Genomic DNA, 144,179 nt, shown 5'->3' on the forward strand with positions numbered 1-144,179 from the left:
CCATAGGGGCAGATAACCTATTGACCTAACATCGTAAATCAACCTCGTAAATCATCTATTGACCCTAAAATGGGGTGCCTCCAGCTATTGCCCTTTTGACCTGCCGAAAATGTACGCAAAATGGGGGCCCCTACAGGGGCCTGTTTCACCCCTATTTAACGGCTGTTTGCATCGTGTCCACACCGCCATAGATAACCTATTGACCTAACATCGTAAATCAGCTAACCTTTTGATCTAACCTTTTGACCTGCCGAATATTGTCGCAAAATGGGGCCCCTACAGGGGCCCGTTTCACCCCTATTCAACGGCTGTTTGCATCGTGTCCACACCGCCATAGATAACCTATTGACCTAACATCGTAAATCATCTAACCTATTGACCTAACCTTTTGACCTGCCGAAAATGTACGCAAAATGGGACCCCTACAGGGGCCTGTTTCACCCCTATTTCCCCTATTTAACGGCTGTTTGCATCGTGTCCACACCGCCATAGATAACCTATTGACCTAACATCGTAAATCAACCTCGTAAAACAGCTAACCTTTTGACCTAACCTTTTGACCCCGCCGAATATTGCCGCAAAATGGGGGCCCCTACAGGGGCCCGTTTCACCCCCGTTTCCCCCGCCCGCAGGTGCCCCCTTATCGGTAGACGCACTCCCTTATCTCTTACGGGATTTCAAGTAATTTAACATCCACGATTTTCCTTCATTTCCATCTTTTCCTATTACAAATATTATTTTTCTGTCTGAGAGAATTAAATGTTCCAATAAACTTTTCTGCCATGGTCTAAGTTCTATATCTTTGTTTATTCGTTTAGGGGTTTTCATTTGTTCCACCCAAGCACTTGTCAAATTTCCAAAAAGATGCGATGGTAGTCCCGATCGAGCAACGGCTTCTGCGCGGACTCGTTGTTTATCAATTTCCGCTTCTACTTTACCTAAGTTTACTTTGTGAGGGCTTAGACTGCACCGTCTAATATGCCGACTCAGTTGTAATTTAAACGATTTATTGCACGTTGTACACGATGTACGTTTACATTTATGGGTTTTTAATCTATAGCCACGTATTCGTTTCTTGCAACTTGGACACTGAATATATTTGTTTCGACCCATTTGGATTATATTCGAAGAAGACAAACACATACGTTTTACTCGAACCGAGTCTATTCATAAACTGTTCTCGATTTTTGAGGGATCTCCGTATATAAAGTGTAAAATGTGGGTTCTGAGGGTAGAAATAATATCAGCCCTATTTTGATTTTCTTCCAAGTTAAGTGTTTCAGATAACGTTTACTTATTCAGCACCTTCATTTGATACAACCCTGCATCTTCCAACAATTCAGTTTTATGTTATGTATAATTCCCTTATTCATTACATCATTCCAAATTTAGCCCAATTCATTCACTGACGTTGGTCTTCTGAAATGGATATTCCAATAAAAACCTTTTCTTATATCTTCGCTTCTGTTTAATCTGAATGTTGTCAATATAAAAAACATCATATGCTTTATTTAAATATAAAGAATAAACACTGGTTGGGTTAAGGCTAGAGTGAAATGGAATAATTAAGTAAATAGACATAAATTTTAGATCGCCAAAATATCTAATAGCGCTAGTACATTCTCGATAAATATACAAGTTCTTGTGAATAAGAGACGTTTTTTATCAAATAATGATAGACAAAAAACTTTGCTCAACGAAAAACTAAATAACGATAAATAATGTACAATTAATTTATTAAATAACGAGAAAATGTCTTAAGGTAATAAAAAAATAAAACAAGCGATTAATTAATCATTAAAAATATAATATTATCAATTTGATGATTGTTTCAGGATATCGATTATGATCAATGTTTGTACTAGAGTGATCATACCCAAAATGAGGTTAAATGAAATAATTAAGTAAACAAGCATAAATTTTAGATCGCCTTTCATCCAAAATATCTAATAGCTTTAGTACATTCTAGATAATTATACAAGTTCTTGGAAATAAGAGACTTTTTTTCAAAGATAAGCAAATTTTAAAGCTTATTGTCATTGGTTCCATAACAAAAACCGCATTGTAACGTAATAATGGTTACATCTATCTGTAAACTTATCAAAATAAGAAATGGTATATCACTATATAACGATCATTGATAATAAATTTCTAATCGTAAAACGCTAAACAAGGTTATTTTTTTTACTATTTTGGTATTTATATTGTCAATACACACACACAAATTTGCTATATTATATTTATGGTATGTACTTGAGCCAATAATGGTATTTAAAATAGCTTAATATAGAAGTAAACACGTTACGTAAAGCATATAAAGCATAATTATTTATATAGCTTATTAATTAACTATTAATAAGGTTATTTTTTTACTTTATAAATATTAATTATGCAGAGAGTTCTTAGTTAAAGAAGATTCGAATGCGACTGTGGGGTGTGGTGGGGGTGGGAAGTCGCGTTGGTGGAAATATTGTATCCCTTTGTACCGTCAAAGAGAAAAAAAGTAAGTTTCTATTTTATTATATTTACCAAGGAGAATTATTATCCTCCTTGGTGGCACCACTCTACGGCCTCTCATTGGCTGAAGGTTCAAAACGAACTGGCGACAAGCTCGGCCCTAGACGGCAGCATTCTAGATACATATGAGATTTCGATGGCCAAGACGAAATAAAAAAGTACTGCCAACTTTTATTAGTGAAGTTGGCGTTGCGTGACGGAGACCGGCCGTTGAACATTTGATAGAAAAACCTATTGAAATACGCCAAAATAATATTATATCGCACAGCCATTTCCTCTTTAAAAATTCTAGAGCATCTACACACGATAGCTTAATATAGAAGTAAACACGTTACGTAAAGCATATAAAGCATAATTATTTATATATCTTATTAATTAACTATTAATAAGGTTATTTTTTTACTTTATTAAAAATTAATTATGCAGAGAGTTCTTAGTTAAAAAAGATTCGAATGCGACTGTGGGGTGTGGTGGGGGTGGGAAGTCGCTGTCCCTCGTATGTCAGACGATACTGCGGCTAGACACTACAAATACGTGAGTTAGAACTTTTAATTAAATTATTTATACAAGTTGCAGAAGGTAGTTCGTTTCAACTCTTTAAAATGTCGAATTAATTATAATTATATAGATAAATTACGATTTAAACGGATTATATATCATATCGGATTAGTCGTAATCATGTAAACAAAAATTCTAAATTAAATTTAAATAACTTGTCCTTATTAATTATATTCTAGGGTTCGCCAGCGATAAATAAATTATAGCAATAAATTTAAGGAGTTTAGGGATGGGTGGAACAAATTACGGCTCTTCGTTTTTGCAATTGCAATTCGGATGAACCCAAAAATGGACCCAAATGGACCAAATGTACCCTAAAAACGACCAAAGTCACCATTTTCGCCCCTATGTACCCCATTTTGGACCAAATGTACCCCAAACTGGACCTTTTAGCTTTATTGTAATGTTAAACGCCCATAGAGATCCCCCTAAAAAGAATAATAAACTGGCGGTCCAATTTTGGGTACATTAATTATTTCGGAGAGATAAAACTAATTCTGGCAAACTGCTGCGATTTATAGTAAATGGGGAAAAAAAAACAATTTCTAGCGATTGGGAGCAATAATAAAACCTTATAATTTGTATACACTCTGCTCTTTTTTTTTTCAAAACACTTTCACCGATGACCACCCGCTATTTTACTGTACCCTTTTACAACCCTTAGGGGCCCGAAAGTGTTTGAAAGAGTTTGTCGGCGAAAACCCATTGAACTATTTATTACCAGCTCGAAAGACAGGTGCCCTAGGCCCGACATTCACTATGACGGATAGGTTTTAGACGGACCTATTTAACGGTTTATAGCTGTTTGCATAACATCGTGTCAGTCCACACCACCTGCCGAATAGCGACATTATCTAACCTATTGACCTCGTAAATCAGCTAACCTTTTGACCTGCCGAAAATGTACGCAAAATGGGGGGAATGCTTACCCCTACAGGGGCCCGTTTCACCCCCGTTTCCCCCGCCCGCAGGTGCCCCTGTCGGCATACAGCCTCCCTTATCTCTTACGCATTGGAGTTAAAGTTAAGTATTACTACAAAATATGTACTTTTTTTACACCTAAAATTTCTTAGTTACATATTTCTAAAGAATACAGAAGCTGAACCGGTCTTCTGATTACGTTACCGTTTGGTTGTTCTAACCATACAAGCGCGTACTTTCTTATCGCGACCTTGAATTAGCTAATCGTTGCTTTATATCTAAAATTATTGGATGTCTCTGTTCCTCTGGCAACGAGGATTGACTTAGGCGGCCCCCACTCGTAAAAGTCCCTGGGGCCCCAACCGAGGAGAAAGCGTCGCTAACTTGGATTTCTTGGAGATGGGTTTCCCTGCAGTTAACGCTTCCAATTCTTCCCCAAAATTTATCTCCCGCGCGTTTCTAGCCCAACTATTTTCGGCCTTGATCATTTCTTCCGTCGTTATCGGTCCAACCCTCTTTTCCCGTTTTCTTACGTAGAATTCTACGAATCTAAATACGTGAGCCGTTATTCACAACAATTTATCTAAAGAATTATGCCTATTTGCGATAAATTACGGGAATTCCTTTATATTCCCCTTAAACCCATGCAATATAATACAGGAGTCACATTTTAATCCCTTCTTCCCCTCGTTCAAATATTCGTTGTACGTATCTTTAAACTCTTTATACCCAAAACTGTTTTAATTTCCCGAACTACCTCGTGATTCGGCGGTTTGAGACCAGCCCCTAAAATTTCGCAAGCTTCCCTTCTTTGTAATTCATCTCTAAAAAATTGTAAAGGTAAATCTACATTCCAATGGGCATGGGTTTTACGGATGCGGCTATATTGAAGACGAATGTCTTTGGGTAGGTGCTTTAAGAGCGCGGAACACAAACCCGTACCTTGAGAGGTGGTGTCAACTCCGAGTGACTTTAAACTCCTAATATTTATTTCACATTTATCATGAAATCTCCTTTACGCTTTTAAATCATAAGAGCTAAAGACAGGTTCCATTTCTAACAATCTATTCATACGCGTATGCATTACTAAGTCTTTATCTTTAAATCTTGTTTTAAAGATCTTAACCGCTTCGTCATATGACCTATCTGACTCGAATAATAACCCTTCTAACGCTAATTTAGCCTCGCCTTCTAAATAATATAACAGATAGTTGAATTTCTCTACCTTCCGTAAATCTTCGTCGTTGTGAATGGGCGCCTTGTACTGATTCCAGAAGCTGCTCCAACGAGTGATGTCTCCGTTGAACTTTCCGATGACTAGCTTCGGGAGCTTAGTTCTGTTCCGACGAGTCGGTTCCACGATGTGACGAGTGATGATCGTGCCGTCAGCTGACGCGTTTGAGTGCGCCGGTGTTTCGCTTCGAATCCGCCGCTGTAGTTGATGCTTGAGAACCATGATCTTCTCCCTGTATTTGTCGTACGATTCCAGGGTGTCCCTTTCCAGCTCGGCTTCATCTCTGATGAGCGCCCAAATTCGGTTGTCGTATAAAATTAGGTCCTCCTCTTTCTGTTGTAGAACCACTAGTGCCGTCTCGATGTCCTCTAACGATGGATCAGTTGTCAATAGCAGGTAATCCGTGTTGTTAATATGTTTAGTTGATAATGACCGCATTGTTTTCCGTGCCGCCTTCAGCATAGCCAGCTCCGTAGGAGGGTTCATGGCTGATTTGTTGACTGGGGCTTCCTTTGGGTCCACCACCGATGGTTTGATTTTTTGTGGCCCGTTGCCCTGGCCGTTTGAGTCCGTTGACGACCTTTTGTTGCCGTCTCCACCAGTCATAGGTAAATTCCGATTGTCCGATATTCAACCGAAAGTTTTTCCAAAGGCTTATCCGTAATTGTCGCCTAATACCGGGTTTCTTGCACCATATAGAATTTTGACTGTTTCTACCGGGGCCGGGGTTGGGAGAGCTATGCCTACGTTCGTTACCGACTGAAAAAATAACAAACAGGCCTCTTCGGGAAAACTGAATGCTCGGCGAATGTGATGTTTAGTTAAAGAAATGCAAAGTTTCTAAGTCTAGAAAACACTTTATTTACAATTCCCTTTATAATGTGGGAATGCTCGTTTTGTTGTGAGCCCGATTCCGGTCCGTTCGATCTGAACGTTTTCTTGGTTGTGTCGCGAGGTTTTTCCATTCACCTCTATATAAGCTTGATGCCGGAATCGCCAATATCCGGTGAGATTTTCGAAATGGACCATCCTCGGTTTCACAATGAATCACATATTTTACAATAGAATGGAAATATACAGCTTTTATATACATTTACACACAATATTGTCGTTAATTATTACAATTTTTAAACACTTTTAACTTATTGGTTTTATTTAAATTTATACGCGATATACCGACATTAATTTGATTTTCTAATTTTAATTGAGCTTACACATGATTACAATAATTATTTAACGGCTGTATTTACATAGACATAACATAACTGTTCCTCTAAAAACTTAACGGCATTTTCGAGTGAAATTGGTCTCTACGCAATCTTTGGGCGGCTACTAATATATTGAAAAATGGGTTTTATATAGCAATTATTTTAGACGCGTTACGTATTGAGCTCTAAACTAACAAAATAAATCAATTTTTATATAGAATATACGTCTCTACACATTCATAATAAAACAAAATAAGAGTAAAGTGTGCGGTCACTTCGAGTATTCGAGGGTGGATTCCAATTTCAACGAGTGTAAGCTGTTTAAGGCTCCCTTTCCCTATACACGCATTTAATTTTGTTCCGGGCTCCAAGTCTTAAGCCAACCATCCTTTTGATTCATTCGCTCAGTCGGCTTCTAGTCCTGTTTTTTTATTGTAAGATAGGATGGGCAGTTTCTAATTGGTTTTTTGTATGGTGGGTACAAATTATTAGTTATTTGGTATCAAGTTTCCAACTCTATGCTAGATATTAAGATTTAATAAAAAAAATTGTACATAAGTTTATTTTGTGCCAAGGTTTATAAATATTAAACCTAAGCATAAGAAATCTATACAGGGTGTCCACTAAAAAATGAACCAGGGCGAATATCTCAAAAATCTGCTTTAGGAAAGATTTTGAAATTTTCAAGTTGTTTACAAGATGTAGGGGGAAACCTACTTCGAAAATGTCGATGACCTTGAACCATGTCTTCAAGGTCATCCAAAAACTAACTCGAGAACCGTAAATGTTAGAAAGTTGGTCCCATTAGAAAAGTGTTCCACGTGACTTTTTAGGTACAAGTAGGTTGGACCTGATCGAATTTGACCAATAGGAAGTCGAGGAACTGTTTTTCAAATCCACAAAGGTCGTTAAAATGAAAATTGAAAGAAAACGCACATAACTCGAAACCAATTCGTGTTACATCGAAATATGCTAGACAAACTCATTATGGTCGGAGTTTTTCGAGTTTGTAAAATAGGATGACCTTGAAGACGTGGTTTAAGCTGATTCTGTTTCAAGTCATTATTGAATGTCTTTGAAAACATGGTTCAAAACTACTTTGACGATAAAGTGGTGATTAGCAAATTTCCTATTGAAACCTAGTTTCTAAACCCAATGGATCGGGAGATAATGTTTTCACACCTTAAACCACGTCTTCAAGGTAATCCAATTTTACAAACTTGAAAAACTCCCACCATAATGAGTTTGTCTAGAAAATTTCTATGTAACACGAATTGGTTTCGAGTTATGTGCGTTTTACTTCAATTTTCATTTTAAAGACCTTTGTGATTTTGAAAACAGTTCCTCGATTTCCTATTGGTCAAATTCGATCAAATCAAACATATTAGACCTACAATGTGACGTGGAACACTTTTCTAATTGTAACTAACTTTCTAACATTTACGGTTCTCGAGTTAGTTTTTGGATGACCTTGAAGACATGGTTCAAGGTCATTGAAATTCAGTACTCTAACACGAGTATCTGTAGAGTAATCAGCTCCCGAACCTCGCTTTCGACACGTTATCAACCTAACGACCTTCTTGTTTTTCATCTAGCATTTCTCGGTTTCCTATTGGTCAAATCCGATCAGGTCAAAGCTATTTGTAATTACAAAGTCACGTGGAACACTTTTCTAATTGGAACCAACTTTGTAACACTTACGGTTCTCAAGTTAGTTTTTGTATGACCTTGAAGACATGGTTCAAGGTTATTGACATTTTCGCAGTAGGTTTCCCCCTACATCTTGTATACGACTTGAAAATTTCAAAATCGTACCTAAAACAGATTTTGAGATATACGCCCTGGTTAATTTTTTTAGTGGACACCCTGTATAACGTTGTTTTGCACTTCTCTAAATTATCCTGGTCTGTTTATTTAAACACGAAAACGTTAAAACGGCCTATGTGGAATTTTGGATTTTGATACCTAGCGATTTTGGGCTTATTTTAATTAATTAATTGGATTTCTGTACATTTGAATACTAAGTGTATCTGTTATTGTTTGAATGTTGAAATTGTATTTGTGATTTTTTATGAAAATGAGCTATGTGTAATTGTGTGTACAATTTGTGTTTCTATATTTTGTATTTGGAATTTGTCGAATCTTTACTATATTGCCGGTATATGTATGTGTAATTTGGACGATTGTCCATTTTTGCCATAGTAAGAATCCAAGAAGTAGAAAATTGGGTTTTCCACGGTTTAGAGGCGAGTGTTAGATATCTTGGTCACTGGTACTCTCTCCCCAGAGTCCCCAGTGGGAGGCGAATAGCTGCCCTGACCGGCTCGTTTCTTGAATCTCGGAATTCCCAGAATTGAGGAGGGGCTCTCCCTTCTACCTTTTTTTTGACAATACATAGCGTATGGAAAGTTTACCAAAGGGGGGTTTCTCAAGGTTGAGAAACGTCCCAACAATCGAAAGAAACACTAGTTGCCATAAGTCACCATCGGAGTAAGATCGAAAAACGAGAACTCTCCTCCGCGAATGCGTTTACTCAAAATTACCATTGTTTTCTCGGAATAATTCTTTTTGTAACTTAACCTTTTACTAATTGTTTTTCCATTAAAATCTAAGTTTTCAATTAGCCTAATTTTCGTGTCTTTAGTCGCTCATTTTTTCCCATCATAAACAATCATTTGCGCGTAATTAGAACCGCTATAATTTAGAATGTTTTCAGTCCGTTCTAAGCCAAAATAGTTAGCTCTCCCAAGCCGGACGTTCCACCACAGCCTATTTTGACAAAACATTCTGAATTCCTACAATAAGTCGTCGAATGAAGAAATACCTTACCAGTGTCCAAAACATGGCTCACCCCCAAACTTAAATTTTTTTATTAAGTATAAAACAATATATTAACAGCGAGACTTCTATCGGGGTGTTTCTCGATTTACGTAAAGCATTCGATACCGTATCACATAAAAGACCAATCAATAAACTCTATTGTTTGGAGATTAGAGGTTTCGCCAGTAATTGGCCCTCAAGTTATTTATCAAATAGACCCTACGTGACTAGGGCAAATAACCACTTCTCCCCCATGGCAGACTCAGGGCGGGGTCCCACAGGGATCTTTTATTTCCCCTTTTCTTTTTAATTTTTATCTGAACGATTTCATGTATAGTATCCCCAAGCCTATTATACCTATTTGCGGATGACGCGTTACTTAAAGCAGCCAACTGAAATCGGGATATCTTAACCAGCGAAATTAACAGGAATTTATCCAAATTCTATGACTGGCTAACCAAAAACGGACTTACCTTAATTATTAGTTAAACTTAATGTATTTTATTCGCTAACCGTGGAAAAAGTAGACTTTTCGAAATATACAATTAAAATTAACAATCTGGATTTTAACCGTGTCGACTGCTACAAATTTATCGATGTTTGGTTAGATAGTCACCTTATTTTTAACGAACATGTCGACCGGGTCTGTAATTCACTGTCTAGAGTGTGTGGAATCTTATATTATAATCGTAGGTCATCCCCCAACACATTATCATGGAAATTTATCACGTGTTCTTCTACTTTCTAACGAAATTGGCCTTTGGTGAAATACCACAAACAGTAGCGGCGCCAGGATGTTTGGGGGGGTAGGCCAACCATTTGGAGGCCCCACCAAAATTATGGAGCCCCCCCCCACCAAATTGTTTTCAAATCCGTCCACGTGGATTATTTAATTTTTTTAAATAAGTGGTTCAATTTTTGGGTAAAATGGGTACGCGACGAAAAATTAGAGTCAATTATGAATTTAAACCTTACTAAAAACTGAGTGTGTTGATCCTTTTTTGTACCGATAACACTTAACAAATGAGTGGTTATTTAGTTATATCTACCACTGAATTCCAGTCAATTTACATTCATTCCTTCAGTACTTCGCATGTACATCCCTTACATCAGAACTTACAACTTTACGAAAATGAATGTATGTATGCAATAAGTTAAGTAAGTTTAAGAACCATTAATTTGTAAAGATAAAATTAAAGATACATTTTCTATATAGTAGCGCTCGCGAAAAATTAAAACAAAAAAATAAACTACTGTCAAAGAAAAGTTAGTCGTACCTTTTAAAGGAATAAAAACAGCAGTGTCGTTAAGCCAATCACTCGCACTGAATATTGGAAAATTAATAATTATATTAATAATAATCAGCTAGGCTAATACCGAAATATATTATTTCGCAAACAAATTTTTTTATATTAATTAATTTGGAGGCCCATATATTAAATTCTGGAGACCCCTTAAGACGCCTTTTGGAGGCCCCTACCAAAATTTCAAGTAGGCCCAGGCCTACCCCGGCCTATTGCTGGCGCCGCTACTGACCACAAAACAAAATCTTCGACGAATCTATCGGCTCCAAAAGAGAGCGATACGTTCCATTCATAACTTAAGTTATCAGGAACGTACACAGGATTATTTTATAAAGAGCAAAATACTAAAAGTGGACGAATAAGTCAACTTTTTTTTAAATTCAAGGAAGAAAGGGCTGATTGAGTCTGAGAAGACCGCGAGCCCGGCGAAACACCATCTGATTAATCAGGGCGAGATATGTGTAACGGCCACGCCAACGGGGGAATACGTGGGGACAGGGGTGGGGACACCCGTGGCGGAAGTATGCCGACCACCCGTTGGGGGATTGGTGGTCGCCCTCACACGGCCATCCACAAACTCTGCCTCCCGGACGCCTGGGATTACAGGAGTGAGCCACTACTCCCGGCCAATAAGTCAACTTTTCTAGCTTAATTTAAATTTTCAAAAAATAAATAATTGTAATGTCCCGGATTATAATTGTAATCTCCCAGATTATAATTTCGTTATCAAAAACCCCCAATCAAAACTATTTAGTAGTACCTTTCTGTAATACGTCCAAAAAAATTACCTTGGTCTTCAACTCCGGTGTTAAACTCTTTAATTCGCTAAGTTATGATATACGACACGCAAAAACTTGTTAAATTAATTTAATGTGTAAGAAGCTAATTTGGAATTTTATTATATATTGTTTTAATTGTTCTTGTTGTTTTTCCCTTATTTTGTAATAATTAAAATAAATTGTGAAAACCTAATATTCGCCCTGGGGCACAAGTGGCAAGCTAACAGCCACATTTGTAAACGTATTCATTTTATAAAAATAGAATTGAAAATTTGTATAATTGATATTCCATATAAATAATATTTTCCAAAATACAATATTTTATATTACCTTATTTACAGACACTTTAAATGTTAAGTTTTACGCATCCCTAATCTATTTGAAAATAATTTGGAAAATGTTAATATAAGAAATAAATAAGCCAAATTTATGGCGCTAAGACCATAACAGCTGATGGCACCACGTATTAATGAAACCTTATTTAATTGGGAGATTTTTTGTATATGTATTTTTTTTTGGGTGTTCCTCGTTTACTTTCCAAATAGAAAATGGCGCCTTAAACTTTAAATGCCAGTAGAACTTACATTATATTAAAATGTGGGTTTGAAACAAATTGACAACATATTGAATTTTAACAGGAAAAACACTTTTACGATATATAAGGTAAAGTTTTGTTTAAGCTTTTCATAATCTCATTTAACTGTAAGGAACAAATAAGTATTTTCGCTTACATTCAAACATTTTAAAATACCTTGAACCAATTGGAATTTCAATTTAAAAAAACCAATAAAATGAGTTAAAAATAAATACAGGGTGTTTTATTTTGCTCGAAAAAGTGATTTTTTTCAAACACTTTGTTTTCTAGAAAGTTGAAATTTGTACTTCTACGTGCCGGGGGACACTTTCTACCAAAATTGCATCTAAATCGAAAAATATTTCCACGTTTTTTGAAAATTTTAATTTTTACCGCTATGTGCTATAAGAACATTGTCAATGAGAAAATTGTAGAGCGTCACCGAAAACGTACAAATAGCGTTGACGCGAAAAAAAATAGACGTCTTTTTCCTGACAAAATACGACTTGAAAAAGTGACAAGTTGGGCAAGCTAAAATAACTTTTTTTTTAAAATTCCATTGGGGAAGTAGTGTAACTTTATGAAAGTCAGAAATTTGTTAATCCGGTGAAAAATCAAGGAGACAATGGCGAAGAAATTAAATTAATTAATTAAAATATTAATGGTGATTTAAATTACGTAAGATCTGGCGACCTTGCTGGCCAATGTGCTGAACCGTTTCACCCTATTCATTGTTTTGAAATACAGTATTTCACATTTCGGGGGTCATAAGGCGTGGGACTCTTTTTGAAACCGCAATCTGGCTCATTTAGCTATTGACTTTTCCTATTAGATTTTTAATCTAATAGGCCTGTGTTTGCATCTAGTCCTATTTGAAACCTATTTGAACCCTGACAGGCGAGAAGATAAATAGACCACAGGTTTAAAGGTCAGTAAAAACCTTAAATTTATTTAGTATTTAAATAGCTGTAATAAAACCTGGGTAACATTATGGTCGTAATCAATCTTAACTATCATGCCTCAATATTCCAGAGTTGATCGTACGGAACTAGTGGCCATTTATTGCACGGAAGGTGGAAGAAATCTATGACGAGTGATTGAGATCTTTGAGCAACCACATCCAGGTAGAAGACCATCCATAACTACTTTAGGACGAGCTGTAAATGACTTTCACCAGCATGGTAACGTACAACCTCGATTTCGTGGGCCTGGTCAGCGGGATTTGGACTTTGAAAACACCCTTTTAGCCTATTTTGCCGCATACCCACGTAGTAGTTGTGCCACGGCGAGTAAGGATTTGGCTTGCAGTAAAACTCGCATTTGGGAAATTTTACATAGGCATAAGTACCATCCTTACATAGCAACGCTTCACCACGGTTGACGAGATGGAGACGCTCAACAACGGCTGGATTTTTGCAACTGGCTGCTAAATTCCGTGCACGATGACCCACAATTTATCCGCAACATGCTATTCTCGGATGAATCCTCGTTTGCAAGAGACGGCCCTTACAATCGCCAAAATAATCATTTTTGGGAAGACACAAATCCACACTGGGGATATGAACAACGTCACCAATTTCAATTTGGGCGCTTGAATGTTTGGATTGGTCTTGAAGGAAACCGGTTAATTGGTCCAGTATTCTTACAGCAAAATCTAAATGGCCGGAGTGATTTAGATTTCTTGAGAAATGACTTAGAACAACAACTTGACGAACTGCCGTTTGCGCAACGAGCAATACTGTGGTTTCAGCAAGACGGTGCCTCGCCTCATTACCACAGAGCCGTAAGAGATTACCTAAACATCGAATTTCCACAACGATGGATAAGGAGAAACTGCCCCGTACAATGACCAACAAGGTCGCCCGATCTGACTCCATTGGATTTCTTTCTTAGGGGCTTCGTCAAGGACAAGGTGTACGCCACTCCGGTTGAGACCCTTGAAGAACTGCTTAAACGAATTGTAAGCGCATGCCGGGAAGTAACCCCGGAAATGATTCAAGCCGCCTTCGACAAGATGATGGTTCGTGTTCAAGCCTGCATCGCAGCTGAAGGTGGTATTTTCGAAACGTACTCATAAATTTTGTTGGTAAGTAGATAAATAAAATGTCTTGGTTTTTTCAAAAAATTCGCATTTTTCATCCTACGAAATTAAATCGTGTAATAACTTCTTCGCGGTTGTCTCCTCGATTTTTCAGTGGTGTTTATTGCATTAAACACCAGATTAACAAATTTCTGACCTCCATAAAGTTACACTACTCTCTTAATGGAATTCAAAAAAAGTTATTTTAGCTTGCCCAACTTGTCACTCTTTCACGTCGTTTTTTTTCAGTGAAAAAGACGTCTATTTTTTTATTTGTACGTTTGCGGTGACGCTCTACAATTTTCTCATTAACAATTTTCTTATAGCACCTAGCGGTTAAAATTTAAATTTCCAAAAAACGTAAAAGTATTTTTCGATTTAGATGAAATTTTGGCAGAAAGTGTGCCCCGGAACGTATAATGTACAGTACAAACTTCAACTTTCTAGAAAACATAGTGTTTGAAAAAAAAATCACTTTTTCGAGCATAAAAAACCCTGTATATTTAGTCAAAAGAATTAGTTTTTTCAAGGGAGTTAAAGCCTTCTTTAATTTTACAATTTATAATTTTTTGGTAATAAAATAGACTGCAATCAATCCTTTACCAAGATATTTAAATAAGACGTCGCTATCACGGCTTTGGTGGTTTTGGGCTGGCGTATTCCAAAAGTGCACAGAAAAACACAATTCCACAAGTAATTTTCCTATTCGTCGGTTTGCGGCTCTTTTAAAGAATGTGATCTCAGAACTTAAGGTCATAAATGTGAAGCTAAACGATTCGACTAAACGCGTCAAATGTCAATTTCATAAAATCATTTATATGATTGGCATTTAATTTAAAAGCCTAATAGATTGCCAACGTTTACCTTTTTATCGTTTATAGCTTAAGATATTAAACCTTATTAAGAATTTAAGTACTTTTGATAAAACCTTAAAATTTCATTCTGTCTCAAAAATAAGTTACGAAATGTGTATTTAATAGTAAAAGTTGTGAAAGTGTGCTTTTCGTTAGAACATCATTATTGTATTAACATTATAGTAATTTTTGCACCTCGGGCTTAAAACAACCGCAAGTTACATTAATTAAATGTTGAATTGACCTTAAGAAAAATATATATTACAATAAAGCATCGTTTAGATAAATATATGATTTCTTAAAATAAGGTTATAGCTTATTCGTTATTTGAATAAAATATAAAAATATGTTAAGACAATTTCTATAATTTCATAAGCTGAAGGACACGGACGATTCGCTTAAAAAAATTCCGTGGTCAGTGTCTCCAACCGCTTTTGTCACTCAAAGTAATCTAAATTACGGTCAAATTTCGATTAAATCAAATCGGTTTACAAGTATTCTTTATTATTTGTTCTTTTAATCTCAAACTTGTTTTGTGTTATCATTCTTTTGAAAAATTGGAAATAGGCAATTATTATTAGAACTCACGCCCCTTTAATATATTTTGATTATAAATGACAGAAAATAAATCTTAAAAAAACGAGGGTCAAATCTATCTAGTAGATAATTGTCGATGTCCACATGGCGTGCCTTATATTTATAGTAATTGATTTGCTTTTTTTATGTTAGTAAATATTAAAATTTCAGGCTTTTATCCATTGTTTTTTAAAATTTGAGTCTTTACACTTTTTCCCGCCTCGACGTAATATTTGGACCAATTAAGTTTCTGGTTTTTTCGGATTGAAACTACAATCTTTCATTTTATTATTTTTAAAAATTTGTTACGAAATGACTTTATCCATTTTCCAATCCATCTAGAAAAATACATATCCCGTCTATATCCAATTTTGTTACAATCATTTATTTTGATAAAATCCATATAATGATATATTTCATAAAATTTAAATGACGATCGAATAAAACACATTTTGAATTGAAATTTTCGATTAAAGTCCAAGTTAGTGGGAATGAAATATGATGCGCAATTAAAAGAGGGGATTTTAAAAACGTTTTGCCTTAATATCAATAATGAATTAAATTGAATTTCACGTAATCTTAATTTTATAAACACCAAATCTTAATCGATACGAGCTGCTCTAGACAATGGTGCGTTGCAGAATTTAAAAAAGATTATACATGTTTCTGTATTTTTGGTACCAAAGGTATTTTAAATTTGTCATTCCACGTGTAATCAAGGAGTGATGCTACCAAAGGTAGGCTGATTTTAAAGGAATTTTACCTCATTTTAACAAGTTTTTTAAAATTTTGATCCTTATATAATATTAGATTATTTTTTTACGGTACTTTAATTAAACAAAAACTGATTTTTGCTAAGGTTACATTTTTTAAATTTTGTAACCTATTCGAAATATACCTTGCCCATAAAATAGCAGTATTGTCAAAAGTCTACAATAAGTAATCGTGTCGAAACTTTGATTTTCTTAAAATATGTATTTTTTTAAAGATCAAAGCGAGGGCTTTAAACAAATATACATTTGAGTATTGATTTATTGTTCCCTCGGTAAGATTTCGAGATATTTATACCTTGCGAATTTGCTCTAATATTCAAAATTCAATTTTGGGGGTATCTTAGAGTGACCCATATGAAGGAAAATGCAATACCAACTTCATAAATCTAAACAGTTTTGGAGAGCTTATGTTGAGGGCTTTCTTATTCATTTTGATTATTATATGTTTATCCTAAGGCACAATTTTAAGAAACGTTTGTATTGCGCAATTGGCCTTTAATTCGAAATTCAGCACCACATTACAGGCAACAAAATTGGCGGAAGAAACAATCACTCTAGAAGACCTTGACATCGGGCATTATGTTGCGACAGTCTTTGACAAAGACTGGTACATCGGAAAAGTAACAAAAATATCAAGAAGAAATGGATTGTCAAATTAACTTCATGAAGAAAGACATAAACACTAGGTTGACATGGCCAAAAAAGGCAGATCAGTACCATGTGCCTTTAAATTAATTTTGTGCAAAGTGGCAGAGCCTTCGTTTATAGATGGCAATATAAAGAAATATTATAAAATACCTTCAAATGATTTAAAAATTAATTGTCTTTACGAAAAGTTGTAATTTAAGTTTTTCTTTGAATTATATCAGAAATAAATTTCTTTTGCTTGATATTAAATTCATAAATATTATCAAAAGACAAACAAATTACTTTTAACAACAACTTCAATTTAAACTCAAATTTAAATATTTAAATTTATACATCCTGAAAGCCCTCGACGTAAGCTATCAAAAAAGATTCGAATTGCACTTTTTCTCGGTAGGTCAGCATTATAGAGCCCACAAAACTGAATTTTGAATTTTAGGCCAATTTCACAGTATGAACGTTTCTTAAAAATGTACCTTAGGATAAAAATAAAAATATCAAAATTAATATGATCTGAATGCCCTCAACATACACAATCCAAAAACGTTAAGATTTAAGAAATTGGTAATATTTTATGACAACCCTCAATATAGAATTTCGAATTTTAAATCAAATTCGCAAAATATAAATATCTCGAAATCTTACCTTAAGAGCAAAACATTAATTTAAAAATGTATACTACTGAAAGCCCTCGCTATTATCCTTAAAAAATCATATTTTATAAGAAAATCGAATTTTCGAGACAAGTACTTATCATAGACTTTTGAAAACACCGCAATTTAATGCGCCGGATATATTTTTTAAAGGTAACAAAATTTCAAAAGTGTTACTTAGGACAAACTTTCAGAATAACATTTTTTCTAAACTTTATCGAAAAAGTCGAAGACAAATCATTAAAAGTACCGTAAAAAATAACTTAACTTTCAAAAACCTGTTAAACTGGGTCCTTAACTTCTGTGTAAAAATCTATGAAAATCGGCTGATCCCTGGTGGCATAACTTCTTAATGACACGTGGAATAGTCCATTAGTTAATTTTTGTTTGAATAAAAATGGTTATATACTTAATGTATTGGTTTGAAGCTCAGATAGTTGAAATAACATAATACTACAGTTTTCCACTCTAGGCTTAAAATCGCCTTATCAGTAATTATTTATATCAAACATTATATAGTAAGTTTAAAGAATTTTTTGGTACTAAATTCAAAACGAAAACGTAGCAATTAACATGTGCTTAGTTATTTAACAGATATTGTTCAATGTCTTAATATTAACATTCGGAAATGTGAGTAGGCTATCTAAAAGAAATGAAATAGATAAGTTACCCTTAGCCAAGCTAGACGTTGGAAAAAAAGAGGCCGATTTCTACCGATTATTGTGGTGATTGAATTTATATTATTTAAAAATGGCCTAGATAATGAAGTCTTCATTGAGAAAATGTGTTTAATCGACCCATTCACTGGATGAATAATTTTCTGCATCTTGACAACGGTTTGAGAGAAACACTTACAATTGTATGTATGGGTTTGTTAGTTTGTTAAAAACAGTCTGTTCATAAGGAAAACTACCTTTTAAATTTATTTAGCGCACTTCATAAACTAACTGAATTTTAATAAAATACAAAACAGTAAAAAACAATTTTTTTTAAAAACAGCGCTGGCCAATAACAAAAATAATTTAGTAGTAGTTATGAAATGAAATGTTTTATTTACGTGTTTAGCAACAGTACCGGGGTACCTACAAGGTTAAACACGGGGGAATACAATCAAAGAATATAAAGCCCCAGGAATGGAAGGTGTAGCTCCGTCTAGTGGAACTTTTGCGCCTCTCGTTTTTAAAGAGAGATCGGGTTGGGTTAACCGTTTCCGGTTACTCTGATTCGCTTTGCCGGAAGTTTCTAACTCAACCAAAACACGCGGCCAATAATAGCAATCCTTCCATTCTTGGGGCTTTATATTCTTTGATACAATGTACATAAATATTAGTTACATATAAGTGAATTAAGTAACGGTCATACCGATACATAATTAATAATAGATTACATTTTTAAATGGTGTATTGGAGTTTAAAGATCTCGCTAAATGTACAAGAAAAAATGTCTAGGTTGCCGCAAACTTAGTTGCAAGTGTCTTGCATTCCAAGTAGTGGAGTAATAATTCTTCTGGAAGAAAATGGCTGACATTGACGAGTACGCAGATCAGGGACGTGGACATTGATAGGGAGAGTCAGTTCTGGTATTTTATAAATACGAATTGTTTTCCAGAGGAATATTAACTGGCGCTTATTGTTAAAAAGACGAATAAATATATAAATAAATAAATTGATAAACTATTTTTAAGGTTATAAAAACATCTGTTGAGATGTGAGTTAAAAATACCTACACGTCATAATAATAAAATAATGATAAAAATAATTATAAAATTTTGATAAAAATAATAAAAATAATTATAAACTTTTGATAAAAATAATTATAAAATTTTGATAAAAATAATTATAAAATTTTGATAAAAATAATTATAAAATTTTGATAAAAATAATAAAAATAATTATAAAATTTTGATAAAATAATAAAAATAATTATAAAATTTTGATAAAAATAATTATAAAATTTTGATAAAAATAATTATAAAATTTTGATAAAAATAATTATAAAATTTTGATAAAAATAATTATAAAATTTTGATAAAAATAATTATAAAATTTTGATAAAAATAATTATAAAATTTTGATAAAAATAATTATAAAATTTTGATAAAAATAATTATAAAATTTTGATAAAAATAATTATAAAATTTTGATAAAAATAATTATAAAATTTTGATAAAAATAATTATAAAATTTTGATAAAAATAATTATTAAATTTTGATAAAAATAATTATTAAATTTTGATAAAAATAATTATAAAATTTTGATAAAAATAATTATAAAATTTTGATAAAAATAATTATAAAATTTTGATAAAAATAATTATAAAATTTTGATAAAAATAATTATAAAATTTTGATAAAAATAATTATAAAATTTTGATAAAAATAATTATAAAATTTTGATAAAAATAATTATAAAATTTTGATAAAAATAATTATAAAATTTTGATAAAAATAATTATAAAATTTTGATAAAAATAATTATAAAATTTTGATAAAAATAATTATAAAATTTTGATAAAAATAATTATAAAATTTTGATAAAAATAATTATAAAATTTTGATAAAAATAATAAAAATAATTATAAAATTTTGATAAAAATAATAAAAATAATTATAAAATTTTGATAAAAATAATAAAAATAATTATAAAATTTTGATAAAAATAATTATAAAATTTTGATAAAAATAATTATAAAATTTTGATAAAAATAATTATAAAATTTTTATAAAAATAATTATAAAATTTTTATAAAAATAATTATAAAATTTTGATAAAAATAATAAAAATAATTATAAAATTTTGATAAAAATAATAAAAATAATTATAAAATTTTGATAAAAATAATTATAAAATTTTGATAAAAATAATTATAAAATTTTGATAAAAATAATTATAAAATTTTGATAAAAATAATTATAAAATTTTGATAAAAATAATTATAAAATTTTGATAAAAATAATAAAAATAATTATAAAATTTTTATAAAAATAATTATAAAATTTTGATAAAAATAATAAAAATAATAATAAAAGTTTTATAAAAATAATAAAAAAAATTGTAAAACATTGATAAAAATAATAAAAATAAAATTTTGATAAAAATAATAAAAATAATTATAAAATTTTGATAAAAATAATTATAAAATTTTGATAAAAATAATTATAAAATTTTGATAAAAATAATTATAAAATTTTGATAAAAATAATTATAAAATTTTGATAAAAATAATTATAAAATTTTGATAAAAATAATTATAAAATTTTGATAAAAATAATTATAAAATTTTGATAAAAATAATTATAAAATTTTGATAAAAATAATTATAAAATTTTGATAAAAATAATTATAAAATTTTGATAAAAATAATTATAAAATTTTGATAAAAATAATTATAAAATTTTGATAAAAATAATTATAAAATTTTGATAAAAATAATTATAAAATTTTGATAAAAATAATTATTAAATTTTGATAAAAATAATTATAAAATTTTGATAAAAATAATTATAAAATTTTGATAAAAATAATTATAAAATTTTGATAAAAATAATTATAAAATTTTGATAAAAATAATTATAAAATTTTGATAAAAATAATTATAAAATTTTGATAAAAATAATTATAAAATTTTGATAAAAATAATTATAAAATTTTGATAAAAATAATTATAAAATTTTGATAAAAATAATTATAAAATTTTGATAAAAATAATAAAAATAATTATAAAATTTTTATAAAAATAATTATAAAATTTTGATAAAAATAATAAAAATAATTATAAAATTTTGATAAAAATAATAAAAATAATTATAAAATTTTGATAAAAATAATAAAAATAATTATAAAATTTTGATAAAAATAATAAAAATAATTATAAAATTTTGATAAAAATAATAAAAATAATTATAAAATTTTGATAAAAATAATAAAAATAATTATAAAATTTTGATAAAAATAATTATAAAATTTTGATAAAAATAATTATAAAATTTTGATAAAAATAATTATAAAATTTTGATAAAAATAATTATAAAATTTTGATAAAAATAATTATAAAATTTTTATAAAAATAATTATAAAATTTTGATAAAAATAATAAAAATAATTATAAAATTTTGATAAAAATAATAAAAATAATTATAAAATTTTGATAAAAATAATTATAAAATTTTGATAAAAATAATTATAAAATTTTGATAAAAATAATTATAAAATTTTGATAAAAATAATTATAAAATTTTGATAAAAATAATTATAAAATTTTGATAAAAATAATTATAAAATTTTGATAAAAATAATAAAAATAATTATAAAATTTTTATAAAAATAATTATAAAATTTTGATAAAAATAATAAAAATAATAATAAAAGTTTTATAAAAATAATAAAAATAATTGTAAAACATTGATAAAAATAATAAAAATAAAATTTTGATAAAAATAATAAAAATAATTATAAAATTTTTATAAAAATAATTATAAAATTTTGATAAAAATAATAAAAATAATAATAAAAGTTTTATAAAAATAATAAAAATAATTGTAAAACATTGATAAAAATAATAAAAATAATTGTAAAACATTGATAAAAATAATAAAAATAATTATAAAATTTTGATAAAAATAACAATAAAATTTTGATAAAAATAATATAAATAATAATACAAATTTTGATAAAAATAATAAAAATAATTATAAAATTTTGATAAAAATAATAAAAATAATTATAAAATTTTGATAAAAATAATAAAAATAATAATAAAAGTTTTAGAAAAATAATAAAAATAATTGTAAAAAATTGATAAAAATAATAAAAATAATTATAAAATTTTGATAAAAATAATAAAAATAATAATACAAATTTTGATAAAAATAATAAATATAATTATAAAATTTTGATAAAAATAATAAAAATAATTATAAAATTTTGATAAAAATAACAATAAACTTTTGATAAAAATAAAATAAATAATAATACAAATTTTGATAAAAATAATAAATATAATTATAAAATTTTGATAAAAATAATTATAAAATTTTGATAAAAATAATTATAAAATTTTGATAAAAATAATTATAAAATTTTGATAAAAATAATTATAAAATTTTGATAAAAATAATAAAAATAATAATAAAAGTTTTATAAAAATAATAAAAATAATTGTAAAACATTGATAAAAATAATAAAAATAATTATAAAATTTTGATAAAAATAATAAAAATAATTATAAAATTTTTATAAAAATAATTATAAAATTTTGATAAAAATAATAAAAATAATAATAAAAGTTTTATAAAAATAATAAAAATAATTGTAAAACATTGATAAAAATAATAAAAATAATTGTAAAACATTGATAAAAATAATAAAAATAATTATAAAATTTTGATAAAAATAACAATAAAATTTTGATAAAAATAATATAAATAATAATACAAATTTTGATAAAAATAATAAAAATAATTATAAAATTTTGATAAAAATAATAAAAATAATTATAAAATTTTGATAAAAATAATAAAAATAATAATAAAAGTTTTAGAAAAATAATAAAAATAATTGTAAAAAATTGATAAAAATAATAAAAATAATTATAAAATTTTGATAAAAATAATAAAAATAATAATACAAATTTTGATAAAAATAATAAATATAATTATAAAATTTTGATAAAAATAATAAATATAATTATAAAATTTTGATAAAAATAATAAAAATAATTATAAAATTTTGATAAAAATAACAATAAACTTTTGATAAAAATAAAATAAATAATAATACAAATTTTGATAAAAATAATAAAAATAATTATAAAATTTTTATAAAAATAATTATAAAATTTTGATAAAAATAATTATAAAATTTTGATAAAAATAATTATAAAATTTTGATAAAAATAATAAAAATAATTATAAAATTTTGATAAAAATAATTATAAAATTTTTATAAAAATAATTATAAAATTTTTATAAAAATAATAAAAATAATTGTAAGACATTGATAAAAATAATAAAAATAATTATAAAATTTTGATAAAAATAACAATAAAATTTTGATAAAAATAACAATAAAATTTTGATAAAAATAATATAAATAATAATACAAATTTTGATAAAAATAATAAATATAATTGAAACACATTGATAAAAATAATAATAAAATAATAATCGAATAGGTCATCTAGAGACTTTTATGCATTTAATTCGGGTGGCTGGTTCAAATTGTGTTGGAGAGTGGAGTTTAGTTCTTCATGACATGTAAGCCTACACCTCCCTCCACTTACTATTACCGTTAACACCTACATGTTTCAACCATCATCATCTTTGTTAAGTCTACAAAGATTAACTTCTTTCGGTTATGAAACTGTTTCGGAGATATTTTTGGGGTACAGTTGTAGAATCTCTTTTAGATGTTTTCATTTGTAAAATTTAGTTTCATAAATTGAAACTAAGGTGATTTCAAAATCTTTTTGAAAAACAATTTTAGGGTCTTAATTATAAAACTCTCTATTGTCAAGATTAATCTTTTTATAACAATTTATTGTGTATCAAAAAAATTATCTTAATCGTCACTTTTAAAATATTTTGAAAAATATTTCTGGTCTAAATTTGCGCTTATTAAAATGCAGGTCTTTATTTGATCAAAGTTTTGTTTGTGGAAAATAGATCTCTGTTACAATTTTGTAAAAATTTACTAATAGTTATATGTATTAAAAACTATTTAGAAAATAATAGCTTTTATAAAAATGGGGTAATCTCGTCTTTCGTAAAAATGTGACTTAATTTAATTAATAAAATTAATTAGGGAAACTAGAAATCCCAAATACTTATGCTATTTATATTAATCTAAGTTTTTATATAATTTTAAACGTAATATCGACGATATAAAATAAAATGAACTGGAGACATAACTTGGTTAAATAAAATAAGTACATGTGAAGGACTTTTTTAATTTGATCCTATTTAAGTCGTAGTTTTCAGTTATTTAAGACTCTAATAGAACTATAAAACTAAGAGAGCGACAGAATTACATAGTCTATATATAAAAATGCACTTCTTTGCCCAAAATCGTATCATACAGTTCAGCTTTTATATTAAAACAAATCCGATAATTTTATTTCATTAATTTCACGTTTGGAATCAAATACAAATGCTTACAAACCTTTAAAATGCAACTTCCTCAAAAACAGGGTACACTCGGTCAAATATGAGATTTTCTAGTATCAGTAATGTTACTATTTTAGTCAGTAATAAAAACCCAATATTTTTCAAATTCAAGAAATTTGTTTTTATAGAAATTTCTGTTAAGCAAGGAAATATGTATTCTTAAAAAAGCCAATAGAAAGATTTAAAATAAGTTTTACCTTTTTTATCCGAAAACGACGCTGGCTAATTACGAAGACATTTTAAGTCCCCAAGATTTATTATATTGGGGAATAACTTTTAGCTTTAAAACGATTTTGTAAGATATCAACAGCTTAGTTAAAAATTTCAGTACCACAAATTTCAGTCTAGAATGCAATATATCGCTTTCGTTTTCTTGAAACGACTGCAAATCTAAATAATAACAATAATTGTCAAAAATATGTCGTTAGGTTCGTTTAAAAATATTCATTCAGGTGACTGTTATTATACACGATCTAAGTGGAAGCAAATAAGATTATTGTTACAAAGATCGTTCGCTGAATAGGTTGTAGGAAAAGCATTGTTTTAGTTTATGGAAATAGCGTTGTTTTGTTTATTCGGAAAAGCATTGTTTTAAAGCTTAGCGAGTGTTGTACTGGTTTGAAACAAACTAAGCCATTAGCATAAGTGCAATTTGTTAAAACACTTGTTTTCCGAATAAGTTAACGAAGCACGTTTACTCGCTCTATAACACGAAACAAACATTTATAAGAATCTTGCCATTGATTGTGCAAACAATTGAAATTTCAACAATTGGATTGTCTTAAAATCTGGAATTGAATTTAAACATAAAACCAAACCATTCATTAACCCAAAATGGAATCACATTTATAGCCTTAATGTCCAGATATTAAGAAATAAAAAAAAATTAAATAAAAAGTTATGTTGTTTCCCTTTTTTCACCAAGAAATTGAACAAAAAGTATGTTCATTTGTTTTGCTCAACCAGGACTAACAGATTAATTAAACCTTTTTTATAAATAATATTTGTTTATGCGAATTAAGAACGAAATAGATGCAACCACTTTACTTTAAACAATCAAAAGAACGGATTTTTTCCAAAGAAAAGCTCATACACGCTTGAAAAGTACTGCCCGCTTCTGGGAATTTGAACTCGTTTACGCTCCAATGAACGATGGAGTCAGCTAAGCACCCAGTGGTGATTCTCTAGTGCGAGGTAGAGAAGCGAGAGTTTCCGACACTGGGAAGAATAAAGAACACGTTGATAGTGATGTAGCTTATGTGGAATACACTTTTACGAAGCTGTCTATTGGTACTTAAGCTACATGTAAGGTCGGGTTTCTGCCATTGTGCACAGTGCAAAAGTTTATGGTTCACATTAATGAACTATTGTATCTTAGAGTTTAGAAAAATCGTGAATACAGGGTCTTTTTAAATTGGTGGATGCAAGAATTTTTCTCAAAACGGCCATGTGAAATTTTTAGTGTATATACCACGCATAGATATCAATTGCATTAATAAATTTCAGAAAAATCAAAGCATTTTTGTGCATTTTAGAAAATTAATTTTTGCACTGGTTGGTTGCAAACCAAAAGTGTCAATGAGTAAGTTGAAGAACATATTGAAAAAGTAAGAATACTATTGGTACGGTCAAAATACGACTATTTTTCTCGAGTTTAGAGGGCTTGAATGAAAAAAAGCTGGTCCAAGGAGGCCATAGCATCGACAGTGAAAGACCTTTATCTTCCCAGCATAATATTGAAGCTCGAATAACCTGTTGAAACTTTAAGAAAAAATATGATTTATTTGATGGGTTGATTTCTGATATTATGGCAACCACTCAGAACTGAATAGTCATCATAACTTATCTGACATTTACATAAATATAAAAATGTTTGAAGGCTTTGTTCATATATCATAATTGAACTACGAGCAACCTGTTATGATAAAACGTGGTCAATATAACAACACTAGCAATTGTAAAGAACGCTTTTTCACATTAAATTTAACTGTCTCTCCCGTTAAAACTTTACTTACAATGTCTGAAGTTGAACAATGCATATGACTAAACAGAGCCATTCAAAGAAAATATCGTTTATTGTTGATTGGTTAGAAATGAAACGAAACAGTCCGGTTATTAACGAAGCAAAGGAAGTGTTAAATTTATGGTTTTCGTTATAAGCAGATAATTTAGAGAAAGCAAATCCAAATACGGCGGATGCTATCTATAATTCAAAGTGACCGTATTTTATTGGCAATTTCTAAATATACCACCTCACTCGCGTTCAAATTTAACACCTATTAAACTAATTGCTCTGGTGAAACAGAAAGACATAAAAATTCAAACTAATTCAGAGCTAGAATATTTCAAGCTGGAAATGAAAGAATTGTCAACTGGTGCAAAGTGATTAATCAACGGATTGAAGCGAATAGTGAAAAGGAAAATTATCTTTTATCCTCGGTGACACTTAAGCCTCTCGAGAAATAGATGGATATAAGAGTGTGTTGGAAATGCATTTTGCAGAAATAGCGAACTTGATAACACTGAAATTAACTCTTTATATGTTCTTGAATCGTTTTCACTGCGTGATGAAGAAGAACATACTTACCATTTAATAGCATCAGAAAATTGTCCGAAAAATGAAAATATAAGAATCAAAGAAACACGTTGTAAATAAAATATCGTATTTATTAGGCATGCCTGTTTTTCAAGTCACTAAAGAGAACCAGTACACGGTTTTTTAGAAACGAATGGTGAAATATAAACCATGACTAATGTCATGCCATTTCCTATCATGTCATTTCAATAAAAAACAAACATTTGAAGTGAATATATTAAACTTATTATTTACCATGGTGAATATTAGTAGAAATTATGTTTAATTCAGAGAAAACGGCATGGTATTAGAAGATAAAACTTATTTTATACAAGACGTTTCGAGCCGAGGCTCTTCTTCAGTCGTTCGTTAGTTTTAATTTGATTTAAAATTTTACCACGCGCCATATTCAAGTTCTAATATCACGCGAGCAGAAGGTCAGCGTGTTAAAAAATAAACAAAAGTTTTACTGATTTTAACAATTTACGTGTGTAATAGAATCAATGTAACCGATAAATCCAAAGTATATGTAAGTCAGTGTGAATTATTAAAATTGATTGAGAAACATTTTTTGTCGTTCGGTGATTTAAAACAAACTTCTTCGGCAATGAAGACCTTAACTGCTATTTTTGATGCATGTGTTCAAAGATAATGATGTACTAGATGGTAAACGGTGCCTTTCAGAGCATCTTATCTGAAACTAAAAAATGGTCAAAGTGTTCGACGTTCAGTGGACCCTCATTTGATTAACCGTACAAGAATTATACTGAAATTTCAACTCGTTTTGGTAATGGTGATTCGTATTGTAAATTTGACTTGCTTAGTCAGATTCCGATATGTGGTCATAATAAAAATTTCGTATTTTACTATCCGATAAATAAGTAAAAAATCAGGCTGATAATTATATTTATAAAATAAAATCTATGAAGTCTCTCTTTTGCAAGTTATCCAAATGTTTTGGTTGATAAATACCTAACTTTATTATCCGCTTTTTGATGGCGAGTGTTTAAAAGGTTTTCATATTTACATTCAACAATTGTAGATTTGGATTAGTCTTAAATATGAGTATTATTTAGATTTTCACAAATACCTTTTTATAACAGTCTTAACTAAGACTTGTGTCCTACTTTCGGAACGGTACGTTTTAAAAATACAATTTCTTCGGTGAAGCTACTGTACCTTAGGTATTGTTTGCCCTATAAAGAAGACGTTTTCACTGAGCATGACTCTTTTATAGTTATTTTCAAAGATACATTTTCCCTGAGTTTGCCTCAGATATATTTGGACTTTAGAATATATTTTCCCTGAGAATGACTCATTTATAATTAGTCTCAAGAATATATTTTCACTGAGATTGCCTAAGGTAAAGTTATCTTTAAAAAGACGTTTTTACGGGGTTTGACTTAAGTTTACACATTTGCCAGGTTTTCCTCAGGTTTTAAAAGTCTCGATAATACTTTTCACGATTTTAGCGTAAGGTAAAAATTACCTCGAGGAAACGTATTCGTGGGGTTTGCTTTAGGTACAGTTTTTTTCTAGAATAGGTTTTGACTGAGTTTTCGTCAAGGATAGTTTGTGACGATAATACCTTTTTTTGGCCTTTTCACGGGATTTGATATAATGCGTCCAGAGGATATGATTTTATGGTATTTTTAAAGGTTTGGTTCGCTTTGAGAATATGTGTTTCCGGGGTTTGCTTAAGGACAATTATTGTGAAATTTACAGAGGAAAGACTAAAACAATCTGGGTATCTATATTTAAACAAACCATACCATATACAAAAATTCTCGAATGAAATCATTTACATAAATGAACAGTTATTAATCTTAATTGAAAAACTACTGTATGAGACTAAAGGATATGCTAACAACAAAGGCTTTTAATATGTCTGGATATCATCTGGTGGAGTTTATATAAGAAAATATTATGGTACGAATCCTATTAGAATTAGAAGCGAGAAAGACCTACCCTAAAAAAAGTATTTTTCCTATATTTTTCTAATGACCAACGTGTTATCGTATTTTATTGCCATACAATCAAACGTTACATAATGACTTGGGATAATTGTAGCGATATTTTAATAAAAATGATCTATCAATCATAAGTTTGAGTAAATGTAGTATAAATAAACACTTTGATGAATTTTGCCTTTACTTAAATGAATTTTAAATTAGTTTTGATGACAAAGTCCCGACTTAAGGTTGGATAAAAAACGAAAAAAAAAAAAGAATTTAAAAAAAACTGAGAACTCAAAACGGCGAAAATCAAAATGACGGAATTTTTGTTTTTATTAAACCTTACCTGACTCTTAAAAGTTCGGAAATTAGATTAGGTAGCTCCATTCGCTTAAAGATTGCCCTCAGTTTTGAAAATATTTATTCTTCATGTACCAAAACGTTTCAAATATTTGCGATATATCGTTCCCTGCAGTGAAATAAACATTTTTGTACACGATCTGGAAACATAAATATCTAGCTATCGTGAAATTGACTACTGTGTACTTATTAATGACATTAATGATTATATTTGGGATTACAAAGCTGGATCAGTTGAAGATGGTTATGTAGATTTCTCAAATACACATGGCATTATAAATAACTATACAAGAGTAGTATCAGGCATACAGTAAATCATGTACTGAAAATTGAACATTGAACATTGAACATTGAAAATTAAATTTTTTTATATTTTATTTGATATTTTTTATTTATTTTTTTTATTTGTTGAATTTAAAATTTGTTAATTTTTTTATTTTTTATTATTATTATTATTATTATTTTTACCTTGTTTAAAGTATTATTTTATGTCGTATTTTTAGTTTTTACTGAATTGTATTTTTTTTAAATTTAAGTAGTTTATCAAGTGCGCTAAATTATTTTTAAAGATAGTTTTCCCTATTTACAGAATGTTTTGGTAAACTAACAAACCTATACTAAAACGGCGAGTACCCGAGGTGTTAAATACGTAATGATTTTTTAGGAAAGACTCTTGAGGCGATTGTATTTAATAAAAATTTATTTTAAAAACTTTATTTAAATTGAAACGCGATGATAACAATCTTAAAATCAACGTTCGACACGTTTCAGGTCTTACATGATCCTTTACCAAGTGTCAAAATTTAGAATATATTCTAAACATCTCAAAAGTTTTTTAAGATGAAACATATATGTTTCATCTTAAAAAACTTTTGAGATGTTTGGCTAAAAACTGTTAAATTGAATAAAAATCATATGGCTAGTGATGTTAATAGGGCTCTTAGAAATGTTTGGATATTTATGAATGAACATTTAACACCGTTAAATTAAAAAATTATGTTTGAGGTAATACAACTATTTAAAACGCATAACTTTAAATATGTGTGGGTCCAAGATGGTAAGATCTTTATGCGTAAGCAAGAAATTATGCCGTAGTTAAAAGTCCGTTCTCTAGAGGACTTGAAAGCACTAAAATAGCCTAACCTATTCTTGGTCTATACATAGTTATTCACTTCAAATTTTTGATGATTTTTTAATGGAAGATAATATTTATACACACAAACTTTGCTATATCTACCTCTAATTTCGAAGATCTACAAAAAATAATGCAAATAAACTCATAATTTTGCATTTAAATATACGGAGCCTCAAAAAACATTTCGACGAATTTTTAATATTGTTGGAATCTTAAAATCTTTATATTTATATTATTGTACTAACATAAACTTTTAACATTGAAACTATTAACCAGTTTTACATAAAAGGATACCAAAATATGTGCAGTGAAACGTATCTTAATGATAGTATTACAATTTACTTACGTAACAATCTAAAGTTTGAAAAGAATGAGCTAACGCTCTCTGAAGCGTCTGTTCTCAGTGTAAATGTAACTTAACCTAACAACCAAATGTTTAAAATATTGGGTCTATACCGATCACATAGTAATAATGTCATTCCGTTTTTCGAAGATATGAGTATAAAACTATTGACTTTAACCCATAATAATAATTTAATTCTGGTTGGTGATATCAATATGGACATTGGTTCAAATGACCAAACTTCGTTGGATTACTTATCAATACTACATGAATGTGGTCTTTCATCATGTATTACCTCTCCCACCAGTGATTGATACTACGAGTTCAATTATCGACCATCTATTCTTAAAAAAAAACGATATTTTAGGAATACAAACTCTAATATATGAAACCAGAATTACAGATCACTTTCCAATATTAGTGAATATTCCCTTAGGGTTAGTCATATCATTTGAAGGCTACTTATAGCGATTCGTTATTCATGAATTACGAGTTATTAACTAATTATATTAAAAATGAGTCTGTGAATAAATTAATTAATAAAAAAAAGATTTCTTGACGTCACACTAGACCGCGAGAGCCGAGTCGTAGTTTAAGGAAGCGGGCGAGAAGACAGCCGTGCTCGCTCTTTCAGTTTATTCACATGATAATTTGAAAAGTAAGAATATCATTTATTTTTGAATTTGTACTATATGAAAGCAAGAAACTTTAAAGTAATTAGTGAGTCTAAAATATCTTGAAAAAGTGTAACGTTTTTACATGCAGCATGATTATTGACTAATCATGTTTAAGCATAGGCTTAAACGTTGTGATTTATTTACTGTTTACAGTGCTTAGAAGTTTTAGTTATAAAATTAATTACTTATAATTTAAAATATATTAAAGGTACTTTTGATCCTGTTGAACGCCGCGTACGGCCGGGGACACGATGGGCAGTGGCTTTGTGCTATACTTATTTAACTACCTGGAAAGAGATTCAGAAAAATTCCATATAGTTAATTACGTATTCTTGAAAGATGATATTGACAGACGGGCTATTTGGATCGATAAATGTAGACGAAAAGATTCTTTTAATTCAGCTACAAGTGGCAAATGTTCTAGTCATTTCAATTTCACAGCAGAACTAATGAGCTCTCAATCTAAAAGAAAGGCTTTACAGTTAAAGAAAACGGCCATTCCTATAAGTAAAACTTGGGATTTGAAAACTAGATTAAAGAAAATTTCCAAAGATGTTTTACGCTCATAAGTTAACTAACGATATCATAAATGAGCCTACAATAGAGCCTGCTTTAGAGCCACCGTCAATAGAACCTACGGTTGAAAGTAACGAAAGATTTACAAAGCGGCAAAATTTCGGTAATGGCGATTCATAGGAAAAACAAAAGAAATTAATTAAAATATGGCAAACAAGATATTCAAATATGAAACACAAATTTATAAAGACGACCAAGGGGATGAATGCTTTGAAAAATTATATTAATATAATCCAAGTTTATAAGAAACAGATAATAAAGGATCTTATGAAATTTGAAAACTCGAAAGAAGAAAAAACAACAGCTCAAGCTTAAATGTTTGGAAATTCTAAACACAGTTTTAACTCAAAGTCAAGTGAAACGATTTATGGGAAATAAAATGGTTGTGTGGTCTACGGAAGATCCGACTAAAGCGTTAACGTTGCGTTATTTCAGGAAAAAAAAGGAAAAAAACTGAACTTGGAATTCAATTACTTTAGATGATATTAAAATAAAGAGTCAGTATGAGTACGATGTGAAATTCGACCAAATAATAGGGAAGACTAGTCAAATGCAAGTGAGCATGGTGCGAGGACTCTTTCCCAAAGCAGAGTCGCGGAGTCCTAGTGTGAATAAAAACGAAAGTTCTGAACCAAGCGTGAGCACACGGTGGTGCTATTTATGTTTTTTGTTTATAATAGAGCATCATTTGTAAGCGTATCTACATGTAGTATAGTGTTTCTTTTCAGTCTGAGATGAATGATCCACGTGCATGTCTGTCTAGTTTTTCGACAAACATTACTAAGATATAGGATACTGGAATGCTAAAGCCATCTCAAGACTTATATTGCAACATAAAAGTAATCGGGGGAATCGGAAGGAAACGTTGCCTTCAACGTCGCCGCTCTCGACTGAGAGCCCGTGTCCCGAAATTTACCTCATAGAGTTCATGAAAAACAAATCGCCAGTAAAATGTTCAAAACTCGAGCTATTTAGGGGGCGGATCACATTTCCTTTCCAAATTGCACGCCATCTCGTCCTTCGTAATCGGATGGTACCAAAACCGACCAGTTTAGATGTAAATTGCCGAAGTAATGAAAAGGATAAATTTGCATTGTTCCCAAATTCTTTGTTTTCAGACGGCCATAAATACTTAATGCCTCAACGGACCACGTCATATGTTATATTTATCAATTCCAAACAATGAGATCTCTTAGATGATATTGATTTTTTTGCGTGTACTATTTGACTAAGGGTGAGTCTTGTGGAATTTTCAAATTTCCGATGGGTTTTTTAAAACCAACCCAAACTATTACCCAATGCAATAGTACATGAATGAGGTTGATATCATCTGAAAGCCCTTGGTGCTACAAATTGGTAAATATGGCACTGTCCGTTGAGGCATTTTACTTTTATGGCCGTCTGAAAACGGTGATTTTGTGGAAAATGTACATTTCTTCTTTTCATTACTTTCGCAATTTAAAACTAAAATGATTGGCAGTGCACGTGTCAGGCAATGTTTAACGTAAAATTCTATTTGGATAAGCCTAGCAGAAATGTAACTTCTGTAAAATGCATTTAAAGCTCCAATTTTGTCCAAAATATCACTTTTTCCAATGAGGTTTTTGCGAAAGGGTGCAGGTGGTTGCGGAGCATTTACATTCTATGTCGTAGAGACCTTTTAGGAGAACACGCTGAAAGAAACCCGAAAAGTAACCGACTTTGACTGTTCAAGATACACGGGGTTTTATTACCCTCAAATGAACATCCATAAAGCGCTATTTTCCTGTTGTCATGGGCCACCTTGTTTTCACATTCCCTACCAAAAACAATACTAAGCCGAAAAATCCTACTATGTTTAACAATTAGTTACTTTTTATCGTACCGACTGTATATACATTACGAATCATTACGAGTCTACTCAATTCAGGTGAGATCGAAAAGACGGTTGTCAACTTGTAACGGATTTGGCCATTTTGGTGCGTTTATGTCGTGTAAATTCTTATATCCTTTCTTATATATGAATATGACGATTGCAATTAATGTCATTTTTAGGTCCGTACTATAATATTTAATAAATTATTATTTATCAACGATATGATCCTGTTATTTCGTTGGAAATGTGAATATCTTTGCTGATTATAAGCTAGAACGTTAAATCTTTGCTTCCAGAAAGTATCTTTTATGATGAGTGTGACTAGTACAATAAATTACATTACTTGTTATTACTTAATTGTCATTTTAACATAAAAAGTTAAAGTTAACTTTATTAATGGGGTATAGTTGTACTAGTGATGTCAAAATATATTAATAAATAGACTATACTAAATGTTAAATATTTTCAATATAGAATTTGTGTTCAGTTGAGAATGTAATTAGCATATATAAGACAGCTAATTTAATAAGTCATTAAGTAGAATATTGATTTATTTGAAGATTAACGAATGTCTCATTAAGAAACTAAATGTTTCAGGTTAAACCTGAAATTATCTGCTATTAGAACGGTTATTAACGTTTTATTTTATAATAAGTGAATTAAAACGTATAACGTTTTAAAATTTCGACATTTTGTACAATCAATAACAGATATTTTATAAGTAAGTTTCGAGCCTTATTTCGGTATTCCACATATGAAACAAATAGCATATACGTGGCAAATATCTTAAAAACAATTCTTTGTTATTAATAGTTAGTTTATTTTTTTCAATTAGCTTGTCGAATATGTTAAAAGAGGCACTTCAGAGTCCTACAAGGCCAGAAAAAATTATGTCAAAATTTAAAGACGAAAAAACTCTTCGTAGATATTCGCCACAAGAGGCTTTGGCGCTAATTATAGATGAAGACTTAACAGCTAAAACTTATAATCGCCTGAGGAAGGTTCAAAATCCCATGGAGTTGATTTGTACACACCGTATTCTCAAGTTTGCCAAATTGAAGCTAAGTCTAGACCAGTTGGTCCAGTAGTTGTTACCGATACATCAGCGGTTATATCTCTGCAAAGCCTTCTAAACCAAACAGCTTCTCGTATCGTGGATCTACAAACTGAAGTTCTTAAGCAGTATTATGACATCTTAAATATTATCGAGCTGCGAATGCGATTTACTCTATTTTTGTCATGGGGATTTGACGGTAGTTCAGGGCAATCGCAATATAAACAACTGTTCAAAGATTTTATAATTTTACCGTTCTTATTTATTAAGGTGAAAATTTTACTGTTCTTATTGATTAAGCTGAAAATTTTACTGTTCTTGTTAGTTAAGGTGATAATTTTACTGTTCTTATTGATAATATTAATAATAATAATAATCAGCTAGGCTAAAACCCAAGGCACCACCTTAGGCCTAAGTCATCGAGCGAATTTTGAAGCCTTTAATTCAGGTGGCCGGGTTATAATGCGTAGGAGGGTGGTGACAAGCCCTGCATGCCACGCGTTCGAGCCAACAGCTCCCTACACTAACTAATACCGTTAACCTCAACAAGTTTTTATGGAAGGGGAAACCGAAGATCTCGGGGGAAAACCCCTTAAACCAGTGGGGAGAGAACTTGCAAACTCTACGCGGAAGGAGTTGTTCACCCAGTGCCACAAGCTGGGATCGAACCCGGCTCCTCTTGCTGCGAGGCGAAAGTGCTAAAAACCATAATAGATAACAGATTACATCACTTCCCCTCGAAATTAGAACTCGGGGAAGACTATTTGATTTATAAAATTTAATTAGTACTGAAGTCTGTCCGGTAGTTTACGGAGTCTGGTGGATCGTCGTGGTTCTGGATCTTGATCCGGACTCTCGGGTGAACTGTCCAGCTCCGGAACTGGTATATCCGGCTCTTTTGTTGGTGTTGTTGGTTGTGGTTCAGCCGTTGGTACAGGAACCCCTGGAACATCGGTATTGGGTTTATGTCACCATAGTTGATGGACATGCCGCCGCCAGGATTGGTTATCGTCGGTCAACACGGTGTAATTACGTGCGCCGCAGTCACGACTGACTACTGTAGAAGGCATCCATGTCCAACCTCGACGTAGATCTTTCGCGAGGACTGAATCGCCGAAATGGAATTCTCGGTTGTGCCCTCCATAGCCATTCACTTGTTGTTGTTGTTTCGCATACACCCGGCGTGCCGTTTAAGGATGTAACAGAGCTAGTCGAGTACATAAAGTTTGACCCTGTAATAGCTCCGCCGGTGTAACTCCAGTCGTCGTATGTGGAAAGCAACGATAGGAACCCAAGAAGCGAATGAGTGATTCGTCCAGAGAATGACCATCTCTCACCCCAGCTTTCAGGCCCTTCTTGAACGTGCCAACGAAATTTTCAGCTGCCCCATTGGTCGCTGGATGGTACGGTGCCGAAAGTGTATGTAGAATGCCACAGTGTTTGGTAAAGGCCTTGAACTCGTCAGACTTGAACTGAGAACCGTTGTCCGTTACCAGGCGTTCTGGCAGACCAAGCCGGGAAATGACGGTTGGGAACGCCCAAATGGTGTCTTCGGATGTCGTGGATTTCATACGGACAATTGGAATGTACGTCGAGGATTAACAGGAACATCGATCCGTTGATAGGTCCCGCAAAATCTGCATGAATGGGGACCCAAGGCTTGTCTGGCCGGTCCCATGGATGTAGTGTAGCTCGTGGTGGATTAGGTTTGATCTCCTGGCAGGTACCACTGCTCCGGACGCATTCCTCAATCGCCTGGTCCATATTTGGCCACCAGACGTTCTGGCGTGCTAGGTTTTTCATCCGGCTCATACCAGGATGTCCGCAATGTAACTCTTCCAGCAACTACTCACGTAAGGCTTGAGGAATGATGACTCGAGCACCGCATTGTAGGCAATCGGACATGAACGTCAGCTCGGTCCTTTTCTCGAAGTATGGCCGTAGGTCGGAATCTGGATTGACATCAGGCCAACCCTCGCTAGTCCACTTCAGCACCCTTGATAGTATTGGATCTCCTCGGGTACTTTGAGCAATGGTTTCGGATGTTACTGGCAGGGTATTAAAGATCTTAACCTGGTGGAAATCGACATCATTGGAAGTTTGCTTATTGTCGCTGCTAGGCAGACGAGACAACATATCCGCAATGACATTATCCGTCGATTTGACAAATGCGATGGTATATTGATACCCAGTCAGGAACAATGCCCAACGCTACATCCGTAGCGATAGAGTCAATGGTAATGATGCATTTGGTTTGAAGAGAGTTACCAACGGCCGGTGATCCGTCCAGAGCGTGAAATGACGGCCAAAGATATACTGATGGAATTTCTTCACCGACAAAATTATGGCCAGCGTTTCTTTGTCGATCTGGGCGTACTTAGCTTCAGCCGTAGACAATGTTTTCGAAGCGAAAGAAATCGACCGTTTCACGTTTCTCTCGGTCAGTTGTACTAGGAAACCACCGATACCGTAGCTTGATGCATCGCAGTACAGCTCAATTGGTAACTTCGGATCGTAATGTGCAAGAACTGGTAAGGAGCTGAGAAGTTTCTTGGCTTCATCAAACGCTGCTTGGCACTTTGAGGTCCACTTCCAAGGAACTTCGTCACTAAGAAGACTGTGAACTGGAGCTAGAACTGTGGACAGATTCGGTAGAAACTTGCCAAGGAAGTTCAGAGCACCCAGGAACGCTCGAAGCTGCGTTTGAACTTTGGGAGGTCGTGCGTTGACAATACCTTCCACCTTCTCATCCGTCGGCTGGATACCATCTTTAGAGATCTTATAGCCCAGGAACCGGACTTCAAGCAGTAAGAACGAACATTTATTTTTGCCTAATCGGAACCCGGCATCATCCAGTGTCGTCAGGTGGTCATCATCAGTTTTAGCCGTCTGCAAGGTATCATCCACGAATGAAATACACCCTGGAATTCCAGCCAGGACTTCCTCCATAATTCGCTGGAAAATCGCTGGTGCGGAAGCAACGCCATACATCAAGCGAGTCACCCTGAAGAGTCCCAGGTGCGTGCTGATGGTGCACATATGTTGCGACTCCTCATCAAGCTTGATTTGGGCATAGGCATAGCGTTGATCCAACTGAGTGAACCTTTGTCCCCCAGCGAGCTTGCTGAATAACTCAGGACCCGTTCGTAATGGATATTGCTCAACCATCAGATTAGTGTTGAGTGTTACGCTGTAGTCCGCACAGATCCGGACTTCACCATTCGGCTTCAGGACTGGAACAATAGGTGTAGCCCAGTCGGATACTGTGACTGGAACCAAAGTACCTTCTTTCTGTAGCCTCTTATGTTCTCGTTCAACTGGACCCATCAGCGCAAAAGCCATTAGTCACGGTTTCTTGAAAACCGGTTTTGCCGGTTAATTTAGAGATCTTGCCTTTGACACATCCCAATTCGTCCGTGAATACGCTGCATGCTTGTCTAGTACTTGCTGTAACGTAAGTTTATCGGAACCGACCACTTGGGACAAGGTAGGTACGTCTTCGAATTTGATATTTAACTGGCGGAAGAACGTACGTCACAACAGTGATGGCTCGTCTCCCTTGACCACGAAAAATTCATGATCGCCAGAAACCGATAAATACGTTAGTCGAGTGGTGAATGTTTCCAGTGGACGTATGTTGACCTTAGATTTGTAAGGACGTAAGGTCACACCGGTTGGCTGCAACTGGCATTTGAAGTGCCGGTGGAAATCTTTTGATGACATCACCGAGACTCCGGTATCGAACTCCATCTCCATTTCAACGTTGTTGGTCTTGATACGCAACAGGATAGGCGGCTCGGTGTCATGTCCGAAACGGAACATCGGTATCCCGTTGTCATCAGTTGTCTCCACCGCCCTGACTAATTTGGATTTGTGACCACGATTGGATCGTGGTTGCTTAGACCCTTGTGACGAGGTAGCAGATCAGCACACACTTGCATAGTGTGCGGTCTTCCTGCAATTTCTGCACTCCTTATTTTTAGCGAAGCAATCGTCCGCACGGTGGTTCTGTCGACCACAACGGAAACATGGATCTCGAGTTGTGGTGAACGCTCGTCAAGACGGACCACTCCTTTCGTCCTCACCGGTTGCCAAGGAACAGGACTCTCACCTGACTTGAGTTCATCATCATCCTTGCAAGCGAGCTACATGGACTGCGCTATGGATATGGCTCCAGCAAAAGTCAAGGTCTTGACTGATAACAGCTTCTTCAAAATGGCCTGCTCCCGGATTTCCGCAATGAATTGATCGCGTAGATAATCATCGATCTGAGCTCCAAACCGGCAGAATCGAGCGAGATGTCGTAGCGCTGCGACGTAATCAGCGACAGACTTGCCAGCCTGCTGGTGGCGTCTACTGGATCGGTGGCGTTCTGCTGTTACATTGGGTTCCGGGTTGAAGTGCGCCGTTAATTTGCCAACCAGATCCTTGTATGACAGCGTTTTCGGCGCCGCTGGAGAACATAAATCTTGGATGATAGAATATATTTTCTTAGCGACAGATGTTAACAGGACTCCAGCGCGCAATGTGTCGACAATCTGGTTAACGGCCATGAAAATCTCCAACCTCTCTACATACGTAGCCCAATCTTCTTCATCAGGAACGAATTCCCCGAAGCTGCCCAGAAAAGATGCCATGGAAACGGAAGAGCTGCGCCTTGAATTTACTTGAGAATCACGCAGACCACTTGTGGTATCGTAGTCTTCCACCCTAGCCAAGGCAACTTCTGGAATAGCGTATCATTGCCGAGATAAAGAATGAACACAACTCAGTGATTACGAGTAAACGAGTGCTTAGATTATATAATAAAAACATTTTATATAGGTAAGTATAAAAAACAATCTATGTATAAAAACCATAATAGATAACAGATTACATTACTATCCCTACCCAGAAAATATCAACAGAAGCGGATGACACTTAACAGCCAATACAAAAATAATGTAGTTTTAAAAATTGCTGCTAGACGCCGCTATCGGCGAATGTATCACGTGGCAATCAACCGAACTCCGATTTTATTGTGAAAATCAAAGGAAAAACGGAAAAACGTTGCTTCACTCGTCTGTAGAAACTTTTACGTTCTGAAACATTAAAGCGAACTTTCCCACTTGTAAAATTTTATTGGTAACAGATTTTTTGAAATTCAAATATTGACTTTTAATTGCAATACTAATAATACTCAACCAACAAATTGTATATTAAATTAAAATTTCCAGTATTCCTTTTATTTTACATTTCTTAAAACAGAATCCGATTTGTATACTATTTTCACGTTTCAATTTATTTTTAATTATTATTAAAAGTAGCACAAAACCCAAAAGTGTGTCAGAACGGTATAGTTAGTAATGAGAGTAAAAGCAAAGTAAAAAAGGGAATAGAAGGGGGTCATAAAAATCGAGGTACTCCAGCGCCGCCGAGTGAGGCGTTTTAGAACGTATGTCTACGGGTGAATTAATCGAAGAGAGAAAATCGCACCAGACTATAGACTAAATGTAATGTTGCTAGTACTATTCCAACTAGTAGGTTATGTAGTCTATAGTGTGACTAGGTCTCACTAGAAATTTTAATAGGCGTGAAGGTATAGCTAACACACTTTTGGGGATAATGTTACTTTTGTTATTATGTATTTCACGTGGACCGTTATTACCAATCTGAAACTAGTTTTCACTTTATAATTGGCAACAATCCCAGTTGAGCTGTGGAGCCGTAAGCTTGGGGTATAGAAGCAAGGACGGGAAAAAGATATTAACGGCCTCAAAGGGGTAATTGTTTTCAAGCCAGAAAAATAGAGCATCGCGAATTGAGGGCATTAAAAAAGGATTTTCTACTTTGATTATCGTTGTTCCAAAGAAAGAAGAAGAATAGGTATATGTTAAATAATTGTACTGGCTAATACTGCCAGTCGTAGGTCCCGTTTTGGAGAAAATTAAGCTAGTCAAAGCACGTCACAACACGATGGTGGCGCCGACCTGGATTAAAAGAAAGAAACACTACTTGGATTTTAAATACCCTCGACGGTTTGGGTCGATTTGCGCAGTTTTCATTTGCGCAGTTTCCATTTGCGTACTTCCCACTTCCGCAGTTTTCGTTTGCGCACGTTCCCAATTGCGCGTTTCCCATTTGCGGAATTGCTATTTGCGCAGCTCCCCATTTGCGCAGTTTGTCATTTGCGCAATTTACCATTTGCGCGCTTTTTCCGGATTGCGCAGTTTCCGCTTGCGCGGGTTTCTCGTTTGCGCAGTTTCCCGTTTGCGCGGTTTCCCCGTTTGCGCAGTTTCCCGTTTGCGCGATTTTCCTGTTTTAAAATGGCTTCTGTAGTAGAACACCTATATGAAAACGGTGCCTACGCGCCTGCGGCGCGCCCGGCTAGCCTAACCGTTGTGTGCTTCGCGCGCTAGCCTTGATATAACTACCTCTATATGACAAACCTGCGCAAATGATAAACCGCGCAAATGGAAAATATCTGCGCAAGTGGAAAACTGCGCTTACGGAAAAAGCGCAAATGAAAAACGCGCTAATGGAAAACTGCGGAAATGGGATACTGCGCTAATGAAAACTGCGCAAATGGAAAACCGCGAAATTGCATTTGCGGAAATGGGAACTGCGCTAATGGGAACTGCGCAATTGGCCTATTACCCCCTCGACACTGTGCCTTTAATTTGATCGTATATTCGATAATCGTTAATTTATTAATTTTACAGTATGTACGTCATTGGTGCATTTAACCCCCAATCAGCTGCTCGAATGATCATGATACGTTCGATCATTTCTGGGGTTTATCACGGCAAGCATATATAATTCCTCTTGACTTTGAACTGGAGTTGCGTAAACCCTTTCATGGATAAATCCGCCCAAAAAATCCAGTGGCGTAAGATCTGAGGACCTTGGTGGCCAAGGAATGGCACAAAGTAATCGTAATTGATCACGTCTTTGTCTTTGATTTAAAGAAAGGTCAGCGATTTCTTACGCAAGGTCGTTCTAAGTAAGTAGCCCTAACCGTTGAAGTTTCGAGGTTAAAGTACAGGAAAAATGAGGCGATTTCCCACTAGTCCAACTCAAACATTTAGGCTTTCACACTGCACTTGTTATTGGTGTGGAAATTTCCAGTTAATATTTTCGTTCTGCCATAGGTCATTATTTTGATGATTGAAAGGTCTATCTCTTGAAAATGAAAATTCATCTGTAAAAAACCGTTGCGGATCAATTGGGGATCGTTTTCAATAGCATTGAGTAACTATTTGTATGAAATCGAATCTTCTTTCCAGATCTCCATCTCACAAGCCTGTGTGGTAGTGATTTTTACGTCATATTTTCCAAATTCGAGATTTAATACAAACAAAATCACCACTTTCTGTGGAACAGCGAATGCAAAGGGATGCAGCAAATGATGTCGATAATTTGGGGTTTCCTCTATAATCTAGATTACAAAATAAAAATATTTTAAAATCATTATTACTACTTCCCTGTTGCGTCGGTATAGTCTCTTTCTAAAACCTGTTTTCCAAAAGAAGGTTCCCGTTCTGTAAATTCGGTCGTGACACCATATTTGCAAAATTACCGAAAGCTAAAAGTGAAGATGACAAGGGGCCGATACAAGCAACGAGTTCTAATAAAAACAAAGGCTAGTAGTAGATAAACAGTTGATAACCAGTGAACAATTAATTCCACATTTCAAAAGTTATGTTTTATTTGAAAAATAAAATGAACATGACTTAATTTAATTTGTACCGTCTCAATGTGAAAGGCTTTAATAAATATGACCTGCCAGAAAGTATTTAAACAATTATAAATTAAGTTAAACAATTAAATTTCTAAAAGTGAGAATAACAATGTTTCATTTATAGATAAGATAATAATTATTACAGATAATATTAAAAAATATTTTTGAGATAACAGACCACTGAAATCCATTTTTGAAGTAGCGAGGTGAATTTACCAAAATATTCGTTTCCCAAAGTTAATGCTTGTTGATTTAAATGAAACCTACTCTACTTATTATTTGGTTGAAACTTCAAGAATTAAACTGAAATTGAAATTTTAATATTTTATGGAATTGAACTGAAATTAGTTAAGGTGTTCGATGTAAACCAAACACGAAATAGATAAATAATGAAGTTAACTAATATATAATATTTTAAATAATTATAATACGCTTTTTTATAAACTGCATTCGAACAGGTTTGTAACAGCGATACCCGTGAATTTAAACCTAACACAAATTACCGCTAGCGCTGCTACACAAACTATTGCTTTAAAATCTTTGTAAGTTTATTAATACCATATTAATTATATTATTATCACAAAAGTTCACTTATTACCTGATATTTCCAATATTTGTTTCTCGTGAACTGCAATTATTGTACAGCGACTTGGTAATTTGCCAAGAAATCGTAATTGGGATCTTATAAACAAACCTGAAAATCTTACTGAAAGTTTAAATATGTGAATTAATACTATAATTATTAAGAGTTCAGTGAGCATTGTTAATATAAATAGGTATGAAATTCATACGAACACTCTTTAAAATGAGATATACATGTATGTTACTTAACCAACTAACTTTTATTCAAAAATATATTAATTTCCATTATGTTACATTATATTTCTCATCGACATCTAAATAACTAACAAGTCCAGCATCTTTGACTAGTTCATGAAAAAGCGTAGAAGAATCTTGAAAGAGGATTCCGGGTTTATCAAACTCGGCAACAGATCCTTGGTCCATTACAAGAACTCTAATTACAAAGAACCAAAATAAATTTTATTTGTTTTGTTCAATTGCAGGTGTAGGTCACTTCTTACTGAGTGTAAAGCAAAAGTTAATTTTCTCCCAATCCTCAAGAATTAAGCCAAAAACTCAGTCATTTAGTAAAAATTAAAGTAGAATTTGACAATGCATGGTTGTCGTGCAATTTAATGTAATTGTGCTTTACGTTAAAACTTGTATCTTCGTAATTGATTGTTATCACTCGCTTATGAACAGAGAAAAATTGTGCACATCAGAGATCAAATGAAGTTTATCCTTTATTATTTAATAAAATTGCTTATTTATTTATACTCACAGATATCATTCGAATGTAAAGTTAAGCTGAATACTTAAAATACAAAGCACCTACTACGTAAGTTTGAAATAATTGTTTACTTGCATATGCATGTATATATTAACGGCTATCAACATCCCCGTAATGTTTTTGTTCAGTCTTTTACACGCAAGAATTTGAATTGTTTGTAGTTATGAACTTAAGTATATTTGTTTGCCTCAGTTTGTTTGTAGGTATAGGTGTTTGAAGGGACATGTTTCTGGCAAACCCAAAAAACTCTAGTAAATGTGATATACCGGATGTGCCAATATGCTCTGACAAGGTATCTTTCACACGAACAACTATATACAGGGTGTCTTCGTTTGATCGACCCAGGCATTTTTCTCAAAAACTATACCTTCTAGAAATGTGAAATTTTCGGAATGTATTATCTCGGAGGATATCGTTGTTATTTGTGAATATCAGAAAAATCGGGAAATTTGTCTAGGTTTTAGAATTTGTAGTTTTTGAACGCTAGGTAGTAGACGAAAAGTTTCAATTAGTAAGTTGAAGAGCATACTCCAAAACTTTTAATGGAGTTGGTGTGGTCAAAATCGTACATTTTGTCACTGAAATAATCGGTCATGAAAAATAACAAGTTGGTACTACCCAAATGTTTTTACGCCTCATGTTATTGTAATGATTGTAAAAAATGAAGATATTTTGAGCCAAATCATTGTTTTACCTTTACAAATTAAGTGTTAGAACAAGTGCAATTTGATAAGGAATTATAGTAGGACCCCGCACACGTTTTCTATGGACAAAAAGTTGGTGATTTTTATTAAACTAGAAAAAGGAGTTTTTAGGGTCTGTAAAATGTCTAATATATGCCAACTGAATTTCCGAAAGCTTTTTTCTTGCACTTCTGATTCGTTTAATCAATAAATGTTCAGATTATTTAATTGTCATACGTAAACTGGATTGAATGTGCGTTAAGAAATTTTTGAAAAGTGAATTTCTGAAACATTGGGATATATTTCGTTTTCTTTGAATCATGCCCACACTTATAATACTTAATATTCTAAGGAAACCTTTTTACCTGTCATAATCCATAATGGTGTTAATACGGTGAGCAATTGTCAAGATGGTACAGGAAGCGAATTCTCTCCTGATGGTGGTTTGAATGAGTTCGTCGGTTTCCAAATCCACAGAGGCTGTAGCTTCGTCCAGAACCAAAATTTTCGTTTTTCTGAGCAGAGCCCTCGCCAAGCAAATCAGTTGGCGCTGTCCAACACTACACAATAATTTGTTTTAATATTTTTATTGAAATACATTAAATTGCAATTAGTGTAGCAAAATTTTTAGGTAACAACCCAGTTTACATAAAAGGACTTCGCTAGACGATTTAACGGAACACGCAAAATGTGTTTCTGGTGTTCACTCTAGTAGAAATTTAATTACTAAACCCTTTATCGTGCATTGAATCATAAAATCCAATGCTTATTTACAACTTCATAAAGATTTTATAGTGAAGAATAATTGAATAAAATTCAACAGACATCAAATTAATTGAGCCGCATTTTGAATGACATAAGCTTTTTTTAAACTGTTCGTCGATTATTTTCTTTGAATATTCTTGAACCTTGTTCTAAATGTAATTAAACTAAAAGTTTACAAATATAAGAGCCACCGATGGGCATTTTTATTAAACAGCCGCTCGCTGTTTATTTCCACGCTTTTTAGCGAAGGCCAAAGTTTTGCTCATTTCTGAGTTCTAATTTTTTCCCCCGCGGTTTAATTTTTTTGAAGTAGTTATATCGTTTTTCTTTTGTGAATACAACATTTTATTCCAAATAAAAAAATTAGTGCTAAAATTAAAGGCGCGTGTTCATAGCTAAATGATAAACGTACGTCTGAAAAGGATCTAACAAGTTAGCACCCAGCAATTAGCACACTTTAGTGGTTCAAAAATTATTTGCAAAATTCATGAATAATTTAGGGTTGCTCCTTCTCTTCGGTCGCGTGACTCATTATCGCTTTTTAAACACTTGATTGTGTAGATTCACCCTCAAATCTTAAATGATTCTGCGATGATAATATTCCCATTTGTTTATGTAGTCTATAGTTTTATACCGGACTATCTTGAAATAAACATGATTTGACACTGACGCCACTAAGCAAATAATTAAGTTCTACAATCATTTGATCCAATGTTCTGTGCCGGAGATAGATTCGTTACGAATATTTAACTTAAGGGTAAAAATAACTTAATGACTGAATCCATTATTTATCCGAGGGAGAGTGCAATTTCCCAAATCGATTCGTTGCTACTGTTCTCTTCTCGCTATTTTTTTAATGGTAAAATCAATAATTTTTATTGTTTTTTTAGCAGCGAAAAGTTTCGTTTTGCACACTTTTTAAAATAAATATTTAGTTTTAATTTCACTCAAAATGAAAAGAGGTCATCATAAATAGAGGTGCGCCGCTTTAGTATTTAGTTAAGTTTTTCACTTATAAGGAGAAAAAGCGCAGTGTTGGTGTTCTTTTTCTACGGGAGCGTAAAGAAAGGAAAGCCGATTAAGTTATCTTTAGGGACGAAAAGATAGGAGGGCCAGTTTAATTTGTCTGTGGGATCGAAATGAGAGAAGAGCTAGGTTAGTTTTTCTGTGGGAGCGAAAGGAGAGGAGGGCCGGTTTAATTTTCTACAGGAAGTTCAGAACAAAAAGATTTTTCTGTAGGAGCAAAAAGAGAGTAGGGTCAGTTTCATGTTTTTGTGGGAGTGTAAAGAGAGGAAGGTAGGTTTAGTTTTTCTCTTGAATCGAAAAGAGAGAGGAGTGCCGGTTTCATATTTATGTGGAAGTGAAAAGAGGGGAGGGCCAGTTTCGTGTTTATAAGTGAGCGAATAGAGAAAAGGGCTCGTTTCGTTTTCATGTGGGAGCTAAAAGAAGGGATGAGCAGTTTCGTATTTATGTGTGAACGAAAAGAGAAGAGGGTTGGTTAAGTATTCCTTTGGGAGCGAAAAGAGACGAGAGCCGGTCAAGTTACTCAGAGGGACAGTAAAGAGTTGAGGTCCGGTTTGATTTTTTTGGGAGTGAAAAGCGAGGTCGACCAGTTTCGCTTTTATGATTAAAAAAAAGAGGGAAGGGCAGGTTTCATGTTTATGAGTGAGCAAAAAGATGGGATGGTTAGTTTAGATTTCTGTGAGACCGAAAAGAGAGGAGGGCCGGTTTTGTTTTTCGGTTGGAGCGAAAAGATAGGAAAGAACAGTTAAGTTTTTCTGTGGGGGAAAAAGAGGGGAAGGAAGTTTCGTTTTTCTTTGGGGGTGAAAAGAGAGGAGAACCGGTTTCGTTTTCATGTGGAAGCCAAAAGTGAGGAGGGTCGTTTTCATGTTTATGTTGAAGCGAAAAGAGGAGAGGGCTGGTTTCGTTTTCATGTGGGAGCAAAATGAGAGGAGGGCCAGTTAAGTTTTTGTTTTGGAGCAAAACGAGAGTAGGGTCATTTTCGTTTGTTTGTGAGAGGGAAGAGAGAGGAGGACAATGTTTTAGTTTTTATGGGGGAATGATAAGAGAGGAGGCCCGGATTAGTTTTTATGTGGAAGTAAAAACAGAGTAGGGCTGGTTTCGGGTTTTAGTGTGAAAGAAAAGAGCGGAGTATTGGTTTAGTTTTTGTGTGGGAGTACAAAGAGAGTCGATTTAATTTTCACTGAAAGCGAGAAGGGCGGGAGTCGCTTGCTCATATTAATCCATGGAAAGAAACTATCATCGCTCCTTCAGCGATTGTGGAAAAAAAAAATATTGAGCCTTAACTTTTTTTTAATCTACACTAGATATTTAACAATCAGTCAATAAGATTAAAGTATATTTCTTCTGATAAAGATGTTCACGATAGAACTAAATCGAGTGCTTGTGCCAATACATAACGACCGCTTTCTTTTGTAAATCCAACTAGGGAAAATTTAATATTTTAAAAGAATAACAAAAAAGGAGATCCTAAATTATTATTATAAATAATTTGCCGCTACATTTGCAAGTCTATTTTGCCTATGCGTCACAAAGGCCCTAGTTATATATTAATTCAAATTAATTATCTTTAATTAGAATAAAGAACTATGTTACTCTGTCAGTACTAAACGCTGAGAAATAATTTCCTTTTTATTTTCGGCATATTAGCCACAGCCAATATTCGGGTGTAACTAAAACGCGTTGAAAATAAATTACAATTTAAGATTTTGGCTTACTTGAGAAGTTGGATTAAATATAAAATCCAATCTTTTAAAGCTTTTGCTAATGACCACTGCAGAAAGGTACAGTACGCGATGTTGGCTTACGAAAGACACTCACTAATGTCAATTACGAAAGTTATTTCACTAGCTGCTAGCTAATCTTTTATTATATTTATATTTTGTTCAGGAGGTTCTTTTATGATAAAAATCCAATTTGTCAATGATGTATCTAAGATAAATATAATTGTCCGATTGTTAAAATTTTTCACTAAAAATTATGGAAAAGTAAAATTTTCCTTTTATTTTTTAACTCATTTAATTCTGATCTTTAAATCATAAACATTTAACTTTATCATTAAAATCGCCATGAAAGTTCGCTGTTATATCTGTATTCAAATTCGAAATTGGTGATTTATAATTAAAATTTAAGTTCAATTTGTAGGTAAATAGTTGTAATATAATGGCTTTGCAAAGTTATTTCCACTTAAAAAGAAATATAATTTTTTTAAAATTAATTATTTAAAAAATTCCAAATATTTTCGAATCGTCGGTTATGGCAAAATATTTCATTTATTTTGCTATTACAACCCATGTTTATGTAAAAATGGCGGTTCCATAAACATCAAACTAGTACTTATAAGTTTGCCTGTCTTACAGATCAAGGCGATTTTTACCATTTGTTTAAATAACTTAATGACAAATATCCCAAAAACTACTTAGAGTTACTTGCAAATATATTTTTCGATAGAAACTTACTTTTTAATATTTTTCTAGTTCATTTGATGATGTGTTTTTAGAAAATGTATTTTACTTTATGAAATACCGTGGTTAACTTTATTTCATATTAAAATGAAATTTACGTGAGGCTTTGATTCTAAACGATAATTTTATTTTTTTTGGTTTGTGACGTCATGGACTATGGTTCTGTCTGAATTTTTCCCACTGCACCTGGAAGATTAGATAGTTCCCACCATCCTACCAAAATGATTCTGGTAATATCGTTGCAAAAAATATGGCGTTGCCAATTTAGCACACGCTCTTATACTGGAGATTTATCAGAAATGACCACGTAATGAGTACCATCTACATTTGGTTTAAAAGCCTAATTTCGTTGTTAGAGATAGCGGCTAATGCGAAAAAGAGTGTAGTCAATGACGTCAATCACTACGCTAAAATTCAAATTGTTTTGGCGTTCTATCAATTATTTGAACTTATTAACTATGAAGATGAGAGCAACGAATCTTTATATTTGTGTACTTTCAACGTAATCTGAGACTGTATTCATACCTTAAATTTTTTCCGCCTTCCTCTATTTTGTGAAGCAGTCCTTTGTCGAAAGCCTTGACAAAGTGCTTCAAGTGGGATTGTTCCAGGGCTCTCCAGACCTCAACGTCGCTGTGTCTCTCGAAGGGGTCCAAGTTCAGTCGCAGAGTTCCGCAGAAGAGAACCGGGTCCTGAGGGATAATGCTGATCCGGGAGCGAAGGTCGTGAAGGCCCAGCTCCAGGACGTTCCTGCCGTCGATGAGAATCTCCCCACTCAGGGGTTCAATCATGCGGAACAACGCTAAAGTGAGCGAAGATTTTCCGGCTCCTGTTCGGCCAACTACTCCGACCTAAATGTAAAATAACATTTTGGAATAAGCCATTAGATTCAAAAGTCAAAATACTTATTATGTTATTTTTATAAAGATATAATATTATCAGTTTAAGATAAATATTTTTCCCACTTTTAAAGTTTATTAAATATTTTTATACCGAAAGTAATAAGGATTAGTTCAACTCTTCAAACGAAAATTACATTGATCAAAACCCACCTACGCCATTTTTGTAATAAGAGCAAATATTTATTAACGATGGTATTATAATAATAACATTTTACCTTCTCCTTGGGATTAACAACGAATGATACGTTCTTTAACACAACATCCAGCTCATCTCGATAGCGAGTAGAATAGTTCCAAAAGACGATTTTTCCTTCGTTCGGCCAAGATTCTGGTAAGCGAGATTCCGGCATATTCCACTCGGCCTATGAATGAGAAACCGGAATGTCTACTACATAATAATATTTCGAAGAAGCACCATCTGGTGGCAACTTCATCACTTGCATATTGATAACAAGGGTTGAATAATAATAAAAAGGCTTTCAAAACAAAAATAATTCTTACTTTTGGATAGCAATCGTAAATTATTCTATTGAAAGAAACATTGACGAATTTGAGACAAAAACATTTTTTCCCGAGGATTCGCTCACTTTAGAGTTAAGAAATTCAAATAAAAAGAAAACCACACCAATCACTTTCGAAATTTGCTCATACTTATATGTCTGTCGTCAAAATAGTTTATATTTTGAAACGATACTTGGACACGGCGTCGAATTATTTATAAATTAGAAAGTGTTTTTTCCGGTAAATGCATTTTATAATAAGCTGCAGCACTTGGTAAAACAAAAAGCTATGTAAAGTCTTAGTGATGAGTAATTAGCTAAGATGTCAGGCCCAGTATAGAATCTGAAACAATCAAGGCCAAAAAGGTCAGATTTTTACTAGTGAAACATTTGCTCAGATAATATCAACTAAAGTTGAATTTTTAATACGCTAAAAAAATTTACAATTAATTCATTTTAATTACAACAGTCCGTGTTCATATTTAACAAATAAAGTACAACACAAAAGCAAAATGTAAGAAAAATTTGGGATTTGTATGTTACCTCTGATTTTAATTCGCAATATTCGAAAATCCTTTCAAGTGAAACGAAGTTAGACTCCAAATGAGGCACTTTTATTACCATATAAGGAATATTAAACACTATCTGAAAGAAAAAAATGACCTATTGATACTTACTCACGTATTAAAGTTAACGCTTCCCTAAAAGACAAATTCTCAGCATTGTGTTTTATATAAAAGTCGTCACAGGTTGCATAAGACTTTAAAATGCACTCTAGTTTTAATTTATTTTTCATGCCTTATAAGCTGCAGATTTTTGACAAAAAAATAATTATATAAACAAACCGTAGCCTCCAGGGGTGTTATTTTATCCTTGTGAGAAAATAAACATTGAACTATACTATATAGATCTAAGAGAAATGAATTCTTTTTACAACTTTTAAATTATTTAAACCAAAGTTTTTTAAGGGTTCCCCCCCCCCGAAATGTTGAAGATCCGTCAAGAAATATTTGACGTATCATAACAATTTCTATATTTTTTTCGATTTATAAATAGTAAGAAGCTTTGTAGCAATGCCAGTTGTTTTGCAATTTTTTAAACAAAAAACTTCTATTCCGTTCAAACTAAAATCGAACCTTAGAAGAACGCATTAAATAAGGGTAGCAAATGACTCGGTTTCACAATAGCCAGAATGAAACGGTGGGAATTCTTAGCATTTTCAGCATCTTAGATGAATCAAGATATTCCAAAATCATTTAATTCATACCGTTATTTCTATTTTGAATCGTTTTCTCCTGATATTAATAAATAAAAAAAACTGCAGGGAGAGCAACATTGCAGTGTTTAAATATAATATGGCAAAAAAACGAATGATTTGACAATAATTTAACCCCAAATATGTCACCAGCAACAATTTGAAGCTGGTCCAAAAATTGTTCCAATACTTTTAAATCCAAAATCTTTTTCTTTTAATTTAAATTTCAATTATTCTTTGCTAAAAAACCAAGAAAATGAGAAATATCGAAGCTTATTAAAGATAACATCTATAGAAATTGGAAATTCTATTTGGAAATAAATTAAGGAGTTTATTTTTGAACTAGACAAATTTGAATTTTAACACGTGCTATTTATTTCTGACTTGTCAATTTTCCAAATGTATATTTCGAAGATACACACAATGATACGATTGGAACATTAAAATTTATTTTAAGCTTAATTTAACCATTTTCGATCATTTGACGGAAAATAATAACTTGATTAATGACAAAAATTCTTAGTGAAATATTGCTAATTTTTATGTTAATGAAAAATAAATAAAAAATTTATGCAATGTTACCGTTTTAATATAATAATAAATTATAATTACGATTAATGCGCCGCCAAAAGTCCTTATGAAAAAATGAATATTACGCTTAAATGGAGAGATAAAAGAAAAGGTATTGGAGCTTGTTTCTTCTCCGGAGTATTTCCTTCTGAGGCCTAACCTCTTAAATAATTAGTGAGGCTGTCAAAAAAATAATCGTTTCTTTAACTCTAGTAGGGACTTTTACTACCTGAGTGAAACAGTAACGTTTGGTTAGGTCAAGCAGTTTTCTACTTCTAGAATTTAAAGGTTTCAGTAAAACCTAGATGTTTTAGAACTTCTTCGAATGTGTCAAGAAAATAAACGTAGCTATTATGACAAAACAATTTTTCTAGAGTAAATTTCACAGCTTTCCGTTTATATTTTCTACTATTTCAAAGCTTAAGTTATTTTTAACAAAAAAATAAGGGTTACTGGGTAAAAGCCAGAAGATCTTTAATTCTATAACGAATAACGTCATGGCTATTTAACCAACAACGGAAGCATCAAGCAATAAAATTTTCTCCCACCAGTAATGTTCGAAATTATTATTATGCATTACACCAATGTATACCAGAAGGGTGATATGGGAAATACGAAAATAGTGCTTCTCAACGGATACTGCGAAATGTATGGAGTAAAAGTAACTGAATAATTATGTTCCATAAATACGTAGTTAGCTCCATACACAATATGTAATACAATTTTTTATACACATAAAAAAAAGCACCATGAAGACGATTGAAAGAGCATGACCTAAACTAGACCAACCACTAGCAAAACCTTTTTTCAAACTCTCTAAAATATGTTTCAATATAAAGCATATTTTGAATTGTTATCTTACTATAGTAGTAGTATATAAAATGAATCCAATGGTCCCTGGAGAAAGATAATCCTTGGCAAACACTGCGCAGAGGGTAGCAGCGAAAAAAATAACACTTCCAAGTAGCTGTGTCCTTATTGCCATCCATCTATAAAGTATAAACGGTTTTAAACTGCGCATGGTTTGAGACAGAAATGCATAATTTCGTACGTTATTCTTACATATTTTGCCAATGTGACATATATGTTCATTTTCGACAAACCCTTTTAATATTTTAAGAAATTGTATGCTTTTCATGTTGTTCTTTCATGTAAAAATATTAAACTATACAGGGTGTTTGGAATTGCTCTGACTGGGCATTTTTTCAGAAACTGTAAGAGATAGAGTAGCGAAATTTTCAGGCAATTATTTCAAGTTTAGGATCGCTTTAAATCCTAAATTTCAGAAAAATTGGAAATAATTTCGGGTTTTTGTAAAAAAAATTTTCACCGGTAGGTGCTAGAAAAACGATTAAAGGAGAAAGTTGTAGAGAGCTGTCGAAAAAGTTCAATGAAATTGGTTTCGTTGGAAAAGAACACTTTCACGAAGATATGAGCTGATGAAAAAAAACAACCTGTCCATAGGGGCCAATAGCTTTCGCATTTTTGTACGTAAATGAAAAAAATGTCTGAAAAATTTAATTGAACATTTTATTCGAATAAACATAAGCATTTTACAAATGACGTTTTATGATACCTCCGTTTGCTGCGATAAATGTTTGGAAACGATGGAGAATGTTTTGAAACGAACGTCTGATCATATCAAGAGTGACAAGTTCGAAGGCTGCAATGATTCGGTGACGTAAATCTTCGATGTTCTCAACGGGCGTCACGTAAACTTGTGCTTTGTTGAAACCTTACAAGAAGAAGTTCATCCGAGTTAGGTCCGGAGATCTCGCAGGCCATCAAACGAGACCGTTCCTTCCAACCCAACATTGAGGGAACTCGTTGTTAAGATGATCTGGGTACGTGGGGTGGTGTGCCGCCATGTCGGAACCACATCTGTCTGTAAGCTTCTAACGGAATATCTTTTAAAGCGTCTGCTCTTCCGTTCTGCAAAACACCAAGTAGCGTTGTCAATGAAGACGAGCTGGGAGGAATAATGGGCCAATTACTCGATCCCCGAGCAAACCCGACCGAAAATTCGGTCGGAGTTGTTGTTGATGATGGTGAGTTGTTTCGATGGTTGAAAGGCCCATCTCTCTAAAAGGAACACTCGTCGGTCACCAGCATTTGAATGATGAAATTTGGGTTCTCATCAGACATGGTTATTATCGAGTTGAAGAAATCAAATCTACGTTCCATATCTCCTTCGTGCAGAGCTTGGGGGACGATCGCTCGATACGGATGGAAGTTGTGATTGTGAAGAGTGGTCCACACGTAGTTCGTCGATAATCCGAGATCGTCGCTTGCACCTCTGACCCTTGCTCGAGGATACGCAACAAAATAGGCCAGAACGGTGTCTTCCATGTTGATGTTTTGACGACCTGGTCCACCAAATCTGGGATTGACGTTTCCGTAAGTCTGAAAGTCACGAACAGCTCCAAGAACGGTGTTGTGGCTTGGTCTTCTATCTGGATATCGAACGGTGAACAATGCACCATAAAATAACTCGACCATAAAAGCACGCAGTCACGAGAATAATTCAGTGGTATGCTGATTAGACTCAATAAACGTTAGAGAATGGTTGATACAAATAGGTGTCACATTAAATACTAATTGAAAACTTGACCTTTGTACGTATACGGTTGGCGACACAGCGCGAGTCGTGGCCTTTCGTTGCGTGAATTAAATCTGAGTGAGGGGGTTTATATAGAAATGGAAAAGGGAAGAGGAGAGATTCGAATTCAGAATGGAAACCCTTGGTCTATAATCAAATCACAAAAATCTATATTTACCACTCATCAAAAACCCTATACATTATCAAAATACGGGGGCACTTATTAATTTTATTGTCTTTTGCCATCGAGGGAATAGTTCTACTTAACACTCGTGATGGTTAGGCCATCTTAACTATGGTAATTTTAGCTTTCTTAATAAGAATTTAAACAAACTATTTAATCTTTTACCTTAAATTTGTTAATGCAATTACCTCTTACAATTCTCCATGGCATCAGTGCCGGCGTTCATGACTTCAGGCATCTTGGGCTTGAAATAAGCGGGGGGCAGAAACAAATATGCACTAACACTAATAATATACACGGTAAATTAAATACCACAATTAAAGGTTCTACAATTAAACTATGACATATAATTTACTCAAAGATGATAAAGGCGAGGGTAAAGCACGAATAAAATGTAATCCTAACGGTATAAATATACGAAACGGAATGAGATCTCAACTAGAGGGGACCTGTCTTTCACCTTTCTGCGAACAATAGCGAGGGTTTACCCGTTCTTTCTAAAAGAGATAATCTACGTTTTCACCGGCTCGCAGTGTTAAAAAGAGCCCAAATTTTGTCAAAAATTCCAAAATGGTCCGTTAAAATAATATGTACATTTTTATATAAAGGAAATAATTGAGCGTGACCCAGCTCCAAAAGTTTTTAACTGCGCCCCTAGTGGCGAAGTTAATTACCGTAAAGGAGCACAGGGTGATCGTGGATGTCAATTGATAGATCTAAGCGATATGAGAACTAGGAAAAGAATTCACAGTCATACGTTATTTCAAACAATAGTTACAACTAGTCAAAGGGTTGGAAAAAGCCATTTTGGAGCATGTGAACACGCGATTTATTCCGGGAGACGCGTGTAGATAACTAAATTTTTTTCAACGTTTATTAGTAAACGTTACAACTAGTCCATTTAATATTTTTTTTGGTTCCCTTCGCAACCTTTGGTGAAAGTTGGGTTTTCAAATTTGGACAATATTAGCGAAAAGGTAGGCTAAAACCGCCATATTTGGCTATAAATTGTATTAGCTGGCAATTGAAAGAATATTTGATAAATTGGGTAAAACTAATTTACAGATGGAAATCAAACGTAAATAAGATTCCCTGAAAGAAAAAAAGTAACTTTTTTCGGGAAAAGGTTTCAATATTTTTAAACATATTTTACTTTTTTAATGAAAGACTATTCCTAAAAAAAAACGGGGAGAAAATAATTTAGTTAAATTATACGATCTTTAGTGTTATAAATTTATCTTTATCGAGAAATATTGGTTTTTGTTCGAAAGGTTTTAAAGCAAGTGACGGCTCGACGTGAAGTGTCTTTTTTTTCAACGGATGTCACTATCCTCAAAATCATAAGGTGGTACTAATTGGTACCCCTCGCGTTCATTGGATCGTTTTTAAATTTGTTTAGAACATAAGTAACAGTAATTTTAAACATTCCATTTTACACGGGATATATAATTTAGTTTAAAGTTCAATAAATGAAGTATAAGTTATTTAATTATATTACTCTACAATGGCTCTCTGTGACGTTATCATTTGGGTAAATTTTTTGATTTTTAGCTTCCTTAGCCATTACTAGATAAAACAACGGTCTCCCCTAAAAACTCCTTTTTTTAAATTTTTATAGATTTATGGCCATCTCTAATAACTAGGGTATTATCATAATATAAGTGGCAATGATAGAGCCTTCCGAAGGGATGAACGTACGGACTGAAACACTCCAGGTGTGGTACGTATCTTTTCCGAAGCTGCTTGAATTCTTGCTTCCAAATCCACTTCCGTCTCCACTGGTGTTTCGTAGTTAAGTTCCTTGATCCACCCCCACAGGAAAAAGTCAAGTAGGGTCGCAGCGAAACGAATGAGTAGACATTTTGGCTAGTCAAAAAAATTTTAGCAAGAATTCACGCAGCTTCGGAAAAGATTCGTACCACACCTGGAGTGTTTCACTATGTACTTACATCCCTTCTTCGACGCTGCCGACTTTCTTTAGAAGGTGGTAGACGACATTTTGGACATTTGCTTAAAAAATAAAACTGTTTTGAACTCGACAATTTGGTGTTTTTGTTGTTTCCTACTACCCCTTTAAAACCGGTTTTCTATCTGGGTTCTTATGTTCGTTGGAAGCTTACATTTAGGCGTTTTTAGGTCCAACTTTAATGCTCTCTAGCGCTTTTCCTATTCGTCGCGAACGATCGCATACATCTTTACCCAACCCCTATAACACCTCAAAGTTACTGTACTGTCTACTGAAACACCCTGTATATGCCCAATCTATTGTCTATGAATTTTACAATAATCTTTGGACTGGATTATTTTTCTAAGAGTAACAATAAAAGTGTTTAAACCTGTTAACCAAGTAACAAACCAGTCAAACAATGAAAAATATTATAAATTATGAAAACAAACCAAATAAATGTGATAATAAAATACCGTGTAACGATTGTAAAGGAACTTTTATAGGTCAAACAAAACAAAATTAAAAAAATTGAACAAACATAAAGGATGTGTATGGAAAAAATCAGCTGTAGCTTACCATCAATTAAAAACAACTTAAAACTAGATTTAGATCAATCAAATTAATAGCTTTTTAAAAAGTAATATCGAGAGAGCATCGAAATCTATAAGAAAGAAATGCTAATGAATTTTGATGAAGGCCCTTACTTAAACAGTGAGTGAAAAAGAGTTTTTCAACTCTAAAATTTAATCCCAATTGTAATGTATTAAAGGTAATAGAAATTGCTAGATGGATTGGAACTAGGTTGGTGCTGCGGGTATTAGCCTAGCTGATTATTTTTATTCCCCCCTCACCAGAAACTATATAAAAAATCAGGTGAATTCTTATCATTGAACATGTTATCGGTTTTGAATCGCTGATTCGTCTAATTTTGATTCGAGTTTCGGTGGAGATAGATTTTATACGATTTTTTTATTATTTTTAAATCAGAATCTTACCGTGATGCCTGAAACAAGTGGTAGTTAGCAGATTCGCTCTTGTCAATCAACGCGAAAGCCGTCTCCTTGAAAATATCCGTCGCTCCTAAAGAACGAATGACGTTTGATCCACTCAATGAGTCCGAGAAATGAGTGAATAAAGGAGAAGTGGTGGTCGCGGCCAGACTTTTGAGTTGCCGATTTGATCGCAAGAAAAATCGCTAAAAAATATGAATGTGCATGAAGCCAAAGGACATTTAAAAATAAAAGCGATTATAAACGCTATGGAAAAATATTAAACTTGTTGAATGATATTTAAAACACCTAAATTTATTAAATCTCGAGGCTTTGGAAATTTAAAGACGCGACTAAGGTCATACTTTCTACCATCTGACAGTAAATCTCATAAAGGTTAAAATATCATTTCATAAATAACCAATTTTTTTTTCAAACTAAAACGTGATGTAGATATCGAAATAACCGAATTTCATTTATTAAATAGGGCTAATTTTTAGCCCTTTTATTTCATTAACTCGGTCAAGTTTTGAACTGGCAGAGCTAAGAATTTAAGTGGTGCAATGATCCCTGCATCTCCTGGTTTTTAAGCTCCTGCTCTTTTAGCAAGAGACAACTTAGGTCGTCGTCTCTTGAATATAAATTTGTATATTCGAAAACGACTATGATACTTGTTATTTTAAAGATTTCTTTGTTAATGGTACACTTTTGGCAATATTAATATTACCTACAACAATAATACCTAAAGTTATAGTTAGTGTAGGGAGCTGTTGGCTCGTGTGGCATGAAGGGCTTGTCACCAACCTCCTACGCATTGTTACCCGGCCACCTGTTTAAATGCATTATAGGACTTGGGCCTGATGTGTTGCCTCGGGTATAAGCCTAGCGCATTTATTATTATTTTTTAATACATTTTATCAGCCGATTCTTAAGACATACTGAATGTGACCTTCGAGATAGAGCACATGGTTAAAAAGAGGAAGATGTACCATTTACTATGTTTCTTTTAATTTTCTTTTGTTTTAAAGGTAGAGGCCACGTTTTCGTTTCATAAAGACTCATTTACTTTTTTAAAGCGTCCTTCAATTTCGTGATACACACGAGGCCTCTCTATATATATCTATCATTGTAAAACCCCCTTAAGTATTCTATCTTTAAATTTCCACTTCTCAAATATCAATCGGTTTAAAAACGCTCAGAAAAATTGGATAGTGAAAAATTAACGATAACGATTCTTTTAAACATACAAGAATACTAACCCTACGATTTTAAACGTAATATGAACGAAATCTATAACCACCAGTGTGCAGTGAAATACAGGATTTTATTTGAAAAATACGTGACACGACTAGTTTCGAATACCGTTTGCTTCCGTCAACACGTGTGATTCCGAAGGTATGTTATGAAGAACAAATTGGGTAGTGGGGAGGGATACATTTTAAAATTAAACACATTTAAAGGTATGATAAAAAATAATATACAATGTAGATATAAGAATTGACAAAACAAAGTCAAATGTGTTTCCAACGTGACGCAATAAAACTGTTTTGTCCATCATCTCTATTAAAAACCGCTATTGTGTTAGTGTTCTGTTAGGGCTGATGAGTGTATTATAGCGTTTTTATTTTCATTTTCATTAAACCTTAATTTAAAGTTTATATTTTGCTCTCCAATATAGACCTCGTTTTATGTATACAAGGTATTTGATAAATAGCAAAGATTTCTTAAAGCACAATTTTGTCTTTTTTGGGGCCAACTGATTTTGACAATTTACTAATATACATATATATAATAACTGCATATTCTTTTTTCCCTTTATCAAGCGGAAGGTTTTTAATAATCTTAATCTCGTGTCTAATTTTATTTTTTTTTATAAAAGTTATTATTAAAACCTCTGTTGTTTGAACATACATGAAAGGTTCCAAAGAAATAGAAATGAAACCTGGACGGTAGTGGCCATTGGGGATGATTGGAGTCTACATGGAGAGGTCATAAAACAGCAAAATTCTCCCTTAATACCGCTGTTTCTATGCTGTCCGTTAAATTTTTTATTTGAACATCCAAGAAAGAAAATATGTTATGAGATTTAATTTCGAACGTTAATTGAATGGAGGTTTCTAAGAAATTTAAGAAACACAAAAATTCGTCTTAATTGTCCCTCCCATGACCCGAAATCACTAAAATATCATCAACCAATTGTTTCCAAAACGAAATCGTGTAGGGGGATCTTTTTAGAGCTATTCTCCTATTTGTCAAAGAACATATCACGTAATAACGGCGCCAGTGACGATCCCTTTGCAAGACCCTCTATTTGAACATAAAAAACGCAATTAGTTTTAAAAAATGGGTCTACTACACACATTTCTATTAGTTTAAGAATATTTTAAAATTTGTATGGTACAGACGTCATAGTCCATTAGTCTTTCCCTAAGTGTATGGCATTTTTAACTGGAACGTTTGTGAATAAAGAGACAATATCAAATGAATCGGAAATCTTGATCCTGTAATGCTTGTTTTTATAATTCCCCAATAAGCTCTGTAGGGTTTTTAATATTATGCGTGTTTTTTTTGGGTAGTGAGATAGTTTTTTAACTATTTATTTTACTGTGAGTATGTATTTGGGGTAAATTTTACATCTTAGAGGTGGTATAATGTACCGGATTAAATTTCTTCACTTCTTCTTTCGTTGAGTTATACAAATATTTAAAGCGTCTTTGCCTTTTTTTTTAAATGTTGTTAAGATTTTTTTAAATAAGCTGTATGTGTCTTGGTCAAAAAATATGTCATTGAGTCCTTCTTCATAGTATGTCTTATTTAAGGCCACTATTTTTTTAAATGTCAACTTTTTAGAGGAAACTAGTGTGAAATAACTGATATCTTTGCACTTTAATCTTTTATGGTATCTCTCTTTGTCAAGTACAACCTTTTATTTCAGCTATGATGTCTTTATGGTCTAGTGTTCTTGGGGTAACTGCGTAATTCCAGCCTAATTCAATTACACTTTTTTGCGAAGTCGTTAATTTGAATGAAGATTTATTGACAACATCGATATTTTTTAACTGGCGTGGGTAATCAGTTGGGAACTTTTGCTTTAGAGTTAATTTGCTGTTCGGTTGTTTAATACTTAAAAAATTAGTTAAAAAGATTTAAAATTTAAGGAAATATCAGCACGTTATAAACTATCCAAGATATTATTCGTATGACACATACATGTATTTGTAAAGTCTTCGTACTTATTGTGAAAAAATGTTCAGTTGGTTATGATAGATGCACGCGTTATACTTGGTTTCTAGAATAGCAATGTTCCTTCTTTTTTGTTGAATTGTGGCCGTAATGTATTAAGTTTTTTTGTTTGTTGCACTTGATATTGATAAATAAAATTTTATTTTCTACAATTTACTAAAAACCGTAATTGTGAAATATTATTGAAACGTTTCTATCATTCTCTTGAACTTGTAAGAAAAAATTTGGTGTGCGGATTCATTATATATAAAACTTAAGAGCACTTACCCTACGAATTAAAACTATTATGAAAGACTTTGTTTTTATATATTGTTATATCTACATTGAATAATAATTTGGAATCGTTTCTTTATATAAATATTTAATAATCTCTCCCCCCCCCCCCACAAAATTTGTAATCCCTCTCATATCTTCGGAATCACACCTGATGAAGGAACCGAACGGTATCCAAAACTAATCGTGTCACGTATTTTTCAAATAAAATAAAATATTATATTTTACTTAGCAAAAGGGTTTTAAAATTTCTTTCATATTAATTTATTTTTAGTTGAAAAAGCAATTGGCCGAGAACAGGGAAGCAGAAAAATGTTCACTGGACAAAATCCCGTAGAAGACTTTGGACATACTCATTCCCCCTTCAAACGTGATTTTTGGCCTACCGATGATTGACAAATTGTGACGCGTATCCTATAACTAAGCTAAAGTTACTCTTTTTTGAACAGCTTCCTTCTCCCCGCGAAAGGGCATATTCGTTGGAAAAACTGCTTCCTTCCCAGAGCCATTTTTCCCTTTTTGATTCAAGACCAATTGCGTATCATCTTAAATTCATAAACATTTCATGGAAATAAATCTTTTTGTGAACTGACCTGAAATATAAGAAAAGGAATCAAAATTACTACAATTGCCAAAAGAAATAAGGGAACTTGTAAAATTATCCCTATTGTAGAAGCAACGAAGTTTGTAATAGTGTGCAGGAATACTATTAGATTACTAGGGAAAGCTTGGTCCGTCTCTTGCATGTCTTTAGAGAATCGATTGACAATCCGTCCCACAGGTGTTGTATCGAAGAATGACAATGGAGATCTTAACACGTTCTCCAACATATTCTGATGACTTTTGATAGACGCCCTCAACAATCCCAAGACCAACAGTCCAAGTGCCGAGACCATCAGCACTGATTGCAGAGCGGCGAGGCCAACGAATCCCAAAACTCTCGAATTCGTTTTGGACTGTGACTGCGCTTCGGTAGCATTGTGGGATTGGTTTACAGACTCATCACTCCAAAGAACCAACCAATAATTTGAAATTACAAAACATGCTTGATAGAGAACAAAACTGGTTATAATTATAAAACACCAATTTAGTCCTACAACAATTGCGCACTTCCGAAAAACTGAAACCAAAACCTGTTAAACGGACAGAAAAATAAATTAAAATTTTTCAAAATTATAAGCTCCATCATTACTGAATTTGAACGTTAACTATGATGATATGATATATCAATAGTTCTAATTTATGCCAGATAATCCAACATTAGACCAGTTACGCCATTTAGGGGTCATCAATAGGTTTACTGTTAGAAACTCTTGAGGAATTTTTGACTTTTTATAGAATTATCTGAACGTTGGATTTCTAAGTAAGGCCGAGCATTTAAGATTTCTGCGGTATTGCGACCGCCATACAATAATTGTGGCTAATTTAACTATAAATTGCAATTGACTGCTCACATTTAGGACACCCTGGATGTATATTATGGAGATAAAGTATAATTTAAACTGTTTGTTGAAATCATGTTTCAATGTCAATTTTTGTGTTGCGCGTTGTATAGAAAGTGTTGGATACTTAAAGGTTTCTACACAATTGCCATTTTCCTATTAACGTTTTTATCTCAAATAATTTGGTAAATTACTGTCATAAAGCTAATCATTAAAAATTATTTTTGCAAAATGAAATAAATTAAGAGTGACTCGACCCCGCAATAATTTGATTGTATTGTTTGTATACCGCGTAATTAATGTCATAAGATATTATGTTTCATGTTCGTTTTATTTATTCAATTAAAACGAGACAGGCAAATCTTGAGATAAAACTCTTCATACACTCTGACTCACTTAATTTTCAGTTTCATAAAATTTTAATAATAGAAGTAAAATTTATACGAAACTGCCTTACAGATTGTTGGATGTTTTTCTCTTTCTCGATAATTTTCTTTCCTTTTATTTTCGCGGGTTCTTTTGCCGCGGGTGATCCCAACATAGCTTCTAATTCTTTCTTTCTAGAGCATGTTTTCCTGTGTAAAAAAGCAACTGTATTAAGATCAATTGCGTAACTTGCATTTGCTAAACATAAGACTCATTAGAGCTATCTACAATTAATGCTTAAGTCATTCGAAACGATTTCAGCCAGTAATGTCAATTAGTCTCGACCTTTTTATTACGCAAGAAGCTAAAGAACGCGCGTGATGTAATGGGAAAATGCTCCTTCTCAGTATCAAGAGGCAAATAATAACAACTTTCAACTGAGGCATAAAATACGTTATATAAAATCTACCTCTATTCCAAAAACTAAGCACTTTAATTAAGTTCACGCGTTATGTCTTCAGTTACTTAAAACATGGCTTTTAGCTAATATTATTTGAAATTTAAGTAAGGTTGTCCTATTTAGTTTAAATTATAACTTTAAATTCATCGAAATATTATCAAGACAAATAACTCTTAGAACGTTTTTGTTTGGCAAAAACGTTTCAGAACATTTGAGGTTACCCTCTTTCCCGGAATTCAATGCGTGAGTCCCTATCCTTTGAAACTAGCGTTAGGTCGGAAACCCTAAGTTTTCAGTTTCTATCCCTCTACGAAGTGAACTGATTTTCCTCATTCACTCGGATATGCAAATGTGCAGAGTTTTTCTGGATTTTTATTCTTTAGATTTGTTAAGCACGGGGATAATAAGGCATAAAATCTTAAAAAAAGGTAGAAATCTTTTTGAAGTAAACATTATATTCAGTGACTAGAAAAACCGTTGATTTGCCTGTGATTAAATTCAGCTATAAGTAATAATAAATGCTATTTGTACAGTTTGTAAAATACATACACAATTTTAAATTATGATCTCAAAAACAAACCAAATTAAAAACAAATATATTATACGAACAGTTTTAATATATCCGGACAATGTAAATTACATTAAAGGCTATTTTATGGAAGTCAACAAAATCTGCGCGGTTTGATCTGCATTTCAAATTAACGAAATGGATTCTGTTATTCTATTCACTTATCACGAATTCTGGAGACTGAAAAAGTCTCAATCATCGCCTTTTGAATAGGTGCAATTGCAGAAGGATTAATATCTAGGGGAATTTACAGTGGTGATGTAGCTGTACTTCTTTGAACACTTTAATTAATTAAAAGATATTTTCAGCCACTCTAGTAGGCATCAAAGATCCAATATTATTGTCAGAAAACCGGTATATTTGGTCTAAGAGGACATTGTTATGGCCATAAAAAGCCAAAATATTATCTTGAGATGTAAGGTATTGATTTTGTTTTTACATCGATATATTCTAAAGTTTCATGGCTATATTATAAAGGTGACTGTCGTGTTAAGCTAAAAGTAAAATTAAATAAAGGAAAACGCAACGTTCCGAAAAATATGCGCTCTTCTGACGGATAATGTGGGCAAAAGGAGTGATACTATTGAGAACCGCAAAACCAATCGAATAAGCAAAAGTCTTTATTATTTGTTAATACTGTTATAAAAATTGAGCTATGTTTTATTAATAAAAGGGTTAAGATAGAATTGCGAAATAATTCGAAAAAATTGATGATAAATATCAATCGTTGGTTCATTATAAACACTATACATTTTGTCATTTTATCGTTTTGTACGGAACAAATCATACCTAGAATAAATTTTAGAATTAAATTATGCAATTCATGAATGTGTTATAATAATTTAACTTTTATGGCTTCACGATTTATACAAAAAAAATAAATTAATTAAACTTCACCATTTTGGTGTATAGAAGGGGCGAGCCACTTGTAGATACTGGATTTCTGTCGGAATTGTATTCAAGTTTTCGTCGTTTGCAAATTCAGCTAGGAAATCTTTGAACTCGCTATCTTTGGACATGATGTCTTGGTACGTTCCACTTTCAGAGATCATTCCGTCTTTGATAACGTATATCATGTCCACTTCGCGAAGAACCGCCACATTGTGCGTCACCAACACTCTCGTCTAAAGTTAGGAGAAATTACATGGAAACACTTGGTTTCAGGCTAAATGTGGCAATTTTCCCCGCCCCTACTTGGTGAAATAAAGAGTTCTTGAGAAAATTAAATGAGTAGTAGTTGTGAGGACTGTTGAAATAAGTCTTTACTTACTACCTTAAACTTATATCTGTTAACAGCTTTTCAAAACGTTAATTGGAGTAAAAAATTATCTAAGGTTGGTGAGATAACATGAAACTAAATTAAGATTAAAGAAAGCTAAATTAAAAGGAAATATATATATTGGCGTCATTCCATGTAAATAAAGTCAAAACTTACAAGGGGCTATCCTTATTCATTGAAAAATGCTACCGCTACTATTAAAACAATAAGCATAAGGAAATTACCCCCTTAACAGAGTGGTAAACGTTATATTGAACTATAAGTTTTAAATAAGTGGTATTTTAACTATATAAACATTCATCTGGTACCGTCCTATCTGGAATGGTTTGAGATACTCCGTAGTGACAGAATCCCCCCGAATAAAACAATCCATCGAAGTCAATCGTAACTTGGAAACTTTCCTTCACCTCAACCTTCTGGGTTGAAGTAACTTCCCGTATCGAAGCATTCCTCCAATAGCCTAATATACAGGGTGTTTCCAAAGGTTACGCAAAATTTTTAAGAAGATTTAGGGGGTGAGTTGAGAAGTATGCCAGTTTTTTTAGATAAAAGAGTGACAGAGAGCTACAAAGTGTGGCCTACTAGCCCCCGGAAGTAGGCTGCAACAAGCACAAAAAGCAGCAGCATGGAAATACGATTTTAGTGGTTCGATGAATTTGCGAATGCGTGGGAATTGAGAAAAATTACAAAAATCAAATGGGTAAATAAAAAATATGCAATGGGTTTAATTAAACACAGAAGAACAAAGTAGTAAAATGTGTTTCCCTGCTGCTAGGATTTGTGCTTGTTGCAGACTACTTCCAGGGGATAGTAGGCCTCACTTTGAAGCTCTCTGGCGCTATTGAAACTCATCGTAGGAAAATGGGGGAAAAGGCGCATACTTCTCAACGTACCCCTTAAAATTTTTCGTAACCTTTTGAAACACCCTGGAGATTGTGTCTCGATCCCTAGATATCATGTTAAGAGTACGAAACCCCTAAGGCCTTTTTTTAAGTTGAAGTATCACGTAAATATCCGAACTTCTATCAAAGAATACTCTATGTTAAACCCATTCCCTCCAATGGTAGCCAATTCTGATTTATCTAAGTGTGATGTGTAATTTATATTAGTTGGTTTATGTAAATAAAGAGTTGTCTATACGAAATTTCCGTTGAGACTCATATTCTTTGTCAGTCGACCATCTTGCTTTCTTTTTTATTACCAAACGAACCTCGCGTCCATATTTTAGAAAAATATTAGAAAAATATCGCGCAACGTGATCTCCGAGCGGTAGTACTTCAGTAAAACTCGAATAACAATTCAGAAAGTAAATTCTGACCCAAAACCACAGTGCTTATAGAAAGGAGATTAAAGACTTAAAAACATAACATTCAACAGTTACTTGATTTACATAATTTTAATGAAATACGGTGACCCTAATAATAATAATATTAGTCATAATAATGACTAAAAGATAATCATGAATAGAATTTATATACCCTTTTAAAGGCTTAACTTCTAATTTCAAACCGAAAAGTAATATACTAACGTAAAAGGTGTGTTTGAAGTTCAATGCAACAACTCTAACCCGCCACAGGCCAGTGCTGAGTCGTTGTTTGAGATTACTGAATTCATTGCTGGTTTAACTACAACCCGGGGAACTATGGCTAAGCCTGGTCTTGGCGAATGTGTTTATCAAATAATTCAATGTATTCAAACGGGCCTAAAATATGAGAGCAGCGCGAGATAAGGCAGTTTTTTAAATGAAGTTGAATTGAGCAGATGAGCTAGAAAGCTTGGCTATGGTGGTTAGAGGTGGGTTGAACTTAAAATGCGAGGAAGAAAAATGATATGAAGTGAGAGATTTCATGAATTTCAAAAAAGTGCCCATCACTGTTATAAAACGAGCTGAAATAAATAACCTTGTATTTAAGCAGTCCGTTGGGCCCAATCACTTTGTTGAAGATCTGTTTTCCAGTATGAGCGTCAACTGCACCCAGAGGATCGTCCAAAAGATAAACGTCTTTGTCTAGATAAATAGCCCTGGCCAAGCTGACCCTTTGCTTTTGACCACCGCTCAAATTTATTCCCTAAAGTTCAAACAAAGTCATTATTTACCATACACAATGTTTGAATTCATGTTATTTCTAAAGTATTAATTTTAAGCATATACATGGGTGGGTGGTTTTGACTAAGAGTATTAAGATTGGGCCATTTCATATTTTAACGTGAAGCTTTGATAAAAGGGTATGCATTCGTTAGCTGGACAACTTACGTGTATATGATGGGATCCCGCTGCCCGAATTTAAGGGCCCAAATTTATTAAGATGGCCTTAAAATAGTTCAAGGTTTGTTAAAGTAATTTTTTTTTAATTCGTTAATCTAGAATTCAATAAAACATCAAGAAATGATCGAAATGAATTTCTTACTCGTTAAATATTGCAATATTTATTTCTGTACTTTTTAACTATGAAAAACTATGGTTTAGATTTAACACAAATTTAACCATAACCAATATGTACTTTTTAAGTTATTTACAGTGAATGCAAACCCCTGAAGAAAGTTTTATGATTAGCTTTATGCATAAAAAAATGTTTTAGAATATTTACATTGAATTTGTTGACTAAAGTCGTAAAAGTTAAATCGAAAATCATGAAAAATTAATCGATACATTTAGAGATATCTTATCGAACTCTGACCCAAAGTGTACTGCTTTTCCTTTTAAATAATGATAAACTTTTGGTTGCATGAGATATTAACCACTTTCTATGTTTGTCCGCCAACCGCCTCTTGCAGAACTAAAAAGCCCTTCCACTTAATCGTTTCGAACATGAAATATCGCTTACCTTCTCCCCAATTTCCGTCTCATCGTAGGCTGGCAAGATGTCAATGTCCTCGTCCAAAGCGCATGCTTCTATGATCCTTTCGTACTTGGCTCTGTCCATTGCTTGATAGAAGATGACGTTGTTCTTGAGAGTCGTGTTTTGGATCCAAGCTTGTTGCGGAACGTAAGCGACCGAACCCTAGTTCAAAGAAAGAGAGAAACAAATTTTATTTAATAAAAAAACACTGATTTTCGTTTGACGTATGTACTACGAGCTTTATTATTTTTAAATTTAGACGATGAGCTTAAATATCCCTGTATATTTTAATGAACTTCAATGATTCCGTAAGTGATTACAGATTACTTAAAAGCTAGAGCGGTTTCCAGCTTCATAGGCTGGTAATCGCTTTACATTATTTTAGAAGTGGTTATAACCTTGTTTGGAAATTGATGATCATAAATAGGTCCTACTTCTTAAATTTAATCCTCGTATTATATCTTATTAAGTCGATAATGAGAGAATAAATTTGGGTTTATTTTCTGTATAACGAACCTGTTTTCAATGATAAAAAGTTTTTTTTTAATAGATCATGTACACCCTTGGATTCAGAAACGAAGTTTTTGTATAATAATGAAGATTTTTTTAAAATATTATTTATTTGAGAAAGAATTTTAATAACGTCTTCTGAGAGCTCTGCATAAAAAAGAATGTCGTTGCTCGGGAGTGGGATGTTTGGTCTGTAGAAGCGGATCACGCACAGATAATTTGTCTTCTCTCTTCAAGATAATAATATTTACTTTTATTCGTGCAGGATATGCCTTGGCACGAATGGTTATTACCGTTTCCATAAAAGAGATGAGTTTCAATTTCGGTCTCCATCGGCGACCCCTTTGAATTAAGTACCTCATTACCTCTTTTTTTTAATAATTTTCGAGGATTTCTTAGGTATAATCGAAGAATCAGAGTGTTGTATGATTTTTCATAGAAATTGAAAATGTTTTCATTACTCATTTTGTAAATATTGTAAATATTTACAGGTGAGCTTCTTGTCCATTTTCAAGTTACTACAGGGAATCATTATATAGAACTCCGTACCCTGGATGCAAATTCTGAGAGCATCCTGATTGACAGTTTGTAACGAAGTGTTTACCCACTTCAGTCACGTGAGCTCCGAAAAATACAACTGTCGCTATATTTTACTATCAAGGCCAGCATAGATGATGCACTTTTCGCGCAACTACGAGTCATCGATGTTGTCTGTGGCTTTATCTATAGTTGGTTACCATGGTAACTATGGTAATACGTTTTTCGGAGTTCTGGAAGGAAATCAGTCATTTAACCCGTTGTTGACGGTGCCGTAGCATTTTACGTCAACTAATTTATAACAGGACCTTGATAGCCTGTAGTCATAACATTGTGTTATGACTACAGGCTATCAAGGTCCTGTTATAAATTAGTTGACGTAAAATGCTACGGCACCGTCAACAACGGGTTAAATGCATCCCGTCAATAATGTGAACCAGATCGAGTCATTCTTAAATTGGATGTCCGAGGCCTGATTATTCGTGGCCTCGGTAGTCCAATGGTAGTGGCGTTGGGACGGTAACCCAAAGGTCGTAGGTTCGATTCCTGCCCGAGGTGAAATGATTTTTCTCAGTCACTCTGGTATGGAACAATACGCAGAGGTATTCCTTGATTTGAAATGAAACTTCTATATATGGTTTTACTGTTTACATGTTTATAAAAGTATCAGTTAATTTCTAGGCTTTAAAAGTTTCAAATCGATAAAATATATTAATTTGATTTATTTTATAACACCATTATTTAGTTATAAAAAGTAAACGTTCTAATCACGTTAACAACATCAATGCACAATTTGGTGGACTAATTCAGTTTTTCTTTCACACTATACAGGACGTATTTTGCTCGGAAAGTTAAATTGATTCAAAAGCTAAAATCGCTAGGATATTGAATTATTTATGGTTCATTACAATATTCAAAATGCTATTTTTCCACCATTAGAGGTTTGATCAAAACGAATAATGGGAAAAATGTACAGCGTCATCGCAAACGTAAGAATTTCGTAATTTCGATGAAAAAAGATAAATGTTTAACACAAAAAAGAGACCTTAAACAATTGAGCAATTGGGAAAGCTAAAAAAGTTTTAATTCTAAATTTTAAAAGAGAAGGGTGGCTTAATCCATAGTTACACGTTGTTTTCTTTCAAAAGATTGTAGGAGTTTTGTTTTATTTAAAGCATGTTTTTCACAACCCGGTTTGATTGCAATTTTTAGGGAGTCAATATGCTTATTACCAAAAAACTGTTTAATATTTAAAATAATAATTTCGTAGTTCGGGTCCTCGTACAAAAACTAGTTTTTAAACGATATCTAGTTAAAAAAATCTCATGGTTAGTAAAAAAACGGTTAATTAGTGTAAAATGGAGTTGATTTTGTAGGTAACACATTTCTGTTAATTAGTTTTAAAATCATGAAACCTTATTGTAGAGCGAACCGCCCTGAGAACGCGGCTCTGAATAATCGAGAGGGCGTGAGAAATTTAACCAGGGTATGCGAGGTCTTTGCAGAATGGCTTCCAATAGGACGCCATCGGTAAGCACAGTAATTCGAGCGGTCAGTGATTTTGAACGTCATTGTAATATGCAACCTAGGGTTCGTGGTTTGGGGCAACGTGATTTTGACTTTGAGAACTGACTTTGAGAACCGTACTTTCATATTTTGCTGCATAGTCTTGCCGTAGCTTTTTCGCAGCATGTTATGATTTGGGTTGTAGTAAATCTTGTATTTGGCCAAATACGCAAAAATCACTTCCACCCAAAAAGAGCTACGCTTCACCAAGACTTAGGAGGTTAAGATCTCAAAAGAAGATTTGATTTCTGCAAATTCCTTCTGAAAGCTGTTGACAACCATCCCCAATTTATCCGCAAACATTTGTCAACAGACGAATGTTAATTTTCAAGAAATGACCTTTTAATCATCAAAATAATACGCTATTGCAAGACGAAAACCTTCACTGGAAATTCCCACACCATTACCAAGTGCAGTTTGAATGTTTTAATGTTCGGGTTGAGCTCATAAGAAATAGCCTCATTGGTTCAGTGATTTCAACACGGAACCTCAACGATCAGAGCTACTTCCTTCTCTAACAGAGCGAAATTGCAGAATAAATCGTAGACCTACGTTCCTCCATCTCAACGCCGTAGACTTTGGTTTCAACAAGACGTCGACCAGCCTCATTGTAACAGAGACGTGACCAACTTCTTAAATCCTAAATTCGTTCAAAGTTGGATCGGCAGATGAGGTGTCGTTCATTGACCATCATTGTATTTTTTTTTGGGGGATTTATCAATAAAACGTTTAACGGAACTCCGGTTCAAACTTTTACTTTATTTTATACAACAAACTGGTCCAGAGGTGTTTCTTAAAATTCTAATAACCTTTATATTTTTATAACTCTTTAAAACTGCATTGTCACTGGCCATCAGGCCTTTTAAAAGCGATACAGTGGTCATTTGTGGAAAGCATTCCTATGGTAACTATTACTTTAAGACCTCCGCACGGTTTAAAACATTTCGCTATCATGAACTAACCTGAACTGAAACAACACCATTAAGTTTGTCCATTTCACCGAGAATGGCAGACAGTAATGAAGACTTTCCGGATGCTACTTTGCCCACGACTGCCACCAGCGCTCCTACGGGAACTTCGAAGTTGAAATTTCTCAAGACGCTCTTGGTGTTTTTATCCCATGAAAAGTCACCGTTAATAACTTGAACAGCTAAAAAGTCAAAGTTAAGTAATTTATTATTACTTTGTGCATGTAGAGACGAACCGATTTTTTTACCATTGCTATTATTTTTACTCTTTATTTCAACGTAGGGTGTCAGCACTTCACCACAGAGAACTTTGTTAATACGACCAAGAGAAACATGCACCTTCGAAAGCATTAAGAAATTTTATTTACTATTATGATTTAACGTTAAAAAAAGAAAATTCACCATTGTTGTAGCATTAATTAATTCAGGTATTAATGATAAGGGATCACCCAGAATTGCGAAGACACGCAAGGAAACAAAGACGGTAGTTGGAGTAAACAGTTCCGATTCTTTGGAATAAACAAATGCTACGAAACTAACTAAAGATACCTGTTTGAAAAATATCAACAAGTATGAAAATGTTCCGTTAAAAAATAAAAAACATTTTAAAATTTCTGAAGAAAAACAACGGTAAAATTATTCTGTAGAGAGAGAACGTTCAAAGCAACATACAATTAATTAAGACCAACCATTTTCAGAGTAAATGTACTATTGGTAAACCGTTTCCGCGAAATTTCGAAAACCATGCAGGGAGTTTCAAAAGGTTATGCAAAAAATGTAGGGAGTTGTAGGGAGTGAATTGAGTGAAAACACTTCTCATCTAAAAGCAGTTGGGACAACTAATCTAATCCAATTTCTAGCCAAGTTTCTTACGTGCTTATTTAATTTTATGTCAAGCTATAAGAATTCTTGTAAAACTACGGGATCCTCTTTGCACTGAAATAATTAGAATTCCCCAAACAATGAAAAGTCACTGCCTACTAGAATTTCGAGAAAATGAAAAATAGCTTTTCCAAAACGTTTGGGATAGCTAAGTTGAAAATGCCAAACCATAAGCCACATTTTTATTGAATTTTTTTCAGAAAACCAATATAGAGATTTAATTATTCTAACACTTTATAGACGGCTCTGTGAAATTATTATTTTAGCGCGCTTAACCAATTACATTTACTAAGTGAGCTAAACCTATTTTTTTATTTGAATGATGTGCTGGAACATTAAATATAGAGAAAATTCGTGATTTTTGGGATAATCACTTTTTGTATCACGGGTACGAAAATATCATGCATAAAATTTTAAAACGGAACCACGTATGAACGGCGGAAAACGCACACCAAAGAGAAGGTTTTAAGAGAGGTATTTACCATAACTGGAGTGATACAATAAAGTGATATGAAGAGTGATTGCAAAATATTTAGTTTCCTTAAATAGATTACTTCTTGGTCTCTCAATATTTGAACCTGTTGAAGGAAAGAGTTTTCCCAGGCGTACAATTTCAATATTCGGACTCCATTCAAAACTTCGTTCATTAATTGGAAGCGTTTATCAGAACATTCCATGAACTTTTTCTACAAAATTAATATTAAAAATAATATGAGTATATTAATTTCAGCTGAATTTTATTTTTCACAAACAAAAGAATAGCATTAGACTGTAACCAATCTGTATACTGGATACTGGGTTATTTTTCCTTTGGCCAAAGTGGGTATTGGTCCATAGGCCTACGTTAGTCTAATGCCCAGGTCCTAATAAGGTATTAAAATGAACCCTTCTTAATTGATTTGCTTCTACTAATTTATCAATTTTAAATACGAAGAAATAAGAACAACCCAAATTAACTTACAGTAAATAGTGCACCGCATTCTATCGACCAAAACGCTTTTATGTTTATCGAAAAAGCGCTTTGTTTTATTTTTAAATTGATGATATTATTTACTAATTAACATTTTTTAATATTCTTTTAATTCTAAAATATCGCTATTGGCGTTTTCTTTTAATTGTCAGATTATAAAAGTTCTACTTTTTCTCAACCACCCACAATTACCTGTTGTTGTTTCTTCCACTTTGAGATCAGTAAATTGAGCGGTAAAGTAAGCATTACAAATACAACTGCCACTAAACCCGACACTCCGAGCAGATACCACAGAAGCACGGTTGCGATTGTGATTGTGAAAGGTGCCGTCCCGATCAAATAAGACAGCATGGTGAACATCCTAACACTTTGCGAGTCCACTGCCATACAATTCAGAAGTTCTCCAGTGTTAATGTCACGCCTACCAGTGCTTGAGAGCTTTAAAGCCTGCAAAAAGGATTCTATTAAATAATTTGGTATTTTTATGCTCTATTTACGCATTCACATGTTTATAAAATTTAATTTTATTTCCTATTGACTTTTACCATTACACATATCGGTATTCGAATCTGAGTGCTTACACCTAAACCTGACTTCATTTTAGGAGCAAGAAGAAGAAAGTACAAACAGGCCAGCTGAAATAAACGCATAGAACGTCGCCAGCTGACTTGTGCCTTCATTTTGTTTTTTATAGAGCTGACGGTACATTTTATCTTGTATTGTGTTTGGTATGTTCTTAAATGAGCACGAGAACACCTAGTCAATCAGGAGAATTACTGCAAACTCAATTGCACCTACAAAGGCTTCTTTTATACATTTGTTCAAATTTGCCTAAGGCCAACCAAAGTTTTATTATCGATAATTTAAATCTGATATCCGTTCTTGGAATTTTCACGGACCATCTAAGGTAATTGACTTTTTAATTTCCAACTATCACAACTGTCACGTTACCGTTTCCCTATGTACAGTGATCGGCACGTTCTTCTCCTATATAAAGAGCAATGCAATTTCACTTCGACTTAAAGTCCTGCACTGTGAGACTTATATCGTGCTCCTCTACTTAGGAAGGTAAAATTATCTCCCATACTTTTATTTCATTTACCTTAACCCCTAAGGATAGAATAGCGACAATCACTGGCTGTCATCGCTTCGGTAATGCTATCTTCAATTGCTTCAACACCATTTTACCATCAAACTATTATATTTTTTTCAACAGAAGAATTCGTTTGGTTTCATTATTAGTGAAAGCAGCATAACGCCCGAACGAGTGTCAAATGTTTTAATATAAAATACATTTAGGATTTCGAAGGGACGAATAGGAAATTAGGCATTTACTTGCCCAAGAGTTATATGGCAATTTCTTGAGAGTAGCATCGAAAAATATAAGTTGGTTAAAACAAGGCGTTCAAAACATGTTCAAATTTGAACAGCTTGTTAAAATTTTAAAGGGCTGTTCAAAATTGAACGGAGCCTTTCCCGAAGTAGAAAATGAGAGACAGTTCGTTCTACAAACTTTTCTTCGTTCAATTTAGAACGAAATCTCTAACCATGGCGTTAACTATCTTCTTAAGTCGCACCTCTGTAGAATGTGTGGAGGGTAGCTTAGGGAGCTTTAAATTTTAACGACGGAATATTGGAAATTAATTAAAATCTAATATTCTTATGTCTGATTTTTAAAGAAATCAAGTGATAAAAGTCCCCTTCGTTAAACCTAATGGGTTCCTTTGGTGGGGTTTTATATTGAGAGGAAAATTAATTTTGGGCGAAAAACTGGGCTATAACAGAAATGATATATTTAATTTGGGCGAAAATTTGGGCTATAATAGAAATGTTATACTTAATTTATACTAAAAATTGGGCTACTTTGAAAATAATTTTGGACGAATTTCTGATACCTCAATCCAGTACGCCAATAATGGTCTTCGCTGACGACGACTTCATAAACACAAGTCCCGAACTTGTAATAGAAGGAATTACATTTGACGTCCCTTTTTTTACCCTTTTTGCCGGATAGTTTACATTCCAGTTGGTATATCCAAAATGATTACAAAAACTTAAGAATACATTCAAAAGTATGTTTTTTTTTAAATTAAACCAGATACTATTCTAAATTCTGTTCAACTCTATATTAAAAAATATTTTAAAATGATAATAAAAACTGTCTTTTTTCGTATTCAAATTAAATTTTGTTTTGATTTATTTATTGAAGGGTGTACAACTGTGCTAGTTTGAACGACGGGTGTGCTAGTTTTGAACGAAGGATGTGCTTGTCTGAACTATGGATGTGCTTGTCTGAACGATGGGTGTGCTTGTCTGATCGATGGGTGTGCTTGTCTAAACGATGGGTGTGCTTGTCTAAACGATGGGTGTGCTTGTCTGAACGATGGGTGTGCTTGTCTGATCGATGGGTGTGCTTGTCTAAACGATGGGTGTGCGAGTCTAAACGAAGGGTGTGCTAGTTTGAGCGAAGCGTGTGTTAGTCTGAACGAAGCGTGTGCTAGTTTTGAACCAAAGACTATACAGTATATACGCTTCGCTTACAAGACAGGCGTGTTCCGAGGAAAAACCTGTTAACACCTCTGTAGCTATGTAAAAGCTGGGGTAATATTTGGACCCGTGGCTAGAGGCGCCACTATTAACACATTTCAAGCTAAGGGAAAATTTTGACCAGCGTCGAGATGGAGCCACAATCGGTATGCAAGTTGAGCCATAGAACACGCCTGTCTAGTAAGCGAAGCGTATATATATAGTCTTTGTTTTGAACGAAGGGTGTGCTAGTTTTGAACGAAGAGTGTCTTAGTTTTGACGAAGAGTGTGCAAGTCTGAACGAAGGGTGTGCTAGTTTTGAACGAAGGGTGTGCTAGTTTGAAGGAAAGGTGTGGTAGTTTCAACGAAGAATATCCTAGTCTAAACGAAGGGTGTGCTTGTTTGAAGGAAAGGTGTGCCAGTTTGAAGGAAAGGTGTGTTAGTTTCATCGAAGGGTGTGCTAGTTTGAACGAAAGAGGATTTTAAACCGAAGGATGGCGAGCATATCGCGTTCTGGGGAGAACGAGTATTGTTCCGGATTTAAGAAAAGCGCGTGCTAGAGTGTTGCGTTTTTTGTTTAATACAGAACGTCAATGTTCTGGACTGAAAAGTTGGAGTTCGTTCTAAATGGAACAAATACATTTGGTTCCTTGCAGAACAAATTAGCTTTCTGCTACGAAGACAACCCTCAAAACGCCAATTCGTTCACGGGAGAACATTTTTTTAACAGTGTAAATAAAAATTATTGGATGGCTAAATATGACTTTGTAAGTCATTTTTAATATGATTTTTCCCTATTTTTCAAAAGCCACATCAGGACACACGTTATAAAAAATAATTTAAATGATTGTTTCCTATGATTAAAATTTAAGACGTAGGAGGTGATATCCCAGCACATTTTAATCTTTTTTCAAGTGCCGTCGGCTCCGATTGTAGGGCGCATACCACAGGAAACCTATAAAGTAATGCTGGCTAACTAACGCACCTGATATTATATAGCTTAATTGGTCAAAGCTTTAGTATTACAAGCGATTTTCGAACAGAAACGGAGGTGAAAACATAAGGAAATATAATATTTTTTATGTAAATACTGTTAATGCAGCTCTTCGCAGGGTAAACAGAAATCAATCGAATTTTTAAAATTGAGTTTTAGATTTAAATATCAAATTTCCATTCGGTGTAGAAAATTTTCGTGACCGAACTTATTGGCTTATTTTTTTATTATACTTGCTATTTCATTAGCGTTATATTATATAATATAATTTTGTAAAATACTGTCTAAATTATCTGTTTGCTTTAATGACTGTCAAAAAATAATGAAATAATTTAAAAATGAAAAGTTTGGAAATAGGCAATTGTTTGTTATAAAATAAATGCGTTTACGAAGAGTTAACCGGTAAACTAAGCTTTCTGTGTTTGTTGGTGTATTTAAGATTTTAGAGATTCTAAGAATAAAACTGCAAAATTACCAATACACTGTTTAGGCTCACAATGAGGTGTATTTTATTATTGATAATTAATGTTTTTTCTTATACTTTGAAAGCAACTAAAGGGATATTTTTTTAAGTATTTTGAACCTTTATGTAGTTTGGGTCTGAAAATCCCTCAGGTTTTTTACACCATAAAAAATAAAGACTATGTTATTAAGTAATATTTTTTAAATTTAGCGGCTGTGATTTAATTTAGTCTTTTAATTTCCTTATTAACAATAATATACCTCTATTTGGTTTCTATTAAATAAACATTATTTTTCCTTTTTTCAGGCAGAAAATGAATGTAATTTTATACTACTATTAATAAAGTGTAAGGCTAGGTAACTTTAATTTTTAATTACAAATTCAATTTCATATTTTAAATACTAACCTTTTAAGCTCAGTTAAGTGCCCCTCGGCTTAATTCATGTAGACGCCCCAATATAAAAATGGTTTTGAGAGGAGTAACAGACATTACTATTGTTATGGATAAGAAGTCTCTAAAAGGAATAGGGATTATTATTACGATTTCGATGTCGAATACGATGAAAATAAGCGCAATTAAGAAAAAATATTAAGGTAATGGAATTCGATTTTTATAGAGGGGGTTAAACCCGCACTCAAATGAGGTGATTTTTTCTAAGCTGACTCAAAGTGCTGCCTTGGCTTTGTGAAAAATTATTATGCAGCAAACTGTGGTGTGATTGAGATGCCTGAGGATAATAGAATCGTTGTGTTTAGAAGGAGGATTTGCGGGGTCACACTGTCCCTATGTCAATGTTAGGGGAAAAACCTCTGAATAAAAAAGCTCAGAACTTGATAAAGAAAAACACTTCTGCTTCATTGTAACCCTCCTAAAACTTCATTAGAGTGTATTCCTTGGAAGGTGGCTTCTCGTGTAATAGCAAGCCATCATTGGTAGGCAGATAAAGATAGTATTACTAGATTAATAAACAGTAAATGAGTAATTTTTTAAGTATATTCATCTGATGATCCCAGAGGTTGTTAACGGCCAGGGGCTTTGATCGACTATGTGGTAGGGGTAAAGATTTATCATAATGAATTTCTGTTGAGTATAAAGAAATTAAAACGATGAAAACGTAAGCTTGAATCATGGCCACTGCCCATTCTAGTGCTAATAACAAAAATTGTGTAGAAACGATAACTACTCTTTTCGTGAGATAATTGATTGTCCCCCGATTCCCTAATAGCGTTAGGACAAGGTGACCCGCAATAATATTAGCTGATAAACGGATAGCTAGGGTAAAAGAACGAATTACGTTACAAATCATTTCAATTAAAATTATAAAGGTTAATAAAGCAGCAGGGGTGTTATTGGGAAGTAAATGTGCAAATATCCTATTTATGTTGTTTAGTCACCCGAGTAATATAAATGTAGTTCATATTGGTAAGGCTAAACTTAAAGTGATTACTAGGTCTTGTAGCTGTGAAGATAATAATTTACAAGGGATATTCCCATTTAATTTAAATAATTTATTTGAGGGAAAAATGATTAATTAATGATAAGCTCAGTAATGCTTTTAGCTTTTTATTTAAGTAGCTTATTAGGCTTTTTATTAAAGTATTGTTTCTGGTTGGTTTTATCCAGAATCAGAAGGGGCATAGAAGGAGTGGGCCAAAGGCACAGACTCAGTTTATTGAGAAATTTTATGAGTGAAGGGTTCAAAAGTTGAAAAAAAATTAGTTATCATTTTCAAATTAACTGTTTTTCTTGTCCTTTCGAAATTCTTCAAGTGGGAAGGTTTTTAATTTATTTATAAAAGTTTAATATAGTAAAGGTCATTTTTGTTAAAATTAAAGGGTAGAAGAAAAGTCTTGTTCATATGAGGGGGGCTATTTGTGGCAATAAAAGGGGCGATTGCAATTGTATTTTGACAAAATTCTGTTATTCATTAACTAACCTCTTCATTAGGGGAAGGATTCCCATAAAAGAGTTTAAGAGACCAGTGCTTATTACTTCAGCCATTTTATGAGATAAACTATGCATCTTCCCAATCAATGTATGTTTGGGCTGGAACACTTTCTACTACGATGGGCAAAAAGCTATGTGAGCATTGACCATAGAACACACCATTTCGTAAGGAAATCAATGAAAGTTGGTTTCGTCTGCTTCGATAGCTAAAGAGGGTTTAGCTCATTCTGTAGCTGAAATTAGAAACTTATATTTTTGGTTTTGTTGTCCCATGTGTCGAGGAAAGATTAAGAGTTAAAAAAGACACTCTTAAATTTACACATGTTTTATTTAAAATAAATTAAAAAAATTAATTCAAAAGTGTCTTTTTTATCTCTTAATCTATTAACAATAATGGGGTTAGTAACTCGATTATCTACCTCTAGTAGTTGAAAAGTGTGCTTTCAAAGATCATTTGTTTGTTTTATATAGGAGTCACAGATAATAACTTTAATGTCTGTATATTCATAGGATCAATATCATTGATGCCCTACGGCTATAATGGTTATATTAGGGTGATTTGTTTCGTCTATTATATAAAGAAGTTGAAGGGATAGGAAAGCCAGAAAAATCAGCATAAAAGCAGGGATAATTGTCCAGAAAGTTTGATTTCTTGTCACTCTAATAAGAGCCGATTTGATTATTTATTGATGAGTGAATTAATTATTATATAGGAAAGTAAAATGGTAATTAAAATAGAAATGATACATGTGTGGTCATGTAAAAAGATTATTCGTTCCATAATAGAAGAAAAATAATTTTATTTCATGTAACCATAATTGAAAACTAAATTTAATTGAATATTATTTTGTCTTATTGGGGGATGATGATGTTTGAGTCCACTTCACAGAAGTGGGTTTATTTGACGAGAATACCACAGCCCATTGAGCTACTATTCTTTCCCAAATAATAAAAATTTAATACATTTTTGCAATTATGGAGAGGGTAGAACCTAGTGGTGATATTACATTTCATGAGGTTTAAGCATCTGGATAATCAGAATAACGTCGTGGTATCTCCCACAAACCAAGAATATAAGGATAAAATGCGTTTTTTGCTATTTGGGATTTATTACTAGGCCTGTAATTAATGGCATTAAATGGACAATCCCCCCATAATAGCGAAGTCTGCCCCTTTTGATAACACATAATGGAAATGTGTCATGCAGAATGATGTCTAGTGTTGAATTTGCTAAGATTACTCCTGTAAGCCCCCTATAGTAAATAAAAAGGCAAAACCTAAACTTCAATAAAGGGAAGGGTCTAAATTCAATTTTAATCCTTGTATTTTCGCTAGTCAACTAAAAAAATTAATTCCTGTTGGAACAGCGATGATAATCGTGGCTGCTATAAAGCTAGCACGAGTGTCAGCATCTATTCCTAAAGTAAATATATGGTGGGCTCATACGATAAAGCCGTTTCTGTTTGATGGCTAATAAAGTGGGATACTATTCCAAACCCAGGTAAAATTAAAATATGAACTTCTGGGTGCCCAACGAACCAAAATAGATGTTGGTATAAAATTGGGTCCCTTCCACCCGCTGGTGCAAAAATAGAAGTGTTACAAAATAAATAAATATAATTTAAATAAATAAATACATTAATAGTTTCGATCTGCTATTAGTATTGTGATATCTCCAGCTAAGACTGGTAAAGAAAGAAGAAGAATAGCTGCAATTATAATTGACCAGACAAATAAAGGACCTGCTCAAAGATAATTCCTGGAGTTCGTATATTGATAACAGTTGTAATAAAGTTAACAGCCCCAAGAATTAGGGATAACTCAAAAGTAACCGGAAATAAGTTAAATTGTTTAAACGGTTAAAAGCTATATCTGGTGCCCCTAATATTAAAGGGACTAACCAGTTTTCATAACTGCCTATTATACTTGGTATAACTATTAAAGGCTTCAAAAGCCGCTTGATGACTTAGGCCTAAGGTGGTGCCTTGGGTATTAGCCTAGCTGATTATTAGACAATTATCACCAAAGCATAAGAAGTAACAATTACATTATAAATTTGCTCATTTTCTATTATTGACCCTGATTGTGCTAATTCGATACGGATTAGAATTCTTAGGGCTGGGCCTACTATTGCTGCTCATACCACCAAAGTTAAGTTTAGTATCGCGAAGTCCTTCTGGTAAGTTGAGCATAGACATCGCGGTAAAATATCTGAATATGAAGAGGTAAATTGAAATTTTTTAATGGATTAGTACTTTTACTGATAGTTTTATAGTTAAAGAAAAATTTAAAATTGCTAATTTTAAGGTATTAGTAACTAAAGCTTAATGTAGATTAATCTAAACTTTAAGGTTTATTGTTTTTTAACTTGAAGCTTTAATAGGCTTGAATAATTAGTGGCCCAAGAATGAGGAAAACGGCTGAAAATCAGTTTTTTTAAGTTTAAAAGGGCTTTGGTTGCAGAAGGCTAGTACATTGTAAGTTCCTCAAAGATATAAATAGAGCTAGGAGGTGTATCTGGAGCATGTAATCAATAAGGATAGAACTAAGATTTTTGGGAAGAATCCAATTAGGGGGGGGGGCATCCCTCCTAAGCTTAGTATTAAAGCGTTTGCCACCGTAACATGTATACGCTTGGCCACAGACAAACAACAAGTCATCGTTCCCTTCATAACGGCCAAGGCTCGAGTTGCGCCTCTGAGAATGGTCAAGCCCAAAGTCCAGGTTAAACTAACTGAGGCTACTCCGAACACAAATTTCAATGACCTTACCACGTTTTGAGCTCATGGGATGTCTCCTTGGGGCTAGATTGATTACCAACATTCGAAACGTTTTAAAGCCACAATAATTTCCAATTTTTCGCAAAAAGTCAAATAAACAAACCAAACCGTTCGTGCATAATCGTAAGGAAGAAATTCTACGGCTAACTAAACCACATGTTTGGCGACACTTTCGAGGTCACCAGAATCCCGCGGATATACCAACGAGAGGCTCTAAGGCCATTGATCTACACAAAAACGTCCGTTGGTGGAAAGGGTTGTAAGATAGTAAAAGAGCATGATCCATAAATAATAATAATAATTAACTAGGCTAATACCCAAGGCACCACCTTAGGCCTAAGTCATCGAGCGTTTTAAAGCCAAAAATTAAGTTAGCCGGGTTACAATGCGTAGGAGGGTGGTCGCCAGCCCTTCATGCCACGCGAAGCAACAGCTCCCTACACTAACTATTACCTTTAACCGCAACAAGTTTTTATGGAAGGGGAACAGAAGTGCGCGGTAGAAAACCCCTTAAACTAGTAGGGATTTAACTTGCAAACTCAATGCGGAAGGAGTTGTTCCGAGTTTTCACCCAGTGCCACAAGCTGGGATTGAACCTGGCTCCTCTTGCTGCGAGGTGATAGTGCTTACCACTCCGATACCACACCTACGAGTCCCCCAAGACCGAAGATCTATAATCCGAGAGGAGAAAAACAGTTGTTGCTACCTAGTGTCAACCAGTTGAAGCTGTAGAACAATCTTATGTCTTAAATATGCAAAGATACCACTGCGTTAACAAACTATTTATAAAAAAAAGTCATATATTTATCGATTTGTTAACCATTCACGAAAAATTTACAGAGAAATCGTAGACTCGCTGGTTATTAGAGGTAAATACAGAGTGGATTTAAGACATACAGCAATCTGATTTTAACCATGTACATGAATGAACTGCGACTTCCACTCATCAATTGAAAAAAAATAATATATTGGTATTCGGAGGTAGATAAGATCAGTCTTGTCTTACTGAAAACGCAACATATCCGATTTTACTTCCTTAAAGTTGTTAATGGAAAGAAGCCACACACAAGTTTATCATTCAGGTGTACAGAACTGGTTGACACAGTCTCGAGGTTGATACTGAAGTTGGCAGGCAACTAGCAACGACCGTAATTAAGGGATGTATGATTTGTAGAAGATCCATGGGAATGCCAGGTGAAGTTCCAAAGTCACCATTACCAGCCGAAAGAATTAACCATTTTCAGTAGCCGGGATCGACTTCGCCGTCTCATTTCGTGAAAATTGGAGAGGAGATAAGGAAATCGTATATATTCCTGTATACTTGCGCCGTCACCAGAGTCATCGGGTTGGAATTGGTACCATCACTAACCACTCACGATTTCTTATAGGCATTACGTCAAGTTATTGCCTGAAGAGGGATTCCTTGTTTTATTTGGTCTGACAACGCGCGTATATTTAAACGTACCAATGAAGATTTGAAGCTCATTTGGTCTAGTATCAACGATAAGAAGGTTCAAGAATTCTTCGGCAATCAAGGTATAAGATGCCGTTTTTTAGCTGGTTGGTGGGGTGGATAGTGGAAAATCATGGTGAAGGTGGTAAAATCGATCTTATGAAAAGTACTCGGACAAGCGAAACTAACCTATCACGAAATGCAGACAGTTTTAACAGACAGGGAGGCAGCCATAAACTCTCGTCCAATTACATACGTATACCGCGAGTCAAACGATCCCATCCCTTTTACACCAGCCCATTTCATAATCGGCAAGCGAATCACCGCGCTACCACCGCAAAAACCCAATGAGCGAGACATTCCTGTCGATCAAAGATAATTCTGCAATCGACTCCGATACCGAGCGGCACTGCAAGAAATATTACGGCATAGGTGGCAAAGAGAGTATTTCCAGGAATTGCGCAATGCTCATCAGTCGAAAATGGTAAACCAAACCAGATAAATGAAGACCGGAGATGTGGTATTAATACCCGAAGACTATCTACCGAATTTTATGTGGTGCCTTGGAGTAATCACTGAAGCTATCAGAGGTCCTCGAAATGAGTACTTCAACTCGATTGTGCTGGGCGTGGCAATATAATTAAGCACCGCACCTCACTTCTTTATGCTGTAGAAAGTAAGTAGGATCGCTAGACTTGCTTGAATATTATTTGGGGGCATTGTAGAAAAGTAACGCGATAGAACTTATAAGCTTGTGGTTTTATTATATTTGTTATTTCATCTGGCTTTAAATTATAAAATATAATCATGTTAAAAATGTCTAAATTATCTCTTTGTTTAAATGACTGTCTAGAAAATGTAACCATCTAGAAACGAAAAGTTTGGAAATAGGCAGGTATAATTGTTTACTAATTTTTAAAATATGTAGGTTGAGATGACTTTTGTAAATATATTAATACGTTCTTAATTTTCGAAGCACTAACATTTTCTTCGTTACAATTCCAATCATCTGCCCCCATTTTTAGGCAGTTTTTCAGTCAGCCTCCTCGAATGTTGCTCTGCCAACGCGCTTTAAATAAATACCACAAACGTTTGTTCAAACATAAAGGTGGGGAGCATAGACCAGTCTTTGATATGGTCATATCGAAATTTAATCATTTCACCCGGCAGGAAACTAGAAAAGTAACGAACTACTTCACAGCACTTTTAGTATTACTTTATTCCCATTGTTTTAAGCTGAAGATATAATGCAATTTCAAGATCCTTCCCTTGAATATACAATGTTAAAATTACGTACCAATAATTGTTATCGTACCTTTTTGTAGATGGCGCTAGTAATAGATGATCTCAAGCGAGACGACAAGTCAAAAGCAAGTTTTATTCGGTATTCGGCACAGAAGATTTTGAGGACATCAGAGAGAAAGAATAGGATCGCGTAGAAAACACCTTTCCAGATTGGCTGGTCGCTCGACGCGTACTCCATTAACATCCTATTTAAAAAGAAAGTAAACTTGTTGTTACTCAAGTCGAATCTGACATTACTGCAAAGACCAAGCTATTTTTTTATTTTCAGAAGTCTACCTGGACTTAAGAAATCCGTATATAACTCGCTCAATATTAATAAGAATGAAAAATCCTATTGGATCTAAAGCTAATATATAGTAATTTTTCAAGCGAATTGACCTTACTCTAAATTTTGCTCAACTTATCCAAATTTCTAACAAAGTATGTTTAAATACATTAAAACTAATAAAGGGGGTAAGGTTTAACATTTATGAAAAATATTAATTGAGGAAAGACCACACTACTATAATAAAGTATGTGCCATTTTCAATCGAATTAAAAGTAAAACACCACGAATTTAATGCGTAAGTAAAATTAGTTATTTATTTAAAATAAATAAAAACAAAGCCGACTAGTTTCGACGCAACATTGTGTCATTGTCAAGGCGATAAAGAAGAGCGGCGAAAAGTTGTTTCAATATATATACAACAAATTTATCAAAACTAGAGATAAAATTGTAAAGTAAACATTCGAATTTAAATATGCTTATCAATTTTTTTTGTAGATTGCTGGTAAGTAAGGTCCATCTGATATATTAACTAATTAATTTTTATTTTTGTAGATTTCGATAGATTCGCGTGTGTCTCTCTGCTCCCAAAATTTTGGTTCCGCGATTATTTTCGCCTCCGGGAAATTTGCATAATATCCTGTGTTTTTACAATGCAGGGCGAAAGCAGATTTATCCCATTCTCCACTAATACGTTTTTTTAATGATCGTTTTGTCTGACCAATGTAACATTTTTCACAAGAACCACATGGAATTTTGTAAATACCTTGTTTTAGATGGATTTAGAATTTATCTTTGCCGTTTTTAAGTTGATTTTGTTTTTATTTATTTTAAATAAATAACTAATTTTACTTACGCATTAAATTCGTGGTTTTTTATTTTTAATTCAATCAAGTAGCGTAAGGTGTTTCAACTTAAATTTATGTCATTTTCAAAAAAAAATATTGTGGATAGTTGTTTTTGAAAAACACGATAATGTATAGGTGAATCTTGAATTTTTCGTTCAATTTTCCAGGATTTTTCTACAGCGTTCTTGTTTGCGCAGATAAATCTAATTAAAGGAGAACTGTTACCAAAACCAAAATTTACGAGGTTTTTTACAGAAAGATAGAAAATATATTCATAAATATGTCCCTGAAATTTTATAGTTATTGGAAAAGTATTTAAAACGTTACGCTACTTTTTCCGCAACCTACATCAAACGGCTTCAAAAATTTTAGAAATCGCGGTTGAACCTACGTGCAGCGCCAAAAGAATGAAGCGGCAAAAATTTTAGAAAGAACGGCGTGTATGGCGTATTAAAAACACGGTTAACTACAATCTACCAATATTACTGGGTTTAAAAGCCAAGGACAATGTTGTAGTAGACGACAGTTCCGACCGAAAAAGGATAAAACCGGGGAAAAAATATTTCTTTCACCAGATGGCGTTGCAGGAAGGTTCAACAAAGCGGTTCTGAGATTCTCGAGTTGGGGGGGGGGATAAAACACAAAATTTCGTTGCTTATAATACAGGGTGTTACGGATAAGAGTACCGAAACTTTCTATATTAATTCTAAGGAACTCTATGAGTAAAAAATATCGAATAAACATGGTCCTAAAGTGCTTCGTTTCAGAGATATGGGCTCCCAAAAAACCAGACATAGCCTTAAATTTGGCAAACAATATTCTTCCTTGAACCAAATTGTTTTCATTAAACTATCAATTGTTTTTTATCAGTGAGGCGAGGAACTTTAATAACAAGTTGCAAAAGTTCATTAATGTCCTTTTAGAAGTAAAATGAGTTTGAATACAAAGCCATTTTAGTTTAGTGATTAGATTTTAATTATTAAATTTAAAGATACAAATGTCATAAAAATTCTAAAGGAATGGTTTTAAAATTGTCTAATTCGTTCTGTAGCTAATATGGCACATTGGTCTAGGAACGCTTATTGCACGGACGGGCTCAAGAAAAATGGGTTAGAAGCTCAAAGATTCAACCAGCAGTAGATTCCTAAAAGAGTGGCGTCAGAACGACCTGCGTTTGAGTCTGTAGATAGACGGCTAAGAGAAATACAAGACATCAAATGAACGTCCAGGATACGTCCCGATTAAGCTGATATTTAACCATACTAAATACTCTCGGACGTCTTTAGGCTTAACGTACACTCATCCTCGGGATGTTCACTAAAAACCCGTCGGACGTCTTAGTACTTGTCCTCGGGACGTACTTTGACTCTGAGAAAATCAGACATTTGCCCGTCTTTTAACCTCCGAGTTACGTCAATATCTCTATCTCCATCCGGTTTTCGGGACATCGTACGGACAAATGCAATATACCAGCGTACTGTCCATAAGACGCCGGAGGGATGATGTTGGGTTTGCTGGGGCACTGACAAACGTCAATTCTACGTGGATAGTCAGCCTTGTTGAAGCTTGTACGTGTTGTAGGTGCTATTGGGGGAATTGGTGTTTATGTAGAAAAAACTTAAAACCTAAAAGTGTAAATAATCCGTAATTCGTTTAGATTAATGATAACGCCAGCTAAACCTTATTCGGAAGTGATACGAAAAAATCAGTTACAAATAATTATTGTCTTTTAATAAATTGTAAAATGCCCACCTGGGGAGCTATACAAAAATGACAACGCCGTACAAATGATTGACGAATCTTTTCGAAGATTTCAGGCTTGTTCCGAATAGTCTCACATCCAGCAATAATGCATTGACGAAGGTCATTAATGTCACGGCCATCTGTTTTATAAACAAGGTCCTTCAGATATCCTCAAAGAAAAAAATCGCCAGGGTTTAAATCGGGAGATCGAGGCGGCCACAAAATAGTCCCTCCTCATCCTATCCACCTTAAAGGAATAGTTGCATCAAGGTGATCTCGTACTGCGCGGCTGAAATGTGGTGGCGCTCCATCGTGCAAGAACCACATTCGCACTCTAGTTGCCAACGGGACGTCTTCCAATAGCTCTGGTAACGATTCCTGAAGAAATCGTAGGTATGACTCTCCATTTAACCTAGCCGGAAGAAAATATGGTCCAGCTAGATAGTCTCCGACAATGTCACACCAAACGTTGAGGCTAAAGCGCTCTTGGTGAGTCGCGACTATAGTTCTATGTGGGTTATTTTGGCTCCATTGATGATTATTGCGCAAATTGACTATGCCGTTCCGGGTAAAATTGGCCTCATCGGCTGTTAGGTCATTCAGTACTCTGTCCCAAAACCACTGACAGAAGTTGGTACGTCTAGGATAGTCGGCGTCGTTCAAGTTTTGGCCTTTTTGAAGATGGAAAGGGTGAAAACGATGACCACGTCGAATTCTCCAGACCATAACATGGTTGACACCTAACTGTCTTCCAACTTGGCGGGTACTTGTTCCCGGATCATCATCGAAAATTGTAAGTACCTAACATTTTAAAAGAAAAATGTTAAAAAATCATAACTAAAAAGTAGTTATAAACCGTTGTAGTTACCTGTTCTTCCACGTCAAGTGGAATGTTCTGCACTCTCTCCCGAGACGGTTGAAGAGGCCCGCTCTCTCGTAGGGGCCGGTCTATAGCTTCAAAAGTTCACCTAATCGGTACCCTTCTTAGTGGGTTGTGTTCTTGATACAACCTCCGGGCCACATCTCCTCTTCCTTCGGCTCGTCCGTACATCAAGTGCATATCAGCGTAATCAGCGTTAGAAAAATGTGCCATCAATATCGCAATTGTGGTTACAAAGTAAATAAGTTTCACAAATAACCAGATATTTTATACTGATTTCTTTGGAAAAAAGTTCAAAGCTTAAACATTCTTTTTTTTTATGATTGGCATGTAACCTGGAGAGAGATAAATATAATATTTCGGCTGGTTTTACCAAGTAGACGAACGATTGAATCTTTGAACTTCTAACTCAATAAGCGTTCTTGGACGTGCCATATTAACCACAGAACGAATTATACAAACTTAAAAGCATTCTTTTAGAAATTTTATGACATTTGTATCTTTAATTTTGATAATTAAAATCATTCGTAACGACAAAATGTTTTTATTTTATTTGGAACCGTGTCTATAAAATTAAAATGGCTTTGTCTTCAAACTCATTTTACTTCTAAAAGGACATTAATGAACTTTTGTAACTTGTTATTAAAGTTTCTCACCTCACGAATAAAAAACCATTGATAGTTTAATGAAAACAATTTGGTTCAAGGAAGAATATTGTTTGCCAGATTTAAGGCTGCGTCCGGTTTTTGGGGTAGTTTTTGGGGAGCCCATATCTCTGAAACGAAGCCCTTTAGGACCCATGTTTATCAGACATTTTGTACTCATAGAGACCCAAAGAATGGATATAGAAAGTTTCGGTACTCTTAACCGTAACACCCTGTATATCAAATACTGGCAATATTAACATGACATTTTTGTATAACCATTTTCGGACGTCCTCTATCCATTTAAATGGTTTTTAACCGATTTTAAGGTGGTGACAGTTCTTCTTTAATCTATAAGGAACAGATGGACACGCTAAATCCAGTCCGCCAGCCAATCTGGGTGAAGCTAGAGATTTTGATTTCAAAAGTAAATGTATATTAAGAAAAACAACCAAGTTAAACAAAACTTACGCCATTAAAAGTGGAACCATGAAGTTAATTATTTCCGAAAATATTTGCGGGATACAGAAAAATAAAAAATCTGGCCAAAATTTTTTGATAAGCGTCGCTGATAGGCTTGCTTGTGATTTCTCACTGAAAAGTTTTTAGAACAAAATTATTTGGTAAATAAATCATTGATAAGGAAAAGCAACTTGTTAATTGGTAGACGAGAAGTAAGTAGAAAAGTAAATACAACAAAGTTATTTGACGAAAAAATATTTTTACTTCTGTTCATTTCGAATTCCATGCGTTTGCGTTAAGTTATTTTGTAAGGTATATTTATCCAGATATTGATTAGTTTCTGCAGCTCGTAAACATGATCTCAAATCATAAACATCAGAAGCTTCTAAAGGCTTTTTATACCCTTTTAAAAGCAACCTATTAAGAACAATGATTTTCCAATTAATGAAATAGCAAACATAATATATATAAAAATTAAACAGCAATAACTTAGTGGTGTTTTGGATATTTTTTTAAAATTTTGAGTCATTCTCTTATGGTCAAAATTAGTCTAAAATGCCCAATAACATGATTTATTTTAAAGTTATCGGTCCCAAATAAGTGAACTGTCAATAAACGTCGAGCTTCGTAGTCTATCTTGTTAAAAAATTGTATTTGCACTTTAAGCCAAACACGTATATTATACCTTAGTCTACTACAAAACGTTTACAAGCAAATAAATATCTTTGATTCAAAACCGAGTTGCAACAAATGTAAGACAAAACCATCATAAAAGTTCGCCAACAAAAGTACACGATTAAAACGCTTGAGTCGTTAGTAACATTACTAACACAACTTTTCGTTTAATAAATTTTAAAGAACTAAACATTCTAAAACATTCGAATATTTAATGGGAACCATTAAGTTTTAAAAAAAATATATATATTTTGTAATAACATTTTTAATTATTTCATTATTTTCAGGTTTGGATTTATACTAAAAAGGGAATGATTTAAAAGAAGTAAAATGATTTGTTGTAGCCCCTAAAAGTTGAAATTTTCATAATAAAAAATGAGCTTACTCGTTCATCCATGAATGAAGTAGACTTGAAAGAAAAGACGCTTCGTTTTCGGGTGATTCGTTCTGTTCAGCATTCACAGGATAAATGGGTCACCAAAACTGATCATTATATTTCCTTTATGAACTTACCAATGTTGATGATTCGTCTTCATTTGGGGTTCGATAAAAAGACTTATGATCCGAAACAAACGATAATGCGAACATCAAACACAACAATGGGTACTCAATCATATATAAAATGAAAGGAAATGCATGCTCTAGGAATTGCTGAATAGAAAAATTATTAAGATTAGCAGATCTCGAATAGATGTTCATCACAATTTAAAAATGGCCGGGATCTCACTGTTCGTAGATCAACCTAAAATTAAGTCTTAATATTGGTCCCCTTAAAAAACAATTCTTAAAACCGAATGTAGTCGTATTTAATGATAAAGTTAGCGTAGGGTTTTTATTACATTAGCCTTTGTGTTACGCGGCGGTGATGTTGTACGTAGAAATTTTGTATTTAGTATAGGCGAACTTAACTTATAAAAATCAGTAGCTCCAGGTCAAAACCAAATTAAAGAGAAAACTTTAATATTATGAAAAATGTCTTTTGAAAAAAAATTCCATTTCATATATTGCCAATATTAGTTGCTTGAAAACAAGCCCGTCGCGCACTGATTGATATGTTGTCTGGGCAATTGTTCCGCTGCTACCTTCCAAAAAAATATTCTTTCACGGTTTCCTGTTTAAGTTGGGAACGACCTCATAGTATGTGATAACCAAAAACGAACGCTACAAACCGCATTACCTTCTTTTTGTGATGACCGGAAAAACGTACTGCGATAAATATTCTCAACAAGCGAGTTGATAAATATTTGTCAGTGTGTGACGTGCTTCCGGCTTTTTTTAAAACTAGTTTTCATTTTTGACTTGAAGATTTAAAAGAAAAGTGGTGTATGACGGTGGAACAATCGTTTTCTCGGACAAATATTGAAGAGGTCACAAACATTTCAATTGTGTTTCTTTTTATCAGGCTTCGCACTCTTTCAAGTTCGTGGTACAATGTTTTATTAGCTGGATAGATTTAATACTCAGCTAGGCTAATTTGGAAGGGACCGTCAAAGACGTTTTTCAGAGAGCGACGCTTAATACAATTATATCAGATGACCGGGTGATGGAGAACCCTTCGCGCCTCAGAAGAAAGTTAAATAAGTTTCCATAATGTTTGAGTCATTCAATTACAATAATCACTACAGGATTCACTTGAATTTGCAATGCACCATTGAAGTTGTGAGATGGAGCGAGCAGAATGATTTAGTTAAAGTTAGTCGTTAGTTAAAAGTTAAAATGGATAAATACCCGATATTCAAGTCAATCGATTTTGTTTGGTAGTTATTTTAAAAATTAATAAATTGGTAAACAAGAAAATGTTTTTCTTACTAATGCTAAAATAGAAAATGTAGTATATTAACCACACCACGTCATTTTTTTACGGTTAAAAATAACAAAGTCACAAATGTTTTTTTCGATAAAATTGCGCTTGTTATCGCGTCACTCAGAATTAAGGCAAGTTTTTTTTTACTTTCGTAGTGATCAGAGACTCCATCAATTGACATAGGAGGTTGAAAAATTACTTTTCACGAAAAGGCAAAAAAAATTATTAATATTTTACTATATTTATTTTACCTTCTGGTAAAGTGACATCAGATACGATCTAAAAGTGACCAGGCCTGTGAGAGCGTAAAGACCCCAAAATAGAAACTGAACTCCAGACCGTTGAATGCCGTAGCGTTTTCCGCTGACAATCAAGGTAAGAGCTAAAACCTTTTGAATAATTTAAAATTAATCACCAGAATCATTTTATTATCTTAATTAAAAGGCGCTCTCTCAAAATGCGTACATAACTAAACAACCGACAAACAAAATCCACCATCTAAATTTAGAATTGTTTTTGAGTCAATGTTAAAATCGGTATCACATATTACCATGGAACATAATTGCATATAACAGCAAAAAGGAAATTTGAGCCAATACATTTGATTGTTGGATTGTGAGCTCACCGAAGACGGTCCGTTTAAGAGTGTTCGAAATATAAAAGACAACATGGGGTTAGCGGTAGGTATAAACTTACTTGTTTAAACATCTCTATGACTAAACCCAAATGTGGCTACATTTGCAGAACTATCGTGACACAGTCACTAGGTGCTTAAAATCAAGAGGCATATTTTCTCGAATGGCAGCCACTAAAGAACAGCTTACCAATGATCATACACGATACCGTGTCATTTTTGCCTATGACCATTGGCATTGGACAGTTGAGGACTTGATAAATGTCATTTTCAATAACGAATCTGTCATTCAAGTCAGTCAGAACTACTCTGTAAGGTACTTTAGACCGAAAGAAAGACGTATTGACAGGGAGTTTTTCTCTAAATGACGGCGCAGTAGAAAATTTTCCGTTCCAGTCCACGGTATCGTTTCGGCAACGCGCCTTGGGGCTCTGACCAAAGTTGATGGCTGCCTCAATGGTAAACAATACTGTGACATCATGGAACACGTAGTTCTCAAATACGTCTTCGAGAACCATTTTCCCGACGCCGTTTCATTTTTCAGCAAGATAATTCACCTATTCACAGTTCAAGAGTCGTCAAACGTTGGATCCGTCTCTGACCGGACATCGAGTTAATGGACTGGCCAGGGTGAGGACCCGACATGAGCCCAATTGAAAACATATGGGTGGTGTTGATCAAATCTGTTGATGTCCGAAACCAAGAAGAGCTGTGGGTGGCAGAGCAACGTGCTAGGGATGTCTTATATGAGGACCATCAACTCCTCGAATCTGTGTCAGTCTTCCAAAACGTATGCACTAGGTAGTGGCTGCGGACGGTTATTGGTGTCCATATTAAGAACGTTTTCTTTTGCTGTCATATATTTTCATATATGTTAACTGTGAAATCCAATTAAAGTCGATTTCAAAAAATTTGCTTTTGTGTTTTCATTTATTGAGACAGTGTTATATTAGTGATGTCACAGACACCACCGTATTGAACTTCAGACCTTTTCTTCCCTAAACTAATTAGCAGTTACTGTCATTTTTAGCCATTTGGATATTTTTATATTGAATTCCAAACAAAAGTTCCGAAAACTTAACCAGATGTCGTTATTGTATGGACATTTCCCACGCGGCACAATTTTTTCCTAAGCCCCGTATTGACGGACCACCCACGGACGCTGGGAAGCAAACTCGCCCTTGGATTTTTGTTGCGACCAACTATACATGTATGTTAATTGAACAAATTTGTTGTTATTTCAGTAAAATTCTAGCCACCTTCGCTTTGCGCTAGAGAATTTTAAACGTCTAAACATAACTAAGGAAATGCAACGGGTCTATTATTACCTGCTACATCTTTCACGCAAGGAAACCAAGAACTACCTTCTTGATCCATTTGCATAATATTTTTGAGATTAAACGAATAAAAAGTAAGATAATATTTAAACTAATAACTCACAAAGGTGGCGAATTTCACAAGTGCTGCAAGAAATTCATCTGAAACAAATAGTTGGCCACTATGCAGATTTTGAATGATATTCAATAAAGATGTGAGAATAATTCCAGAAGTTAATATCTGTAAATAAAATAATGGCTTTTAGTCACATTTGATAATTTTGAAGATAAAAAAGTATTTGTAACTATCGGTAAGAGTTTTTAAGTATATATCTAAATGCTGGTTAGCTAGCTCTTCCCTGATAAAATTTGCAATAATTAAAAGCTGGGTATTTAGTAATATTCGCCCGCGAAGAAACCAACCAACATGGTTAGATCAACTGTCGTTTGCAAACCGACACCAAACCTGAAAACTTCATCCAAATTTGAAATTCCCGCAGACTACCTTTTTACTGAAATGCAATCAAATAGACTTTCAATCGATTTTAGAATCAACGTCAATTTTCGTCATTTGAACCCCCTTTGAGGGGATGGTCTTTATTTTCGACTCTTCGACTATTTTGGTGGTTATTACCTCTTCATCTGTTTTTAATTGTGTCTATTGTAATTTTTTATTTGGTTTAAAGGTAAACTCAACACGAAAAAGTAAAAAGGACCATTTTATTTATTTAGATTTAAAAATCGCAGTTTTCCAAGAAATATACCTTTATGATTTTACACATTTTTACCTCTCCGAGGGGACTTTGTACCCTAGGAGGGGTTATACAACCACCGTGTCTGTCTGTGGGTCTGTCCGTCAGGCCTGCGAACGCGTTCGCATTTTCGGGGCAAAGGGTAATCGCTGCGTACGCAGTTTCTTAGAATTAGGGAAAAGGTTTTTCCAAAAGGGCCCGTTTTTTGTTGTCATTGGGTGTATTATAAATATTTTTCAAGTTGCGTTAGTACCGGGTGGGATTCGAACCCGAGCCCTCCTGCAAGTCAGGTGAGCATTCTACCACAGAACACCGGATACATTGTACACCTCACTGAAAATTAGAAACTCTCCCGAGGAGAGGTATATTTTGACTTGCCAACTTGTTGAAGATACCCTAGTCAGACAATTCTTCGAAAATTTATTCCCAACCACTACAGTTAAGCAACGTGTACGGTTATTATTTCATTTTCCTTAGAGGACTCTACCATTACCGCATTAAATAATGTCTTAATTCAACACAACCGTGCAATTCTAATCTGTTTGTTGAACAAAAGGCACAGCTCAATATAAATATTGTATAAATTATGAGTCTTTAACTAAACATATCGAGAGTGAATCATGGAATTGTATAATGAGCGATAATAATTGTAATAAAGCGTGCAATCGTTTCGTGGAAATTCTTAGAAAATATTAATAAATCTCTGGAAAAATATCAAACGAACTACTCTCATAAAAACCAAAGTTAAAAGCTTGGATTACGTCAGCACTTCTAATATCAATACGCAAAAGAGGTGAATTAGTAAGACGCTTAAAAAACGAACCATGTATTTTAAATTTAAAAACCTGTGTAAAAACATATCGTAACAAACTATACTCATTAATAAGAACCGTAAAATTTAACTATTTAAAAAAAATATAAAAGTTAATCAGGTACCAAAGGCAGTCTGGAAGGTAATAAATGAAGCCACAAATAGAAAAGCTAAAAAGTATAACTCCATCACAGCGAATAAATATAATGAGAAAACGTATTTTTTAAGCGATAGTCCCAAAGAAATAACCAATGTATTTAATAATTATTTTTTAAATGTCGGCCACGAACTAGCTCATAGTATTTTAAATAAAAAACCTCTCACATGTGGACATAATCCAAATATTCAAACATCTTTATCCGATAAAACCCCAGGATGTAGAGACTAGTATAAACGAGTCAAAAATTTTATATACAAGCGGTTACGATAATATAAATTTACAAATTTAAAAAAATATAAAAATATATTAGTATATCTTTGACACACATCATAAATTTATCGATATCTACTGGGGTATTTCCGGACAACCTAAAAAAAGGTATTATTATCCCGATTTATAAAGCAGGAGATAAAATGAACGTTTCGAACTAAAGGCCAATATCACTTTTGAGTAATCTAGCAAAACTTTTTGAGAAACTGATTGAAATACAGTTAGTAAAATTATTAGAAGATATAAATTACTTTACGGAAAACCAATATGGATTCAGAAATGGATTAAGTACAAACGATACATCTTAGAAGTAACCAAAACGTTATACTCCTCAGTCGATAAAAGCAAAAAAACACTTGCGGTGTTCTTAGATTTAAAGAAGGTTTTTGACACAGTGTCCCATTCTATTTTACTGAATAAACTTGAAAGAACGGGAATCAGAGGCTTTGCATTATAATTTTTTAAAAGTTACTTAGACAACAGGAAACCATTAGTAAATATTGAAAATACATTTAGTGAAGTAGAGACAATAACGTTTGGTATACCACAAGGAACAGTATTAGGCCCAATATTGTTTCTTATATATATTAATAAGGTCGTTGCTATTTGCCCCCGATTTTCGGTGGTAATGGTTAGTTTCGTTTGGAATTTGTCAAGATGGTCAAAAATGGTCAGTTTGGGTTGGGAGTGGTCAAGGTAGTAAATAAAGGTCAGTTTGTGATGGGAGTGCACAGTGTTCCAGAGAGCCCAAATTTTTCAAAAAATTCCACGAAAGATGATGTCGAAATATTTTTACATATTCTTGTTCAGTACACTATACGATTTAATAAAATATAAGAACGGAAGCACTGCGCCCAATGGCGGCAAAACTAGCTTCCATCAAGGAATATCGAAAAATCGTCAACATAAGTGAATATGAGACCATAAGATTAGTCCAAATTGAAAATTTCAGCTGCTAAGGTATATTCAAACTCTCTGCTCAGACGAAATAAGAGTGAAAACACTCGATTTCGGCCATTTTCAGAAGGGTATTTCCCAGAAACGCGCATTGCTTCCGTTCTTATATTTTATTAAATCGTATAGTGAACTGAACAAGATTATGTAAAAATATTTCGACATCATCTTTCGTGGAATTTATTGAAAAATTTGGGCTCTCTGGAACACTGTACGTGTAACGTGCACTCCCATCACAAACTGACCTTTATTTACTATCTTGACCACTCCCAACCCAAACAGACCATTTTTGATCATCTTGACAAATTCCAAACCTGACTAACCATTTTCGACCATCTTGACCACTCTCAAACCTTACTGACCATTTTCGACCATCTTGACCACTCCCGGTTCAAACTGGGCAGTTTTGTTCATTTGAACCAATTTGTAAATAGAATGTCTAAGATATTTATTTACTATATAATCACAAGATACAAAATTGAACAAAATATTAAGGTAGACGATATAAAACGTCCTCTAACGAGAAACCCGGCGGAAAAGTGTGTAAAACGGAAGCTGCGTTAGCGCGTTGCACTGCAATTGAGATCCGTTGGGTGAGGTACCCAGTTGCGCGCGACTCGCCAGACGCTTCGCGAATTCTTCGCCTATCGCGTGAACCAAGGCACGGCCGTCTTTCCCCAAAGAGCCGAGAGTCTCGATTGCCACGGCCTTGAACATAAAACGGCCCTCCAACCCAGTATATTTGGCATTCTCCTTCGTATCAGCCTGGGTTGCTGCCCATTGAGGGGCGGTGGAAGAAGAAGCCAAATAAGATGGCGCTAAGGGGTCTGTACAAGTAAATTCCCAAACGAGGGATTTCCCACCGGACCAAGGGACGAGCGACATACCGTCGGGCCGCTTTCCGTCATCACGCGACAAACCAGAAGGCTCGTTAATGGTAGGAATGCCCGTGGACACAAGGGCACGTTTTAAAATGTCATTTACCGCATTGTGACGGGAGAGCCAGCACGAGCTCTTTTTGGAATTTCTCAGCAAGAAAAAACCGTGATGGGCAAAAATTTTTAATTATAATAAGTTTTCAAAGATAAATTTTTTTAAGTATTCATCAACCGAAAGGCCACGGCGATAGAGGGCCTCCCGAATTGGGCTCAGCAGAGCGTATTTTCTACTTCCATTAATTGATGCAAATTTGTACCAATAATTACGTCTTAAATGTTATTTTAATAGTAAATTAGCTTATATTTCCTATCCGCATACCAGTGTATTTGTAAATTGAACATAATTTTAACTAAAGCTTATTCCCCAAACCATCTGTAGTGCCATGTCATTTATTGTTGTTGATTTTCAGTGAGGGAAAGTACGACTCCTTATTGTTCGTCTTCTAACAAATTCAATTTTCATGCGAGCCATTTGAAATTTCGTTTATATCTCAAATAAAAGTTTTTCTTTACTTTAAGCCATTTATTTTCCAGGTTTATGTTGAATATTTGTTTCTATATGCTTTTTACAAAAAGTGTCCCGAATTAACATTTCGTTCTATATGAACAACCCCTACATGTCATGATAAATAACCGTACGCAAATTGGTTATTAAAAAAATTGATTGACGAAATCGTAACGAAAAGTTTAAATTATTAGCCATAGTTTATCGAATTTTAGTCAACATTTGATCGGTTAAATTTTTGGTCATCAATTGGTCAGATTTTAATCAATCCCTTCTTAAGGATAACAGACACTACCAACTAGGACAGTTAAAATTTCACGGAAGTTGCAATAAATGTTTGGTTTTTTTTAATTATTTCACTTTCAATAAACAACTTAATCTTTATAGATTACCCCATCTTGACTCCATAAGAAAACGGATAATTCCCACCGTCAAACCACTTATTCCAAAATAAAACAAGTTGGCAAGCCAAAATATACCTCTCCTCGAAAGAATTGTCCCTCGAGATGACCCTTAAAGATATATTCAGAGTTATTTATTAAAAACATAATCCCAGTTCCATCCCGCCCGGTATAAAATTTAATTATAATTAAAATAATTGAGATGAAACAACCGAGTTTACGTTATTCAGAATAATATAAATTAAGTAGTTACAACAGCGAGTTAGACGTACTATAACAATGCACAATTGAATTTAACCCTTTTTACAGTACAAGTTTATCAGTTAAATATAATACGAAGCAAATTTTAATGAAGAAATATCTACAGAGGGTATTTGTATTTTTCTCGCTTACGAAATACTTGCCGCATCATTAACGCTCATTTTATTTCAACACTCGCCCTTGATAAAGATACCGTAGAATAGCTATATTCGACATCTGGTAGTGGACGACTCGTAGACTTCCAGTTGACGTTGTGACACATACCGCATGAAAAAGACCATGCAATGCCGTCCAATTTCCTATATCATATAATGACTCGCACACCCAGGAAATCAATGACTGCGTTAGGAATCGTAGATATCCAAATATCCACACCAAATTTATTAACAAGAAGTAAAAACCTTACCATCAACAAAGCATATAGAGCCACTTGACTAAACGACAGCTCGTATATCAATAAACGTTAAATAAACGTTTTTACATTATTACAACTATATTTAAGACGGTAATAAAACCCGTAAATAAATAACAAAAACTAACAAAGTGGATCACCCACAGGTTCTACCCTTTAACCCTCTTATCTCTGCTGACTGCGCTTAAACAAGATTTGACCTTCAAAATTGCATGCGTATAAAATGTAGACTTTAAAAACCATTAATATACTCTCCCACTAAGCTGAGTTTATAATTTTCAAAGAAGCGTAACATGTATCGGTGGTTCTGTGGTAGAACAGTCACCTGTCATAATTTGTATAATGTTTTGGATTTATAATTTTGTATTTGTACACGCTTCAATATGATTTTGTAATTTTGCTTTACGAGTAGTTATTTCTATATTTATTAAATTTATTTATTTTGAGCCTCGTGTGGCCAATGAGGGGATATATTATTGGTTTTTTGAAAGATTGTGTATGATTGAAGGTATCAATATATAAAAAAAATAAATAAAAACGCAAATACTAAGAATTAGAAAACTATTCATTTCAATTTAAGCTCCATATAGTTAGAATATTTCACGTTATTGCTGAACAGACTACATGTTGTTTAACTTTAAAAAGCCGGCACTTTAAATCGACGTATACAAATTTATTTGTCGTTAAGTTTATTGGTCAACTGTAAAAATGAATAAGTATTGAGATCTCACGGTTTTTGTGATGATAAGTTTGGACCATGTTATGCAACATTTCGTCGATTTTTTAAATGAGACAATCTCCAAGTAGAAAAACAACCAGAGGAATCCGCACGGAATCCAAACGAGCACCGTGTTTTGAAAGCATGGAGTGAAGTCTGGATTGGATGTGTACCATGTTAGGTTGGCGTCCTATATCACAAAAAAATATTTCAGAAATAACATTTTATTGAAAAATTAGTGTTTTTTTTAAATAATAATGGTAATTCAATAAGTAAAAATATTAAGATATAAAAAATTGATTAAAATCATAAATGTTTATTTTCTTATAAGAAACGTGGCAATGGTCTGTCACAGCAAAATTGCGCATAATCTGAATATTTCGAACAAGAAATTCATCCATTGAATGACAAAATTACTGTAAAGCTTAGTTGAACTCGCGTTTCCCTTATAAACAATGTCTCAAGAAATCATTAGCAATTTCTTATGAAGTTCCATTGGAAAATATGGGGAAATTGGCCCCTTTTCCCAAGAACATACTTACGAGTTTCTTAAGACATGTTTAAAATACATTCTTAAGAAACCCTAAAGAATGTGCTTTTCTAAAAACATATTCTAAAAAATATCATCAAATTATCTTAACATTACCTAAATAATTCCCTTAACATTACCTAAAGAATTCCCTTAACATTACCTAAAGAATTCCCTTAACATTACCTAAAGAATTCCCTTAACATTACCTAAAGAATTCAATTACCATTTTCCAAAGAAATTCTTTAACTTTTTCCAAAGAATTTCTTTTAACTTTTCTAAAGAATTTCTTTAACATTTTCCAAAGAATTTTAGACAGAAATTAATGATACTGAATAATGATTATAATTTTGGATTTTTTTTGCGGAATGTTAAAATATTTGGCAAATTATTTGAATTTGATATTTTTTAATCATGTTAATTTTAGTTTTAATTTTTAAAATTTAAACTCCACTAGTAATTAATTTTGATACCAAATGTTTATGGTTAGTTTTTTAATGGTTATTAAATATTTCAACCCAATAAATTTTTTTATTATTTATATAAGCATATCTGGTTATATTTGCAAAAGTAAATTTTTGCATGCCTCAAAAAGTATATTATTAGGCAATTGTCTTTTGAAAAATAGGAAAATATTCTAATTTAAATTCTTCCAAAACTTCCCATTATTTATACTTAAATTTCTTAAGACTACTATTCCACTGAAACTAAATTTTTCTCTAAAAGTCATTTAATTGTTGTTACGTTTTTCACAGACCATTTTTCCCAATATTTCCCTAAAAATGGTCTTTCAAAATATGTATTTGATTTTCTTCAGAAATCCATAGAAATATTTTCCCCTTGTATTCCCAAGCCGTTTATCTCAAAACTTCCCTTTGACTTTCCCAAGAGTTCTTAAGGTAATATTTTCAAACATTTAAACCGCCATAGACTACTTAGAGCTCCCTAGGATTTTCTTAAGATTTCTTGGCATATTTTTTGTAAGGGAATTAGCTTTCAATTTGTTAAATATCTATCTACAAAATTAAACGAGTATTTATAAATATTTAATTCGATATTATATTACTTCATATTTTCCAAGCTAATTTAATTTTGTCTAACGAAAGCATTTCAATTATCAAAAGCCTGATCTGTTTAAAAGGCTGGCGGAAACAATTTCTGCTCCCTCGTTTAATGATAGTTCCAAAGCCTAGTTTCAATTCGTGAAGTGTTGCGCGTCGCTAGCCACGTTTTGGTTTGTATGGTCTACGGCCCCTAGATATGTTCATACAATTTTGGTTACGCCCTAGCCATCAACTAGACTCGCAACTGGCCCTAGTTGTTAATCAACTTTGAAACAGATCCGAGGAAAATTTTCACCTCGCAACGAGCCCAAACATCATCTGACCTGGCAGTGGTCTCTTGATATCAACTAATGCGGCTATGGACTGTGGAAATCCGCTAACCTCGCAAAGAACAATCTGAGCATCGTCACAGAGCACAAACCGACGTGGTTTTCGATTTTGGACTTAATAATCAGTGGAATCATTTGATTAGTAAATTTCGAAACACCTGAAGATGGAACTGAATAACTTCTCTAGTCATAGAATCGTTTGATTAAACTTTCAGGAGCTAATATAAGGTTTTTTTATTGACCCTTTGAAAACACCATCTCTAGAGGCTGAATTAATACTACCTTCTCAAAACAGGGCAATAGTTTGGCCTCACAGGGTGTCATATAGAATGTATCTAAAAATAACCTTCGAGGGTGATTTTTCTGCTTAGTTTTAGTTCCGAATAAATTAAATTAAATTAATAATAATAAATTAATAATAATAAATTAATAATAATAAATTAATAATAATAAATTAATAATAATAAATTAATAATAATAAATTAATAATAATAAATTAATAATAATAAATTAATAATAATAAATTAATAATAATAGTTTATTAAATTTCTCAAGGGTTGTCCAAGAAAGAAAAAAGGCTAAGTCATGTGTGACTTTAAAAAAAATAAAAAAAATAAAATAATCAGCTAGGCTAATACCTCAGCGCTGACAGATAAGAGATTTTACGTACTTCATTTACATAAATAAAGATAAAAAAGACTCTCATAATAACATTTTAGATTAGGAGAACAAACTATAGGTTGGATTTTAGATAAAAGCTTTGTAAAAATACAAATTATCTCGCAATTTTTTTAAATCTATGCAAGTTATTTGGTAACTCCGATAGATTGCGAGAGTTAAATTTATTAATAACTCTATAGAAAATTGAGTTTAATTTAAGATTTGTCCGAGCCGGGTTAATTATTAGAGTCCTTTGGTTTCCTAAACCATATGCTAAGGGAACTTTAAAAATTAAGGACTTTCTGAACATATTTTTGTTTTGCTCGATTTTCGTTCACAGTTAGTGTTTTCTTATATGACCTTTTTAAGATGGTTAAAAAAAATTGCATCCTAAACGTATGACGAGTAAGAAAATTCTGTTTAATTTTCTCTGGCGTCTAAACTGTTAAACTAACGAGGGCATTTGTGAGGTAAACCTAACATTTAATGCACTTAAAGGATATACTAATATTGGATTGGCCATTTAACATAAGCACCGTCAAATACAAGGGAAAGAACGCTTTAAATTGTGTTTTGCATAAAAAATTAAGTTTTATTATTTAGATTTTGTCATTTTAATTCGAAAATAAGAAAATTGTTGAAATTGAAAGCCAACGTTGGTTAAAGTTTAACGTTTTTCAAACTTAATGAATAAGCTCTAAAGTAAAGGGAAATTTACAATTAACACTTCCACGATCCATTTAACCTTTTACTAAAATATGGTTTCACATAATAAAATATTTAATTGAATAATTTTTGGATTAAGTCATTTTTAAAGAAATTATTAAAATTAAAATTTCGGGGAAGGACTTAAAACTTGTACACTCAGGGAAAGTTTTAAATTTTACGGAAATTTACATTTAGCACCTCCGTGAGCATTTCACCTCTCCACTAATAAATAATTATGTTTAATTGAATATTTAAATCAAAAATGGTTTTTGATGTTTATTAATTTAAATTTAATTTCAATGTTTCAATTAAAGAATTTTCCATATCAAAAACGAACACTGAATTCAACTTTGTGAAACGGTGCAAAAGCAGGAAACACTATGAGAAGGATCAGCTAATTTCCCGACAGACACAGACCAAATAACATTCTCACGGAGGTTCCAATTGTAAATGGCCATTAAATTTCGAGCTTTCCCTATAGTGCAGTACTTTAAAATGATCATGAACAGCGTCATCTTTGGTCACGTGGCCAAGCAGCCATTGCTTAAGGTCGAATAGAGCAGTGGCGTAGCCAGGATTATATTTCGGGGGGAGGGGGGCACGCCATTGAAAAAAAAGTAAAAAAATAAAAATATTTGTACATACGACCATACGTTTCGGGGGGGGCATGTGCCCACTGTGCCCCCCCTGGCTACGCCACTGGAACAGATAATCATAAAGTAACTTGAAAGTAAGATACCGATGTATGAAGACGACATTTAACAAGTGGGGAATCTTAAATAAATAAGCAATATAAAATTTATAAATTAAATAAGTTAATTTCTGTATATAGGTAGTTCAGAAAACATAGTTCGGAAGTTTAAAAATCCGAGAAATTTTAAAGAACTGAAGGCGTACAAAAGTCTGGATGCGTTTATTTATTTAAGATAAATTAGAAGAAACCACCTATGGACTGTGCAAAGGATGATGAAATACGCGAAAAAGTAGATTAGTCCATAATTAAAAGGGATAATATCAAGGGCGTATTTAAGGGGGGGGTTGGGGGTTCATTCCCCCCCCCCGAAATTCTGATGACCGGGGGGGGGTGCCTAATAAAAATCAGTGAAACCTCCGTCAGCACCCCCCCCCCTTGAAATTTTTCCTTCAAAAACCCCCCTGAAATAAAATCCTGGATACGCCCTTGGCAAATATAGCTAAACCCTAAACAAATTTGAAGAAATTTAAAAACTTACTAATAGCTCGTACCGATAGGTCTTCGAGCAAACAAAAGAACGCGAAACTCGGACCAAATAGATCTTCGAGTGAAAAATTAAATTAAATTAAATTAAATAGTCAGAAATCTGAATGTTCAATATGTGGTCAGAATAGGCAAATCTTTTTTACAGAATCAGGCGCAAATAAACTTAACCTAAAATGCCCAAAACGATTCTACGCAGGCCCTTGCAATTTAAAAAATGTAACGTAACAAAGTCGTGATAAACTACCTTAGACATTACGTAAGAAGCCTTCCAAAACCTCACAGACTTTCCGATAGTTTTAACGGGTACCACAATATTATTTAAGATTCGTAACCATGGTTATCCGATAGTCCACTACACACTTAAAGTAAAATGCCCTAATGTAACTAATGCGATAAAATAAATGAAGAGTCCGAAATATCACGTAAGTTTAAAGAAAGGCCAAATTGGAGAATACGAGGTTTAATTGCCAGAAAGGAGCCGACAAAATACTATTTTTAACAAAACAACAATGTAAAAGTAAACAAAACGACTATTTTAAAGTCTAAATATGTAATGATCTAAAAAACGTTGTTTTATAGTGTACTTACCAATTTTTACCATCTTTCAAAATGCTCTTTTTTATGTATATGTACTAGAAATCATTCCCATAAATTTTTTTTCTTAACATCTAGATAACAGTTGATTTTGGTGTGTTTTACAAGATGATTCCTTTAAAAAGCTTTACTTACCCAAAATTTATTTCCGCAAAGGTTTTCCATAATATTTTAAAGCATTCTTTCTTACGGCTATTATATTTTTAACACTCAATGAAATCTTAACTTGTTTATTTAATTTTTCCTAGTGTAATTGTGCAATGAGGTTAAAAGTACATCTTAATTCGATAAATAGTTTTTAACAGAGAAAGTAATAAGATGGAAAGAAATAAATCGCTTCAATATTTGGGAGATAAGATAAGCATTATTTTAAAAACACCGCACTACGCTCCACAAAGTTCGCATAATCTTATTTGTACTTCTATACCAATCGCCCGCAGTCTATGATACGAGGTAGAAATTGCCCTCTAAATCCCTCTCAATTTGAAAACGACGCCCTAGACCACGTTCAGTAGGAGTGCGACCTTAATACGGACCCCTAAATTTAAGTGACGACAGAGATTACAAACGGATTAATGTAATTTATAAATGGGGTTATCAGACGGTTTATTTAAGTTTATACAAAGAACACTCAAAACAATATAGGCAACTGGGACACATAACGAGTTTCGGGTTTGCTTTTTATGGTAAGATAGACCGTAAAACCCCGAATCCGAAAATTCCTGTGTACTAGTACTTTAAATAAGTATTTAATTATGAAGGTCATTGTTAAAATATTGATGTGTAAATCGCTTCACCTTACGCTTATGAAAATTTTCTGGGGTTTTCTAAAGGAAATTTAAATGTAAATTTTTAAAGAATTCCTTTAGATTATCCTAAAGAATATTTCGGAATATTGGCCCCTTTTTCTTAAGAAAAATATTGGGTTTTCCTATAGAATTTTATAAAGATTTTCTCTAGAAATACACTTACATTTTTCGAAAGAATATCTTTAGAAATATTAGTGTACACATATTCTGGAATATGAAGAAACGACCAAGAACGTCATATTTAATTTAAATAAACGTGTAGATAAGTGTTTGGAAGTCAAACTCGAAAATAAACTCTTTCTTTGCGACATAAATTGTGTTCTAGAAGGAAATTAACTAGAAAAGCTGCGCAACGTTCAGAAATCTTTCACCGTTTTTTGTTTACCTAACTTGTAAAACAATGCAATCAATTCGCATTTTTAGACAATTTCTATCAAATATTCGCAATTGTGTGCAGCAAATATGACCGAAAAACGTATCGATTGGCGAACAGTATAAATAGACTTAAGGTCATAAGGCATACACATATATTAAAAATTTCAAAGATAATAGACTAACTAAATTTAGAAATAAATTAAAAATAACACAAAATCGTAATTCAGGTGAATTATGAAATACCTTATTTTTTTCTACCAAAAGAAAAAATTAACGCCCTAAAAATATTTTCTAAAGATTTTTCTCAAGTTATCTAAGAAATATTTTACTAAACGTGTAGTAAGAAGTGTCTTTAAACAATTCTATAGAAATTCTCTAGAATTTTTCACTAGACTTAGAAAACTTTATAACCCCTTAAAGCACTTTATAATGTTCTATAGAAAAACATAGAAAGTTTTCATAAGGGTATCGTTTAACCTATTTTGGACGTATTAAATGAGAGACGTTTAGTAGTAGTCATTTGTTTGTGGGTGCGCTTTTATTATTTTTGTGGGTTCGTGCCTCGCGTAATTTTGCAAGCTCACTTTAAATGAAAATAGGCCCACACAGTGCGACGAAAAGATGCTAAATGTATAACACGTTTATACTTTCGTTTGTTTCCCAAGGCGTCTTCTCGTTTACTACATTCATGTTTTTTTAATTAAGAGATACTTATTTTTAAATATTGATAATTATATAATTTCGTCGAGTTAAATTTCTAACCAAAGACGTCTGCCACCTAAAACTTAAGCTTAGTGGTAGGGTGGCGGGTCAAAGCTAGGCAGGGGTGGGCGAGAAGCCGCCCCGCCGACGAAACATTGCCAACTCGGGTATCCAGCCGTCTTAACCCGCCACTGCCTAACCCCAAACATTACGCTCTCGAGAACGCTGCTGGGAAGCATTATAATTCCTGCTGCGATGCTTTTTTCAGGTTTGACTCAAACTCATGCTTTACAACTATTGTATTTCCTAATCTTTCTTGTGAAAAAAACCAACAAAGGTCATTGAATTATGCCTAATGTAAAATTATGGTTGAAGGACCGTTAAATTTAATTTATAATTAATTAAATATAACGATGCAAATCAGACCCAGAAAGTTTGCAAAATGCGTTACTACAATATTTAATTTAAGCAGAAAAACTTTAAAATAGGCCATATTTTTGCAAAACGAATACTTCTTTACGTAGAACTTTGGCAAAATGACCTAACTATTGATTTTGCTCAGAAATATTTAACAAAGCATTTTTAAATCATGTCAAATAGGCCATATTTTGCAAAACGAATACTTATTTACCTAGAACTTTAGCAAAACGCGTTACCTATCTATTGATTTTGCCCAGAAATAATCAGCTAGCTATGCTAGCTAGGCTAGGCTAATACCCAAAGCGATTTTATTTTTTTATTAGGCCATAGTTTGAAGAACGAATACTAATTTACCCAGATTTCTTGCAAACTGCTTCCCTCCGCTATTGAATTATCCAAATAATATTTTAAAATTTTAATTTAAAATTTTTAAATAAGCCATTGTTTTCCAAACAGATAATAATTTGCCCAGAACGTTTGCAAAATGCGTGAACTAATCTATGGTTTTTGCCCAGAAATATTTTACCAAGTATAATTTTAATTTTTAAAAAAGGTCATTGTTTGCAAAATATATACTTATTAACAAATACATTTTGCAAAATGCGTTACCTATCTATTGATTTTTGGCAGAAAGCGTTATATTTTTTTAAATATACCATAGTTATCAAAACGAAGACTTATTTACCCAGAACTTTTGCAAACTGCTTATCTCCACTATTGAATTTTCCCAGAAATATTTTAAAAAGTTTAATTTAAAATTTTAAAATGGTGCATTATTTGTATTTAGGATACAAATTTGTCCTTTTTTTCGCAATTTATTTTTCCAAATTATATTTAGTCATGATTTTACTATAACCAAAATATACGATAACTTAGAAACTAATTTTTGGTTATAGTCCAAAATTTTCCTAACCTACTTTATTCAAATATTGATAATACTCTGAATCATTTAACGAATTTCTCCAGATTTTAATAAGCTGATATTTCAATTTTAAATAAAATTAATGACCATTGACCCAAAATTTCCTTAGAAGAGTAAACATTTATCCCATCTCTTAAAAATGCAAATTCGTTTTATTTTAAATGTTAGACAGGCTCATACATGGTTTTTAATTACTTTCAATTTTCTCAATAGCAGAATTCTTTGGGCTTGATTCTATAGTGGTTTTTCGTTTTTCACATAAAAATTAGTAGACTTTGAACTGATTTTAATTGGCTTTCTTAGTTTATTCTTTCAATTTAACTCATCTAGGTTGCATACGCAATAAGGCTGTGCGAGTAGTGGTCTTCGGAAATCGAGTCAGGTATCGAGTACGAAATTGTTTTAACCAGTATTCAAACCGAGAAATATCTAAGTCGAGTTTCTTAATCGAGTACTTGATTAAGGGGAAATTTTATCTTATTCGATTCAAGTAATTGAGAAAAAGCTCGAGTAGTATTTTTTACGAGTCGTGTTATCGAGTACTTGATTAGGAGCTGGTTTTATTCAAGTAATTAGGAAATTAAATTTAAAATGAGTATTAACTAACTTTGAATGCTCAAAAATAATCCTTGAATTTCACTTTAGTAATTTTATAGTGACTAGTGGGATATAAAAGACTTGTATATTAGGCTACTAACCTAATTACAGTAATTAATAGTAAAATAACAATACAATATTTATTTTTTTTTAAATTATTAATGTACTGTCTGTCCGTAAATTGCTTAGGAAGTTAAGAATCCTGAGTTCTAACGCCGGCCGACATCCAAACTCGTGAAGAGACGTCAAAGTGATACTACAAACCAAAATCAAAACTTAATAATATTAATTGTAGCAAAACTGCGTAGACAAGGTCGTTCAAAGCATTTGTTGTCTGTTCGATTTGTAGGTATCATTTATTATTGCCACCCCAATAGGTTGCAAAAACCCCGCTTTGTACTTAGAGTCGCTTATTCGAGTAATAGAGTACTCAAATATGCAATTTTTTGGGTCTCGATATACGACGAATATTCTCCAATTACTTATTCGAGGTCGGGTTCGAGTACTCGACCTCAAAAAGTGCCGAGTACTCGATTATGTTCGAGTATTCACATAGTCATAATGAGCAATAATCATGTTCGACATTGACTAACAATTTGTAAGTACTTTTATCTCCTACGGGATTGCGGACCAAATAACATTTGTTAATCGATTCGTAGCTGATTGTGTTGTGTTCAACACACAAAAGAGCCATATCATCAGCAGCCATACTTTCTGTTGACTTATTTTTACCTATGTATTAGTAACCTAGGAGGGGTTTTACAATCACCGTGTCTGTAGGTCTGTGGGTCTGTCCGTATGCAAACACGTTAGCATTTTCGGAGCAAAGGGTAATCGCTGCGTACGCAGTTTCTTGGAATTAGGGAAATGGTTTTTCCAAAAGCGCCCTCTTTTGGTCATTGGGTGTATTATAATTTTCTTTTGCGAATCGTGATTTTACGTGCAGAATCATAGACGTTTGGGACGGACCGACTGCTGAGGGTTACGGTAAACGTCTCAACGTCCAAATGGCAGGGTTTCCACCAAATGTTCAAAGTATACGTCATAGTATCATTTTGCGATCGCATGACAGGCAAGTGTTCTACCACAGAACCACCGATACATGTTACCGTTCATGGAAAATTATAAGCTCTGCTAAAGTGGTACACAACGCGCTTTTTTCGTTTAACTTACTTTACTCGTAACTTCGTAATTTATTTTACGTGTTTTCTTTTCGGCTTTAAATGTGTGATACATTTTCATTGGTTTTATATTTTGAGTTATTCGCTGTTGTTTAACTTTCACTAATCAGTTACGTGTGCGTTATAAGCCGTTAATTGTAAACGGTAAGGTGTTTTTGGTTTTTTCTATTACAATTTTCATTACCGTGGGTATACCAATTGACGTTTTCTGGATTTCTAAGTATTTGAATTACTTTGATGTTTTATTGGGTTATTATTATATATTTTTATTGCATATTTCTGTTAATACAATGTTTATTACTGTGGTTATTTTGTTGATAATGTGGGGGATAATTCATGTCTACGATTTTTTAATAGCATTGTTATTTATCGGTTTCGTTGGGTTGTCGTCATGAGCCCAGGCAGTTTTAATTAGTTCTTTCACTTATAGTTTTGGTTTTCCATATAAATTTGATTGTTTAAGACCTATAATATAATGGGTTGGTTTTTCTCTATAAAATAGTTTCTTGCACGTATATTTAACGTTTCGTGAGCGTTCTAAGAATTTTAAATTTTTTATTTTCCATTTCTCATTTTGTTGATTTGGTAATATAATAACGTTTTAAGTCTTAAGTTGGTATTTTGTTCTATTGACATTGGAATTTTTTTTAATGCAATAGGATAGCACCGGGATAACATGTTTTTAGAGGACGCTTTTGATGGCGAAATATCATTGAGTACCGTGTCCAGTAGTTAATACACCCAAGGGCAAATTCTTCCGAGGAGAGGTACATTTTGGCAAGCTTCCCAACTTATTATTGAATACTTTTTTTAAACTTTCCGGACTTAACAAATTGAACAACATTTTATCGTGGAAATCATACGTACTTTGGTAGGTTTCATTGTAAGGTTTGGTTGACCTAATTTTTCGTTGGCTTCTATGAAAAACATCATTACTTCTTGTTGAGGATTGGAAAATAAAGCACTTATATTTGCTTTAAACGAACATAGTTTATTTTGTTAAATCTTATTAAAAACTCATATATTTACAAGCTATGTACAATAAGTTAGGGAAAACATTATTTACTAAGTTATCACTAGAAGAGCTAGTCCAGAACTGACTGATAAGAAAAATAGATAAATAAACGGAATGATGACGCCCCCTAGTGGTGGTAGGTCAAAGTGACCAAACGTTTACGCATCACACTTCTGTTTGAAATAGAATACAAAACAATATAAAAGCTTCGTCTTTAAGCACATTTGTAGAGTTCTTCAAATGAATTATAAATTTGGTATTTAATTGGACGTTTTCTATGTCCCCATCGTTTTCTCGTATCATTTTGGTGTTTTCTTTGCAATCGATCGTTAACGACTTGTATAACTCTAGTCTAAATTTTCTGACTCAAAAAAGATATAACGAATAGTTCAAGAAAGTATTTGTTTATCTTGACATTAGATTTTGCCTGTAAACAAACAGAACTGAAAACTGTGTTCACTAGGAAATTGACAACTTCCCCAATTCGCATATCGTATTAAGAGTGATTCTTTGAAGAGAAGAATATGTTATCACTGATTTAACGTTATCTAGACCCTCAGGAAAACCAAATATAACCATTTAGTCAGGTAGCAGCTGTTAAGTACTTTGGAAATTTTGCCAAGTACGATTTTTCAAATGAAATAGTCTAAACACATGTTAAACTAAATATTTGGCCTTGTCTTAAAAAATTCTTTGGCCTCTTTCAATTAGTTTTAATCATTTAAAATATCGCAAATATTTCGAAATTTGTTGCCGAGTTTCGGTGTTACTTAGAGCCCGTAGCCTAATATTTAATAAGTTTTATCGCAATCGCTAAGACGCACTGTACGTCCGCAGCATTGTTTTAGTTTATTATAAAACTGATATGATTAAATTAAATCTTGAATTTTACTTGTTATCCTTTGAATATTTTCGTAAGTTATCGAAAGGTTTAGAGCATGAAAATATTCCAAATCTTGTTTTGATCTGTTCTTTTTGTACAGCATTAACGCGTTCCCAACAGTTAAAGGCGTTTCGCGATTTTTCTTAAAACCAGAGTGTAAAGGGGATTCATATGAGACTTGCCGCTTAGTTTTAAAGCTGGAGACTACATATTGAGCCAAATGTTTTGACGACGAATGAGCTTCTTCGCTTCTTTTACCAGTAAGAGATTGTTTTACGCCTGTTATAATCCACTCCATTAATTGCTGTAGTTTTACCGGATTTTTGAAGTCAGTAAAGGAACCATTAAAAGTCCACTCTTCCATTTCGAGAATTTCGCGTCTACAAATATTAGCAGCCCTCATCACACACGCCATGTCACTGTCAACATTTTCATTTTCAAAATATTCTTGTAAAATGAGGTTTTTCGCGTCGGAACAAAGGACCATTTCTGGCTTAGGACCTCTCTTCACAAATTCTAAGCCCTTTATATTTTCTTTCAATATAGACTTGATGTGCGGTTTGAAATTGCAATCGGCCGAATACGGTACATTTTTTTCCTCTAGTAAAGACTTGTATTTCAAGTGAATTGCGTTCATGTCTATACTTCGAGGCTTTGTTTCATCCTGAAGAGACAACAGAGAATATCTAACGATGTTAACTATTTCGAGGTCGCAAACAGCATTTTCAACAACCATGAAAATTTTGGTTTCTGGAGGTTTTTCGGATATTTCAACATTTCTTGTCTCATCACGAAGACAGTTCCTATGATAACGCATATTTTTGGCAAACGCGCTTTCTATACTTATAGCAAACCAGCCCCACCTTTTTCACCTTTGTGTTCTATTTCTACGAATTTCCCAATACTTCGGACAATAGACCTCTACTCTCATTCAATTTGTTTAAATAAACTTTAAAAAGTGGTTTTTATCTTTTTCTAAAATTATATTTTTTAAATTATCTTAATTATTTTAATGTTCATATTTGTGTTTGATATTTAATTAATTAATATTTAAATCATAAGTTTTTTTAATAATCTAAAACAATGTTGTTGACATATGGGGCTTTCTTTGTGAATGATAAAACATATTAAATATTAGACTACTGGTGCTAAGTAACACCAAAACCCGGCAACATTTTTCGAAAGTTTTGCGATTTTTTAAATGATTAAAACTAATTGAAAGAAGTTAAAGATTTTTTTAAGACAAGGCCATATATTTAGTTTAACATGTGTTTGAACTATTTCAATTGAAAAATCGAACTTGGCAAATTTTCCAAAGTAGTTGAATTATTTTTACACACACAACCTGACTAATTAGATTTCCTTCATTAAATGCAAACTTTTTAGCATTCTTTTAGAGGCCCTAAAGCTAAGCCAATTAACCTCCCAAGAGACTCAACAGAAATATGAGATTTACAGTAAATTGAGTAAAATTGTTACTTTTTACAACATTGACAACTTCTTAGTCCTTTAAATCAGTGTTGCTCCCCAATAACATAGGATAGTCCCATAAAGTTTATCATTTGCAACGCGAAATACGAATACGTCATCACATTTCGTAGTGGAGTTTCGTGTTTATTGCCGTCTAATTTTGCGTTTAAAGCAGACTCAAGAATAAGTTTCAATTCCTCGTAGTCCCTATGTCCAGAGATATTGGTGCGGTAAGTGCCACGGACGTTCATGGAGTTTTTCGTTTTTGAAGTCGAAATTACACGAGTGGTGTTTCCCTCTGGCAGATTTGTAAGAGCTAGAGAGGTTTTTTCGAGGGTCTGATATTAACTATTTCTTTCGTACAATTTTTTACACTGGAATATTTGTTTAAGTTCAATATCAGGATGAATTTCAAAGGCTGATTGAATACAAAGCAGGACTTAACATTTATTCTCTGTATTTTCAGGTTCTTATAGCAAACATGATTGTTTCTCGGAATGATTTTGAAGTCTAGATTTGTCGCTTTCCACGAATTGAACTTTTAATTTTCTTAAGTCAAATGTTTCTTGTTGTTTTCTTAGTTTTATCAGTTTCGCGGTCATTCTTGAAAGTGTTTTCAAAATTCGCTTCTCGTGGAAAATCTTTTGTTTTTCTTAAATATACAGTTTTTAGGCGTTTTGCTGTTTTTTCTTTTTCAGAGGTGCGAAAATCGTTTTATTTTTCATAAATTTTATGTCATATTGAAATCAACGTTTCATTATAAGCGAAATTCTTAAATTCAACGGGTCTAAAACTAATTCAGCACATGCAACTAATTATCGAAAAAATCGTTAAATTCTGATGCAGCACACTGTATTTTAAACTGTACGCCAGCAACACCTGTGTTGTAAAAATTTCAATTTTAAAAAAAGCTGAAAGCACATCGAATCGAATCAAATCATTTTTATTAGAACTTTTAAAACCATGTAATATATATTGGTTGTTGGGCTAAGTCAACAGAGTGACTCGTAATATTTAATAAGTGGCCAGTGAATCCTTTATGATTAAACAATAGTTTGGTAAGACGTTTTCACAACAAAATCTGCGACTTTCGCCCACTTTTAAACAATCGAAGAAACTTCATATCTTGAATAAATAAATAATCGGCTTAACTACTGGATTAATAGGGAAATACTTTAGATTGAAACATTTTAAATACAATTTTGGAGATCGCCGGGTGACCAAAGATCCCATATTTTGTATGATTTTATGTATTTTCTTTTTTTCCTATAATTTCATGAAATTTCCTATAATACAATATATTTTAACTCAAAAGTCTGAAGAAATTATAATAGTTGATATTTTATCCTAAGAAGTCTTTCAAACGATGCTTTTTTCTAATAGTGTTCAACTATTTCTGTCGCATCCTTTTATATTGATACGCTTTTTTTTGGAAATCCTTATTTCCTATCCTGTTTAGTTATCTATTGTGCGCCGCGAACGTCAACTTCGTCGTCTACCCATTGTACAATTCAATTTCTCATACATTATTATTTCCCTCCAATTTTCTTCCATTATTTTTCTATATTTCATTTTAAATTTCCTATAATTCCTTTAAAGGATTTTAAAATATTCTGTGGTTACCCAGAGATTGACAACTAAGAAGGCTGTGTCAGAATCGAAAGGTAGAATTATCTGAGCGACAACAAAAAATAGTGTATTTTTAATGATATGCGAAGACGATACATAATTGGAAATGGTTATTCTTAAACAAAATGAAATATCTGACATCTGTTTCTACTAAAATTGAAATTATTCTTAAGCACATTAAAATTAATAACAAATAAATTAAGTGACATCAAAAAAGTATAGGGAAGTCGCGAGACCGGCTTCACTAAAATGGCTAAGGTTCAAGGAGCAGTGTCATGCATTTATCGGGTCGTAGAATTTCGACACTTTATTAAGCACCCAGTACTAAAATGACTGAACGATATATGACTGCCGCAGTAATTAAAGACTATAAAAAGAGAAAGCATATCACTCACCTTGCCTCCTCACTTTCTTCATACTCTTCGGAAAACCCTAATCCAGATTATTTAAACTAAAAAATGGTTGAACTGTCTACTCCGCAACGAACGTAGGAAGCCTAACTATTTCTTCTTTTGCCAGCCAGTCACTCTTACAGAATTCCAAAAACTGCAAATTATACTATACAATAAGGTACGCGACGAAAACCGTCTTTCAATTGACTTAACTCAGGCACAGACCTTAATGCCAAAGAAGGCGCTAGGTAACACTAGGTATACCTTCCACATTATACAGGGTGTCTCAATTTGCTCGATCAGGCCATTTTTCTCAAAATGTATTTATGCTAGGGTTCTGAAATTTTCAGGGTTTATTTGTTAGGTATGGACGGCTTTGGTTACTAAATTTCAGAAAAATCGAACGATTTTGTGCCGTTTTGGAATTTTTTTCACCGGTAGGTGTCACGCAAAATGTTTCAATAGAAAGGTTGTAGGGCATAGTTGAAAGTGTAAAAATAATTTTGGTTCGGTTGAAAAAGACCTATTTCTCACTGAGTTTGGAGGTCGGGGGAAAAACAAGTTGTACTAGCAGGCAATAGCCTTTAACGTAAACAATCGTACATAACCACAACACACATGTACATTTATTTTAGGGAACTTATGCTTTCAGCTATGCAGTTAATAATCAGACCTGCAAAATGTTATTGTTAAAGAAAATTATTACGTTCAACACCTAATTAGACAAAGTAGACAAAGACCGCGTCTTCCATTTCGACGTGGTTACGAGTAAGATCATCAAACAAAGATTTGTAGACCAAGAATTACGCTTATTTTTCTTTTGTTGTTTTTTAACGTGATATATCAATTGTCTGAGTAGTATTTAAAGCGTTTACATTTCAAAGTTAAGACATCTCAGCTTGGCCGATTGTTGTCCAGTATGCCTATTTACACTCGAGATCAGCGCGCTCATATGCTAGAATTATTTAACGGAGAAGGTCGTCGTAATGCTACTCTAGTAAGTCAGTTATTTAGACAAAGATTTCCCAATTGCAGACCAAGTCATACGACGGTTCTTTGAGTGGTCCGCGACTTCGACAACTGGGGTAATATCAATCCGAGGTTTCGTGGTCGTGGTCTCCAGGACATCGACATGGAAAACACCATACTTGCCTACTTCGTCGCCTATCCTCGAGCGAGTGTAAGGACTGCCAGCTTTGACTTACGGTTGGATCGAAACTACGTTTGGAGAACACTCAAAAGACACCATTTTCATCCTTATCGAGCGACACTTCACCAAGGACTGCATGACGGTGATAGACAGCGCCGACTCAACTTCTGCAATTGGTTTTGCCTCATGGCTGACGCACACCAGGAGTTTCACGATCAACTACTGATGTCCGACGAATGTTCATTCGGAAGAGATGGGCCTTTCAACCGTCAAAACCAACATATGTGGGACTACGAGAATCCACACTGGGGATTTCCTCACCGCCACCAAGTGCAGTTTCGCTTAAATGTGTGGGCTGGTCTGTTAGGTGACAGAATTATTGTCCCGTTCTTCCTGCCAAATCGCCTGAACGGTCAAAACTACTTGGAGTTCCTTCAAAATGAAATATCCATTCCTCTGGCCGAGTACAGACGCATCTGGTTCCAGCAAGATGGGGCGCCACCTCACCAATATCGTGACGTGGTTGCATATCTAAACGACGAGTTTCTTGGAAGATGGATCGGAAGAACTGGTCCTGTTCGATGGCCTGCAAGATCCCCTGATCTAACACCATCGACTTTTTTCTTTGGGGATTCGTAAAGGACTACGTATACCAAACACCTGTGACGAGCGTTGAAGATTTACGACAAAGAATCATCGAAGCATGTCGCCGGGTGACTCCAGAAATGGTTCGGGGAGCATTTCGCAATATGCAACATCGTGCATATTTGTGCATTGCATCAGAAGGTGGCATTTTTGAAAACATTTTGTAGAAGTCATTGAAAAACATTTGTCACTTGGGCTAATTATTATTTGTTTATTTTTCGAAATCTTATAACTGAAATGCATGTTACCTACAATTCGTTAAAGGCTATTGCCTGCTAGTACAACTTGTTTTTCCCCCGACCTCCAAACTCAGTGAAAAATAGGTCTTTTTCAACCGAACTAAAATTATTTTTACACTTTCGACTATGCCCTACAACTTTTCTATTGAAACATTTTGCGTGACACCTACCGGTAAAAAAATAAATTTTCCAAAACGGCACAAAATCGTTCGATTTTTCTGAAATTTAGTAACCAAAGCCTTCCATACCTAACAAACAAACCCTGCATAAATAAATTTTGAGAAAAATGGCCTGATCGAGAAAATTGAGACACCCTGTATATTAACGGTTAGTGACGTATGTGCGATGGCACGTTCGAATCAACATGTGCCTCCGAAAGTGCGTCACGCTCTAAATTAAATTAAATTGGGAAGTCCCAATAGTGTTAAGTAGCGCCATCTTCAGCTTAGTTGGAATAGAAATCGTCCGCATTGCTTTTAATTTCTAAAGAAAACTATATATTATTTTTAATATACACACCGCTCGATCTATTCCTCAAGGGCTTCCCCAATGTGCACCTCAACCAGACGCCTATTAAGAACTGCGCCATTGCATTTTTGATGTCTTCCAATTTGTAACTCTCCAAATGATACCACGTTCATTTCGTGATATGCTTTATCGTGAAGAAACATGCATTGCAAGAAACGGAAGAATAATTGAACCGCACCTGTAATTTGAAAGTTTTAATAAAAATATCAATCTATGGTACAATGGTGTAATTTTTAAAATGTGTTTTCTTACAAGGCCCGAAAAAGTAATTGCATTATATGATCAACTTATTATTTTTTTATGGCCTCATCTTTTAAGGTATGTTCTACATTTTTCCAATTAAAGGTTTTCGTTTTTCATCTACATGTACCGATCAATAATTTATGAAAAACCATTCGTACCTTAGAAGAATCATTGAAGTAAAACATACAACTGCTAGACTAGGAATTTAGCTCAACGTGGACACGATGAATCTGTTGAGTATTTGTATATGGGAAATATTCTGGAAAGTCTTAAGACTTTTTCGAATTTGTCACTTTATTAGAAAGCTAGATTACTCTTTTACGTTTTAATTTCACGTATACTTGAATTCTAGCGATCCATGTGGATTTTATTAATATTGTAAATACTCAAAACCAATGCAGGATGGCAGTTGCTACGGATTACGTACCCTCTGTCATCCATGATGATATTTCTTAATCATTTTTAGCATCACAGATACCATTTGTTCCACGTTATGTTCTGTTAAAATCGTTATTATGACGAGGCTGACATTATCTATTTTTTAACATAATGATTATTTGAAAATTTCTGTAATCAAAACTGTAAATATGCTCTTTCTATATATTTTTTTTTCAGAACTTTTTTAAGACATTACGGAAAATGTGGACCATGTATTAAACTGCTTTTCCAAGGTAATTGCTATTAAAGCAAGTTTCTTAGCAATTTTTAGAACGGTGATGTTTCAGTAACGCTATAATTTTATCGGTTGCAATTATTGTAACGCGCAGTAGACCAATCACTATTGTCAAACGCTACGGTTGTTATCGCAACAAAGAAGATAATACATTTTTGGGACACTAATCATTCGAAAAAGGTAGTTCAGACTAAAAAATTGCACCCTCAAGTATCGATTTGTTAGCATTATTTAATATTAAAGGGAATATAACCTGCAAAGTAATCTTTATGGAAGACCCCTTCAATTTTTAAAATTTCCCTGTACAGTGGCACCAAATATTTTTAAAGCCAAAGGCAAGGGCGGCCAGAGCTGTAAACGTTGGTGTTCCACACCAAATAACTGAGTTTATATTCCCTTTAAAAACACGGCTTTCATGTTTTGAAGTTTTTTACTTTCTGATAAGTTTTGCGTGTTTCGTGAAATCGATACAGGATGTCGATTCAAACGATGAGCAAAAAAGCTCTCTTTAAAATGTCCAGTTGACTACTACATCCACTGTCAGTCGTCCGTGTTTTCTCTTCGACGTTCAGAAAAGGTCTATTCGCGTGAAACAAATTATCTTCCATTAATGAGAACCCTTTCTTTACTATGGTCATCATATTGTTTATGAAATAACTGAGATAATTTATTTGATTGTAGAATTGAAGGTGAGAAGATATGAGATGAACCGATTGATGTCAGCTAATGATATTAATTTAATTTTCAGATAATTTAGGGTAAATAATGCAACTTATTATAGTTTTATCAAAAACCTAAATATAGAAAACTTACAGTTATTTCGATGCATGCTTGCGAAGGACGAAACGCTGGAAAGCATGGTTAGTTTAATTCATCTGACCGAAAATTGATTAATAAGGTGCTATAGCTTAAAGCTCCGCGAAAGCTATTAAATAGCTTTAGTTTCCTAATCAAAGGAGAAGGAAATACACACCAACAAATAGACATGCTATCTGTCCTAGAATATTTAAATCCAAGTGTAAATGGAGAAAGTGAAGAAGCTTCAAGTAAAGAAACATTTGACGGGTTTTCATCACAAATAGCAAACCCAGTGTTTTTAGCTGATATGGCAACTCCATCTCCACAAATACTGAATGCTCACGGGACAATTAATACAGTAACAATGCTAATGAACGTAAATTGGGTTTCATATTTAATTTTTATGCTCTTAAATATCCCTTGCATAAGACTGACAGCACTCCACAACTCGCAACGACACAAACAAGGAAATTTTGAAAATCACTAACTCAACCTCAAGTCTTTATTTATCGAATGAAAGGAGTGAAGATTTTAGAAAAACCAGAAGCTTTGAATGTATTTCTATTTCATATATCAAGAACTGTTACTTTTTTGGTTTTTAATTACATTATTCAATTCGGAGCACCTCCAGAAAGACAGTCTGTAGTAGCACACTTTGTACAAAGCATAAAAAAAGGTCAGACATGTTGAAAGATGTGATTCTTTGAGAAGTATTAATAAATGACTTATAACAAAATACTTTTAAATGGATTCTTAATTTTTATTTCTAAGCCCAGAAGGAACTGTGCTGTTAATTTTAACTAATGCTAATGCAAAAATGGACAAGGCTTTTGAAATTGGTATGAAAGATAGAAACGCTGAATCTGATAGCGAAAATTTAAATATTTTCGGATGTCGGGAAATAACCTTTAAACCTTTGAAATATATAGAGAATTCGAACACCTTATAGAAAACCAATCTCTAAAGAATAGAGCCGTTAGAACTAAAATTTTTTGATATTTAAAAGACAAATAATTAAATAACCTTTTTTAGATTACTAAGTTTGCTTCGTTTGCAGGAAAAAGCAAAGATATGACCAGAAGGATTTTGAAGAGTTTGTAGTGCCAGGAGCTGGTTCTCTAATTTAACTGGACTCGAGTTAACAATGAATTTGCGTGTAAGAAGCTAAGGCTCAAAGATGCTATAATTGGTTAGTTTCAAAAAGTACTATTTTAGAAATTCGCATTATGAAAAAATTCGGTGCTAGGAGACCGTACACAAATTACCTAACGCCGTAAGGGGATGGGGTTTGTTCAAACATTACTTCAAATAACAGGGGGACGGTTATCAGAAATGTTACGTCAAACCAAAATCTAAATTATTATTTAAATTTTAGTCACAACTTTGTATTTTTCTCATTTATTTAGTTTTCTTGAAGTAAGAAATACAAAATGAAAAATAAATTTTGAAAGAATTTCTTTAATTTAAAGGTTTATGGTGCTATTATAATTAAATGAGCTTTGAGTATTTTTGACTTAACTTCAAGATTCGGTCTATTTGGCCTGCCCCTAATTTAAAAATTCGGCACAAGATGAATGAAATAGCCCTCGTTTAAATATATTGCGCTTGTTTAAATAGTTGGCGCATGGATTTAATAAGTGAAGGATGTTCCACGAGCGAAAAAACGCAAAAACCCCCTGTAACTTAGCCACCTGGCAGTGCCTGGTTGCAAAACGGGCGTTTATATTTTTTATAGTTCTATTCCGGGCGTGCTTGTAATATTGCCATGCGTTGTTAAATTTATATATATTAAAAAAAAAATTAATATGATTTCGGCATTTTTTCTCAAGCATACCAGACGTTCAGGATATCATACATTCCTTGTAACTATAGCGTGAGTCGCTTTTACAGCCTTTAAATATGCATTATTTCTTTCCCGGTTTTAGGCTCTTAAAACAAATACAAAGAATTAATTTCAATCTGCTTTTCCCAGGATTTAAAATCCATACATAGGGCAATAACTTAAGACACTTACCACAAAATGTTATGAAGGAATTGAAACTTGGAAGAATCAGACTATTGTTTAATATTTGTAATTATTTTTAACTAATAAATTTTAAATACAGTCGCGAAAGACCTAAAACATTTAGTGTGATTCCATGGTGATTCCTTAACTTATAGCTTCTACCAAAATAGCAGACCAATACGACACACGCGGGCGATATTTTAAATAAAAAATAGGTGGTGCTATGAATTAATATCTGGTTGCCCCTGGCTAGAGAGGGGGTCGAATGAGTGGGGGAATTAAAAATAATTTACATCGACCCAACGCGAGCTTTGCACCATGGGAGTCATCCTTAAGGGAAGCTAGTTATTTAATCCATGGCTGGCGCTAGTTTAAATATTCTGCCCTAGTTTAAATATTTGGCCCTTGTTTAAATATTCGGCCCTTGTTTAAATTTAGCCGCTAGATTAAATATTTGGCACTAGTCGAAACATTAGCTGCTATATTAAATTTATAATTATTAACCATGGAGATTTTTAGGAGATAAATATGAAGAGAAGTAAAGTTTTTGAAATTGAGGTCATAACACTAAAGTAAGTTGAGTATGCCCCTGATAGAGAACGCGCTAGAAATAAATTAAACCAAGAGAAGAAAGACACATATGACAGTGATTAGGAGTCCAATTACGACTATACATGATTTGATTTTGAATAATGACAATGAAATTTAAAAAAAAATTCTTACTGGTTTTTAATTTTTATTATAAATTTAATTCACAATCATACTGTTCTATTACTTTATAGATGATGAGATGATTATTTATTTATTTCAACGTTGGGTAAGCATTGATTTTACCGTTGGAACAGAATAGGTTATTTCACTGTGTAATAGTTATTTTCAAAATAACCACCTCATATCCCACCCAAAAAGCAAGTTACCAAAACTTTTCCCAACAGCATCCAACAGTAAAATTTGTAGCTGCCCAAAGGTTATCCAATCTATGCTTAACAGTCATCTCTTAAGGAAAATTGACAATAAACCCCAAGTTGACCACTGGCTACCCAACCTTATTTCGCTATTCGTTCCTAACGGTAAAACGGTTCTTAGATCAGTGCTTGGCCAAAGGTGGCCAAAACCTTGGCTAACTGCTCTTTCCAACAGTAAAACGATTATAAACTATGCAGTTGCGAAGGTTGGTCATTTCTTCCGAAAAATCAGAGTCGTAACTGTTGGAGTAGGAGCGCCAGCGTCCGTAAAACAGACCAACTAAAATATATTTTCGTTATCTATTGAATACTTAATATACTAATTTGTTTTTTATCCTATGTATATATACGGTCCAACCTTGTTTTATTATTCAGTCCAGAATAAAGAGTTCGTCATGTTAATCTAGTATTTTACTCTGATTAGTGTAAGCCTAGTAAAATCCTTCAGGTTATGGGCCCAGTTTACGGTTCAACACTGCGTCTGATTTGAGTTGTCTTTAGCTAGTTTGGTAGTTTATCCTTCCCCCCTCCAACTTGTTTTAAGCAACAGAATGGCTACTGGCGGAGATGCAAAATTATCAGTAACAAAGTTGAACAGTATCAACTATCAGCTGTGGAAATTCAAAGTCAAAATGCTACTATCCCGTGATGATCTCTGGGACGACGTTGACACAGTAAAACCTGTAAAAGAGGTTCCTGCTGACTGGGATAAGAAGGATAGACACGCCCAAGCCGTTATGGTACTAGCCGTGGAAGATGACTATTTAAGTTATTTAATAAAGCTATTATTAAAATAACACAGTTTTTATTTAACATGATATTTACAAGTGTAGTTATATACAAGATTGCATGGCTGTCTCACCAGCTGAGTCTTTGTCAATGAATGCGGTCGTGTATCGGTAACGCCCCCTCCTTCACTTTACATAACTAACGCTAACAGCGCCCTCTATATAGAGGATCCCTCAACATCTCCCCCTTTTAGTCCTTTTCTCAATGAAAGTAACTTTACATCAGATAATCTGACTGCCACACTGGTTTGGTTCTTTGGCTCATTGGTCTCAATTTTGGCAATTGATTGCTCTTTGTCTGGAGGCGCACTAGCACATCTTAACCGTCCGATACTGCTGATTGATCATGATGAAGCTCTGCACTTCGCGTCCCTGGTATACTGTCATTTGATTCTGCCCTTGGCTGGGCTAGCTGCGTTGACTGAACTGACTGGACCGGTTGAGTCTGGTGTGACCGAGCTGGCTTGAACGGTTGCGCCGGAGGAACAGGCTGGTGTATTTGGGCTGGATGAAAAGATTGCATCGGTTGTCCAAGTTGTTGTGCTTGGACAGGTTGCACCGTCGGTATTCTTGTCCAATACGTCCTATCAGGATGAGGGTGTTCCATCAGTTGAGTGTACGTTTGACTAGCTTGCCTCACACTATGAGGTAAATGTTCCGGTGTAGTCTGCTCCTTCTGATTAACTTCAACGCCCTCTTTAGGTATCTCAACCTCGGATTCCAGTGTTACTTTGAGAAATTTTCTGTTTCTTCGAAACAGTTGTCCTTTGGTTGTTTTCACTAGATACGAACGTGGTCCTACTTTTTTTTCAACTATCCCCAGTATCCACGGTGTATGTCGTTTATTTGGATCTATTCGCACTTTTTGACCATTATATAGTGGGGGAAGCTCTTGAGTTCCTCTGTCGTAAAATTTCTTCATTTGCAATTGCTTATGATGATTATTCAAGGTTTACTCAAGTCAATCTGATCAAGACTAAACATGCAGTTACGCAGGTTTTTCTAGAGTATATAGTTGCCACGAAAAACAAATTTGGACGTAAACCCCAGGCGTTCAGAACAGACAACGGTGGCGAAAATATATCAAGGGAGCTGGAAGATCATTTCAAGAAAGAAGGTATTATACAAGAAATGACTCTCCCTTACACTCCCCAGCAAAACAGTGTCGCTAAAAGAAAAAATCGTTCACTGGTCGATATGGCGAAAACAATGCTACTAGATGCCAGACTGCACAATCGCTGGTAGGGAGAAGCGTGTTATCTTCAGAATCGTTTACCCAGTAGATCCATTGATAGAACCCCGTACGAGCTCTGGACTGGTTCAAAGCCACAAGTCGACCACATCCGAGTCTTTGGCAGTAAAGCGTATTCATACGTTCCTAAAGTAAATCGTACAAAGTGGGACGACAAGGCAGTAGAAGGAATCCTTGTAGGATACGGCCTGGCTACAAAAGGGTATAGAATATAAAATCCAAAGACTAATATGGTTCACTTTAGCAGGAGCGTCATTTTTGACGAGGGTGTGACTTCTGGAGTTGAAGACTGAGATGGAGACTTTTTGGTCCCGGTATCATCGTCTAAACAAAAAGACGAAGTCGAAGAATTATTTGAAACTTTCCCTGGGGGTGTTCCGAATGTCATAGTACCCTCAGATGAAGTTGTCGTTCCGAACAGCGCCGCCGAAACTACAGATCGAAGATATCCAGTGAGGTCCAATCAAGGTAAACCGGCACAGAGATTCGGCTATAAAGCATCACTCGAGCACACTCAAGAACCTTTAACGTGGGAGGAAAAAGCCAAATGGACTGAAGCTGCCGAGGGAGAAATAAAATCTCTAAAAGGCCGTGGTACCTGGGATCTAACTTAAGGTCGTAAAGCGATTGGTTGTAAATGGGTCTTTAAAGTGAAATACAACCAAGTTGGCGAAGTAAACAAGTATAAAGCACGCCTCGTCGATTAAGGGTTTTCACAACGATACGGTGAGGACTTCGACGAGACGTATACTCCAGTCGCCAAACACGACACTTTTCGAATGACCGTAAAGCACTTCGATGTCAAGACAGCGTTCCTGTACGGTGACATAGAAGAAGACCTCTATTTGTACCAACCATCAGGTTTCGTTACGAAGGGAGAAGAGCATAAAAGTCTGTAAACTTCGGAAGAGCATATACGGACTGAAGCAGTCAGCGAGGGCGTGGAATAAAAAGGCCAACGAAAGTCTTATTCAAAAAGGTTTCGTTAGAAGTCAAGCTGATCCTGGACTTTATTGTAAGAAGGAAGACGACAATTCCTGGACTTATGTCCTGTTGTACGTTGATGATCTCCTGGTCGCAAGTACCGATGTTCAAACCATCGACGCCCTTCTCATCCAGCTGAACCACCATTTCGAGACAAAGGACCTGGGAGAAGTTACTTACTACCTGGGAGTTCAAATTGAACGTGATGTAGACGGGAGCATTTCTATTCACCAATCATCAAAGATCAGAGAAATGCTGAAAGATTTCGGCATGGAAGATTCAAAGCCATCAAAGACTCCGATGGATTTTGCATATCCAAAGCTGTTGGGTGACGAAGATGTTCTTCCGAGTAACAATGAATATCGCAAAGCGAATGGCGTACTTCTGCATATAGCTACTGTTAAAATATTATATTGGTTAAAAATGTATATATAGAAAATTGCGTTAATGTATTACATTGTATTATATGAAGTTTTGGTACTTACGTAACCGTATGCGCATTGTTTTAAAACGAACTGTATTTGTCGTGCGAAATTATATTTTTTTGCTGTTTAAGCGCGTAAATAAAAACATGCGAATTATTCGAGATTTGAATTTGATTTCGTTCGGTTTGTTAAAATTATCGTTTTAATAAAAAAAGGTATTCGTAACGTTTTAAAAACCGTTGTTAAGCGTAGTTTGTTCAGTCGGCTAGAAAAATTTTATAAAGCTCTCCCAAAATCAAAATATCAGTATTATTTATTTAACAGCTACTGCTACCCGACCAGATATAGCTGCAAGCGTTTGCATGCTATGTAGAAGAGTCTCCAGGCCCCGAGAACGTGACTGGATAGCCGTCAAAAGAGTCATGCGGTATCTCAAAGGAAGCCAAGATGTACAATTACACCTACCATCGTCCGGAGAACTGTAACTTAAGGGATACGTAGATGCTGACTGGGCCGGCGACCACACAGATAGGAAGTCTACCAGTGGCTATCTATTTCAAATGGGTAAATCCACGATAGCTTGGTCAAGTCGCAAACAGACTACAGTTGAATTATCGTCAACGGAGGCTGAGTACGTGGCCGCTGCTTATGCTGCCCAGGAAGTTCTTTGGCTCCGACAGATTCTCGAAGACATGGGGTGCGGTTCTACAAGACCGACAGAGCTCTTCGAAGATAACCAGGGGTGTATTAAGATGTGCGAAAACGAGAAGTCGAGTTCCAGAACAAAACGTATCGACGTGAAGTTCCACCTGTTACGAGATATGTAGGAAAGCGGAATAATCAGCGTCCACTACTGTCCAACTGATGACATGACGGCTGACGTACTGACGAAACCACTACCTAAGGAGAAACTGAAGTATCTCATGGGCAAAGCGGGAATTTCCGGACGCAGTCGAGAAGGGGTGTTGGAGTAGGAGCGCCAGCGTCCGTAAAACAGACCTACTAAAATATATCTTCGTTATCTATTGAATACATAATATACTAATTTGTTTTTTATCCTATGTATATATACGGTCAAACCTGGTTTTATTATTCAGTCCAGAATAAAGAGTTCATCATGTTAATCTAGTATTTTACTCTGATTAGTGTAAGCCTAGTAAAATCCTTCAGTAACGACCTGGTCAGCCGTCACGCAGTTCGGCCAACTGATTTGTGCTCCTTAGTTAACCCCTCTGAAAACATATTCTCGCCCTAGGGACACTACCTTAAACGAGCCTCGCATTCTCAAGGAAAACTAAACGCGAGGCAAATCCCGTGAAAGCGAAAAATAGAGGGAAACTATAAATGAGGCCAACGCCCTGATAATAAATATTGTTTTATGGCAGATAAAACATAAAGTATTTTCAAGGCAAACTCTATCTAAGGCCAAACCTGGGAAAATGAAGTCTCCCAGAAAACTTTACCTAAAGCAAGCCCCGTATTCTAGAATCAGATAAAACTTAAGGAGGTCTCAGTGCAAACATATTCTCGGAGCAACCTATATCTAAGGCAATCCTACTTAACCATATTCTGGATGCAAAACATACCTGAGGCAATCCTTTTTAACCATATTCTGGATGCAAAACATACCTGAGGCAATCCCAGTGAAAATAATCCTCGAGGAGAACTTTACCCAAGGCTAGCCCCACGAAAACGTATTCGCGATGCAATTTTTAACTGAGGAAGACTTGAAATTTGAAATATGGTATTCTTGAGACTAAATATATCTAAGAAAACCCTAAAAGAGATATTTTCGTGGCAAACTATACCTTTGATAACCTCCGTGAAAACGTTTTCTTGAGGCCAAATATACCTTGTGAAAATGTATTCTCTAGGCATATTATATCTTAAGCAAGCACCGTGAAAACGTATTCTCGAAACAGACTTACCTTAAACAAAAACCATAAAATAGCATTCTCGAGGCGCACTTTATCTGACGCAAATCCCGTGAAAACGTATTAAAGAGGAAAACTATACCCCGTTAAAAGTATTCTCGAAATAAAACAAACATTAAAGAAAAACCATAAAATCGTATTCTTGAGGCGCACTTTATCGGAGACAAATCCCCTGAAAACGTATTATAGAGGCTAAATGTGTTTAAAACAAACCCAGTTTTCAAAATTTTAAAACAAATTATACTTAAGGCAAAAGCCTATGAAAACGTTTCCTCTTAAAAAGTATACTTGAGGCAAAATAAATCTCAAGGGACAGTACTTCTGGTGCCATTTTCCGCGCCCTAGAGACTTTGCAATTGTTTATGTGAAGGGGGAACCAATATCCTGAACCCAGGTTGCGAAATTTCAAGATGCTCGTGGGAAATTTCCCTGACGTAGATGGGATAAATGGTGCATTTTAGGTCATTTTCTATGTTTAAAATTTTTTTTAGTCCCTCCAACTCATAAGGAGTGAAGATTTTTCAGGTTGAAAAGCTACTCCTTTGATTCGGTTCCGCATGAGCTTTTCAACGCCAAACTTTACTCCTACGGGGTCAGGGGTAGGACCTGAATTGGCTATCAGCTTACTTCGAGAGAATGGAGTTTTGAGTGGTTGTCCCTGGTGCCACCTCCGACTGGCTCCCTGTTTCCTCTGGCGTACCACAAGGATCGGTGCGGCGCCGCTCTTCATCATCATCTACATCAACGATATCGGAGACAACGTCGTCTCCCAACTTTACATCTTCGCGGATGACGTAGCACTCTCCAGGCCGATCTTCTCGAAACAGGACTGTTTTTCTCATCAATCCGACCTCGACACCATCGGCAAATGGAGTGAGCAGTTGCTGCTACCGCTACACTCTGCAAAGAGCTCAGTTCTCTCTCTTCGCAAAGTTGGTCAGCCAGTTCACTCAGCGAAATATGTCCTTCAAGGCGCTGACCTACGCACAGTCTCCTCTAAAAAATTATCGGAGTGACCTTAACAGACACCCTGGAGTGATCCACCCACATCAACCGTGTCATTGCCCAAGCCACTAGGGCCTTGGGTTTCATCCGCCTACACTTGTCCCGCTGCTCCGTTGCGACGAAGTCGTTAGGAGTTAAAACCTACGTCCTTCTGATACTGGAGTTCTGTTCAACCGTCTGGTCCCTATCAACTGCAAGTGGCGTCCACGTGGTTGACAATATCCAGCGACGTTCTTAACAACCAGCGTTTTATTCGCGTGGAGTACGTCGATGGCAAACATGCTCAAAAACAGCAAATGTGACACTTTAACTTGCGCCGCCGTCTTAAACGTCTCATTATCGTAAATAGCGTGGTTCATCGCTCCGGCTTGGATTAAGAATATACTGGATATAGCACTACAGCCTTTGGTAAGGCATTTAAGAGCGTCTCTCATAATCGGGTTCAAGTCGTCTGCTAAAGCGCGGGCGGGACAGAATTTTTCCGGGCGAAAAGTGTGACAAACTCTTTGGCGCAGGCGCGAGATTTCGAAAACAATGGTTTTTAAATTTAGTGCGCGTTTCTTGGATTTCAGCTGCGGTATTTTTTAAGCTAAGCTAACAGTATTCTATTTTAATTGACTTAAAATGGGAAGAATTAAACCCCATATGTGTGGTGTAACATTTGTAGCTTTTCCCAAAGAAAAAAGGCGACCTGAAATTTGTAGAAAATGGTTTATCTGGCTAAAAAGGGTAAGAACTGACTTCAAAATGGAAAACACATACTTGTGTTCAAAACATTTTGTTGGTCAAAATGGTCCATCTATAGAAAATCCAGATCCTGTTCATTGTCAAGTGAGTATTGAGGAAATTATATTTATCAATAAGTTTATATCGTAACTGATTGCTATTATCCTAGAGTGTGGTATCAATATTGGAAACTCCACCAACAACTGATTACGAAGGACCAAATATTTTAAAAGCAAATTGTGGTCAAGAGACTCTGTACGCAGCTACATCCGAAAAAAACTGATATTGCTAATGCTATATTAAGTCTATCTGCACATTCACAAGTTAGTTTATAAGAAATCTACTAAGTCAGTGTAAAATAAACAATTTTTTTATAGACCATACCATCGACTTTGGAATTACCTACTAAATCTGTTATTTTTGAACAAGATCTTAATATACATGAATCGCCAATTTCTACTCATGGTCTTACTGAACTTACTGTGGAAGCAGAAAATATTTATCATTCATCTCTTGACTCGGAAATTCAAGTTAGTATATATGAAATCTACAGTTTCTTACTTTCTGTTACTCGTGATTCTCAGTACCAATGATCATTTCAAGAACATACCATCAACTTTGGAATTATCTACTACTTCTACTTTTCTGGAACAAGACTTAAATATATCAACAATTTATCATCGAGCTAATTCTGAAAATATTTATCATGTGTCCATTGACTCTGGAATTCAGGTTGGATTATTAAAAATAAATTTTAATAGTAACACCTATTACATTTTGTAAATATGTACTTTGCAGGATATAACTTCTGAAAGAAGCATCATTGAACAAGCAAGTGCCGAAGAAATGGTAACTGCTTTAAATATGCCCAATGAACCAGAAATTGAAAATCTAGAGGAAAATAGTAGTATTCTCATTGATCCATCTACGATTCATATTGGAAATAACCTTGAAGCAGTATCTATTGTCACAAGATTTGGAATTTTTTTCAATAGTGAAGAGTGGTTTCAAATGCAAGCCAATTCAAATTGGTCCTCAAACTTTTCACCCCTAAATAACAATAGTCTTCAACTACACAAAGTCAATAAAGCAACAAATAGAATAGAAATAACGTTAACTATAAATGCTGTCTTTGAATTTAAAGCTTCGGTTTTGGGTCAAATTTTGAACAGTCACAATTTTTTCATTGTACCACAAAAGGTTTGCAATAAAGATGCACTTTGTGGTATACTCTCTGTCCTCAATAAGTTAAAGGTATGTGGTGGAGTTGTGAAAGAGGAACTGGTTATTTTGTTAAAGGAAAGATCTCGTGGAATGTTCAACTTGAATTCTGGAGCCATACATGATGAAATGTGTATCAGGATATCTAAGAACCAAACCTGTGTATTTTGTGTAAAACTAAGAAAGTATGCTTTGAAAATGAAGACATTACATGAGAAGAAAAATAAGAAATATAAAAGTTTATCTAAAAAAGAACTTATTGATTTGATCATAGTTTCCAAGGCAAAGGAAATACTTTCAAGAAGAAAGATTAAACGTCTCCAAAAGAAAGTAAAGAAATATATATCTGTAGAAGGACAACGAGTTCCAGAAGGTGATGATTCGTGCATTGAATCAATTTTAGAAAAGTCGTTACCAAAAAAGGAAGACAGTTCCTTTGCCGCACTTTTTTTAAGAACACAATTGAAAGTAATCAAACAGACAGATAAACGTGGGCGGAGATGGCACCCACTAGTCATCAAGTGGTGCCTATTTCAATATCATAAGTCACCAAGTGCTTACAGAAGCTTGTCTAATTCGAATATCTTGCAACTACCATCATACTCTACCTTATTCGGTAATACTCCGAAGGACAAGCGAACCATTGGCTTTTCAGGTGTAGTTCTAAACCAAATGAAAAATGACATTAAACCAGAAACTCTGCTGCCGTTTCAATAATATTTCAGCATACTGTTAGATGAATTGAAAGCCAAAGAAGAACTCATATATAAAAAAAAACACTGGAGATATAGTAGGCTATACTCACCTAAACGAAGCTAGGAATAACATAAATAATATTGATTCGAATGTATATTCAGAAAAAAAGAGTAGCTATGCATGTCTTAATGCTAATGCTTAGAGGGACTACGAGCCACATCAAATACCCGTTTGCCCATTTTGCGACAAATAGCTTAACAGCTGATGATCTGAACTCCATAATTTGGGAAGCGGTTGAGAAACTAGAGTCATTGGGTTTTAAGATTCTTTCAATAATCGGAGAAGGCGCAGCTACCAACCATAAGTTCTTCCAAGGACGTATCCAGGACTTTATTTCAGGGGGGTTTTGAGGGAAAATTTCCAGGGGGGTGGTGCTGACGGAAGTTTAACTAATTTTACTTAGGCACCCCCTCCCAGTCATCAACATTTCGCGGGGGTTTGAACCCCCAAACCCCCCTTAAACACGCCCTTGAGTTCTTCAACCCGAACATCGAATCAACAGATAAAATTCCTAGCTTCTGTACTAATCCTTACGGTCTAGATGAAGACCGGCCAATATTGTTTATGTATGACCCGCCACATTTATTAAAAACTGCACGAAACTGTCTTTACGCAAGCAAAGATTGTTGTAAGGTGCGACTGATGCATAAAAATGGACAAAACATAACATGGCATCCTATCAAAGAACTCTACAAAAGTGAAATGCTTAATGCTGGAAATTTAAGGAAAGTGCATAAGTTGACAATTGATCACATCTACTTAAATTCCTACATCAAAATGAAGGTGCGCTATGCTTCTCAGTCGTTGAGCTCGTCAGTAGCAAATGGGATTGAATCTGAATTTGGAGAAGATAAATATTGAGAAACTGTTAAATTTATAAGACTATTCGATATTTTTAACACGAGAAATTTCAATGAGGCGTACCATAAGAGAAAGCCAAACAAGAGGCCATTTTTAAAACTACGAATAACAATTCAGTAAAACTTAAAACTGTTCTTTATATTAACATTTCTTACTTTTTCAGTGTCTCGAAAATGACTTCTTGGGTTATTTTGACGAGTGGGAGCAGGATGTAGCACAGCGACCAGGAAATTATAAACCAAAGGAAAAAAAGAAAATGTTACTATCACAAGAAACACTTTCCGGATTAAGACAAACGAGTAAGTATTTTTGCACAATCTTAATAAGAAATTTGTACGTGGATTTAAACACTTAAAACTTTGACAGCGAAAGCCATGATAGGAATTGTTAAATTCCTTTTTGGTAAAGGTGCAAGATTTATTCTCACCGCCAATTTCAACCAGGATCCCCTTGAATTGGAGTTCTCGAGACAACGTGGAGCAAACGTTTCCAATGAAAACCCCATGGTGGACACAATTCGGAACAACCGTGAAACTTTATTCATGCTAAAAAATTATAAAATCCCATGTCATAGCGCTTTGGGAAACACGTCATTAGACTTTGTGGAAGGGTTATTAAAATAAATTTTAAAGAGTTCATAGGAAAAAAAATTCTTTATTATCCTTGACTTAGAACTTCACATTTCTTTTTAAAACCTATTTAGAGAAACCCACAAATATTTGCTGCAATTGTTTCCTTTGTCTATCTTTAGAATCGGCTTTTGATAGCGCAGCTTTGAGCCTTGCTTTTGATTTAAAGTCATATTTTAGTTTCTTCAAATGTCCATTTACGATAGTATTTATGAACCTCTGAATGCAATGGTTCAATAATGGAATTTTTTAAAATTCCGGCCCCACATTAGCACAGAATGTACTCCACAACTTTAAAATCTCACTAACTAAAAATATTTATTCTTTGGCTTTTGAGACTATTTTCTATCGCACTTTCCCCGTAATATTTTCCTATTATTTTATAAATTTTTAAAAAAAAATCATAAGCTTCTGTAGTGGGGTAAAACAACCCTCCTCTATCTTGTACTTCAATCCAAGCTCTTACTTCTTTAGGAACTTGATCTTTTGTGGTGCAAAGTTTTCTAGCCAACTCAACACCGAAGGCTGACCTCCTGGAAATTGCCCTCAGAATCGCACCGATGACATACATTAATGTCTCTTTAAATTCAGCAACTGGTAATTTCAGATTCATGGCCATGTCTGCATCCTATTTCTTTACTCCTTCTAATAAGAGTGTTAATGCCCCAAAATTTTTCATTGAAAGTCAAATCTTGGAAACCCTTAAGTTTAGGAAAACCACATTAAAATTAATTTCAAGAAACAATGTTTATTGCATAATATCACTTACTACAGTATGCTTTAGATAATTTAAGATTTTTTCAGTTTTTGTTAAAATTTCTTGAAGAGCGTCTTTCAATTCATTAAGATCGTGTATATATAGGTTCATGATCCACTGAACTGCCTTTTTGGCCCCAGAGGTGTATTCCAAACTCGAATTTTTTAAAGAAATTTGCACTTCCAATACAATAGCACCAAAAGGAGAATCATAGTCATTTGCTAAAATGTTCAAGTTTAATTATTATTGAATTTATATACTACATGATAAAAGACTATAGTTCATACCTTCAATCATATGACATCGCACAACTTTCTTTGGTAACATTCGCGGCAGTGGATTTCCTTTATTTACACGTGGCTTTAGGATGCTGGAAGTAGTATAACATGAATATTGAAAATATTAGTATATTAAAAGATTATTTACTTTGTAATTGTCCCCAAAGGTTTTGTATTAGTTTTAGATTTGGCAGGGCAAATTCCAATGTTTGAAAACCACCGCTCAATTTCCTCATCAAGTAGTTCATCATTAGTTGAATATTCACAATTTATATTTTCATCTATGGCACCTTCATAATGTGTGTCTGTGAGCGTTGGATGCTCCTTTTCTTTGAAAGCCAAACGTTCAGTTTCACTCTCACTTAATTGATAAATAGTTTATTTCTGATTAAAGTAACAGTAAATATACGTGTTTCATACTAGATGAAGATGATTCTGAACTGAGCTGAGCCAATCTTTCAGTTTCTGGTTCATATATGTAATTGAAAAAAGTTTAATTCCTGACTAAAGAACATAAACAGAGCTTTCTTACCAGAGGAATCATCATCATTAGGACTAAAATTGGGCAAATTTCTTGGGGAGCTGGGATTGGGCTCTATCTTGGTCTTCGGAATTCCCAATACCTCATAGGTGTCCCAACAATTCATTATATGAAATAAAAGCCAAGATAAAACTCAAAATAAAAATTTCCAAATAAAAATTACGCTAGGTCTAACCGCTCAAACCGAAGTAACCGAACCATAACGTAAACCGCGTTCGCGTGGTAAAAATTGTATCTCCAAAACAAGGAGTTACAATGTTTTGGCGCTAGATGGCGCTTTGTGTTACCGGTGAACTTTGAGAGACGCCTAAAAATCGTAGTGCTATATCCAGTAAGCATATTCTTAATCCAAGGCACCGGTAGTGCCCTCGACCCCCCCCCCCCTCTCGGCGTTGTCCCCCAAGAGGGAATCGGGTCGCCTCTATGTGCCTTCCGGGCTTCAGAATTGCCGTACGCAGACCGAGGGGCTAACCACTCTTAGAAAGTGTGTACACCGGATTACGCTAAGATTAGCACTGCCAAAGGCAGGGACTTCAAAGTTTACGCGTAATCCCATTAGTACAGGCAAAGTATTACGTTCGCGTGTCTCGCCTTGGGAGCGAGATCCGCTAGGCAATAAGAGGGAAGGGAAAATAGGAGATGGTTGTGCTGGGGATCGAAACAATGACGAAATTCAAATCAAAAAGTAAAGATTTTTAATTGAAACTTTCAAAATCTAATCAAACAATAAAACACAATAAATGAAATTATAACTTACACATGTCGCGGCTAGGGTCACCTCGAATTGGCGACATTAGGGGGAAAAAAGAGGATTTAAGATCGGGGAAATAAAAAAATGTACTGACACTTGGTTTGGAAAGTTAGGAATGAATTCTATTTTTTTCTTCTTCTTCGGATAATATTTTTTTTTTGGCAAGGTATTCTATGGGATTTTCCGTTTTCTAAAGGGGGGAGAGAGCTGGAAATACACTTTTAAGAACCAATAATGGGCCACTGAAAGATATTATGGGGAGGGGGAGAGATGTGAACAATTTTCTAGGGATAAGACTCAGTGGCGACGGATTCGACGGAATGTTTGTTTGAGCCTAGTTGGCGACTCCAGTAGTGGTGATGGAAAATAGGTAAATTTCAACGTTACGATTTGATGGTTTCGGGCTGGGCGTCTTCACTTTCTTGGGATGCTCTTTTCTGGTGTCTCGAAGTTGCGGGGATGTTTGCAGACTACGAGGACGACTTTGTTTCTCGACAAAGAAGGGATGAAACCAGGGTTGTATCTCGCAAACGGTAGATTTCGACGACGGATGGAAAGAACTCCCTTTCTGGGGATTATGCTCAACCGGAAGTTAATCTCGCTAACGCTGAAAGTCCTTATTTTGGGGTTTCTTAAAATTGGAATTGCGTTTTGGGCCTATTGGCATCTTCTCTTGGGGATTTATTTGGGCCTTTTGCCTCTTTTATTCCGACTTGGGGTTATTGCGGAACGGAGTCCGAACTGGGGCATCTCTTAGGGTTAACCTTTGGGGTTAACCATTGAGGTAAGGTTGTCTTCTTTTCGCTGGCTCTGTTTCTTGGTGTCTCGAATATCTGGTTTTTCGTGGCTGCTCTTCGATTTACGGGATTCCGGGTGACGGGAGCTTCCGGGTTACGGGGTTCCGGATTACGCAAGACACACGCACACGCTTATGATACTTCGACGACAAGTGGATTTGGAGGGATGCCTTTAGTTGACTCGATCTGCTAATAGTTTTTCCATCACGGGAAAAAACGTTCTTGGATTTTGGGATTCATTTGAAATTAAACGCGATGGGCATTTCGCCTCTTTTGGGTTGTGCATTATGCATCTTTTATTGGGACATCGGGGACTACGTTCTTGGGATATCGCGGCCTAAGCCCGGACTGGGTTGGGGATCTCTTCTAGTTCCGGAACTCTTCCTGTTAGAATCTCTTGCTGTTTTCTTTGCGTTCTCTGGTTTTGTTGTTCTTCCGTGTAGGGGGGGGGGAAGTCGGGTGTCAGAAGTGTAGGCTTGGTAGTGGTTTTTACTTGCAGTTATGTTTTCTTGGGGGGTTGGAAGGCGGCGCTATTTTCTATTGGAGGGGTCTCTGTTTCTACCCCTTTGGATGATTTTCTCGTTTTCGTCCTTGGCAACGAAGTTTGAGGGATTTTTCCAGGGCCGAATATGACCTTTCACACTGTAAGGCAGGGGTTAGGTCGGCCGCTACATAGTTTGCGTGGAAAGGGGGGGGGGGTTAAGACGCTCTTTCCGGTTTGGATCTATCGCCTCATGGTGCAATCAACCTTCGACTTGTTATTCTCGATTTCGTTGGCGCCAGGGGGGCGGGGAGGAGGAAGGTGTGAAATGGTGGACAATGGGAAAGGATTTTAACTAATCCAAGGCTAATGAATTCCTTAAAAAGGGGTTTTTTAACTGAGGCAATTTAATTTAACATTAAATGGGTAATATATTGGGATAGCTTGAGTTAGGGGTTTTCTGGGCATACCAAACATTAAAAGGTTATAGGGGGCAACAGGGGTTTTGGGGATAAGTTTAATTTATTAATAATGTAAATAATATCTTAATTTTATGAGTATCAGTTACCTGTTTCAAATATCCCGTTAATTATTCTGTAAACATTAATTAAAGACAAGAGTCTAATATTAAACACAAAACAAACAGAAATGACCAACCCAATCCAATGACAATTATATCTAGACTATATTTCAGGGTTTAATCATGTTACTTTTAATAAATTTGGGTGAGGTAATAAAGAATTGTTAGCATGAAGTTAGTAATATCGGTTTTAAATTGTTCTTATAAAAAAATATGAAACAAAAACTAAAACAAAATCTTTTATATTTGGGTTGGTTTCTGAGTTGAGGTAGTGTACCTTATTACGTAAGGAGTTTATGGGGGATGCTATTTGTAACCAATATGAAAAATAACGTTAATTCTTTTTTCTTTTGTATTCCTTTTATATGGGGAAATCAAGTTTTATTGAAAAAAAAGGAAAATTAAAATAAAAACACACAAAAAAATACTTTAAAAACAATTAAAATAATAAAAAAAGTTTTTATTTTTCCGCTCTATGGCGCCATATGGGTAACAAAAGGTACGGTTCTGTACACCGATTACGCGGAGTGATCAGCCCCTCGACGCAGACAGTCATTTCTCCCCTCCTTTTCCTTTACCATTCATTGGCTTTTAATTCACCGAATCCCATCGAAGTTGCAACGTTTCCACCAATAAATCCATGGCGATTTAAGCTCATTATTTATTCAACCATAAGAAATTGGCTGCTTCATTTGGGCGTAGCTGGGGAGGAGTCATGTTTATACTTGACTCGGCACAATTTATACATGTGAAAATCCATTTCAGACATGTCAAAACGTCATTTCGACTAGTGCTTTTCGGTTCGACTAGACAATTTCATCAAACATCGTGATTGGACTAGAGGTCTTTAACAGTAATTGAAAAGAAATATTATTAACATAATTATTGAAAAACGCCATTCTATTGGTTTATAAAAATTTATGCAAAGCCTTTATTGGCCTTTACGTGTCACGTGAAATAATTTAGTTACGTCCTTAAAAAATCTCATGCATTTATCCCCTCCTCTCAATACAACAGTTTTCGACTAGTCGAAACTTTTATACACGTCAAGAATTCGGCACTAGTTCGGAAATGTGTCGCTTAAAAACGTGTTTGACTAGTCTCGAAATGTCACGACTAAATCTTTTCAACCAATCACAATGGTGGAAATTCAAACTACCCAATCGCGAGTGATGTATATTTCTGTCGCTTAGCTCGCCAAAAAAATCACAATACAACGGAACGAGACATGTAAAAAACGTTTTCATTAGGCCCGATCTTAACGATGAAATCTGCGATGGATATATTGTTTCTTTATTAGTTCCGTTTTTTCTCCGATAAATCTGCTACTACGTCTTCTGCTGCAACGTCAGTATATCGTTTTTGGTAGCAGACGATTCCTTTAATTTATAGAAAGAATTACATAAATAATAGTGATAGGATTGGCAACTTCATACGCAATTAGGATTTATGACGTAGGCTTCGAATGATCATAGAAATCCCATAGGTAACTGGAATGCTGCCGTGTAACTGGCAAATGGACCAAACGCCGTGGCAGACGATAGTCAGATCTCAGCCAATCAGAGCTCAAAGAGTGGTTCCGCCAATTACGTTACCATAGAAACAGCATTTGGTTATTCATTATTATCTTCAAATACGGCGATCTCGACGAATGACAAGTTTTTTTTAATAACATTTTAAATATTTTTAATAGCATTTTATTTACAAAAATGCCTTTGCGTTTTTTTTCTCCGTCGTGTAACAACCGTCTGTATTTCGGTCGCAAAAATGTCTTTTTTTCGGGTAATAAACCTTAAGCCTCGGCTTATAAACGGCGGAAAATTTAAGTTTGTTTACGATTTGTGAGTTTCATCAAAACGACGGGTTATTTTAACAGAATTGAATTTGATTTTCAAACGTCGGATGACTATTTAATAAATATTCTTTCACTTGAGCATTTTTAAATGCTCAAGTGAAAAAATATTTATTTATCCCTTTGAAGGGATATTATCGTTTATTATAAAAATTGTCGATGATAGTAAAAAAACCCAATTTCAGAATGATTCGGGAATTTAATATAAATTATGTTAGAAACAACGATATTTCAAGTGCAGAAGATAAAACAAAATTTTATTTAAACAAACCCTAGGTAGTTTCATATGACGGAAAAAAATGTGGCAAAATTAAACTACAACGGCCTCATGGTTTTTTTTGTCTTTTTTTGCGGATAATGTAGAGCTTGACGCGGAGATTACGAAGTTAATTTTTTTTGGGCTGCAAATGATAATTTTTTTAATCAACTTAATTAAAAAAATTGTAATTTTTGGGGATAAGTAACGTTTATCTTAAATAGTTTTGTCGTGTATCCGCGGACACCCCACTTTTTTCTCATATGTTGTGCGGGGGGGTGTCCCATTCTTATAATTCACGGTGGGCCATCTGGAATCGTACTTAGTCAACTGAAATAGTAACAAAAATGGAAACAGTTTTGAAGCATTTAATATACAGGAAAATGTACAAAAGTTTCAAGGGTTGGGTTAATTTTGTTTAGATTGTGCAATAATATAGTACTTTCCGCAAGGAATCTATTGCCGTTAAAATTATTTTTCGGAATAAATACTTAAGAAGATATAGTTAATTAAAAATTATCCAAATACTATTCATTGGAGCCTGACGGCACCGCGCACTCACTTCGCTTGAGCGCTGGGGGTGCGGCGCCTCCTCAAACCCATACTAAAAATAGCTATGGGTCATCTAGAATGCGACCTAGAGGACAGTACCAAGCCTTAGGCATCAAGGTTATAATTTTAAATTACATAGATCTCCTTAAGTATTCATTTCCGAAAAATAATTTTAACGGCAATAGATTCCTTGCGAAAAAAACAATATTATAGCGCAATCAAAACAAATATACTGGGTGTCCACTAAAAATGAACCAGGGTGAATATCTCAAAATCAGTTTTAGGTACGATTTTGAAATTTTCAAGTCGTATACAAGATGTAGGGGGAACCTACTAGGAAAATGTCGATGACCTTGATCCATGTCTTCAAGGTCATCCAAAGACTAACTCGAGAACCGTAAGTGTTACAAAGTTGGTTCCAATTAGCACAGTGTTCCACGTGACTTTCTAAGTACCGATAGCTTTGACCTGATCAGATTTGACCAATAGGAAGCCGAGAAATGCTAGATGAAAAACAAGAAGTTCGTTAAAGGGAATATAACCCGCAAAGCAATCTTTACGGAAGACCCCTTCAATTTTTCAAATTTCCCTGTACAGTGGCGCCAAACATTTCTAAAGAAAAAGGCAAGAGTGGCCAAAGCTGCAAACGTTGGTGTTCCACACCGAATACCTGAGGTTATATTCCCTTTAAGTTGAAAACGTGTCGAAAGCGAGGTTCGGGAGCTGATAACTCTAAAGATACTCGTGTTAGAATACTGAAATTTGCTACACATCCTCATCAGGATTGAGGTCTTTAGTTTAAAAATTTCAATGACCTTGAATCATGTCTTCAAGGTTATCCAAAAACTATTGCGAGAACCATAAGTGTTAGAAAGTTGGTTTCAATTAGAAATGTGTTCCACGTCACATTGTAGGTCTAATTAGCATTGATAATTTGAACCATGTCTTCAAAGACATTCAAAAATGACCTTGAGAAATAAGGAAACTGAATCAGCTTAAACCACGTCTTCAAGATCATCCAATTTTACAAAATTGAAAAACTCAAACTATAATGAGTTTGTCTAGCACATTTCGATGTAACACGAATTGGTTTCGAGTTATTGGCGTTCTCTTTCAATTTTCATTTTAACGACATTTGTGATTTTAAAAACAGTTCCTCGACTTCCTATTGGTGAAATTCGATCGAATCACGAGCGCTCGCTTAGTGAACCTTGTTCTGGGCGGTACTGTATTTGTTTATCGCAGGGAGATTTAAAGTCTCTTGTAGCATACTCCTCTGTTGGTCATATGATAATGTTTTTAGGAGGAGTTTTTAGTCTAAGAGTATATGGTTATAATGGGGGAGTTATTATAATGATTGCCCATGGGTTTACATCTTCTGGGTTATTTAGTTTAATTAATATGGTCTATGAGCGGTTACATTCACGTAGTCTTATACTAATTCGTGGGATATTATTAGCTAACCCTTTTATGGGGTTATTTTGGTTTCTTTTAAGTGCAAGAAATATAGCTGCTCCTAAATTTTTGAATTTGGTGGAGGAGTTGATTTTATCTTTTGGGATTTTGGGTGTTGAAAGATTATACACAGTTCCTTTGGGGTTAATATTTTTTTTAGGGGCCGCATACTCCTTATACTTTTTTTCTTTGGTCCAGCATGGGCCTTTATTTTGTAGTTCTAGATTTTTTAGCTGTCTTAACTGCGAGAAAGCTTTATTGTCCTAGCACATATTGTCTCTCTTTTACTCTTAGTTTTGAAGTTAGATTTTTTCTAGCCTAAATTAGTTTAAGAAAAATATCAATTTGTGGTGTTGGAGATAATATGAAGTTTTTAGGTAGTGAATATTTTTAAATTTTGATTTATGCTATTAAGAGTGTGTTGTATGGGGGCGTTGTTTTTTGGGTTAAATTTATTAATAAGTGGTCAAAGTTTTGTTTTAGAGTATTCTCTCTATGAGGGGAGTGCTAGAATGAGTTTTATACTTTTGTTTGATTGACTAGGTTTATTTTTTCTTTCTGTAGTGTTGATTATTAGAAGATTCGTACTTTTTAATAGAAGGAGTTCTATAAGAGCTGACTTGAATTTTAGGCGATTTTCTTATCTGGTAGTCTTATTCGTTTTGAGAATGGGTTTGTTTGTTTTAAGCCCTAACTTAGTATCTTTGTTGCTAGGGTGGGATGGGCTTGGTTTGATTTCTTACTGTTTAGTAATTTTTTATCCAAATATCAAATCTTATAATTCTGGGATAATCACGGTTCTAATGAATCGTATTGGGGATGTGGGTATTTTATTAGGTATTTCTTTTTTGGCTTCAAGCGGGAGATGGAATTTTATTTGGCTTTTCCCTGAGGACTTGGGTAGCAATTTAAATGTAGTTGGGGCTCTAATTAATTTAGGGGCGATAACTAGGAGAGCACAGTTACCTTTTTCTTGTTGGTTGCCTGCAGCTATAGCTGCTCCCACTCCTGTTTCTGCTTTAGTACATTCTTCTACTTTAGTGACTGCAGGTGTATTTTTACTTTTCCGCTCTGAGGAGCTCTTAAGTAAAATCGTTAAATTAAGATTACTATATACAACCGCGGTTCCAACTTTGCTTTTACCAGAGCAACACATTAAAAGAGGAATTGTATTTAACAAATTGACTAAATAAAATTAAAATAAGCTATTTAAATTTTAATTTAACAAATAATTTTAGAAAACCTACAGTCGCATTGACTTAAATGAACTCTTTCCTTGGTTGCGAAAAACATAGGCAAACAATTCAGACTTAAAAAGAAAACCAACAACAGATCGAATTTATGGAAATTGAAACTGATCAAGTACAATACACAGCTGGTGCATTAGAAGATACAGATATATGTATAGAGCTTGCAAATTATGAAATTGAAAATGTAAGTTATAAAATATTAAAAAAAAATTAGCATAGTATTAAAAATTTAAAATATTTTAAAATTAGGAAAAACAAAATGAGGTGACTGAAGAGACAGAAATTTATGAAGAAAAATAGGCTAGAAAGCAAATTAT

General features: G+C 34.0%; 1 protein-coding gene and 1 non-coding gene across 3 annotated transcripts; one reads left to right on the plus strand and one right to left on the minus strand.

Moving 5' to 3' along the window:
- Positions 1-43,737: 43,737 nt before the first annotated feature.
- On the minus strand, positions 43,738-106,377 carry LOC149939333 (ATP-binding cassette sub-family C member 3-like). 2 transcript variants are annotated; one of them, XM_090177294.1, is made up of 26 exons: positions 106,226-106,377; positions 100,980-101,156; positions 94,909-95,025; positions 93,086-93,223; positions 91,544-91,681; positions 91,416-91,477; positions 90,620-90,772; positions 90,365-90,487; positions 85,524-85,698; positions 74,237-74,491; positions 73,557-73,760; positions 72,595-72,741; positions 72,441-72,531; positions 72,187-72,374; positions 68,597-68,773; positions 67,673-67,840; positions 65,390-65,616; positions 63,556-63,673; positions 62,250-62,789; positions 58,147-58,346; positions 53,283-53,409; positions 51,139-51,240; positions 50,311-50,457; positions 49,719-50,044; positions 45,309-45,503; positions 43,738-43,924 (listed from the first exon to the last, which is right to left on the minus strand). In XM_090177294.1, exons 1-26 carry the CDS (start codon positions 106,253-106,255, stop codon positions 43,777-43,779), a joined length of 4,473 nt encoding a protein of 1,490 aa, XP_090033420.1. In that variant the 5' UTR covers positions 106,256-106,377; the 3' UTR covers positions 43,738-43,776. The 2 variants fall into 2 exon arrangements, with proteins under 2 accessions (XP_090033420.1, XP_090033419.1); XM_090177293.1 differs by having other exon boundaries at positions 50,284-50,457.
- Positions 70,144-70,216, plus strand: TRNAT-GGU (transfer RNA threonine (anticodon GGU)). Its single transcript has one exon. It is a non-coding gene; the product is annotated as a tRNA-Thr (tRNA).
- Positions 106,378-144,179: the final 37,802 nt, after the last annotated feature.

Source organism: Leiobunum rupestre, chromosome 6 (genome assembly GCF_980474605.1).
Source record: "Leiobunum rupestre chromosome 6, qqLeiRupe1.1.hap1, whole genome shotgun sequence".
NCBI lineage: Eukaryota > Metazoa > Arthropoda > Arachnida > Opiliones > Sclerosomatidae > Leiobunum > Leiobunum rupestre.

Excerpts from the sequence above, each read along its gene's own strand:
- LOC149939333 (XM_090177293.1), bottom strand. The coding sequence starts at position 106,255 with ATGGAAAACCTTTGCGGAAATAAATTTTGG. Across the intron at positions 65,617-67,672 it reads ACGGACTGCTTAAATACAAG|ACGAGAGTGTTGGTGACGCA; the intron begins GTTATTTATTTC and ends TCCTAACTTTAG. Across the intron at positions 50,045-50,283 it reads GTTATTATTATAATACCATC|GTCGGAGTAGTTGGCCGAAC; the intron begins GTTAATAAATAT and ends TTTTACATTTAG.